This window comes from Zootoca vivipara, chromosome 16 (assembly GCF_965207765.1).
Source record: "Zootoca vivipara chromosome 16, rZooViv2.hap1.1, whole genome shotgun sequence".
In the NCBI taxonomy this organism is placed as follows: Eukaryota; Metazoa; Chordata; class Lepidosauria; order Squamata; family Lacertidae; genus Zootoca; species Zootoca vivipara.
In genome coordinates this window covers 34043447-34150671 of record NC_142599.1, presented here as the reverse complement: position 1 = coordinate 34150671, position 107225 = coordinate 34043447, and the positions used below count along the sequence as shown (strand labels likewise).

Genomic DNA, 107225 nt, shown 5'->3' with positions numbered 1-107225 from the left:
GCAGCACACGGAAATGCCATTTACCTTCCTGCTTGAAGCGGTACCTATTTATCTACTTGCACTTTGTCGTGCTTTCGAACTGCTAGGTTGGCAGGAGCTGGGACCGAGCAACGGGAGCTCACCCCGTCGAACCGCCGACCTTCTGATTGGCAAGCCCTAGGCTCTATGCTTTAACCCACAGCGCCACCCGCGTCCCTATGGAAGGCAATAGGCTTTACTAAAAGCCAAAATGTGGGGTGGGCCAAGGGGGCTCCCATTTCAGCCTCTGAACTGCAATGCACAGTTTAGCCATGCGGCGGCAGCATTGCCCCAGTTTCAAGGCACTAGGAGTGAAGTTTTCCAGCTTGGAAGATTATCAAGCTATTCTCAATGACAAATACTAGTGTGAATGCAACAACCCAAATGTGCACCTTATTTTGGTATGTTTAATTTTAATTTAACCAAATCTTTTTTGCTATTGCCCAATTTCTGATATGTTCTTGAATTATGTGTTTTTGATCTAACTATATATATATGAGCAAAATATAAAATAGGTAGGTATATATCAGAGGAGCCTTGCTGGATCATACCAGAGGTAGACTGCTCCTGGAGATGGAGGTTCCATTCCTATCACATAAAGGAAGCTGAGGTGGGCCTAAACAGAGGGCCATCTAGTCCCAGAATCCCATTTCCCACAGCGACTGAAGCCCACAAGCAGGGCCTAAGAGGTGCAGCCCTCTTGTGCCTGTTGCTTCCCCCTGATTGCTACTCAAGAGATGCTGCCCTTGTAGAACTCAGCGAGGAGTACAGCTAATCGGTCTGCTCTGCCTCCCATTGGCTCTGGCGCCACCTAGTGCCAGGCTCCCTGCTTTCCATGCTACCAGTGTCCAACAGCCGCCAACCACTGTTGATGTAAAACGTAAAGGTAAAGGACCCCTGAATGGTTACATCCAGTCAAAGGCTACTATGGGGTTGCGGTGCTCATCTCGCTTTCAGGCCAAGGAAGCCGGTATTTGTCCACAGACAGCTTTCCGGTTCATGTGGCCAGCATGACTAACCCGCTTCTGGCGCAACGCAACACCATGACGGAAACCAGAGAGCACGAAAATGTTGTTTACCTTTCCACCGGAGCAGTACCTATTTATCTACTTGCACTGGCTTGCTTTTGAACTGCTAGGTTGGCAGGACCTGGGACAGAGCAACGGGAGCTCACCGGGGATTTAAACCGCGGACCTTCTGATCGCCAAGCCCAAGAGGCTCAGTGGTTTAGACCACAGTGCCACCCCAATGATGTGTAGTTAAATTGGTTCCAGGTTTGTGGGCCCCCTGGGAAAAGCACATTCTGGTAGCAGTCTCTGGAAAGCTTAGCCTGGCAGTGCCTCCTTGCTTTGTTAAATCCGTATCCTGCCTTTCCAGCAAATGGCACTCAGGGAGGTCTGCAAAGGAAAGGATCTGAGCTGATGGTTGGGAGGGGGGATTCCCTTCTCATCTCCTGGGAGACGTCAAGTGTGGCACCTGTTTACTGGCATAGGCCCATCTTAGGAAGTGGTACCAGACATGGTGGTCAAGGCAAAAGTGGTCCCCAGGTGAGATTTCCAGATGGTTGTCACCCTCGTGGGGTGGGGGGTTGTGAGTAACTGACCTGCCGTGTTAGAAGTCCCAAGCATGGCCAACAAACCAGCCAGAGGCTTCACTTGCGAGGGCAAAAAAACAGACCTTGCCCCACGAGATTCGGACTGCCCTCAGAACTCACCGGGGAGGAGGAAGATGGGGACAAAACTAGAATTAGTTTGTTTGTTTGTTTATTTGATTTCTAGCCCACTTTTTCTTTTCCTTCAAGGAGCTCAAGGTGGCCACATACAAGTGGTCGACCACAGAATCTGAGACAAGATGATTCTCTCCCCTCCCCACAGAATCTCAGGTCCGAACCTTCCTTATAACACCCAATAGAACTTAATGGGGGTCCCTGGGGGTCAGCACTGCTGCCGCCAAACCCTTTCATCTGCACAGCAGATCGGTCACACTAGATTAGGGGTGGGAAACCAGTGGGGAACTATTGGACTGCAACTCCCATCCTCCTGGATAGCTTAGCTGGTTAGAGCGTAGGGCTGGTAACGCCAAGGTTGTGGGTTCGATTCCTGTATGGGACAGCTGCATAATCCTGCATCGCAGGAAGCCGAACCAAGTGATCCTCAGGATTCCTCCAGGATTCCTCCAGGCCCTATCAGCCACACTGGCTGGGAGTTGGAGTCCAACCACATCAGGAAGGCCACTGTTTCCCCCAGCCCTGTGCCAGAATGAATTTATTTATACATAAATTACAGTGCAGAAGGGAAAGGAGGAGGGCCAATCCACGAGAAACAGAGGGTGCTGAACCCAGAGATCTTGGGGGAGGGGAAGTGGGGGGGGAGTCCATGAGCGGAGAGGAGATTCGGGGTAGAATGTGGGGAAGATCCGCTGCTGATTCGTGGGCGTTTCATGAGTGTGTATCTTCCCCAGTCCAGCGTTTCTCCAGTCGGATCCCAGTTCTGATTCCAGGTGTGCGGGGTGGGGCAGGGGTGGGGTGCTAGTGGGTCTTGCTCGGTGTTGCGACCGGGTAGCGCAACATCATATGCTCAGCCACTTTGAAAGGCAGCTTCTCGCTGGAGTAATAGCACACCACCTCGGGGACGCTGTCAAAGAGGCCGCCGGCCTGGTCGAGCGTGTACTTGTGATCCTTGGTCTGGGCCACGATGATGTGGACACATCCTTGGCTGGTCCTGGGCGTGGAGGGGGACAAAATTGGGGGTGTGTGAACGGGATGCCTGCATTCCCCGCTCCCCTCTCAATCCTTCCTGCTGGGTGGAAAGGCACCTGTGGCTCTCAAAGAGCCTTAGTCCCCCTCCAAGTGGAGACTTCCAGCCCACTTAGATTTATTCACATTATTCACATTTTAAAAGGAAACGTGCTGACCGTGGGAGAGACAAAAAATAATACAGTCGTATCTTGGTTCTCAAACGTAATCTGTTCTGGAAGTCCATTCGACTCCTGAAACCTTTCGAAAACCAAGGCGCGGCTTCCGATTGGCTGCAGGAGCTTCCTGCACTCAAGCAGAAGCCGCGTCGGATGTTTGGCTTCTGAAAAACATTCGTAAACCGGAACACTTACTTCCGGATTTTTGGCATTTGGGAGTCAAAATGTATGAGTCCCAAGGCGTTCGAGAACCAAGGTATGACTGTATATGTAAGCTGAGTCCCGTCAATGGAAAAGGCGGGATATATTTACTGTATTTACGCGAATCTAATGCGTCAACGAATCTAATGCACACCTCAGTTTTTAAAACCTTGAAACCCCCCAAAAGTATTTGCTACATCAGCGGTGCTTTTCCAACTTGCAATCGAATCTAATGTGCACCTGAATATTCGCAATGTAATTTGGCCAAAAAAAGGTGCACATTACATTCGAATAAATATGGTGTGTGTGTGTGTGTGTAGTCCTCTCCTGCACCTGGGATTTGATGTCGTCCTGCCTTGTGTGGATGGTTGTGTAGGTTGCTTGGGAATATTATTGACTTCTTATAATGAAAGGTTTTAAAAAATAAAATAAAATAAAATAAAATAAAATAAAATAAAATATAATAATAATAATAATAATAATAATAATAATAATAATAATATGGACCACTTTTCTTTTGAAGGGACAAGCCAAGCCAGTAAAAAAGTAGCTGCAGGTGAGGCCTGGATCCAGAACACAGAATCACTGAGATGAAGGAAGTTGTAGGAACTCCAGTTCCCATCAACTCCCAGCCAACGTGGCCAAAGGTCAGGGATGATGGGAATTAGGGTCCTGCAGGATGGCAGGATCCCATCTCAGCATTAAGCAAAGTAGAAAAAAAGGAAAAGAGGCCTTTTCTTCTTACGGAACAGAGTCTAGGGTTGCCAGACTCAATAGAGGACAGGACTTCTGTGCCTTTAATTGCCCTGCTCTCTTTTGAGTCTGGAAACCTTAAAGAGAAACCAGCAGACCCTTTGCTTGGAAATTAAACAAAGGGTCTGCTGGTTTCTCTTTAAGGTTTCCAGACTCAAAAGAGAGCAGGGCAATTAAAGGCACAGAAGTCCTGTCCTCTATTGAGTCTGGCAACCCTAACAGAGTCAGGAAATGCAAAGGGGCTCAGGACCCCCAAGAGATCCGGTGCCAGGGGGTCCCTTCTTCCCTTCTAGGTCTCTGGCCTGCTTCTTGCTGCCTTAGCCCTCCCCTGTCACAACACAGCACTTCTCCCTCGTCCTCTCTTTTCAAATCCCCTTCCCTTCCCAGCTCCGATTGTTTCCAATCCAGGGGCTCAGCATCCTGAGGAAGGAAGTGTGGGCCGCACCCGGCCAGCGATCCTCCGTTGAGGAGCCAGTGCTAGGCAGGGAGGCAGGGAGGCAGCAGAGCTACACAAGCAGGGTCAGAAAGGCAAAAGGATTCCGGGAATCTGGGTGGGCAAGGTAGAGAACGGGGCAGGGGTGGAGGAATGTATCTCCTTTTCCTCCTTGGTCCTGTAGCCCCAGCTCCAATTTCAGGTTCCCCTCCATCAATTTTCTTGCAAAATGCAAGGGAGCTCGGCTGTGGCTATTTGGACAGGTGGTGGTGAGTTAACTAATGTAGAGGCGGCCATCAATCAGTGGTTCGGGACGCCTGCCCTGCATGCAGAAGGTCCTAGGTTTGATCCCCTGTTTGAAACCCTGCAGAGCCATTGCCAGTCAGTGTAGACAACACTGAGCCAGATAGACCAAAAGGGACGAGGCAGGCTCCCCTCTTTAAACCAGCCCTTTGTTCAAAAGCATGAGGACTAGAACCTTATTATATTCAAGGGAAGGGCCGTAGCTCAGTGGTAGAGCATGCAGAAGCTCCCAGGTTTGATTCCTGGCATCCCCAGGCAGGCAGAGAGAGAAACCCTGGAGGAATGCTGCTGGCCTGGGCCGACAACACTGACCCAATGGTGTGGCTTGGCAAGGGAGATCTGGGAGTGAGTTGACTTCAGATCAGAGTCCGCTTTGCCCCCATCCAGCCCTCCTGCCTCGGAGAACAGGCACTCACTTGAGAGCGATGGAGTACTTGCTGGTCGCTGTCTCGCTGGTGCGGACCAGGTAGCCGGCTTCCCGGCACGGCTGCAGCCGGCTCTCCGCCTCGGTTCGAGTGATGGCGCCGTGAAACCAGCTGCGGGGAAAGGAGAGGGTCAGCTTCAGCCATGCTTCTGTTGATGGAAACCACAGGAGGGGAGAGACCGAGAGCTTGTGTGCTTGGATCTGCTTGCCAGCTTCCCACTGGGGCACCTGGTGGGCTATTGTCAGCTCAGTTGGTAGAACAGGCGACTCTTGATCACAGGGCTGTGGGTTCGAGTCCCACATTGGGTGAAACATTCCTGCATTGCAGGGGGTTGGTTCCAAAACTCAATCTGTTCTGGAAGTCCGTTCAACTTCCAAAACGTTCACAAACCAATGCACAGTTTCTGATTGGCTGATTGGCCCCCAAAACAATGCTGACATTGGCTTCAAAAAAAACACCGTTCGCAAACCAGAACACTTACTTCCAGGTTTGCAGCGTTTGGGAGCTGATTTGTTCGGGAGCCAAGCCGTTTAGGACCCAAGATGTACTAGGTGTTTCTTGTGGTCCCTTCCAAGTTTATGAATCTATGATCTGCTCATGAAAGATCAGAATGCTGGACTGGACGGGCCTCTGGCCTGATCCAGCAGGGCTGTTCTTAGCATAGAGCAGTGGTTCCCAGTTAGCTAAGTACTACAGACCCTGTTTTTTCAAAAGCCAAGCCATGGGCCCCCTGCTTCTGAAAATTGCGATATCTCAGCCCAGCGCCTCTCAGCAGCCTCAGCAAAGCCAAGCTGCGCCTCCTACTCACAAGGAGACCCTTCCCAGAGCCTGCTGCTTGCCCAGGTGGGCCGCTGGCCTGATGTTGTTTTGCATTCTCATCAGCCAGCATGGCCCAACGGTCAGGGAGGATGGGAGTTCTAGTTCAAGAGCACCCAGAGGGCACCAGGCTCCCCATTCAGGTGCTTGAAAGCAGTCAGTGCTCACCGGAATAACGCCTGGCGCCGGAATGTCCATAGGTTTATGGAAGTTATTCATCCACACATATATTTACATTAGTTTTTTTCGGTCTTAAAATAAACAGAAGGAAAGGGGAGGAGGAACCTGCCTCTTATTAAACTTCTCTGTCTAGTCGCCTGGACAAATTTCTTAACTCGCCATAAGTGATCAGGCAATGTCGGGACTGCGTCCCAGGGTGCCCCAGGTATACTGCTTTGAAACATGGAGGTTTCACTTTCAGTGGAAAGCCGTCAATAACCCTATCTATCATTGATTTTTCCAAAACTGCCCCCCCAAACTTGCTCTTTTTAAAGCGCTACTTATCCTAAGTCGCCATAGCAACATCCCATGGCAATTAACTTCGCAGGTTCATTATGCTTTCTCATGAAAAGCTTTCCCCTTCTCTGTCCTTGAAAGCTGTCTGCCAAACAGCCTATTCATGAGATGGACCTGCGCCTCTGTTTCAAGACAGAAGGAAGAACAAAACCCTCCCCAATTCATTTTGCTATCCACCTGGGGTTCACCAGTTTACAAAACACTAAGGTGGCTTTTATTGCAGGCTGGGTTTTAAAAAAAACAAATACCCCAAAACAGTGGAGTTAAAGCACTGACTGTGTGTTAAAAGTCTTCCCTCACCCCATTGAGCTGCATCCCTTTCACACTGCAGGTAGGAGCTCACACGGATTAACTAGAGATTCTTAAGAGTTGCGAGGGGACCCCGTGATGTCATCTAGTCCAGCCCACCGGTCAAGGCAGGAATCTTGCAACTTGCAGCATTCCAGATGGATAGCCATGTGGCTTCTGTCTAAATCAGGGGTGGAGAACCTTCAGCACGTGGCCAGGAAATGGAATACTGCTTCCAGCTTGGAATACAAATGGTCCCATGAGATCAGAGCAAGCTTCTAGTCCACAGTGGGGAACAGCATAGTACTCAGCTACTTACTAATTGAGCTGTTCAGATCCTATGATAAATGGGCAAGCTTTGCTCCAGATCTTATACATGCTCCATAACCACCAGGGACCTCTACCAATGTACCTCCTGGTTCTACCCTGAGGGACAGTATCTTACTTTTGTTTCTTTTCAAATAAACAAGGGAGATTTTCAGGGCTCTGAATTGAGGTGCTGGGCCTTGCGATGCATTCCAAGGAGGGGCTGTGTACACCATGCATATGAGACCCCCAAATCTCTCAACGTTTTAGAAGGCTGGTAAAAGCAGGGGAGCGAAGACAAGACCACACCATGTGTATTCTGCACAATAAAAGCAGGACTTTTCAAATAAAGTATGCAGGTTCAGTACATAATCCCTGAATTCATTCCGTTTCCTCAGTTCAGATTTTGGGAAGAACTTGGAACGCATTTGTAGGGAAGGAGGAAGGGAAGGCAAGGAAAATATCCACAGAGAGGCAGGCTTGGTGAAATTTGCAAGGAATCTGGTGCCACTTAATGAGGACTAGCAACTTGCCTTCTTCTGTTTTTTTTTAAAAAAAACAAACGAATGCTGGGAGATGTTGAACTACATCCCAGGCTATCAGATTCTAAGAGGCCTACAGAATACACACAGCTATGGTGCTGAGGTTATCTTTGGCTGCTGGGTGCTTACGGCTGTTTTTCCAAGGCGAGGGAAGGATCCACACGGTCCCCATCTGGGTCTGGATCTGCCACTGCCATGGGCTTCACCATCTTGGAGGGCCAGCTCCGCTGGCGGCGATGCTGCTGTTGGCGCGGCTGTGCTGGAACTTCATCCTTGAACGCTGAGGGTCTCTCCGACCCGTCAAACTGCACTGGAAGGAAAGGGGAAGAGTCTTCATGGATGTGTCACATATCCACCAATGGGAGTCCAGCGCTGCCAGCGACTTGCAAGTTATTATTAATTGCATTTGTAGTCAATCTGTAGATAATCTGGTGTCATAATTATGGCAGGCGACTGATGGGTGGGTGCCGAAGTCAGCCCTTGGGAGTAGGTTTATGGAATTTATTCATCTACGCATAGATTTACATTAGTTATTTGGGTCTTAAACAGAACGGAAGAAGAACAGCTTCTGGTTAAACTTCTCTGCCTGGTCGCCAGGACAAATTTCTGAGCTCACCATAGGTGACCAGGCAAAGAACTGTTTATAAATCGGATACAACCCAACCCTAATCTCCGCATGCGCACAAACTACTATCTCTTACCTGAGAGAGCTTTCACAATTTGATCTTTCTTCCACTCCCAGGGCTGTTCGTACTCAGCTGGCGGCCGCTCGTCATTCTCCGGCAGCCGGGCCTCTGGCTTGGGCCCCGCTTCCGCCGGTTCGTAGGGGGTGTCATATAGCTGTGGCGGTTTGGCCCCTTGGCGCTTAATAGTTGTAGTTGTAGCAGGAGCAGGAGGAGGGGGGTCTCCTTTGGCCTCCGCTGGCTCATCCAACAGCAAGATGGCTTTGACAAGAGGGTCTTTTGAACCCCGCCTGCGGATTTCTGGGAGGAAAACAGGGTGGAAAGGTCAGAGTTTCTCTGCACCCGTCAACATTTGTGTAAAAGGTATCCATTGATTGATTGATTGATTATTACGGTTCTTGACCAGCACACATAAATATGTGATACATAAAAACAATAAAAGAAAACAAGAATATCTAAAAATAGACAATAAGCATAAGTTTTAACAATTGGTTAAAATAAAACTAATTAAAAGGAGTATTACTACTTAGGGAGGTAGACTGCAGCAGTTAATATCACTGGATCCTCTTTAGCTAGTCCTGAAGATGTTCTGAGGATATTTGGACACTGCTAATTAGATTAGACCGAATCTTTAATAGCTCTAGCACAGAATTTGGCAACCTTCGCTGACACATTAGGGTTAGCGTCGGAAAGAAGCCACTCTATATAGAAATTATCCGAGCGTCCAGGTAGCTCTGCCAGTATAGTGTGGATAAGCTCGCCTCGCACCTCCTCGTAGAAGCAGCATCGCAGAAGTATATGGCCGATAGATTCCACTTCTCCTGATCCACACAGGCAGCATCTCTCACATAAAGGGATCCGTTTGTACTTCCCAGCCAGATATTTATTCCACCTGGAAATACCCTCTCATAGAAGAGCATTCACTTTGGCCCGTAACCGCATAATGCCTTCAACAGTTCTCCAGGGGTATCCATTGATTTTTCTCTGGGTGCCACATTTGTGTGTGTGTGTGTGTGTGTGTGTGTGTGTGTGTGTGTGTGTGTGCAAGCACACTCTATGCGTAGCACGGGCTTCTTCCAAGCTCTAATGTGCAGGGGTCCTTTGCCTTTATTATGCATATGTGTGAGTGCGAATGAGTGAAAAAGAGTGCGAGTGAGTGAAAAAGAGCAATTTCTCTCTAATGGGTCCTTTGCTGCCAGTCAAAGTAGACAAAAGTTGTTGTTTTTTAAAATAATAAATTTTATAGCAGAGATGCACATAGTTCCAGGATTGCAGGGTGAACAAGCTAGCAACCCTGTTAGGTTTCTCTTATGCCTAATTCCTCAGCATGAAATGGCTTGTGCCGCAGGGAACAGCTAGAACAATGCCTAGTGGGCTCTCATTCCATGATACTTTCCACCCAATTCTGATTTTTCCTAGAACAAACATTGCTTCCGTTTTGTGACCTGTCCGCTTATGTACTCTAGTACAGTATTCTAGTAAAGATTCCTTAATTCCTTGCTTCCTATTCATCTGGTTTTCTCCTCAGGATTCAAAACATGGGTGAGGCAAAGTTGAGTTAAGAGTCTGACTCAGTATGAGGCAGCTTCATAGAATCTGGGAAGGGACCCCGAGGGTCATCTAGCTCAACCCCCTGCAATGCAGGAATCCTTTGCCCAGCGTGGGGCTTGAACCCACCACCCTGAGATTAAAAGTCAAGTGAGACAAGCTTCCTATTTAAATGAACCCTTTATGGGTTTTTTAAAACCTATTTTTTATTAAAGATTTCCTGGTTTACAAAAGTATGTGCAATGTCTCTTTTTTCAAGTTACAATTTCTACAGATCAGTTTCATTTGTTGAGACATTAGTGTTACTGAAATATACTCGGAGTCAAGAGTGAATTTCATGCTCTTTATTCAGCTCATAGTCATCAAGGAGGAGAAGAGAAGACGAATGGCTCTTTTCCCCAAACCATCTGCTTATATACATTATTTACACAATGGGCCTTGCGTGATTGGCTACTTCAGGGCTACACCTGTGGGCCAATTATATTATGGATTGACTTCTGCCTGCAGCCTGATTGGCTGCTCCTACAGGCCAATCAGGTAGCAGATTCACTTCCGCCAGCCGCCTGATTGGCTGCTCCAGCAGACCAATCAGGTTGCGGATTCACTTCCACCTGGAGTTGGATTGGGTAGCTCCCGCTGATTCTGAATCCTATTGTTCTAGGATTCAGCTCAGTACATAACACCCCTCCCCTCTAAGTTCCAGTCCTGCCCGGGAAGTTGCATTCGTAGTCCCCAAGGTCTGCTGGCCGCCTCCGTGTGCGTTGTGGCCTGGGGTGTTCCTTGGTCAGGGGTTCTGGTTCTGGCTCGTGTTCCGAGGCTGCTGGCTGTGCCAGGGCTGTCTGGTCTGGCGCCACTGAACCACTAGGTTGTAGCTCTGGTTCCGGTGTCCTTCCAGCCTCGGGGCGCCCCTCTGTGCCTACTGCTTCTGCTTCCCCTGCCCACCCCTCTCGCTCTACAGGCCTCACTGCCCTGCTGTCCCCTTGGGACCCCTCTGTCCCGCTCTCCTCCCGGGTTCCTCCTGGGAATCGTCGTCGTAGCTGGTCGCAGTGGCGGCGCCAACATTGCCCCCCTTCCGTTAGTACCTCGTACGACACGGGACCGGTCACCTTGGTGACTGTGGCGGGTACCCATGCTGGGCCTGCCCCAAAATTCTTTGCATACACTGGGTCCTGGGCCACAAATGTCCGGGGGTTCCTGCCTTTCCCCACCACTACCTCATCCTGAGCTCTGTCGGGGTGAAGTCGGTCCAGTCTAGTTGCAAGGCGCCGGCCCATTAGTAATTCAGCTGGGCTCCGGCCCGTCGTTGTGCTTGGGGTGCTGTGCTGTGCTAGAAGAAATGCGGCAAGGCGGTATTCCCAGTCCCCTTGTGTCATGCGGCGGAGGCTGTCCTTGGTGGTCCGCACCATGCGCTCCGCTTGGCCATTGGTGGCAGGGTGGAATGGTGCTGAGCGGATGTGGCGGATGGCGTTCTGCGCTGTGAAGGTCTGGAACTCCTCTGACGTGAATGCGGTTCCATTGTCCGAGACGAGGGTGTCAGGGAGCCCGTGGGTCGCAAACAGCTTACGTAGTACCCGGATGGCTGCCGCCGTAGAAGTGGATGGTACCAGTGCGACCTCCAGCCATTTGGTGTAGGAATCCACCACTATGAAGAATGTTTTTCCCTGGAAGGGGCCAGCGAAGTCCACGTGCAAGCGTGACCATGGATGTCGGGCGGACTCCCAGGGCTGGACTGGGGCCCTTGGGGGATCCGGGCGGGATTCTTGGCAGGTCTGGCAGTGTTGGACCCAGGCCTCTATCTCTCTGTCAATCCCCGGCCACCACACATAACTCCTGGCAAGGGCCTTCATCCTCACTACCCCTGGGTGTGTCTCGTGTAGGGCTGTGAGGACCCTTTTGCGGAGGGGCTGGGGAACAACAACCCTGCTTCCCCATAACAGGCACCCCTTGTGGGCCGACAGTTCATGTTTGCGGTTTGTGTAGCCAGCGAATTCTGGCCCGGGGCTGCTGCTGGGCCATCCTCGCCACACCCAGTCCAGGACCCGGGAGATGACCCTATCTTTTGTGGAATGGTGCGCAACTTCTTGTGCCTGAATGGGTCGGTCGGGAAGCAGCTCCAGGGTCATAACCTCTTGCGCAGGCGCTGGGTCGGGGCCTGTTTCTGGTAGTGGTAGCCTGCTGAGGGCGTCTGCGTGGCCCATCGCCTTCCCAGGGCGGTGGATTAGTGCATACTGGTAGCCGGCAAGGAAAATTGACCACCTGAGGACACGTGGAGACAACTCTTGGGGGGTCTGCTTCTCAGGGGCAAACAGGCCAAGCAACGGCTTGTGGTCAGTCACTATGGTAAAGGGCCGCCCGTACAAGAAATCATGGAATTTTTTTACGCCCTTCACGATTGCCAGACCCTCCTTGTCAATCTGTGAGTAGTTTCGTTCGGCTGCAGCAAGCGTCTGGGAGAAGTATGCCACCGGCACCTCTCTTCCATCCGGGAGTTGGTGTCCCAGGACAGCGCCGATGCCATAGGGAGAGGCGTCGCATGCCAGCACCACTGGCAGCCTCTCGTCGAAGTGTGCTAAGACCGAGTTCGAGACGAGCAAGTCCTTGACTGCCTGGAATGCGGCCTTTTGTCGCTGGCCCCACACCCAAGGGGCCCTTTTATCTAGGAGTCTGTGTAGGGGCTCCGCTACCGCTGCCTTATGGGGAAGGAAGGCATGGTAAAAGTTCAATAGTCCCAAGAATGACTGAAGTTCGGGCTTGCTCTTGGGCGCTGGGGCCTCACAAATGGCCCGTACCTTGTCACCGGTTGGATGGACCCCTTCTGCGTCCACCTTAAATCCCAGAAAGTCCACCTGCGGCACTCCCAGTAAACACTTTTCCCGCTTCACCTTGAGGCCCGCCGTCTGGAAACGGTGCAGGACGGAGCGGAGGCGGTCCTCAAATTCCTCTGGTGTGGGCCCGGCGATCAGTACATCATCGAAGAAGGGGGTGACGCCAGGAATCCCTTTAAGGAGAGAGTCCATTAGATTCTGGAATATGCCTGGTGCCACGCTAACGCCAAATTGCAGCCGCTTAACTCTGAATGCCCCTCTGTGCGTCACAATCGTCTGAGCCTCTGCTGTGGCTTCGTCCACAGGCAACTGTTGATACGCTTGGGCCAAGTCCAGTTTGCCAAAGATTTTTGACCCAGCCAGGGTGGCGAGGACATGGCTGACCACTGGCACTGGGTATGCATGGGCCGTGAGAGCCTTGTTTATGGTGCATTTGTAGTCTGCACAGATGCGGACCGAACCGTTAGGCTTGACGGGTGTGACAATTGGAGTTTCCCAGGGGGCGTTGGGCACCGGCTCCAGCACTCCTTGCTCCACGAGCCGGTCCAATTCCTCGTCTATGCGGGGTTTCAGGGCGAACGGGACCCGGCGGGCCTTGTGCCTGATGGGTCGTACAGCGGGGTCCAGCTGTAGGGCAATGGGGGGTCCTGTATATCGTCCCAATGCCCCATCGAAAACCCCTGGAAACTCTTTGCATATGGCGTCCACGTCCACTTGTAAGCTAGTGCGGTTCACCCCGGTAACGGCTAGCCCCAGAGGTCCAAACCATGCCAGTCCCAGTAAGCTAACGTAGGGGCCCTTAACTACCAGCAAGTCCAATTGTTGCTTTCGCCCTCGATATTGCACCCTGAAGGTCCCCACCCCCATAGTAGGGACCTTACGTTTCTGGAAGTCCCGGAGGGTGAATGGGGCCGGCCTTAGTTTGGGACCCCCATTAGGGCACAGTTCCCTTAATGTTCGGGCCGAGATTATGGATAGAGTTGAACCCGTGTCCAGCTCCATGCGGCATGGGGCTCCCTCTATCTGTACCTCTATATAAATTTTCTCTGTGCTGGGATGGGGCAACTGGAATACCTGGTAGTCCGTGATCTCCGTCGAGTTGCCTTGGTGCATGGTGCCGTGTGACCTGGGGCTCCTGGGTCGGTCATCTGATGCTTGTCGACGGGTGAGTCGAGCCCGACACACCCGGGCGATGTGTCCCAATTTTCTGCACTGCCTGCACTCTGCGTTGCGGAAACGACAGGTCCTCCTCTCGTGGTTCTCCCCGCAGCTTGCACAGTTCCCTCCTTCTCGTCGAGGCTGCTGTGGTGTGTGTGCTGCTTGAGTGCGCCGCTGTACTCGGTGTACTTCCTCCCTGTCAGATTCGGATTCGTCGGTGAGGTCTTCGTGGTAGACCCTCGGTTGGGATGGCGGGGCCGGTCGTGCCTCTTGCGTTGACCTCTCGGCGGCTTCGGTTGCCAGGGCTTCCTCCAGAGTAATCTGGAACGTGAGGTCTTTTTTGGCGTAGAGGCGTCGTTGCAACATCTCGTCCCTCAGGCCACCGACGAGGCGGTCACGAAGCATGTTCTCCAATTCTGAGAAGTTGCATAACCGGGCGGCTTGGCGGAGGGAGGTCACAAACCCAGTTATGGTTTCCCCCGGGGCTTGCCGCTTTGCGTAGAAGGCATTTCGGCAAGCTACCACCGAGGGCTGTGGTGAGAAGTGCTCCTTCAGCCGTTCCATTATTGTTTTGTAAGAGACGGTAGCGACATCTCTAGGTGCAAGGAGAGCCCGGGCGATTTCAAACGTCTCCTCTCCACAGACGCTGAAGAATGTCGCCCTCTTCATGGCATCGTTGGTGACTTCTTTCGCTTGCAGGAGGAAGTTGAAACGGGCGGCGTACCCTTCCCAGTCTCCTGATGCTGGTTTGAATGGCGAGAAGCTGCTGTCGGTTGCCATTCTGGGTTCCTTGGGTCCTGGAGCTGAAGCCTGGATGCACGGTGCGATGCAGCGGTGCAGCAGGTGGCGGTGCTGCGGTGCAGTGCGTGGTGGCGGTCAGCTCAGCAGGATCCCACCTTCGTCGCCAGTGAAATATACTCGGAGTCAAGAGTGAATTTCATGCTCTTTATTCAGCTCATAGTCATCAAGGAGGAGAAGAGAAGACGAATGGCTCTTTTCCCCAAACCATCTGCTTATATACATTATTTACACAATGGGCCTTGCGTGATTGGCTACTTCAGGGCTACACCTGTGGGCCAATTATATTATGGATTGACTTCTGCCTGCAGCCTGATTGGCTGCTCCTACAGGCCAATCAGGTAGCAGATTCACTTCCGCCAGCCGCCTGATTGGCTGCTCCAGCAGACCAATCAGGTTGCGGATTCACTTCCACCTGGAGTTGGATTGGGTAGCTCCCGCTGATTCTGAATCCTATTGTTCTAGGATTCAGCTCAGTACATAACACCTACATTAGGAAGAAAAGGGAGAAAGAGGTGGAGGGCGGAATGGTGAGTGGGGGTGGGGGTCATGTGGCAATGTTTCTATTTTACTTAATGTATGTGTGGGTTTTTTGTCAGCATCGCTTGTGCAGGTTGCTTGTGCTCCTTTGGTGGTGAGAGAGGTTAGCGTTGGCCTCCAGTGTGGTTGTTTGTTTGTGATTGGCTGTAGTGAAGTTTGTTTTTGTGTGTGAGTGGGGTGGGTGGGCATTTTTGAATCAGATTAGCCATATTCTGGGTTCTTGTCATCGTTTTGTTGGGCTGTGTGTGTGATAAAGGGGAGTCATAGGCGTCCTCTCCCATTTGTCCCCGTGCCCGTTTATTGGTTAGTTTTTCCTAATAAGGCTGTTTCTAATACTATTTGGTACCATTGGTCCATGCTTACTCCTGACAGGTCTCTCCAGCGTCTGGCTATGATGTTAAATCAACCCTTCATGTGAAGCCATGAGGACTAGAAACTTCCTTTATTTCCAGGTTCGTCCGGTGGGAGAGCATCTGCATTGCACAGTCCCAGGTTCAAATCCCAGGAGCATATCCAGGGAGGGCTGGGAGAGAGAGAGAGAGACTGCCTGCCTGAAATCCTGGAGAGATGCTGCCAGTCAGTGCATGCAACACTGAGCAAGGTGGACCCAGGTTTCAGACTCGGTGCAAATCAGCTTCCTCTGTTCTTGACAGGAAGGATTGGACTGTCTCCTACCCGGCGGTGGGTCAAAACCAGGAGAAGTGAATGTAGGATCTGGGAAACCCTCGCACTCAAAACCAGCGTCTGAGGTAAAAGCGCCCATATCCTGCGCACGAACGCCACCTCCGCCAACAATGCCCCACATCGCCTCCGGCTTCCGGCGCTACCGTTTCCTGTTATTCTGTGTCAGCTCCGGGTGGGAACGCCACGGGCCTGAGAGCCCAGGGCAGGCATCCGGCTGGTTGCTAGGCAACCGGCCACGTTTGAGGCCTGTTTGTTTTTACAAAAAGGCAGGGGTCCGTCAGGGCAGGGCCGGGCCTGGGGTGGGGGGCAGAGGTCCACGGCCCCAGGCGGCAGAATGAGGCCCCTCAGGTGCTAACTGACTAGAGCAAGTTAGAAATAAGGCCCCGAATTACACATTTGAAGCAGTAAATCGCACCACTTTAAACTGCCATGGCTTCCCCCAAAGGATCCTGGGAAATGTAGCTTGTGATGGGTGCTGAGAGTTGTTAAGAATCCCCTCTCCCCCCTCACTGCACAGAGCGTGCTTTTAACATACCCTCCAACATTTCTCTGATGAAAATAGGGATGTCCTGTTCTATAAAATAATAATAATAATAATAATAATAATAATAATAATAATAATAATAATAATAATATTTATACCCTGTCCATCTGACTGGGTTGCCCCAGCCACTCAGGGCGGCTTCCAGCGTATATAAAAACATAATAAAACCTTTATAAACTTCCCTATACAGGGCTGCCTTCAGTTGTCTTCTAAAGGTTGTATAGTTACTTATCTCCTTGTCTCGGGGGGGGGGGGGGTTCGCATAACTCCATACCCTCCAACATTTCTTTGATGAAAATAGGGATGTCCTAAGGAAAAGAGGGATCTTCCGGGATCAAATCTGAAACTGGGACGGCTTCTGTAAATCCGCGACTGTCCTTGGAAAATAGGGGCACTTGGAGGGTCTGCTTTAACAAGCAATCCTTCTTCCTCTGGGAATTGTAGTTCTTGGTTAGGCGACCCCCTCTTCCCCTCAACAGAGCTACAATTCCCAGAGTTCGTTGGGACGAAGGTCCCAGTATTCACTGATGCGGTCAAAAAGCACGATAATATTCCATCACTCTCTGTGCCCTTGCAGAGCAACCTTGCAAAATAATAATAATAAAAATAAATGACCTGAGATAAAAGTTAGCTACCCTAAAACAAGTGTGCTGCTTTTAATTTGAGAAAGCAAATTTTTGGCACAGCTGGGAGACAGGGCACAAATCTGGTGGCGGCCGAGGGGCAGGGGAGGGGGGGTCTAACGGGAAAAAGAAATCTGGGTCAGGAAACCAGCTCTCTCCTTTCCTGCCTCTCTGCTGGAAGAGATAAGGCTGGGGGGGGGGAGTTGTTTTGTTTTGTTTTAATTTTGGTGGGAAGAGAAAAGGAGCAGCTGGGGTGCGAGTGACCCCCCCCAGCAGGGTGGGTCAAGGGGTCCCAACCTCACAGTGACAATGGGAGGAATAGGGGATCGGTGGGGGATCAGGCCACTTGAAATCTGAATTTAATAACATGAAACCATGCCCACATTGGCTGCTTCTAGGTGCTGTAGTCTGGGAGTGGGGGAGATTTTTCAGACATAGGGCCACATTCCCTCCTGGGTGACCTCCTGGGGGCCGCATGACAGTGGTGGGTGGGGCCTGGGGCAAAAGTGGGTGGAACAAGAGGTTTAAGGCCCTAAACGGCCTCGGTCCTGTATACCTGAAGGTGCGTCTCCACCCCCACCGTTCAGCCCGGACACTGAGATCCAGCGCCGGGGGCCTTCTGGCGGTTCCCTTGCTACAAGAAGCCAAGTTACAGGGAACCAGGCAGAGGGCCTTCTCGGTAGTGGCACCCTCCCTGTGGAACGCCCTCCCACCAGATGACAAAGAGAACAACAATTACCAGACCTTTAGAAGGCATCTCAAGGCAGCCCTGTTTAGGGAAGCTTTTAATGTTTGATGGATTTCTGTATTTTAGTATTTTGTTGGAAGCCACCCAGGGTGGCTGGGGGAACCCGGCCAGATGGGCGGGGTATAAATTATTATTATTATTATTATTATTATTATTAAAATTTTGTACAGTAGACTAGTTTCTATATAAACACCCCTGTATCTAAATCATGGCTAAACCACCACCCCAGTCATTGTAGATGGAACCGCTTCTTCCGCAAAGCCAGAGCTTAGCTTGTGGGACTCCCTGCCACAAGATCTGGTAACTGACCAGGTACTCGAATGATGGGAATTCGGGAAGCAGGAAGTGGTACAGCGGTTAATTCTGACTCAGTGGTCTTATGGGATGTGGGGGATCACTGGTAGGAAAACTGGTGGTCAGGGATGATGGGTGCCAGGGTCCCAGCCACCTCTAGAGGGCCATGGGTGCCCCACCTTTGTTCTAGGGTGCAGCCTCTGTCCTCACAGGGAAACTATGAAGGCCAACTTGGTCCTGGCCAAGAACCTGTATGAACCCTAAAGAAAATGTCTCAGAATTCTTGACAACAACCCAGGTTCTCATGACAAACTTGCAAGGATTCCTCAGCAAACGTCTTGGCGAGAATCAGCCAGTTGTGAGTGAGATGGCGGAATTGGTGTTGGCATTTAAACATCTGGGCTGGCAAACCAAGGCCTGCCAGGTTTCTTTGCCTCCACCCCTCGGGGTGTCGAGAAAGGAAACGTTAGAAAGATGACCTTTCTTTGGAACAATTAACGGCGGCTCCAGTTTTCCAAACTGCTAAGCTGTCTCACGCTCCGCTCGATGTCGCCAAGAGGGCATGGACAGCGGGCCGGATTCCTCACAGGAGGCCAGAAAGGGACATGGGCAGGTGATGCCAACTCTCCCCTTGTCTCAGGATTTTGGGGCTGGCATGGCCCCCTAATGGCCCCCCTCCTGGCAAACGCGCCCGGACACTTACCGGTGATCATCTGCTGGGCATCGTATGGCTCCATATAGCCGTCATTTTCTCCCAGCCTCTCGGCATCTCGCTGACCCTTGGTGCGCTTGGCATCGTACGGGTCGGCGTAATCTTCCAGGATAATAACCTTGATGGCAAAGGGAGGGGGTGCAAAGGCAGAATTAAGCAATCAGGTGAGGCTTATTTCACAGAACTGTCAAGCTGGAAGGGAACCAAAGGCTCATCTAGTCCAACCCCCTGCAATGCGTATTTGCGTGGCCAACATCCTACCCCAGGCCCTGTCGGCACATTACGTTTCAAGCACTACGATAGTACTGTACTTTAAACAGTTATGGCTCCCCCTGCCAAGAATCCTGGGAACTGTAGTTTGTTCAGGGTGCTGAAAATTGTTTGGAGACTCCTGCCCTCGTATTTCCTTCCCAGAACTACAATTCCCAGAGTGGTTTTGCCATCCATCCCTCTTCCCAGGAAACTCTCCTAAGGCCACACCTTCTCAACCACACCCCCTTCCCAAGCCACACCCACTGGTCTGGGAAAAGTTTGCCCTCTTTTAAAGGATGGCACTATTTTATGGGTTTGGTGGTTTCCTTGCTTTTTACTTACGTGTCTTATTGTAAAGCACCCTGTCGCTTGTGCAAATGGCACTGTATAAATCACCTAAATTACAAATAAATCAACAGATAGCGGGACCTGCAACAAAATGTTGCGGTATGGAGTGTGCTTGTTCTGGGTTCCTGCCAGCCAGCCAGCCGTGCCCCCTTTCAGGTGCTCCATTCCATTTCCCCTCATGTTTTCAGGTCTTCTGTGGCCACTGAGAATGCTCAGACCTCATTCAGCAGTTTCTTCCTCTTCCCCACCCTCTTTTTCTAAAGATTATTGTGTCCTCCTGCAAAGCTCGAGACCCGCCTCCAGGTAAACCTGCTGTCACCACCCTGCTGTGTGTGGCTGGTGCTGTTTTGGCTACGTAATGATTGGCACGCTCCCCCGAACATTGTAAATAGAAGGGCGGATGACAATTGTACCCCCCATAAATGACAGGAGCACCTCAGAGTTTAAGTAACAACAATGATTTTTACATAAAGTAGAAGTTCTGCGGAGGTTGCTTATCAAATTCTGTATACTGGTGGTGCTATGCAAACAAAGAATGGAACTATTTATATTTCTGTATAATACGGGATTAAAAACCGTAGGAGTTTCTATTTCATATAAAGTCCTGTTTGGACGTCCTTCAAAACGGAACCCCAGAAAGCAGATTAATTATTTTAGGCTTTTCGTTTTGCTTTTAAGGAGCCCTTTCATAATTTCCCATGGAGTTCTATCTGCAGCCGGCAGCCTGAGCCCATCCCCGAACTAAGGACGCCCTTCTCTTCAGACATTCAGCAGCTCAAAGAGCCACCCACTCTCTTCCTCGCCTCTTATTCTCACTCTGCATAACAAGAAACATGGTGGTTTTGAGTCCAGCTAAATTAAACATAGCAATAGCATCAAGGGTCTCACAAGTCAAGCAATTGCTTATATCTTTTTTTTAAAAAAATGTGATTAATTAGCTTGCGCAGGGAGTGGAAGAGAGGCAAAGGAATTACAGAAGGAAGCACATCCACAGCAGATGAAAGATGCAAGGGCAATGGGTGCCTGTGAGGTTAATTGGGTAGCAAAACCAAAAGTGGCGTTAAGCGGTGTCAAGTTGGTGTAGGCAGAGAGTCCTTAGAAGGTCATCTTATTTTGGCAACTGAGAAAGGGCATGGAGAATGAATGAGGCCTACCCGTTATAAGCCTGCCCAACGGGCATACGCTGGCACTACCATGGGAAGGGTATTGGCGTGAGCAGAATCCTTACCGTCTCCTGTTTGGCCTTCTCTGACTCGGGAGCTGCAACCAGGGTGGGACTCGGGGCGCTTCCAGGGTAGTTCTTTCCGTTTTTCTCGTGAGCATCCACTTTGATGAGCCGGTTGATGTAGGTCCCGGAGCCAGCGTTGCCTTTGGGTGCCCCCCGTGCTGGTTCGTCCGCGGGGGCCCCATCCACCCGCGAATTCTTCCGCATCTTCCCCGCAGCGGCTTGCAGCAGGCCCTGGAGGTTGTCCCGCGAAAGCCGTCCACTTCCGCCATCTTTCCCTGGCAGAAGCAGGGTCCGTGGGCTGCCCAGCTCAGTAGCAGAGTTTTTCCGGTTCTTCCCGGGCAGGGAAGCTGCCGTGCCTGCTTCGGAAGGACCTAGGCTCTTGCGCGAGGCACTGCACAGCTTCCCAAGGTTGGCGGCACTGCCCGGCTTGGCTCTCTCCGAAACCGTTTTCAGGCTGGACGGAAACTCTTTGAACCACTTGGCAGCCATGGGGGGGGGGCAGAGGGCAGCACACGGCAGCAGGGGTCAAGGAGAAGCTGAGTTTGGGGTACCGCTGGGGAAAGGGCGGAGGCCTGTGCGGAGGCTGGCACAGGCTGTCTTGGGAGCCTGAGATGTAGGCCTCAAACTGGCCACGCGCCCCCTGACAACCCAGCCACGTAACTCGGAAAAGGGCAGCCAGAGGCGAGGGGAGGCCCAGCGCCCAAAGGATAGGAAAGGCATTCCCTGGGCAAAGGAGGTGAGGAGGTGGCCAGGATTAGGGCCAATACCTGGTCACCTTGTCCCGCCCAATTCCTCTTTCTCCCAAGGAATTAAAAGCCACCACTTCCAACTGAATTATAAAGGAGTTTAAAAGGAAGCAGACCTGGTCAGCAGAGAGAGGGAAGCATCAATTTGGGTGGATCGATAAAACAGTTACACCTATATAAAACTCATCCAGCAATATGAGCAACTGGGAGAGCGCATCAAGGTGGAGGACCCCTGAACCCCATTTTTAATGCCTCATTTGCCCAGCTCTGTAGCCCCCCCCCAAAAAAGTGGGTAGACAACTGGTCTCTCTCTCTCTCTCTGCCAACAAGGAGGTGAGCTGGGAGTCAGAGTAGTGGCATGGGAGAATTTTAAATTGTGACTAGGAGGGGCTTTGGAAGGAAGGGCAACTAGTGCTTCCCCACTTTTTGGGGGGGTGGGGGTGGGGAGTGAGATCCAACAAATTATATCTCCTAAACTTTCAGATAATGCTTTGCAGCGGACGGAAGGGGTCCTAAATTTTCATTTTTGGAAAAGAAGAAAGACATAGACTTTTCTTTATAAGAGGCAGGGGAGAAAAATCATTTGTGGGAGATCCAGCTAGCAGGCAGAACAGGGGCTTCTTGGTCCTGGGGGTGGGAGGGGGCCAGAAAACAAGAGGCGGATGCCTCTCAAGGCTGTCACTATTAGGGGCATGGAAAGGGGTCTTTCCAAGAAGGGGATCCTTTTACACGGCGGGGAGGGGGCGGCAAAGTATCATCCCTCCCTCTCTTTCATCCAGCCCTGGGGTGGGGTCGCCCCATGGCGCCCTCGGGCTCCGCTGTTTGGTTTTGCTTTTACCTGCTTTTGCTCGACGGGACCCCCGGCCGCTGCTTTTCCACGCCGTCCCAAGGCGCCTCTCTCGCCGCTGCTGCCGGACAGGGAAGGCGAAAGGGCGGCTGGCTCTCGCAAGAAGCCTCCCCGCCCAGATCCGGAGGGGGCGGCCTGGCGAGCCGCGAGGGGTCTGGCCTCTGGGCGCGGATGAGAGAGGCGAGGAGCGGAGCCCGGGCGCGCAACTTGCGCGTTTTTACGGGGCAGGTTTGGCGCGGTTTGTGCGCCAGCTTTTCTTAAATGTTTAAGGAGCGACAGAATATTATTATTATTATTATTATTAATATTATTATTATTATTATTATTATTATTATTATTATTATTATTACATGTACTTTACCAAAAAAAAGGTTGCGTGGTGAATTATAAACATTACTTCTCCATCCTCCCCTTTCTTCCTCATTTTCTATAGATTGTCTCCAACTCAAAGTAAACCCCTTGAAATTAATGGATCTAGTTAGTCATGCCCATCAGTTTCTTTTTTTATTATTTTCATTTATATACATTTATATTATTTTGCCAGATTTTAACATTTTCGATTTCGACTCCCTTTCCCCTCCTCCTGCGGTTCCTTGCTCCCCACCCATCTTTTCCTGCATGCTCCAAATTATCTTAATTTATTCTTCTATTCGTCTATTCTGATATCTCTCTCTATATTTTTTTTAAACTGCAGATTTTTGCAATAAACCTGCCAATGTCCTAAACTGTTTACAATTTGCTTCTAAATACACAATAAACCACTTCCTTTCCTTTGTAAAGAGTTTGTTATCTTTATTTGTTATTCTTCCGGTAAGTTTCACCGTTTCTGCATACTCCATTAATTTCTGTATCCAATCTTCTTTCGTCGGGACCTCCATCTTTCCACTTTTGGGCAAATCACATTCTTGCGGCTGTAGTAGCATGCATTTTTTTTTTTAAAAAAAAACCTACACTGTTTGCGTAGTTCTAATCCTATACCTGTAATTCTCAAGAGAATGCCCATTAGTTCCAATGGGATTACTCTGAGGAGCTGTAACACTGGAGAGAGGTTGTTTCTGTCCGTCCATGAATATTCTCATCCATCACTTCATGTACAAATATTAACGTGTTCTTCCATACAGATATATTCCATCCATCCACTTATATATTTCGTCACTGACATATATACCTACACCAGGCACCCCCAAACTGCGGCCCTCCAGATGTTTTGGCCGACAACTCCCATCGCTAGGTTACAGGACCGGTGGTCAGGGATGATGGGAATTGTAGTCCAAAACATCTGGAGGGCCGAAGTTTGGGGATGCCTGACCTACACTTTCTTCTTTTCGTCTGTCTGTCTATGCAACATGTCTGCCTCTTCATCAACAAAACCCATCCACCTGCTGGACTTTCTGTCTATCCACCTGGTCCATTCATGTTTATACAAGTCTGTCTATCCATCCATGTCACCCCATGATCCATAGCTATCGGTCATCTGTGTACGTATCTGTTTGTCTCTCCATCCATCCATGTCTGTGTCCGCACATCCCTCCATGTCCAGGTCTGCCTCTAGCCGTTCATGTCGAAATCGGTCTAACCATCCGTCCATGCCCATTGATCGAGGTACAGGACCAATTCATCCATCCATCCATAGACAGACAGATTCGTACCTGCCTATCCACCCACATACAATTCTGCCTCTCCAGTCATCCATTTCCATCCATTCAGAGATGCATGTCTGTCTGTTTATCCATATAATAATAGTCATTTTATTATTTGTACCCCACTCATCTGACTGGGTTGCCCCAGCCACTCCGATGTATTGGGGTGTGTGTGTGTGTGGATGGACAGATTTGTATGTGTGCCCACACATCCACATACAGATCTGTCTGTCCATCCATCTCCCGGTTCTTAGTCCAACACTTCAACCAGTATATTCTGGCTCCCAGTATATTCTGTTTGTTTGTTGTTACTTACGTATTTGCTTAAACTGGAAATTTTCATTTTTGACACTGTAGTTTTGCTTGTTTACCTTACGACAGCATGGTTATTTTTGTCTTTTATTGGATCTGTTTTACATGATACCAAAAGTTTTGCATATTGCCATTCCCACCACCACCCCTAATTTTTTATTACTTTGTTTTTTGCTCTGGGATTGAAAATAGTATTCAATGAAGAGCAAGCTATAAATATTGTTTTCTTTTAAAATCCCTGTCTATACCAGCCTGTTAACCTCTGTAAAAATGCATCCATCTCTAGCCATTGATAATCACCATAATAAAGGGACCAGCATATTAATTTCTTTCCTAAGCGGTTCATGTTTTAAAATATGCATATTTATTCAAAGCATTGTACATATTCATTCTTCCTGGCTGTCACCACAGACTGTAATGCAGAAAGATAAGAAGAAGCAGGAGGGAGCTTTTGCAAATGAGCTCAGACCAAAAATGCTATTTAAAACCAAATTTTGCCATCTGCTCTATACATTTAAAGCACACCCAATGCACATTTAAGGGCATGACTCACCCCCCACAGAATCCTGGGAACTGTAGTTTGTTAAGGCTGCTGGGAATGGTAGCAGTTAGAATTCTTTGTGGAAACTCATGCTCATTAAAATAATAATAATAATAATAATAATAATAATAATAATAATATTTTATTTATAACCCGCCCTCCCCAGTCAAAACTGGGCTCAGTTTATACAGAACTTGCTTGCAAGTAAACAAGAGGGGCAGGGTGGGTCTGCATGGGTGAAATCTGACACAACATGTTTTCTTGTTATAAATTCCACTGTGCTGCTGAATTCTGGAACCTGTCTTGGAAAGCCACGATCCTATGCATGTGTTTATTTGGGAAACACAATTGGGTTTCGGCACAGCGACGATCTCAGGAGCAGATCCCACTGCCACGCATGAGGCTTACTCCCGAGTAAAAGCATGCACCAACTGGGGCATGCAACCATCATCTGAGGCCCTTCTTTGTGTGCCTCGTCCTCTGTGAGAGGTCCAGAGGGCAGCAACACAAGAACAGGACCTTTTCTGCAGTGGCTCCCTATATGTGGAATGTTGTTTCCAGTGCCTGCCACCTTCATTACATGTCTTTAGGCACCAGGCAAAAACTCTTTTCCCAGGCCTTGGGCTGCATAAACAGTCATGGCCTTTTAAGCTGTGTGTGTGAGGATTATTGTTTTCATTTGTTACTATGGGATGTATTTTTGTGTTTTTATATTGTAAAGTGCCCTGTGACCCTTCATTTGAGGTATAGAAATAATAATAATAATAATAATAATAATAATAATAATAATAATGATAATAATAATAACAACAACAACAAGTTTTGATGAGGCCCTAAGCTACTGAAGGTAATGGGGCCCTTTATATGTCCAGCTGTCCTTGATCAATAAGAAATTGTCAGTTTTTTGTGTTGAATATATGCTATATGGTAATTTATGGACCTAATAAGTATCTACACAGCAAAAAACACTGTTGCTGTATGTAGGTTTTACTTTGTTTTTTATCTTATATTTTGGAAATGTACTCCAGGTTTTTCCCCTTAAAATTTTTTGGGGGCTCCCAAGAGAGTGGGGCCTTAAACAAGGCACGTCCAAAGTCTGTTTTGGGAGCCTAATCCGGCCCCTTTGGCAGTTTATTTCCTGGGGCAAAATAAAAACAAAAAACAAACAAACAAAAAACTTCAACAGCTTCAATCCTTAAAAAATCTCAACAACTCCAACCCTAAAAAAAATCTCAGCAACTTAAATCCTAAAAAATAGTCAACTACATTGGTTGGCCCTTTGGTCAGACCCCACAGCCCTCCACTTAATCGAATCTGGCCCTCTTTGAAAAAAGTTTGGACACCGTTGTAAGCTTGTTTAGTCTATACATAAATCCGGCACTGCCTTTGAATAAAAAAGGCCTGCTCTGGAATTGTGCTCTGCATGTTTTACAAGCCAAGCATCTGGGCACTGCCTTCGCTCGTTTGCTTTGCTTTGATCGGCTAATTGGAATTGCAGAATTGTAGAGTTGGAAGGGATCCCCGAGGGTCATCCAGTCCAACCCCCTGCGAAACAGGAATCTTCTACTCAACATGGGGCTCCAACCTATGACCCTGAGATTACGAGATCTCATGCTTTCCCGGCTGAGCGATCCCAGATCTGCCTCGCGAAATTATTTCACTGGATCCACTTCGCGTTTGCAAAAACTTCAATTTTAAGAGTTTTAAAAAGCTACCCGTGCCTCGCGCGAAAAATCAAAAACTGCCCTGGCGGGCGGGGAGGGGCTTCTTCCTTTTCCTTTTTTTCTTTTTGCAAGCACGTCTCTCGTTTGCAAAAAAGCACACACACACCACCTAGTAGCTCTTCCTGCACGAGAAACTCCGGCGCGGAAAAACATTCCCGCCTCTGCAAATTAAAAACCGGCGCACCGCAATCCATTACAGCTGCAAGATCTGTCGCGCCACTACCGTATTTAGATTTGATAAAAGGAGCGGCGTGGTGGTATATTAAAAAGTCTCTTCCCTACTTGCATTGCATGGCGTGGGTGCTGCGGGTGCGTTTTAGCTAGCGTTAACAGAGCGTTAACAGAAACGGCATCCTGATATCCGTGTTTTGCAACTCTCCCTTTCCAATAAAAGTCCTGCGCGACGGAAGAATGCGGATTGATTCCGGATTCGAAGCGCGCACGGCTGTTGCATCCGCACGCCGCCCTGCCAGCGTGGCTCAGGTATGGCCCCAGAGAAAGTGTGGGGAAGTTGACTTGGCCCTTGACGCTGCGGGTTCCTCTTCTCCTTAAATGACTAGATATCTTAAGCGGAGATAGGGACCCTCTCTTTTTTTATTTCGCCTTGGAAGGGGGGCGGTGCTTGTTCCTTTTACATGGTGGGGAGGTAATGGGGAGTCTTGCTTCCTGCTCTTTCTCCAGCCCCTCCCCCCACCCTATTTCTCTCTCCATTTCTCCCTCTGTTGCTTTGGGTGGGGAACCTTGTGACCCATCAGAGGTGTTGTTACTTTAATTTCTTGTCCCGTCTTTCCATCCCAAGACCCCAGTCAGAGCGAGATCCAACACTACAAAGTAAAAATGCAGTTTTGAGCAACAGATTCCAGTTTTGCAGGGGGTTGGACTAGATGACCCCTGGGGTCTCTCCCAACGACAATTCTGTTATTCTGCTATTTTAATTAGCTGATCAAAAACAAGCAACTGAGCTAAGGCTGTGCTCAGATGGTGGGCTTGTAAAACATGCGTACCACAATCCCAAACCAGAGCTTTTTTTTTTTTACTCAGAAGGATATTATTATTATTTTGATTATTATTTGCAATATAAACACACACAGGCCATGCTTCCTGGGGCAGATGGGAATTGTAGTTCAGCAACATCTGGAGGACCACACATTCATCACATCTCTTTCACAACCTAATAGGTTATTGTCAGGCAGTTTTGTGGGTTTTCTCTCAATACTTGCGAAGCTAAATATTGGGTTTTTTTCCTTTTAAATTTTTGAAACTTTATTGTGATATAACCACTATTAGTAACCACCACAAGGTTAAATATTTTTACGTAATGAGCCCTTCCCCCATAGTATTTAGAAAATGCTGTCTTGTTTTTTGGGTGGTCCCATTTTGCTCCCAAAATGATTGGCACTGTGCCACTCGCATTTGCTCTTAGAGGGGGAAATGACAAAAGGCCATTCCAGTAACTTTTTATTTCTTCCTGGTTGTTGTTGTTGTTTAAATTGATAATAGTTCTGGTCTCCTTTTCAGGTTGATGTTTCCCTGGACCCTTTGAAGATGTGAGTATTTGGAGTAGAGGATAAGAGGATGACCCAGATTTGGCTCAAAGAAGACCTTAGATATCCAAGCAATGACTGAATGTGAGCTAGTGTGATTACAAATAAACATGGATTTTGTTCCTCAGCCTGAAATAAGGAGGGTGGCTGTCATGGCCTTTTTAGTGGTGGCTCCCAGATGGTAGAACAGTCTTCCCCAGAGAGGCTCACCTTTTGCCTATGAAGTCCCCCCCCCCCTTTTTGGTGTCAAGTGAAGTTTTTAAAAAGAATCCCAGCCCTTTTAACATCATCCTAGGCATAATTCCATCCTTATTTTCAGACCGTGATATATCAATACATTGCAACGTTTAGCCGGTGGATATATTGCAATGTTGAAAACCAGATATTGCCCAGCCCTATTATTGAGCTGTTAAATTTCTGCCTTTTATGGTGGTTGAGAGTGCAATTTAATTTCTGCTGAGTTTTCTGTCTCTCTGTGTGATTGTATCAGGGCTGAGGAACCTTTGACCCTCCAGACGCCATGGGCTCCATAGGAAGCTGCCTTATACAGTACTGAGCTAGACCAAAGTTCGTAAGCCAGCAACAAACCATGGTTTCAGTGGATTAAACGAACCATAGTGAAGCTGCTGGGGCAGAGTTCAAACATATAATGCTGAGTCGTGATTTAATAAACCATGATTCAGGTTGATGTGCAAGACAGGCCTAACTTTGCTACGATGAATGTGTGTTACCCTATTTCTTTCTCCTTCGGAAATAATTCTTCTATCAACACACATGGCATCTAAGGTTTCTCTGAACTTGCTTCTCAGGTCAAACCCTGGCAACGAGAGGAATAATGGCAAAACTCTGAAGAAGCATGTCAAAGCAGCTCCACTAAGGCATCCTGGTAAGTTTGGGTTGCTCAGTTTTTGAAAATGTTTGGGTTGGGGAGCCCAGGTGCACCCGGATGCCCCTATTCTGCCCCCCCCGGCCCTTGCTGAATTCCAGGTGTGTGGGTTCTTAGGGGTGTTAATCAGTGCCACCAAAGTCCGGTTCAACTCCTTGGAGGGCAAGTGCGGAAATTTGGTAATAAACCAATGGAATCTGCAACACAGTGTTGCAGCGTGAATGATTTCCTTATTCACTGCCTTTATTGCCCAGCTCTCCTCCAAGGAGCTCAAGGCGGCATACAGAATTCTCCTCTTTATGTGACCCTCACAACAACCCTGTGAGGTGGGTTAGGAAAATGGCGATGGGAGTTCGGGGCTTTAGGTGGCATTCTTGACTCGATCATGGAAGGTGAGGAGCACAATTACAAACTTCTTGCATTAAATAATGTACAGTCCTACCTTGGAAGTCAAACGGAATCCGTTCCGGAAGTCCGTTCGACTTCCAAAGCCTTCGAAAACCAAAGCTTGGCTTCTGATTGGCTGCAGGAAGCTCCTGCAGCCAATCGGAAGCCGCGTCGGACGTTCGGCTTCCAAAAGAACGTTCGAAAACTGGAACGCTCACTTCCGGGTTTGAATCGTTCGGGACCCAAAACTTTTGAGAACTAGGCTGTTTGAAAAGCAAGTTATGACTGTATTTAAAAGGAAGGGGCATGTGCAAATGGGCCAACGTAAGTTTGAGATTAATCGGGAAATAATGGAGAATGGGAACAGGAAAGGGTATGTATGAGAGGCAGGTCAGAGTGGCTTTTCTCCAGGTGGGAGACTGAGGAAGGGGAAGCTCTTCCAGATGGGAAGTGGGGAGATTCAACTCTCTTTATGTGTGAAGATTATGATAAAATGGTGACTGAGGGCTACATACCCGTAGATATATTTATAATTTTGTGTTTTATGAGGATCATTAATGTATTTTACTTTAGTTTTTTCTGTTATATCTGTTTTTATTATTATTATTATTATCATTCCCTTTTTTTAGTTTGAATTTTATGGCATATTCGGTTGAAAACCTTTAATAAAATTGATTCAAAAGAGGGAGAATGTGAACCTATTAGCAGGGCCGGCCCTACGGCAAGGCTGGGTGGTGCAGGGCACCGGGCCGCCAGGGGGGGGTGCCCGCTGCGGTGCCCGCCAGACAGCCACACTGGGAAACGGGGCGTCGGCGCGTCAGAGGGATCTTCGCACCAGGGCGCCAGATATGCTTAAGACGGCCCTGCCTATTAGCATAATGAAGAGAGATTTGTATACATTGCCCAATACATTTAACTTCTCTATCTGGCCCTTGGGACTCTCTCCAGGCCATGCCTCAGACTTCCCTGTTTGCACCCTCCTTAAGACTTTCTGCCTGCCTTACCAAATTTTGATAATGCTTCCCGATTTGCCTGGATGGAGGAGAGAGGGGCCTTTGTCTGTGTGGAAAGTAGCCTACCATACGGAGGTAAAATTAACCTTCTGTTGCTCCACTCACTTTTGCCACTGGCCCTGCCAGCCGATGACATGTTGCCCTTGGGAGATTACCAAGAAGGGAATGTGGCCCTCAGGCTGGAGAGAGTTCTGCACTCCTGCACATAAGAGAAGAAAAAAAAACATTTTGGTTTCCCTGCAGAGAATTATGCCCCGTTGTCTGCCCCAAAGCAATCTGGCTGCAAAATCTTGGACTGTTTTTAAGGATTTTCTGTGTGTGTGTGTGTTTCTTTGGCACCCGTTTCAGGAAAACGGGAACCGCGGTGCTGCTTTCTCCTCCCAGCCCTCTCAGCTGGGTTTTCTTTCCACACAATGTGACTGCAGGCTTCTGAACAGGGCATAATCCTTTACAGCCAAACATTTCTCCTGTCGTTGGGGTCAGAAGTCAGAAAGCCATTGTCCGGTTATTTATAGCTGTGTCCTGTCTCTGAATTATCTTTGTTCGTTTGGGGCAGGCGGGTTGGAAGGCAGCCGACAAGTGGCAGGCCGGCTGGAGGTTTTGTGCTTGTGCCGGAGCCATTTTTACTGGGCGAGGGGGTTAGTGTGCTCAGCTGTACAACATCCAAGTTCTCTCCCCCCCCTTCCCCACATCCTAGGGGTGGACGGTGGGGCACAAGGCAAGGAGCCCAAATGTGGGTGGAGCAAAAGGCAGAGGGCCTTCTCGGTAGTGGCGCCCGCCCTGTGGAACGCCCTCCCAGCAATAAGCAACTATTTTACTTTTAAAAGACAACTGAAGGTGGCCCTGTTTAGGGAAGTTTTTAATGTTTGATGCTGTATTGTTTTAAATATTTGGTTGGAAGCCGCCCAGAGTGGCTGGGGAAACCCAGCCAGATGGGCGGGGTATAAATAATAAATTATTATTATTATTATTATTATTATTATTATTATTATTATTATTATTATTATTATTATAAAAGCTGACAATTGGTGGAGCCAGAGCCCATCAGAGGAAGTGCCAGTTTAGGCCACATTCACAGCATAATGAGCATTTAGAGTGCATGGCTTCGTCCCAGAGAATCCTGGGAACTGACATTTACCCCTCACAAGGGATTAGGCCTAATCTAGTCCTACGTCCTTCTTCTGACAGTGACTGACCAGGGCCACATTCATACCAGACATTTAAAGGACTATAATACCCCTTAAACCAGGCTTCCTCAACCTCGGCCCTCCAGATGTTTTGAGACTACAATTCCCATCATCCCTGACCACTGGTCCTGCTAGCTAGGAATCATGGGAGTTGTAGGCCAAAAACACTGATAGGGCCGAGGTTGAGGAAGCCTGCCTTAAACAGTCATGGCTTCCCCCAAAGAATTCTGGGAGCTGTAGTTTGTTACGGGTGCTGAGAGTTGTTAGGAAGACCCCCCCCAATTCCCCTGGCACAGCTACAATTCCCAGAGTGAGTTAATCAGTCAGTCCCTCTTCACGGTGGACTATGGGAATTGTAGCTCTTGGGGGAGGGAATAGGGGGACCGCTAACAACTCTCAGCTCCCTGAACAAATTGCCGTTTCCCAGGATTTTTGGGGGGAAGCTGCATCTGTTTAAAGCGGTATGATACTGCTTTAAATGTGTATACTGCAGATAGGGCCTTAGGGTGTCAAACCAAACCCCTTATTTGTGGGGAGTGGGAGGCATCTCTTTCTCAATAATTCCTCTGGTTTTCTCCTTCCAGGGTCCTTCAAGAAAAAAGAATTGGAAGTTTTTGTCGGCAATCTCCCGTTGGATATCAGGGAGGTGAGGCTTGGTGCTTTCTGTTTTGAAATATATTTCTTGCGGACACTTCCGCCGACTGCCTTTTTCTCGTGATGTATATTAAGCCGTGAAAAAAAACAATGTCCAGACTCTTTATATTCAAATGAACTCTATTCATAAACATATAACCGAGAAGAATACATTTACAATCTCATGCTTATTCACGTTGTTCCTTATCGAGAGCTCCTGTGCAGGTTTCTCCCTTATTGTTTCTGTTTCACTTCAGACAAATCACACAGACCCACACTGTCCTCAGCAGAGCAGCAATTATCCTCACATATGCACAGAGAGGAGCAAAAAACAAGAGTTACTGGAATAACAGTCACAATGGAATGGAATGCCTCTCTCATGTGACTCAACCAATCACAGGAGGGCCACTGCCAAAGGGGGGGGGGAACCCCATGTTAAAAATACACAGTAATTTAACATAAGTAAATATTCCCATTTAAGGAAATTTTAACCATTATCCTTAACGTTGCATTACTGGATAGCTCAGTTGGTTAGAGTGTGGTGGAGATAACGCCAAGGTTGCAGGTTTGACCCCTGTAAGGGGCAGCTGCATATTCCTGCATTTCAGAGGGTTGCGCTAGATAATTCTCAGGGTCCCTTCCAACTCTACAATTCTGTGAGTAGCTGAGTGATCAGTCCTTCTTCCCAAAGGGACTCTGGGAATTGCAGCTCGGTGAGGGGGGTCACCTAGCGTTCAGCACCTTAAACAAAAACTCCACCTCCCAGGATTCCTTTGGAGGAAGCCATGACTGTTTAAAGTGCTCAGTACTGCTTTAAATTCACTATGCAGGCAAGGCCTGAGATTTAAAACTCAGGGACGAATTTAATTCGTTCCGCGAGTCAATTCGTTTTGCGAAAAATTCGTCTTGCGAATCGCGGTTTCCCATAGGAATGCATTGAAATTTCTTTTTTTTGCCCATAGGAACACATTAATTAAATTTCAATGCATTCCTATGGGAAACTGATTCGCAATACGAATTTTTTCGCAAAACGAATTCTTCTTGCGAGTCACCATCAGATCGCAAGACGCATTCGTCTTGCGAAAAATTTGTCTTGCAGGGCATTCGTCTTGCGAGGTACCACTGTATACCCCTTTGTGTGCTGTAATTAAACTGCAGGGATCTCTCTTGGTTGAGCCCGGGAGTGATTTTCGGGGTGGGGTGTCGATCCCGTTGTGAATCTTCCCCTCTTGTTTCTATCTTAGACAGACTTAGCGATTGCGTTCAGGGAGTTTGGTGTGAAGACGGTCAGGAAACACAAGACAACTTTTACCAGGTACACCCTGCTGTAAATGGAAGGTATTGGAAGAAATCTTTGATAACCCTCCATTCAGGGATTGGGAAACGTCCGCCCTCCCGCGAGCGGTGATCCTCTTCGGCCTTGTGAGGTCTTCCCATTATGGGTGGATAGCCTCCTGCTACTCTCAGTAGGTCGCTGTTGCCCACTTTCCCTCCAGAGTGGGAGGACTGTGGCCCCTGAGGCTGACCGATCTGGCCCTCGCAGCTCTCCCTGGATCACGCCTCTCACCCGCCTGCTTCGTACCCTCCATGTTTGCTTTTGCCCGGCTGGGACTTGTAAGCCATATATACTCAGTGGCCCCGCCCACTTTTGCCTCTGGCCCCGCCTACCACTGGCATGTGGTTCCGGAAGGGCATGTTGCCCTTTGTCCACCTGCGTCCTGAGGCCACGGTGAGCGTTTCTCCTTCCCTGGCTCTTTTTTTCTTCTGGAGAGATGGGAAAGCCAACATGGCGCAACAGCTGACGCCGTTCTCCTTCTCCGCAGCTTTGGGTTTCTGGAGCTGGCGTCCGCCGACATGGTCAAGCTCGCCATCGAGCGGATGAACGGGAGCCAGGTTCATGGGCGGCGCATAATAGTGGCTGTTGCAGAGGACAGGAGGGTCCGCGAGCCCACAAACACGGACACGGAGATGCCGGTAAATATTCCTGCCTCTCTTTTAGCATTGTCTATACCGGGCTTCCTCAACCTTGGCCCTCCAGATGTTTTGAGATCACAATACCCATCATGGGCGTAGGCAGGGGGGCAGGAGGGGGCAGTTGCCCCCCCTAGAAGCAGGGCCGCTGGTGGCCAGCCTGCCCCGCTGCCCGCTGCCTCCCGGTGCCGTCTCCCTTCTCCCTGGCTGGCTGTGGGGCGGGTGGAGGGAAAGCCCCAGAGCTGCGCAAAGCATTTGGCTGGCTTTCCCTCCGCCCGCCCCATAGCCAGCAAGGGAGAAGTGAGACGTCCCTTCTCCCTTGCTGGCTGTGGGGCGGGTGAAGGGAAAGCCAGCTTTCCCTCCACCCGCCCCGGCGATCGCGGAGGGGGTCAGAGCAGCCCGATTTCGGGCTGATCCTGGCGCCCCTTGGCCCCTGCTGATCGCGGAGGGGGTCGGAGCAGCCCAATTTCGGGCTGATCCTGGCGCCCCTCACCCCTGCCAATCGCGGAGGGGGAGGAGGGGGTCGGAGCAGCCCGATTTCGGGCTGCTCCTGGCGCCCCTCGCCCCTGCCGGTTGCGGAGGGGGAGGAGGGGGTCGGAGCAGCCCGATTTTGGGCTGATCCTGGCGCCCCCTCGCCGCTGAACGACCATGGCTTTCCTTGCCCCACTGTGGCCCCTCCCCCCGTGCCTTGGCCCCGCTCCTTGCCCCTTGCCCCCCCTAATTTTGATCCTGGCTACGTCCCTGATCCCCATCATCCCTGACCACTGGTCCTGCTAGCTAGGGATCATGGGAGTTGTAGGCCAAAAGCACCTGGAGGGCCAAGGTTGAGGAAGCCTGGACTGCACTGACTAGCAGAAGCTCTCCTGGTTTTCAGCCAGGGTCCTCCTCTCCCAGCCCTAGCTAGAAATGTTGGGATTTGAACTCAGGACCTGCTGTTCCACCCACTGAGCTATAAGCACTTCCCGATAGGTGTTGGGTGTTTTTCCTTTTCTGGATGACGGGGCTCCAAACCTCATGTTTCATTGCAGGATTTGGAACCCATCCCCTTGGAAGAGACCGGACCCAAGTGTGGTATGTTGCACCCTTGGGGGTTTTCATGTTGTTTCCTTTGATACAGTCCTCCCTGCTATATCCTGGGGGCTCAGGGCAGCTTTCCACTCTCTCCCACCCAACCTGCAAAACGACAGTGATTTCCTCGCTGGGCGAAGAAATCAAATTTCCAGGCCAAATGAAATGAGAATGATATTGTAAACATAAAACCTATTTAAATAAGGTGCTGCTGGAAGGATTTTTTTTAATTTTTTGTTTCGACTATTTAAATAAGACACGCTTACCTGGACACACTTTTTTTTACCCTGGGTTTTGACACTTGATGTGTGTGTTTTTAGGAACCACCTCAGTTGGAGGATTGTAAATCATTTTATTTTATTTTATTCCTTTTCAAATATATTTATTGATTTTATAAGACTGAAAAACACATAAAACACAAAAATACAAAAATCACATAGGGCACAAAAATAGAACATGCCAGACAAAATACAAAAAGAAAAACAAAAGTCCATATTTTCCATTCATATATCCCATCATTGTTGACTTCCTTGTATCCCTTCTTACTGCGTTTCATTGTATATCATCCTTAGTGTTTTCTATATCATACTTCAATTCTCTTATTTTTCCCTTAACAAACATAGTTCAGTCCTTTTAAAATTACCTTAACGAACATTTCCTTTCTTATTTAACACTTAACTCCCCCGAGTATAAGATGCCCCCGATTTTTTTGGGACTCAAAATTAAGAAAATGCACTGTGCACTATCCGTGTACAAGGCGGCTGCTTACTTTAAACTTCACAGAATTAGGAAAAAATATAGTCTTATACACGGAAAAATACGGTATTTTAGGATCAGACTCAGGCTAAATGGGGCAGGTGGGCGGGGTTGCCCACCTGTCAATCACATGACATCATAATTACATCACCTGTCAAACTCCCTTGCCCCTATAGACAGTCAGGGAGAATTTTGCACTGAGCCTCAACATTTCATGGCTACTGAGCATGCTCAGTCCTCATTGGTGGGCCAGCCCTTTGTGGGGGGTTTTAATGGAGCAGGGTGGCATTCTTCTGCACACCTTGGGATCTCCCTAAGCATATTGAGACTGGGCTTTCTCTCTCTCTCTGTTGACTTTGTTTCAGTTCTATTTCTACTGCCACTCTCAAACCTTGCCTGTTCTTTAATTTCCCCTTACTTCCCGTCTTGTTCTCAGCAGATCCTCCCCCAAAAGCTGACACCCAGACCTTGGACCCTTCGAAGCTGAAGGTCCTTTATGCCATTCCCATGGAAATGAGGTGAGGAGGAATATCTTATAACAACACGAAGTGGCATAAAATGTCATCTGCATTTGGGTGTAAATTTCTACTCGTACGCATAGATTTTTTTGGCGTTATTTTCACAATTATATGCACTTCTATGCATGCTTTACCTCAGTATATTCATTTTTGCATACACTTGGCTGAAGAACTGCATTACGAAATTCAGAGGAAAAATTGAGAAGTGCACATTTGGAAGGCCAAACAACAGGGCTCCTGTTGGCTCTAGCCCAGTGGTTTCCCAAACTTTGGCCGCCAGCTGTTTTTGGACTACAACTCCCATCATCCCTAGTTAGCAGGGCCAGTGATCAAGGATGATGGGAACTGTAGTCCAAAAACAGCTAGAGAGCCAAGTCTGGGAAACCCTCCTCTAGTGCAACATCCTGTTCTTACAACCAGAAGCCCACAAACAGCTCCTGAGCGTGAGCGCAACTCTCCTCACTTCAGATTCCCAGAAAGTGATATTTAGAAAAATACTGGACAGTAGCAGGAGAACAATAGCCATTGATAATGAATTTGTCCAGTCTTCTTTTAACGCCATCCAAAGTAGTGGCCATCACTGCCTCCTATGGGAGGGAGTTCCATAATTTAACTATGCACTGTGTGAATAAATCCTACCTTTTTATCCCTCCTGAATCTTCAAATATTTGACTTGGTTGGATGTATGAAAGCTCCATAGTTAGGAGAAGGGAAGGGAAACTCTTCTCTGCCTACTTTTGTCATTTATACACCTTTATAATATTCCACCCCTCCACCCCGTCCCTTATTTGGCTGTTCTATGAACTAACAAGCCCAAAATGTTGTAACCCCCACAGGGCGCTTTCTTTGACTCCTTGATCCTTTCTTGACTTCTGTGCTTTATGTTCTTCCGCGAGGTATTTTTAACCGAGTACCAGAAGAATATTTTGATTGGTGTTGTGACTTTCCTTCCAGAACTTTGTTCTTGCTGCAGATGTTAACAGATTGCTTTCGGGATGTGGACTGGCTGTTCTCCATAGCAAAATTCGTAGGGAAAGCTGCACTGCTGGTGTTGGATACCGTTCCGCAGACCCCCTTCTTCTGGGCCATCCATCTCACAGAGGTTGGTGCAAACTGCAAATTCGTTTTGGTTAAACCGCTTGCCTATTTGCCCACTGCTTCCCAGGATTGTGGCTCCATACAGCCTGGCGAAGCGAAGCAGTTTAGTGCTCCCTGTTAGCGGTGAAAGCAACGTAAGCGCACAATGTGCTGCAATGCAACAGACGGCGGTTCATTGAGCTCTAACGCACTTTGAAAGGCACTGGCCTCGTTTGGGAAAGAGGGCAAATGGTAGAATAAATAAATGGTAGAGTAAATGGACACAAATCTGACATCAGGAATCACAAGACAGAGAAACCAGTAGGAGAACACTTCAGCCTCCCAGGACATTTTATACAAGATCTCAAAGTAGCTGTCTTATTACAAAAGAATTTCAGAAATAGACTGGAAAGAGAAGTTGCTGAACTGCAATTTATCACCAAACTTAAAACCATGGAGAAACCTGGTCTGAACAAAGACATTGGATTCTTAACTCATTATATATGATAAAGCTATCTTTAGCCATTCCTTGCTTTTCCTCTGGGACCAATTGCAGTTGTAAACAGTCATAAATTCTTCCTGTAAGACCAAATGCAGTCATAAACAGTCCGGTTTCCTACCTCTCCTCACCCTCTCACTGTATGTGGGGATCTGGTGACTTCTGTTTCAGTGTATCTGAAGAAGTGTGCATGCACACGAAAGCTCATACCAATGACAAACTTAGTTGGTCTCTAAGGTGCTTGTAGAAAGTTGCTTTTGATGGCCTCTGCACGCGTTGTGTAGTGAAAGAAAGGATGCTAGAGGAACTGAAATATTTCTTCTTTAAATGGAGTGTCTTTAAGTGGAAATGTGAGGGGAAAGGGATGTTGTGCTGCCCATCAGGCAATGGCTTTTTACACCTGCCTTGCCCCACCCTCCAGCCCTAGGAGGCTTTCCCAGACCATGACTTTGAGAACAGCAGAAGGAGCTGGAAAGTGAGTAGCTCAGGGATAGTTTTAAGGATTGTGTGTCCTTGTTTCTCAATTTGATCCTTTTGTGTGGCTTTGTATGTTCCGTGGGTTTGTTCCGTGGGTCCATTGTGGTTTGCTGTTATTTTTCTTGGTTATAGTTTAGTACAATGCAATACAAATCTTTCATTACAGTCATAGACCAGCATAAAAGGGTGAGATACAGTCCTTTAAAATCTGAAAACCGTTTTGGAAAGCTAAAAGGTATTAACAGAAGGTGAATATAAAAGTCTGTAAGAATTTAAAAGAAGCTAAAAGAAGGGATAGGAGCATTGGGCGGGTATGGAAGAGCATAAAATGTTGCTATATAAAAGACTTTAACTATATTCATTTACAGAGCACTCTGATATGTTCATTAAATCTAGTCTGTGGCACAGTTCATCCTCCGACGAATTTTGAGTGCTGCTGTGCAGAATCTAGCAGCGTTGTATGTTGTAGCAGGATTGGTATCTGAGAGCAGCAGGGAGCTATAGAATCGCCCCGTGCGCCCTGGGTACTTATGAAGTAGTGGGGAAATCAGGCTGATACGAATGTCTCTGTAATACAGGCACTGGAGGAGGACATGCTCAACCATTTCTATTTGTCCAGAGTAACAGGAGCAGTGTCTCTCTGGGTAGTCAATCTTCCTGTATCGGCCATCAATAACAGCCGAGGGGAGGGCATGACATCGAGCCAGGGTAAAAGCCCTTCGGTGTTTAGGGACTTCGAGTTTGGTTAGATATGCCATAGGGGAGGCAAAGTACCTGGTAGATTCCTTGGCAATAAAAGTTGGGAGTCCTGGCTAGATCCAACTGGCGCCCTGTGTCTACTACACATTGTTTAATGAGTGCTTTAGCCTGATTGTATCCCATTCTAAGTAGAAGACCTGGAGAGAAGCCCAGGGATGAGATTTTAGTTGCCACTGCCTGTTTTCCACATAGATTGAAAATCATCATTCATAGTTAGTGGGGCAAGGCCACGGGGAAATAGTTTAAGCCAATAATTGAGTATGGTCGCCCACATTCTAGCCTTCACTTTTGTGAAGCCTGTCTCAAGTCTCAGAGTAGCATTAGAGACACATTTTGGGACTTGAAGGAGTGACCTTTGAAATTTGGATTTTACAATTATTTATTGTAATCAATTAGTGTAAGCCAGGCATGTCCGACAGGTAGATCGTGATCTACCGGTAGATTGCTGGATGTTTGCGGTAGATCACCGGGCCCCCCAAAGAAGCTCAACAACTTTGGCTCCCCTAAAAAAAAAGCTCAATAATTTTTGCCCTTCACCCCCCAAAAACGGGTAGATCACTGTCAGTTTTTAACTCTGTGAGTAGATTGCAGTCTCTTGGGAGTTGGCCACCCCTGGTGTAAACTGTTTAATTATTGTTTGCTGGTATTTAATTTTACTGTTCACTATTGTATTCCAATGGATTATTGAATATTGCTTTAATTGATATTATACCGTAAGTCGGTTATTTTAAAGTTATTGGGACTTCTTTGTATTGGCTCAGATTGTTATCTGTATACCGCCTTATGTATAGTAATTCAGAAAGGCGGTATGCCACTTAAAAGTGAAATGAAATGAAATACTAGAGGACTTTTGCTTGTGTATGTGAACGTTCAACAGGAGCTAAAATACACCAGATACTGTTTTTTCTGTTAAAATGTAGGAATGTCATAAGGCTATGCGGACGCTGTTCAGGGCCTTGGCAGAAAGTGAGTCTTGTGCTCCTTTTCTGACAAAGCAAGAGGTTCAGCGAGGGACACGCTGCTTGGCAGAGTGCATTGTGGGGGATGAAGGCAACGCCTGGAACAGGTGAGAGGATTATGGAAACAAATACACGTTGCGTGTTTGGGGTTGAGAACAAATCATGTAGTTAAGACAAATGGCATGGGTGGATATCTCTGCAGGTGGCTATTAGTTATGACGGCTCAGTTGAGCCTTCCTGTGCCACAGCAGTATACCTTGGGGGTACTGGAGGCTGGGGACTTACAGCAGGGGAGGTTGCAAGCTTCCCAGCGACACCTGGCTGCCCCTCATTGGGAACAGAATACTGGGTCGAAATTAAAAGCAGAGGTATCTTTCTTCTCTCTCTCTCTCTCTTGCCTCTCTCCCTTTCTCAGGTGCTGGGTTGTGGAGAAGGTGGAAGATTTGGCGGTAGTGTTCTTTGTGGATTTTGGCCGCTCTGCCACTGTCCCGCTTAATTCCCTGCGGAAGCTGGACAGGGATGATTTCTGGGCGATAAAACCTTTGGCACAGCCGTTTGCACTCCAGGAAGGCAAGTGAAGGCAAAATTTGGTGGAGCAGTGAACACAAATTTCACCCTTGTACTGTAGGTTAGCTGCTAACAACGCCCTCACCCCCCAAATAAAAAATTTAAAAATCTGAAGAGGTTGCCGCTGGCCAAATCCAGCAATACTGAGTGTCTGGGGGAGGCAGAGACAAAAACCTAAACCCCAGAGAAATAGAATGGAAGGGCATGACTGGCTTTTCAGAACCTGAACAGAGGTTGGATGGCCATCTGTCATGGATGCTTTAGCTGAGATTCCTGTGTTGCAGTGGGTTGGACTAGATGACCCATGGGGTCCCTTCCAACCCTATGATTCTAACAGAAGCACACACACTCCATATTGCAGCATTTTTGTTGCAAGTCCCTCTTGTACTGCTTACCAAATAATTCCTTTTGACTCATACTCTCTTTCCTTTTTTAGAGGTTTTCCCACCTCAAATCATGATGAGACAAATCCTGGAAGGGAAGGTGGTTGGCCCATTGAAGACAGAGGTAAGGACAGAAGCGTCTTGCAACTGTTAATGTGCAGAGGAAATGATTTTTTTTGCCGTCTTCCAGACTTTTGATAGCCACAGAACCTCTTTTCTGTCTCCTGAATTGACACGGGTGAATCCTCAAAAGGTTTATTTTAAAAGTGGCCAGAGGACGTGTGATCTGATTGCAGAGGACAGCCACAAATCAATCCACTAGATGTGCCTCCAGTTTGGAAGGAAGCTCCAGAACAGCGAATGTACGGAAAGTCCTGATTCATATATCACATTAACCAGGGGTGCCCAAACTTTTTTCAAAGAGGGCCGACCAAAGTGGTTGAGCTTTTTTTAGGGTTTTACCCCCAGAGATAAACTGCCACAGGGGCTGAATTTAACCCCCCCCCCAAAAAAAACGGACTTTGGACATGCTTGCATTAAACCATAGTTGAAAATGAACCTGTAGTTTAAGGTGAACTGAAACACGTTTTCCCCCTAACTCTTTGGTTGCTCTCCAAACCAACACCAATCAGGGTTTGTAATTGGTTTGCTTTCCATGGTTTGTCAAGAGAGAAACAAACCATAGCCCAGGTTTGGATAAGAAGAGTCCACCTCGACCCGCATCCTAGTATCACAGTAGAAGCCCACACTTTTAAAGGAATTTCCTTATCCTCCCCCCCCCCCCGGCGACTGCATATTCACATCACCACCATTTAGCACATATGGCTTCCCCAAGAGCAGGCATCCCCAAAGTCAGCCCTCAAGATGTTTTAGGACTACAACTCCCATCATCCCTGACCACTGGTCCTGTTTGCTAGGGATGATGGGAGTTGTAATCCCAAAACATCTGGAGGGCCGACATTGGGGGTGCCTGCCCTAGAGAATTGGGGGATCTGCCATTTACAGTTCCTAACACCCGTGACAAAATACAGGTGAAACTCGGAAAATTAGAATATCGCCGAAAAGTGCATTTATTTCAGTAACGCAACTTAAAAGGTGAAACCAATATATGAGATAGATGCATGACATGCAAAGCAAGATATGTCAAGCCTTTATTTGTTGTAATTGTAATTATCTGTCATTAGGCGGGTCAATTATAAATGGAATGTAATTAATGAAATGTAATAGTGATGTTTATTTTTGTATTATTGTAACTGTTTATTACTGTGGAATTTCCAAAAGAAAGCATTTATAAAAATTAAAAAAAAAAATATTAACTTGCATTACTGAAATAAATGCACTTTTTGATGGTATTCTAATTTTACGAGTTTCACCTGTAGAGCCTGGTTGCTAGATCAGGCCAGTGACCCATCTAGTTCAGCACTGCCCCTTCTCCCAGTGGCCAACCAGATGATGATAATGATAATTTTATTCTCCATATGCCGCCCATCGGACTGGGTTGCCCCAGCCACTCTGGGCGGCTTCTAACATATATAAAAACACAATAAAACATCAAACATTAAAAACTTCCCTAGACAGGGCTGCCTTCAGATGTCTTCTAAAAGTCATAGTTGTCGATTTCCTTGACATCTGATGGGGGGGGGGCATTCCACTGCCAATAAGGCCCTCTGCCTCGTTCCCTGTGACTTCAGCGAGGGAACTGCCCAAAAACCCTCGGAGCTGGATCTCACGTCCCGGCTGGATGATAGGGGTGGAGACAATCCTTCAGATGCCTCTGGGAAGCCCCCAAGGAGGACCAGAGCACAACAGCAGCTCTCCCTGCGACTGGTACCCAGCGGAGTACTACCTCCAAGAGTAGAACACAGCCATCATTGCTACTGGACATAGAGACTTAGCCTTCACGTTTTCACCTGCTGGGAGCCACCAGTACATCTTGTGACAGCAAATTTGCCCACAAGCTTTGCGGAAGAGCGATTCCTGCGGAAGCGAGTTCCAACAATGCGCTGCTGGAAGTACTTCCATTTGTGTCCTGGTCCTGAATCTTCCAACACTCAAGCTTCATTGGGTGATCCCCGTGTTATGAGAAAGGGAGAAAAAGATCTCCCTGTATCCTTTTCTCCAAACCATGCATTATCCTAGACACCTCTTAAAATGTCCCCCCCAATTAAAACTCCCCAAATGTTGTAACCTTTCCTCATGTGAGAGGTACTCATGCCAAACCAATTAGCTTGCTTCCTGGGAGCAGTGATAACATTTCAGTCTTGGGCTCCTCATTCATGTTAAACTATAGGTTTTTAAAACTGCTGTTTAATGTGACAAGCGAATCATCCAGAGTTGCAACAGGCATCTCCTCCCAAGGTGGACAATTCTGCTTAATCTCTGCAGAACTGGCTGACCCAAAGAAGCAATGCTTTGATCCCTTACATCCTAGCAGAGGCAAGGTCTGGGTCTCATGCAGAGATGCAATGAGCATCTCTTTGCTCGCTGATGCATTTTACCTCCTGTGTAGCACACAGTTTAGGGAATTACACATTGGGTGTTCAAAGGCCGCTTCCTGCATGTTCTGAGGGTCAATGCAAGTTGGAGATCACTCTGTCCTGAATCTAAATTCTGCGCCAAGAGTTCCAAAGTGTCTCAGGACTCTGGAAACCCAGCGATTCTATGTGCAGCTAATGCATTTGGTGGTGTTTTAATTCTTCATCTACTAGGCATGAGAAACTAAAGCACAGCTTGGGAGTCTCAGCGGGGATTACCAACACTCTCCAGAGTTTCTCTTTGCATTATATTAAGGTCTAACAGCTTTTTCTATGAGGGAAAAAAAATTCAACCGGCTGGATTACAACTGAACCCCATGTTTACATCCAATTCCTGGAAAAATCCCCACATGGGTAGCCTGTTCCAAGGGCTGGAGGGTGACAGGAGCTATGGGTCATGATGGTTGTTTGGGGGCAGGGAGATGGTGTGTTTAAAAAAATAACACTAATATATTTTTTTCTAAGTCTATCTTGATAACTTTTTACAGCGACACATTTTGGAGTTTTCCATCGAAGCCGAGTAGAAGGAAGTTGTTAAAAGAAATTCTGGAGAGAACATTCGACAAGCAAGCTGATGGGCTCTTGGGAAAAAGGATTGTAAATGTTTTTGATGGGAGATGGGGTAAGCGGAAAGACGCTTTGCATTCATTTCCTACACCTTCCTGTTTCTATGCATTTTGGGGGGGGGCTCTGTATCTGTTTAAAACAAGGCAGATTAAGTGTGCCTTGTTGTGGCAGGAAGAAAAAAAGAATGTCTTTCTCTTAATAAAAAGCATTTTGCCGTATTAGTGGTGTTCATAGATGGAGGGTTTGAAGAGGCAAGGAATGTTTAAAGTTTGCCTTCTGGATGAAAACTATTGATTGGGGCCTGTTCTTTCCACCTTGTTTCTGGAGTTTAGTTGATTAAAACAAAATATATACATGTACACCTCAAACTTGGTTGCTTTTTTAAAAAGTGATGCTGAGGAAGGAATTCTTTGATTGTCTCTTGCACTCAGGTGAGCTTTGTCCTCTGGAGTCATTTTTGCTGTTGATTTTCTACCCCCCACTCCAAGATCTGCTGATTTTAAAATATGCCCTACAGCAAGGGCTCCCAAACTGGTCCATGATGTGCTTGCGTTAAGATTTTTAATTGCATTTTTATTGCTCTCTTTCTTTCTTGTACTTTATTGCATTTCAGTTCTAGGCAATTTCAGTTCTAACGGAGTAAATTACAAAACAAGAAATTTAAAGGAGCAATTGAAACACGAGTAAAAATCACACTGTATTATGAATGCTACAGCTGGCTGAAAAATCAAACCAAATACCCTTGGCAATTTTCAAGTGGTCCACAGGAGCGTAAAGTCAAAGAACAGTAACATTGGAAGTGTGGAAACCTGCTTGCTGCCCTGGTCTGATCTAGATGTCGTTGGAGCACAAGAAAGCCACAAAGCCCTCACCTAATTGCTAAACCAAAATTTGTATCCTAGCAAGCTGTTGGGTTTGCTGAACCTATTTCCTAATTCTGGAAAACCAAGTGTGTACAAGGAGTTAACATAACAGGACTGTGAAGATTCAAAAGCAACCATCCTCACGACCACTAGGCTGAGTTGGTCCTGGTTAAAAAACAAACAAAAATCACGGTGCAGATACTGTGTCAGGATCATAGGGAATGTCACACAGACATAAATCTTCTAGCAAGTTATGACAATTCCACGAGCCTGAGGATCTTTAGGAACTGATTTTAAAGTTTCTAAACCTCATGGATTTGTGTGTTTTTTCCCCTGGGAAGGCAACACCCTTTAACCTACCCTGAGTTGCCACCTGCTTTGCAGACAGAGAGGTAAGACTAGATCCCCTTCAAATTAACAAATGTAATTGTTCTCCAAAGATACATTTCCCCCCCATACACATCCATCATACACTGTAACCAAAAAGGAAAAGGAAAAAAAAGCAGTGTACATGAAAATAAGAAAATAAATTAAATCCGTAGCAGAGGGAAGAGGCAGAGGTGCTCTAGACTGCAGCGGAGCTGGAAGCTTCCAGCGATAACAAGAGAATCAAAGAGTTTTGCTGTTTGTTTTGTTTTCGTGTGTGTGTGGTTTTTAATAAGAGTGACTGCCAGCTTGCCTGCTAGCGCGGGTCCAAGCGAGTAGCCCGAGCAGAGCAGAGGGAGGGCCCGGCTGCTCGCAAGTGTTTATAATTCCGTAAGAGTCCCCTGCTGGAGCTGCTCACTAAAATCGCCTTGCAAGTACGGGCGGTGGAGAAAGAGAGAGGGAGGAGAATGTGAGTGTCCTGTCCGAGGAGGAGGAGGAGGAAGAGCAGGCATCCTTGCGATCCAAATGCAGCAGCGTTCAGCAGGGAAGTCGAGGCCGGCCTGAGGCTGTCCAGGGTGACCGTCTCCATGCTTAGCCATCTTCCTTAGGGGGCGTGTACCAGCCTGAGAGCAAAGTAAAAGGTTGTGAGGAAAGGTGGAAGACGTGGGATTTAGGTGAACAGACGCCTTTTCTGTAGATCAAGGCTGGGAAATCTTTGCTGGTGGGCAACCTACAGATTCTTAACTTCTTCACCCGGGGGGGGGGGGCTCCGCCCTCCCTTCAGTCGCCAGATGCCATCCTCACATCAGGCAATGCTGTGTCCCGATTGTCAGGAATGCAAAAGCACAGCTGTTTGGAAACCTTTTTGTAAAACTGCCTTGTGCTGCTCTTCAAACCCCTGCTTTTCAGAAGGGCTGTTTGAAAGTCCTTTTGCAAACAGCTGAGCTTTAGCTGGGCCTCCCTGTTTGCAGCGTACAGCCAGCACAAAATTAACCCACCACCGTTTTTTTTAAAAAAGTACATCACAGGCCAGCAATTCCCCATCCCTGCCTCACATGGAGCTGGTCTAGGCAGCAAAATACTCTTCCTACTTGGGTGCTCAGAGGCTCTTTCTCAGGCCCAGATTCTCCTCTAGAACTGGAGGAGCAGGGGGGGCTTTAGTATAGAAATCAGCAGCTCTGCTACTGAGCTAGGGGCCATCCTCTCCAGGGGGATGGGAATCCTGTGGGTCTCCCCAGATCTTCCTGGATTCCAGTGCCCGTCACTCCTGATCCAGAGACCTTGCTGGGGGTATGTTGCAGCCACCCTCCCAACAACAGCTGGAGGGCACCAGGTAGCCCACCCGTGCCCTACAGGGGTTGCCATGGGATGATGGTTTTCAAACTGGTGGCAGCCTCAGTCGGGAATAGCAGGTCAGTAACTGCAGACTAGCTTTCTGGAGTGGGAAAGCTCTGACACTACCCAACAGTGCTGGGGGCACTGTTATACAGTGGTTCCGCTCCTTCCTCCTGGGCCGTGTTCAGAAAGTGGTGGTGGGGGAGGAGTGTTCAGACCCCTGGCCTCTCACTTGTGGGGTGCCTCAGGGTTTCGTCCTCTCCCCCATGCTTTTTAACATCTACATGCAGCTGCTGGGAGACATCATCAGGGGGTTTGGGCTGGGTGTTCACCAGTATGCGGATGATACCCAGCTCTACCTCTCTTTCAAATCAGAACCAGTGAAGGTGGTGAAGGTCCTGTGTGAGTGCCTGGAGGCGGTTGGAGGTTGGATGGCGGCTAACAGATTGAGGTTGAATCCAGACAAGACAGAAGTACTGTTCTTGGGGGATAGGAGGCGGGCAGGCGTGGAGGACTCCCTGGTCCTGAATGGGGTAACTGTGCCCCTGAAGGACCAGGTGCGCAGCCTGGGAGTCATTTTGGACTCCATGGGGGTCCTGTCCATGGAGGCGCAGGTCAAGGGCAGCTGTTTATCAGCTCCATCTGGTAGGGCAGCTGTGTCCAGGGCAGCTGTTTATCAGCTCCATCTGGTACGCAGGCTGAGACCCTACCTGCCCACGGACTGTCTCACCAGAGTAGTGCATGCTCTGGTTATCTCCCGCTTGGACTACTGTAATGCGCTCTACGTGGGGCTACCTTTGAAGGTGACCCGGAAACTGCAATTAATCCAGAATGCGGCAGCTAGACTGGTGACTGGGAGTGGCTGTCGAGACCACATAACACCGGTCCTGAAAGACCTACATTGGCTCCCAGTATGTTTCCGAGCACAATTCAAAGTGTTGGTGCTGACCTTTAAAGCCCTAAATGGCCTCGGCCCAGTATACCTGAAGGAGCGTCTTCTCCCCCATCGTTCTGCCCGGACACTGAGATCCAGCGCCGAGGGCCTTCTGGCGGTTCCCTCACTACGAGAAGCCAAGTTACAGGGAACCAGGCAGAGGGCCTTCTCGGTAGTGGCGCCCACCCTGTGGAATGCCCTCCCACCAGAGGTCAAAGAGAATAACAATTACCAGACCTTTAGAAGGCATCTTAAGGCAGCCCTGTTTAGGGAAGCTTTTAATGTTTGATGGATTTCTGTATTTTAATATTTTGTTGGAAGCCGCCCAGAGTGGCTGGGGGAACCCGGCCAGATGGGCGGGGTATAAATAATAAATTATTATTATTATCTTCCACTGCAATGAGACTCTTCAGTATAGACAGAACGCCCCTAGGACAAGGGGATGAGAACAGAAAGTACATTGGCAAGGGGTTTCGAGCTCCCCTCCCACAATTGCTTAACGATGGCAACACCACCCCTCTCCCCCTCGATTAGGCTGTTGCCTGTAATAACTCGGGTGTGGTTTTGTACTTGTAAATGCAGGTTATTGTCACATGGTGTCACTTGACTCCACCCCCTGTGGCCTCATTTTACATTGGCTCCTCCTATTTTATCTTGCACCTGGCACCAGTTGCCATGGGTGTACAGAATGGAACTTGCTGAGTATTGTTGTTGTTATTAATAATGGATTTACTGTTTGGCTGTCGCAGAATTTCTGGGCTCAAGTGCTGGTTTAAATCCTTATAAAGCCACTTGTCGGGTCCCACCTGTTCCTCCCTAAGCCTGGATCTTCCTTAAGATGAGGATAAGAAACACTGGCCAACAACGTAGGTCGGCTCCTCAGCCTTCCACCGGACGCACTTTAACCAAGGTGTTAGTCCTTACCATTCTTCTCGTGAATCTGGACCAGGGACTTGTACGACTGCTGTGCTCTTGTCAAACTGTACTGGTTCTGCGGGGGGAGAACAGAGAATGGCTTTTAATGTTAAGAAGGCTGCCCTCTCTGCACCCTTCAGTCATTGCCCACAAAGGGTGCAATAGGGCTGGCAGATACATTAATATGTTGTCCAAAACTGGTTCGAAGTCCATATCAGTTTCATAGTTTTTGACTTGGCAATATACTGCGAATCATGACGTGTGTTTGTGCTATACAAAAATCAAAAGGTGGGGGAAACCGCAAAGCCAGCCAATGCCTCTAGACAGTTCCATCTTTATTTCAGACATTGTGATATATCAGTATGTCACGATGTTTAGCTGGCAATATACTGCGAAGCTGAAAGCCAGCTATCGCCCAGCTGTAGGGTGCCCTAGAGGATCCTGCCTCTAAACCACAGAAACACGATTACCCTGAAAAGCCACATACCCGTGAAAGCAAATGTTACACTCCTAGAGGCGACTTTGCCAGATTATATCTCCCACATTGCTCCAACCACGAAACACACACTGTGCTGAATATCTTGTAAGCGGGGTTTTTTTTTTTAAATGCAATCAAGGCATTTTAGGACAAGCATGGTGTGACCATAGGAAGCTCCCCCCCTTTTTTTTACACATTTATATCCCATTTTTTAAGGCAGTGGACAGTTCTCCCCTCTCTGTTTTATTCTTGCAACAACCTTGAGGGCTGAAAGAGAGAAAAGGTCTGTGGCTCATCCAAGGTCACCTAGGTCAACCTCAGGTCCCCAGATGTTGCAGGACTACAACTCCCATGATCCACCACTAGCTTAGCCCAACGGCCAGGGATGATGGGAGTTTGTAGTCTTACAATAGCTGGAGATCCAAGATTGACCTAGGCCACAGTGCACACCATACATTTAAAGCACCATGACATCACTTTGAACAGTCACGCCCCACCCCACCCCCGCCCAAAAATATATATTCTGGGAGAATATATATTCCGGGAGCTGCTGTTTGTTCAGAGTGCCGAGACTGCCCACATTTCCCTTTCCAGAGTTCCCTGTGAAGGAGAATTGTCAAAGCACTCGGGGGATTGTACTGTAACTCTCTTTAAAGCTTTGCCGGCTCTCTCCCGCCAGAGGTTGGAACCTCTGACAGCCAACTCCTCTACAGCACCAGCGCAGGGGAGGTTACCTTGTTGGCGCCAAACTGGACCCTGGCTTTGCCTTTCACAAGTGTGGCACTGATCTGCATGATCACGGACTCCACCGAGTAAGCACTGCTCCAGCCCTGGGGAAAAGGAGGTGAGGGAAAAGGAAATCTTCATAGAATTGTAGAGTTGGGAGCGACCACGAGCGTGATCTAGTCCAGCCCTCTGCAATGCAGGGACGTTTTTGCCCCATGTGCGGCTCAAACCCGCAACCCTGAGATTAAGAGTCTCGTGCTCTACCGACTGAGCTATCCCAGGGAGCAGCAGGCCCGCCGAACATCCCAGCCCAACTGCTGCAGAAATGGGACTTGGGCCTGGCCCCAAACGCTCCCCAGTGGGAGTCCTCCCAGCCGCTCACCTGTTTTGTTAGAAGCTCCATGCAGATAGCCCCTCCGCCCAGGACATACCTTGGGAGAGGACAGAGGAAAAACCCGTTAGCCAAAAAGCCTGTGTGTCTGTGTGTGTAAATTCACTTAAAAGGGGAGCACCAACCCAGTTCCTCACAATCAAAGCCCTTTCCTAATGTCATATCCTAATGTATAAATAATAAAATTATTAATGTGCCTCCTGCCCCACAACCAATCCTGCTGCTCAGCTAAGATGGCCTGTCCTGGGGGAGGGAGGCAGGTGGAAGCTGGCTCTACATCTCTAGATGGAGCAGATGGGATGTGGCGGCCTCTGATTTTCTTCAGAACCAAGGAACACCCAATGAGTTTGTCTGGCAGTAGAACTGGGGTCGAAATACTGTCGCCTCTGGGGAACAGGGCACCCAGACAAGGCCTTCAACCTGGCTTTAATTCCGTGTCCTTTCCAAGCAAACCCGGCATACCATGGTAAGAACTTGGGGGCAGAACATCCCCCTTGCAGGCAGAAGGTCCCAGGTTCAATCCCTGGCATCTCCAGGTAGGGGCTGGGAATGAATGTCCCCCTGCCTGAAACCCTGTGACTTGCCGGTCAGTGTAAACAATACTGAAATAGATGACCAAGGATCTGGGCTCAGTATGAGGCAGTTTCCTAGGTCCCGGCTGCCCTGAGATTGATCAGAAGAAGGGAGGCAATATAGATTTAAATAATACTGATTTAAAGCAGCATGGTTTTACATGGGTTGTTGCCCCCGCCCTTGATAGGAAACTGAGTTACTAATAGCAGCTACCCGAATCCCACCGGTGGGGATCACCCAGGCACTTACTTACCCTCCCGATAGAACAGGAGACACGACCCTTACGAAGGGCGGGTCAAAGGGGAAGTTGTCCTGAAAGGAGAAGGGAGAAGCTGAGCTGGCTGCTGGGCAGCCCTCCCTTTCCCTCCCACCCCTGCCATCAGCTGCTTCTGCTGCCACAGCCACCTCCTCCTCCCTCCCACCAGCCTGACCTTAAAGGTGAAGTTGAGGAGGATGAAGTCTGCCCCCTCTTTCTCTTTGAGGATCTGCAGGTCGCTGTGCAAGGCGCTGTCCTCGTCCACCCTGGGAGAGAGAGAGAGAGAGGCAAGCTCAGCCGAGGCTAGAGGAAGGCCCCTCGCCCCTCCCCAGGTCAGAGTTCCCGCTTGGGGGGGGGGGTTACATGCTGGGCTGGACGAGAAGCCAAAGTGGGTGCAGAAACAAAAGCATTTTTTTCTCCCACTTTTGTACAATCGGGTAGTTTCTCCGCACCGTCACGACACACACCTCTGCCCAGGCAAGCAAGATGCACAGCCAGAGTTCAAGGAAACGCCCCAGTCAGGCGAAAACACTCATGGAAGGTGCATAGGGGTTTGCCTGAGGTGTGACCTGGGGAAGAGTCCCAAGAGCCAGATGGAGCACACTGGAGGGCCACATTTGGATCTGAGATTCCTCACCCTTGGCCTAGTTGTGGAGGTTGGGGGCTCCTATCCAGGGGTGGCTAACTTTCTAATTCTCTCCTGTATAGCTCAGTTGGTTAGAGCATGGTGTGGGCAACGCCAAGGCTGCAGGTTCGATCCAGCTGTTCATTCATGACTAGATGGTCTCTTCCAATTCTACAATTCTGTGGTTCTGTGATCTGTGGAACCCTTTTTGTTCTGCGGGCAGGATTCGCTCCTGGCCGAAACACGAGTCAGCGTGGTGTAGGACCTGGCAGAGACCCACTCGGCCATGAAGCTCATTGGGGGCAACCTGAGGCCAGTCACTGCCTCTCGGCTTACCCTACCTCGCAGGGTTGTTGTGAGGATTAAGTGAGATAGGGAATAAACCCATGTATGCCACACCTTTAGTTCTTTGGAGAAAAAGGTGGGATATGATGCAATGGGGACAGGTTGTCCACACACCAGCATATATATATGTTTTGCACACATATATACACACAGAAATCCTCACTCCACTGGTTAAATAGATCTGCTGGCTGGGGAGGAGGGTATTTGGGGTATATTCAGAGGCATTGGGATGGGCAGAGAAGTTTTAACCTCTCCATCCACCAAAGCACTAGCTAACTTCAAGAAAAGAACCCGAGGGCAAGGACTATCTTATCCCTAGCACCTGTGAACTGCTCTGGGAGCCTTTGCTGTCGTTGCTGGAAGAGCTGCATAAAAATGCTGGCTGGGAATCAATAAAGCAGGCTCAGGTAAGCCTTTGTTAATTTTTTTCAGCTTGGCTGGAAGCGGCCCACTGCAAGGCGCTCTGTCCCAGCCTCTCTTGCTGCTCACGGTGGAGAAAGGTGGGGAGGAAGAGCGCTTTGCCAATCTCCCGGCCTGGGAGAAAAAGCAGAGCAGGCGCCTTCGAGTGTGTGTGTGAAGTCCCGATTCATACTGGAATGGAGGGGTGGTCGGGGCCTCCCCCTACACCTAGGCATCTTGCTTAGGGTAGGGTGCAGTACACACACACACACACACGGGACCAGTCAGACCCTCACCTCAGGAGTTTGACATTCCAGTCGTACAGGCTGTCGTTCACTAGTTCAACTGCATAGTTTCCTGTGGGAAAGACAAAGAAGCAGTCAGTATATTGTAGGAGAAAGGAAAGGAAGAATGGCTACACACACACACACACCTCTTAAAGTAACCAACAAGACAGAATTAAATTCCTACAGCAAACCATTTTGGCTTCCACAATATATATAGGCGACTCCCCATTCACATGGGGGCATAGCTGCCAAGTTATCCCTTTTTTTAAGGGATTTTCCCTTATGCTGAATAGGCTTCCTCGCGAGAAAAGGGAAAACTTGGCAGCTATGCATGGGGGTTACATTCCAGGCCCCACCCACGTGCGTAAATGAAATGCACCTAAGCGGGGAGCTCCTTGTGGCTCGCAGAGAGAGCTCAGAACCTGAAGAGGATGTCCTCTTTGGGCTCCGGGGGCTCATTGCAAGCCACAAGGACTCGCTAGTGTGCTCCCCACTTCTTGGTTCCCAGTGCCGTGTGTGTGTGCCGTCACATGCAAGTAGATCACATACAAGTGGGGAGTTGCCTGTATACATACAAATATATGTAAGGCTGTCGTTGCACGGCCCCCATTGCGGGATTTGCAGTGCGCATGAGAATTCTGGGAAAGGGAGACTCCAGGTTAATGGGGGTAATTATATTGGAAGTCGCCCAGAATGACTGGGTTACCCCAGCCACATGGGTGGGGTACAAATAATAAAATTATGATTATTATTATTGATAATCGACCTTAACAAACCACAAACAATTGCTCCGTCATCTACACCCCACTGAAAAGACCAATGCAACACAAAAATACGAACGGGGGTGACAAAATAAATTTCAAATTCTACACTATAGGCATCAGTATACATCAGACACTCAACCACACAAAAATAACACAGGATAAAACCACATGGTGCATCACATGACTTACCAACTCCGTTACAATCCAGGTTTCGCAACAGTCCTGCCCCCCTCTTCCTGACCGATGACAGCCACTTTCCCAAAAAGCAAAAACAATGCCATGCTCCCAGTCCCTGGCCCCTTTCCAGGCTAGATACTCACCACCCTTGAAACTTGCCGATCGGTAAATATCCCTGAGCTCCTTCATTAGCCGGTCGGTGGCCTGCACAGACCCAGACACTGCCCCCTGCGAGAGGGCGAGAGGGAGGCGGAATTTCATTGTTACACCCATGTTGCTAGCAAAATGGGCTGCCCAGCTGCAGGCTACTCCATCCCCCCAGCCCCCACCCTCGGAACGGTCCCTGGCTGGCGGAGACAAACTATTTGCCCAGGCTCAGGGCTGGCCTGGTGCTCTCCTGGCAAGGTGGACTCTAATTCCCACCAGCCCCCAGGTAGCGCAGCCAGCAGCCAGGGCTCACGGAAGCCGCAGTCCGGCCATGTGCCACTCCCAGCATCAAAGAGGGAGAGGCAGGCTTTGAAACATCAGCTGGGCAGCCTTCCTCTCCATCTCCATCTCCATCCCCAACCCGCCCCCGCCCCCCGTTTCCCTGCCTTGCCCTCCCGCCTGGCGACACGTACATTTAAGTAATCTTGCCTCTGGTTCTTTTTTATTTTCTCGAGGATGGCCAGGTTCTCTTTGCCAATGCCGTCATCTTCCGCCTTCTTCCCTTCCGCTGGCTCCTCCTCTTTCATCTCGTAGTGATCGAGTTCTTCTGTGTCCTTGGGGGCGAGAAGACAACCACAGAATTGTGAAGTTGGAAGGGACCCAAGGGCCTTCTAGTCCAAACCCCCCCCCAATGCAAGAAGATGGAGCTTGTGACATATTCCTGACTTGTGACAGCTTTGAATTTTTTTCTCCTTGGAAATCAAAAGCTGCATGACGCACATGGGTCTGTTTCGTGCTGCTTCAACTTTCACAACTGCAAGCAGCGGGGGGGGGGGGACTTCCTTTCACTCAAGGGCCACATTCCCTCATGGCATGGCTAACAAAAACGTTTGCAGCAGGCACCGAAAATGGTACAGTGAAGGAGCCTGTCTGATTTCAAAAGGCAGGGAGTTCCAAGGTGTAGGTGCTACTACACTATAAGGTTGATTTCTTACATAGAAATTTAGCAACATGGAACTATTCAAGAATTGTTGCATGCTATAGAGCAGGGGTGACCTACTCCCAAGAGGCTGAGATCTACTCACAGAGTTAAAAACTGGCAGTGATCTACCCCCTTTTTTGGGGTTCAGGTCAAAGTCAGGAGGTAAAATGTTGAGCTTTTTTTAGGGGAGCCACAGTTGTTTAACTTCTTTGGGGTGAGCCAATGATCTACCAGTGATCTGCCAGTAGATCACGATCTACCTGTTGGGCATGCCTGCTATATAGGAAGTGTGCTCTATGTCTTCAAAATGTATCTCCATAGACCTTTTAACATAGGCTTCTGCAGCCAATTTTTAAAGCTGTTACAGATTCGGATGTGTCTATTATTTACTACTGATGAATGTATCCAAATCCTTGCTCGCTATCGTATTAAAATCTCCAGTCCACATGAGGGGTGGGGTATAAGTAATAAAATTATTATTATTACCCCGGTTCTGAACATTTCTGAAGGAACAGGAATGGCTGTGGAATTGAGGTGGCTGAGCAAACAGGAATTGGGAATTTTTAAAGGAATGCATCCCTTACCTCTGGCATCTCCTCGTCTTCCTCTTCAGAGGACACTTCTTCCTGTGTGCTCTATGGAACAAAACAGCAGGAGGACAAGTGCATGGAGTTACTCTAGAAAACACTGCCGTAAGGCCACTCTTGCAACCGATGTTGGAATTGCAATGAAGTCACTTTCAACAGTCATGGTGTTCCCAGTTCCTGGGAACTGTAGTTTGTTAAGAGCGCTGGGAGTTGTTAGGGGACACCTGTTCCCTACCCAGAGTTCCCTGGGAAGAGGGACAGGCTGCTAAACTGCTCTGGGAATTGTAGCTCGGTGAGAGAAATAGAGACCTCCCAACAACTTAAGGCACTCTCAGCTTCCTTAAGTTAGGTTGACTCTACTCCAAACACTACACGTTAATTCCTGCCTGAAAACAAGCCGTATAGAAGTTTTATAAAAACGACCGCATTCAGACAATCATCTCTCATCCTAATATGTCAAAATATGAATGAGCCTTTCGCTTGCAAATTTTGTGTGACCAAACCAGGACCTTTCCATTAACACCACACAGGTTCCAATCCCAATTGTCTGACTCAATATAAGGCAGCTTTCTGCGTTCCTATGAACTGCACAGCAATGTATTAAAACAACTCTGAACTATATTTTAATATTGTGGCTCATTCCAGAGCTGTTAGTCATAGTTTCTTGGCTTGGACAAAAGTTAAACAGAAGATTCGGGATGGGGGGAGTCACAAGATTCGGAGAATCTCCACATATAGTGTTACTTTATCATTGTGTGTTTATTTGTATTTTTTATTCATAAAATTAATAAAATTTCTTTTAAAATAAGATTATTCTAATGTTTGTTTGCCAAATTGCACACAGAAGGTCACTGCTTCAATTCTCAGCATCCCCAACTGAGGCTGGGAAAGATTCCCATCTGAAACCCTGGACTGCTGCTGCAAGTCAGTACAGACAATATGGAGCTCATCATAAGGCAGAGTCCACTGCCCCTTCTGTCATGGAGTGAAGTTTTATGTATTTGCAGAAGCTGCCAATAAAAGCTGGAACATGCCAGTGTATTCTAGCAGGTCTGTAACTTTCCATTCTGCTCAAAAGAAGCAGCTGTTGTTTTGAACTGTGTGCCTTATCTTAGTACCAAGGCCACGGGGAAGTGTATTATCTACTGCCCAGTGAGCAGTCTTTCTCATTCTTCTTTTTCTTCATTCTTCGACTGACTTCTATCTTTTTACCTTTATATTTTTGCATTCATATTTGTGTGGTGTCTTTTTATGCTGAAACTGGAGAAACTGGAATTTTCTTGCTCTAAGAGGAGCTACACTGTACTTTATTGGGATTCTTGACAAAGAACTGTGAAGAACTTATGCCTTAGTAAACTTCTATGAATGATTTTTCCTGCGTGTCGTGCTTCCTTGGAATCCCACGTCTACCAGAGTTCCACTACACTGCTACTTTGCTGCATAGGCAACAGTCAGGAGTGTCCTGGGGCACTGATTCCAAACACCTTCCTATATGGAACCAACCGTGCCCGTTCAAGCAGCCTCCATGACAGTGGAATGCCACCTGGCCCAGGAGCCCTGCCAGGAGCCACAATGCTGGCTTACCTGCTCAGCAGGCAGAGGCTGGTCCAGCATTTCAACATCCGGATGCTGGGGAAGGTTGTAGAGTTTGCAGAGATCGGAAATGATCCGCTTCAGGTGCTGCAGAAGCTACCCAAGAAGGAAGCCAACGAGAACAAAGTTATAGAAAAAGGAGGAATGCTGATCACTCCCCCCCGCCTCCTCCAGCTCAATCGCTCCCACTCCTTCCCCAAAGAGGTGGCGCTTCTCCCGCCTCACCAACGTGTTTCCTTTCTTCACGTCTGCTAGCCGCTCCAGGATCGCCGCCAGGTTGGGATCGTCCGATTCCACGGACCATATTGGGGGGACAGCTGGATAAGACTCCTAGAGAAGGGGGGGCCGAGGGGGTTAGCGATAGGCAGCATCTCACAGAGATAAGCAGATATGACAATGTTGTCATGCTTCAGTCCTCTGCAACTTCCTGCCACAGGCCCATTATGCTAGGGATGGGGACCCTATGGCCCTCCAGATGTCACTGGACTACTACCCCCATCACCCATGCTGGCTGAGGCTGATGGGAATTGGAGCCCAATGATACCTTGAGGGCACCAGGTTCTCCAATCTTGATCTAAATACTTTGACTTCAGCTCCCACTGGCTAGCTATGTTATTCTACCTGCCAGGGTTCTTGTGGCCCTCTGAACATTGAGGCCATGCAACTAGGGACTAACTTGATGCCATAATGAAGCCTGCCAGTCCAAGCTCAAGGGGTCTCAAGTTTAAGCTCTTAGTTGAGATAACCCTCCCTGCTTTTTTACTCAGGCATCTGTTATCCCAGAACTGGGGATCCTGCGGGTCCCTCCAGATACTGTTGGCCTCTGAAAACACATCAGCTGCAGCCAAGATGCCCAATGGTCAGGGTTGAGGGGCTACACGTTCCCCAAATATCTGACGTCGTATTTCCAGTCTAAACCATTAAGGAAGGCAAACTGCAGCAGGGCTGAAGAGCAGAGTCATAAAAGCAAAATAGTGACACCACTTCGCCTGATCCTTTCCCATCTTTTTCCACCTAGGCCATCGGAGCACCTGGGCTGTCCTGCACCTCTGCTTCCATGCTGCTGCCTGCACCCCTTTTCGGCTACATGCTGCACACTGTGTTACCCTGGCAGCTGCCCCATATAAATCCCATCTCCCATGCTAAATCAAGGCTGATCTCCCATAAAAACAAACCTGCTGGATTAAGCTCAAAGGCCAATCTGTCCTGGCATCCTGTCCTCATGGTGGAGAACCAGGTGCCCCTGGGAAACCCACAAACATGACCCAGGCACAACAGCAACTGGCAATTCAGAGGCATACTGTCATTCACAGGGGAAGGAGAATATAGCCATGGTGACTAGCCTTGATAGTCTTATCCTCCACAAATCTGTCCAATCCTCTTTTCAAGTCATCCAGTTTGGTGTCCGTATTACATTCCATCGTTTGCGCACTGTGTGAACAAGGACTTTCTTTTGTCTGTCCCGAATTGTCCAACATTTGGCTTACTGGGTGGCCCCACTGGGTTCTCATGTTGCAGAAGTGTTCAAGAAGGGAAACACGCTGCCTCCTAGGTGCCTGCATTGTGCTTAAGCCTCAGCATGTTCATCAGAGGCGAGCAGAGATTCCATGCAGGTGAGTGAGTAGGCTGGTGGAGGGAGGATCCCCCCAACCCTCCCCTGCCAACCCACTGGGTTTCTGTCCCGCTTGCTAAGGAAGGGCAAGTCTTTGCTTGGGCTGGCAGAGGGCGAGTGGGTTAGATCATGTCATGTCTCTCAGCTGACCTGGAAGCTACATGCCACTGATGGAAAATGGGGCTTCAGCGTCCACTGCAGCCAGTGCGTTAACATGGGATACAATGATATGCCAAGTTTGCAACTTTTGTGGTTTCCACAGGGGCTTTCCATGATCCCTCTTTTACCTTGCCAACTACCCCCACCCTCGGCCCCGCCCCTCTAATATCCGCCCACACATGCCCCGCCCCTTTCAGAAAACACCCCGCCCAGCCTCTGCAAGTCCCGCCCCCGATTCCACATGCCCCGCCCCATCACCCCACTCCCCTCCAAGCCCCTCCCCCGAGGGAGTGAGAGGGTCTCCCGCCCAATTGAAAGCGCCCCCTCCTACCTCCCACCCGGGGACTCACCGTGATGTTGCCATGGATACGGACGGGCCCCCCGCCGCCCGGGCCGGGCAGGAACTCGCAGCCCAGCTCGTCCGGGCAGGCGCGGGCGATGCGGAAGCGCTCGTGGCCGCGGTGGAAGATGGACTCGAGGAGCCGCAGCTCCCGCCTCAGCAGCGCGCGCCCCGGCCCCGCCCCCATCACGGCGCCAGGCCCCGCCCCGCCCGGCCCCGTGCGCTGCATCTTCCCATCGAGCGGCCCGCCGCGGCCCCCGGGCCCCCCGCGTCCCCCCACACCGCAAGATGGCGGCCGGGAAGGGCCCGCAGTCGGAAGTGACGACCCGCATCCTGCTCCTCCCCCCATCTGCGCGCGGGCGGGGGAGGAGGAGGAAGAGGAGGAGCCACTCCGGCAGGAGGTGACGGCGGAGGCCCCCGCGGTCGCACGCACAACGCCGTCGTCATGGAGACGGTAGCTTCCGGTCCCGAGGGGAAGTGGAACTCCCAATGCCCGTTCTGCCTTTGGCCACAGATGTGGTGAGCCCTAGAGCGACGCCGTAGCGCGAGTTTATAAAGGGGCCAGAATGTCGTGTTTAAAAAATGCTTCACGGAAGTATCAGCTGCTCCTTCTGGTGACTTTGGAAGCTTTATTTAGAAAATGATACTTCTACCATAGAGATAGTAAGGTATACAGCGGCGCCAATAGCGGCCGTAGAAAGAATCCTCCAGTTTTGCCTAGAGCGGCTCCACACTACTCCATACGCAGCTCGATAATTAAGATGACTTCCAAAGTTCAGCGGAAGTTCCGGTGTTGTTTGACTAATGTTACCCGCAAAGGAACAAACACCCATGGGCGGGTGTATGGCATGTATGTACAGGAAACGGAAGTCATGTCAAGGAAACGGGCGGAAATGAACGAGAAACAGCTTTTGCCCTGAAGTGGGATAGAAAAAGCGGGTAGGGGGGCGGCGGCGGACGCAGTTTGTAATCCTGGAGAATTTCCCTCGCAATTGGCTGCTTCCAATGTGACGAAAGAAGACGTACCTCCCAGGAAGTATGGAGGAGGGCGACGGGCAGCTTTTTGGTGACGTCAAGGCACGAGTGGCCAATGGCATGGCGAGAATCCCTAGGTGTTAATACCTTAACTCCTCACGGTGACGTCATAGCGAGGGATTACCACAAAATGTGTTATTTATTTATGGAGCATATGAGGCCCTCCTGTTATCAGACCTGGTTACCTCGTTGTTTATTGCCGCCTTCCAAAGAACCTGGTAGACTGCCTCTAATTGGGAAGGCTCCATTACTCATTCATTTATAATAGACCGCCTATATACAGTTTCCAGAGCAGGGTTTTCTTGCAAATCAATAATATTATAACTGTATGCACTGTTCAAAACAAAATAAAGACACTTAGAAGGCACTATCAACCCTGTGAGAAGGAAGAACTGAGTGTGAGGGAGGCAGGTGCAGGGCCACATCAGGGCCTGGTGTTCCACTCAGACTGCACTCTCCCAAATAACTTTTCCTTTTCTCCAGGTCTTTTAAACTATCACTTGGTTTTATAAACATGCTCCTAATGGCATTTATCCCTCTGCTGTTTAAAATATCATACTTTGTAGTTTTATAAGGCTATTGTGCACACCTATCTCTCTGCTTGGCTACTCCAAATGAAGCCCCTCTGAAATCCATAGAATTTGCATTACTTCCTACAGTTAGCATTGCAGCCTACGCATGTTTACCTAGAAGTAAGTGCCTTGAGCTTAACAGGACCTTCTCTTGAGACAGCAGGCATAAGACTGCACTGTGAGTTGTTTCTCCTCTTCTGTACCTTAGCAAGAGTTTACAAAAAGAATATGAATGGGGGGGGAATCTGTATATCAACTTTGGCTTCTGTTAGATTAAAGCTACAGCAGGTTTTATTTCAGGGGGGTTGACTGGATGACTCTTAGGGGTCCCTTCCCAAACCTAGAATTCTATGTTAGTTGCTTAGAAATGCTCAAGGCCTTTGGAGGCCTTCTTATCTCATGAGCTCAGGGAGGAGGGGCAGGAGGTCCCCTCCTTTTTAATGAATCAGCAGAAAAACAAGTAGCCTGCGGAAGAAATCCAGCTCAGACCAGTTTTGCAGTTCGGTTCTGCTGAAGCAGCTACAGATGTTACATTTGGATTTGTACATGGGATTTGCTTTGCTGAACTGTATAAGAGTGCTTTGGACAATAATGCAAACAAGCCACCTTACTTTTTGGTAAAATAAAAAAATTCCTTCAGTAGCACCTTAAAGACCAACTAAGTTTTTATTTTGGTATGAGCTTTCGTGTGCATGCACACTTCTTCAGATACAGTGAAATAAGAGTCCCCAGGCACTTATGTAGAGAAGGGGTGGGGAGGGGGTGGGGATGGGGAGGAGAGGGGGGATCACTACTTTTCGGTGTGAGCCAAGAGTTGGGTTCTATTTAGCTAAACCAAACCGGTCTTGTGCCTTTCTCTTGTGAGTCTGTTTCCCTTTCTCTAGGACAGGGGTCATCAACGTGGTCCCTACCGCCCACTAGTGGGCGTTTCAGGATTCTAGGTGGGCAGTAGGGGGTTCTACGGCACAAGCTGAATCCTCCTTCCATCGAGCACTGGTGGGCGGAAAGGAAATTTTACCATCAAGAAAGATGCATTCGTAGGCGGTAGGTATAAAAAGGTTGACTACTCCTACTCTGAAGGGACGCGGGTGGCGCTGTGGGTTAAACCACAGAGCCTAGGGATTGCCAATCAGAAGGGCGGTGGTTCGAATCCCCGCGACAGGGTGAGCTCCCGTTGCTCGGTCCCAGCTTCTGCCAACCCAGCAGTTCGAAAGCACATCAAAGCACTAGTAGGTAAACAGTGTTTCCGTGCGCTGCTCTGGTTCGCCAGAAGAGGCTTTGTCATGCTGGCCACATGACCTGGAAGCTGTACGCCGGCTCCCTCGGCCAATAACGCGAGATGAGTGCCGCAACCCCAGAGTCGTCCGTGGCTGGACCTAATGGTCAGGGGTCCCTTTACCTTTACTCCTGCTCTAGGAGGACATTTGGATTCCCTCCAGGGAAAGAACATTTTTATAACACTCCATTGATGACTCTAGGAGGACATTTGGATTCCCTCCAGGGAAAGAACATTTTTATAACACTCCATTGATGACTGTAAAATAATAATAATAATAATAATAATAATAATAATAATACAATGTAATGAGGAAGTGGGTGGAGTCTAAGCTCAGAGGAAGGGGGTTGTTAAACCAGAGCAGCTGAATGGCTCATGTGTAAGTAGCTTTGGAAATGGAGATCAGCAATGCTGAACTTGATCTGTGAGGGAGCTCCAACCAGAAACAGCATCTTTCCCCCTCAGCTCTTGGCAAATACATCCGAGGGCACAGAGGAAGATGCAGGCAGCTAGCTCATTCCCAGTGAAGACTTGGCCACCTAAGACGGTGAATGTGGCAATCTAGCCAGACGCTGGGTCCTTTAGCCTCAGGCCTTGCTGAAAGAGATGCAGCCTCACTCGCCACCCTGAAGTGCCCTTGGCGAGAGGTGAAGGAGGGTGTCTGCTCCAGCTGTTTTTGCTGCTCACAAGCCTGTCTGCTGCTCACAAGCCTGTCTGCTTGTGTGCATGGAGTCTGCTGAAAAATGCATGTGGTGGTTCACTGGGGGACTCTCTGGACCAGTTGCCATGGATACCAAGGACGGAGATTCCTCCCTCATCACCATTTGTGCTTCTAGAGAAAGGCCACTTTCTCACTGAGGCGACAAACACTGTAACCACAGTGTTTTCTAGCGAGCACTTCAACTGTCCAAATGTACCTTTGTGTGTGCTGAAGGGAAGCTTTTTACTATAGTTTTTGAACCTTGCAATTTTAAAGTAACATACAAACAAGTGAAAACAGGACACTGGAACATGGTTTGACACCTGAAGGTCACATTTTGCACTATCCATTTAAAGCACATGGCTTCCCCCAAAGAATCCTGGGAGAATAGTAGCCCTGCAAAGGGGCAAACTACAGTTCCCAAGATTTTTTAGGGGGAAGCAATGTGGATTAAATGGATGGTGTGTAAGGGACTAAAGCATTAATGCATATGTGCTGGGTTGCTACGTACGGTGCATCAGTCTCAATAGAAACTGAACAAACCTCATATTTCTGTTCTTCACACTCAAGCTGCTAGCTTGCCCACTCAGGTAGGGTGTGAAAATGGGTAGCACATTGCTGCAAGGTGGGGGACGGCTTCCTCTTCCAGGGTCAACGCATAATATGCACATGGCTGACCTGTAGTGCACACCAAGTGCTCCTTTGTAGGAAACAGCAACAACCCTGCGCCTAGAAATCCAGTGTGCCCAGGAGGAGAGTTGGCTCTTTCCCTGATGTGCTGGCCTTCTAGGGGCAGGGAATTGGTTGGAGTGGAGGAGCCTGAAGTCTGAGATGGCAAAGCCCAGGCCCAGATTCCTTTCTGCAGGAAAGGCTAGGCGAGTGAGAGAAAGAAAGAGAGAGAGAAATATATATTATTAAATATTTTTATTCATCGTTATTAAATAGGACGTCCCTATTTTCATCAGAGAAATGTTGGGGGGTTTGGGCTAGTGAGGCCTGTGACCTGGGGGTTTGTCACTAAGGAAGAATCCCAAGGGGCAAGGAGAGAGGCTTGAGGGTCCCCGCACCCCTGTCCGAAGCAAACAAGGACAGCCCCCCATCCTGTTCCCCACACTGCTAGTGTTCTACAGATGGTGAAATGACGAGAACCTGTCAACGCATCAATTCTTCCTTCCTTGCCATAATCAAACTAATGACATCTCCCACATCTGCCAGCCTCTAGAACATGTTTCTAGGCCACTGAGGCGGTATCCCTGGTGACTCCATCACGGAGACGCAAAATTTGCTGTTGCCATTGTCCTTTGAAACACCTTAGCAGAAAGGCACACTGCAAAAGTGCTTCCCTGGGCCCTGTTCTCTCCCCACCCCACCCCCTCCAAGGGCCCTGCGCATTTGCCCTCAAACATGGAAACTCCATTACGCAGCTGGCACAGAGTGGCGTGACCTTTATAGATGCCAACAAGGTTGTGGTACTGTGGCTGATTCACATTATGCTGGAGGGAGGTTAATTGGAAGAGGGGAAGAGGGAGCAGAGGAGAACAGACCCCCGCCCCAGAGACACTATGCAATAATTTTCAGCCAGCTTCTGCCAGGCTGAAGCTTGCAAGCTACATGCACAGTCTTCTTCTTCTTTTAATTTTTTTTATTAAAGTACAATAATTTTTACATACATTATATTCTCTCCTTCCAATTTTTAATTTCCCGTACCATTTTTCCTTTCCCTTCCCACCCCTCCCCCACCCATAATCCATTGGAAGGGTTCAAACAGTTGTCCTCAGCCACAGGCACAATGTCTTTAATTTCCACTGAATGTCTTCTGGTCCAGTAGTTGCTATCCATTGAAGGTAGGAGTTCCATCTGGTCCTTATCATAGTAGACTTGGCCTTCCATGTTATTTCCTGTGATGTTACTGCCACAATGTCTGACTGAATAAATTCAAACAAATAATTAGTCCAGACCTCTACTGTCCATTTTTCTCTATCTTTCCAGCCTAAAGCTATTGTTGCCTTTCCTGCTGGTATCATTGCTTTGAAGGTGTGCTGGTCACCTTTCACTATGCCCCCCCCCCATCTGTCTCTTTCTGTCTGTCTGTCTCTCTATCTGTGTGTGTGTCTCTCCGTGTGTCTCAAACACACACGGAGGGAAATTTGCAGGAGAAGCACCAAACAAAAATATTGGGGTGGGGGGAAATCATGTCCCAAGGCCAAACTATGTTTGGGGGAGAGATCTGTCTGCACAGTCTGAGAGGACTGTGTGGAAGGGGCTGCCCTGCCCTCTCAGCCTCAACATGGTCTCGGGCCCTATTCTTGGATCTGCTCTTTGGAGAAGAGACTTCAGGGAAGGAACTGCTCTTCATCAAGGACAAGAAGGGGCCGGAACTGCCACTGACATGCTGACTGTAACTTTAAGGACTTGTGCTTGAGCATTGCTTTTCCCTCCTCCCTCCCATCTTGTTTTTCCTTGTGTGCTACATCTATTGTTTTATGGTGAGCCTGAAAGCAGGTGCCGTCTTAGAACACCAGCAGCCTGTGTGTGTGTGTGTGTGTGTGTGTGTGAAAGAGGCTTAAGTGGGGCTTAAGTGCTGCAAATACTTAGAACCAATTTTTAAAAGTTTTGCACTTTTGTAACAATAATAGGGGAGAGATTCCCCCCCACACACAAGAATTTGGTTAAATTGTTTATGTATGCTCCCGCCGCAGCTAGAATTCTGTATGCGCAGAAATGGAAGGAGAATGGTAAAGGAACGTAATGTGTGATACACATTGTAGAAAAAGTATTGTATTTAAGGTAAAGGACTTGAACAGAAACATCATGGAAATAAGGGTTGGAAGTTAAAATGCTAAGGGGATATTGCATTGAAACTTAATTTAATTTGTTAAACTGTATGAAAATTAAAAATTATGGGGGGGAATTAAACAATAATTTAAAAGTTTTGCATTTCTGGAAGGGGCACAACAGTCTATTGTTGAACACGCTCATTCTAAAATGTACTTCCCCTGCAGTAAGCCCTATTGATTTTGAGAGGAAGCCTGCTTAGAATCGCTTCCGAGGATGCACGCCCCAGATCAGGTGTGTTGCTAGGGCCTTAGGCATCGATGGACATTGGGGCGGGGGCATGGATGTGAGAAGCTGCTTTGCGGAAGTGGCAATGTCAGGATAGGCCTTTAAGGCAGACGTCCGGGCCCCTGCTCAGCAGGAATGAGCAGGAGGGTCCCCAAACACAGGAGCTCTTGTGGCATATATCACATTTTGAAAGAGGTAAAGCAATGCATACGAGATCGGTGGCGGGGCGGGGATAATAAGTGAAGTACTGTAACACACATTATCTAGAAAGGAGGAAGCCTGCATGACCATTAAATCCAGAACTAAAAATGACCCACAGCTTTCCAGAGTCAGGAGCTGCCCTCTCCCACAGGCCATTTTCTCGTGCATTGCAAAGGAAGCACAATCGGGGGGTTGGGGTTGGGGTTGGGGGGGGAGGACACAGTGGAGAGAGGAAGAGAGGAGGACAACATTTGTATTCCTTGCAATGTCCCCGCCACTTCTTTTATTAGACTTGACTCATCATCCAGCTCCCGCTTCCCCTGCTAAACGCTCGTCTCACTCTCGGGCGATTGTGAATTATTAAAGCCAATGATGCTGAATCATCAGAGCACCGTGGTTGGCGGGAAAAGGATACAAATGAGTGTATATCGCACACACAGAGAGAGACAGCAATGGCTGGTGGCTGTTGCGACTGATAGGGCAGAAGGTAGGGAGGCCAACAGTAGGTGGTGCTAGAACTCCCTGTTGAGTTCTACAGTGGCAACGCTTGAGTCTGTGTACACATTACTCTGGCTCCAGTGCACTCCTGTTGCCGGTATGTGATGCCATGTACACATGACATGAGCCACAATGTGTATCTATGCCATAGTTTCTTGAGAATTGTTGTTGTTGTTAAAATAAAATACCACCTTTTCTCCCTAGATCTTAGGCTGGTTCACAACATAAAATTACATAATAAAAACAAACCAAGAATTCCCCCCTCTCACAACACATTTAAAAGGGTACCAGCCAAAGGGATGGTTGAAGAGGAGCGTTATCTCCTGGTGACTAAAAGTGTATAATGAAGACGCCAGCCGAACCTCCCTGGGGAGAGCATTCCACAAATGGGGAGCCACTGCAGAAAAGGCCCCGTTCTCGGTTGCCACCCTCCGGACCTCAACGTGGAGGAGGTACACAAAGAAGAGCCTCACAGGATGATCTCAGGGTCTGGGTAGGTTCATGTGGAGAGAGTCAGTACTTGAGGCATTGCGGTCCTCCTGACCCGCTTGATGCGTTTCCCCCTCAAACCAGCTTCCATCTGGTTTGAAAACACACACTACAGTTGCTTCTGAGGCGCGGGTATTTCAGACAGCTGTTGCACTTGTACAGATGTCAGCGGATGTCGTACCAGAACTCCGGGGATTGAACCAGGGACCTTCTGCAGGCAAAGCAGATGCTCTGCGGCTGAGCTATGGCCCTCCTCCAAAAAAAAGAGGGGATGTGGGATACTGCCTTAAAAAGCATCAAACCATTAGCCCATCAAACTCAACACTGCCTACACTGACTGGCAGCAGTTCCCCAGGGTTTCAGGCAGGGGGCATTCCCAGCTCTACCTGCCGACGACAAGGGTTGAACCTGGGGTTTTCTGCGTGCAAAGCAGGTGAGTTAGAGGCCGCCTCTCGGTTCCTACAGCTGACTACAGACAAAGCCATTAGCCCAGCTAACTAGGAGAGCGCTGTCTTCTCATCCAGCTCATCCCCACCCCACCCCCCTGTGCAGCCTGCCTTTCTGTTCCATAGGCTCTTCACGCATGGACAGGCATTCTGGCCCGGAGCATCACGCCTGGCTAGAACAGAAGAGCAAATGCCAGACGCCATCTGCATGGCTGCCCTTGCGCCTGCCTTTCCTGACCTCCCGACTTTCCGATGAGGGAGGGGAGCTGTTTGAAAGGGGGGGGGAGCAGGGAAGGAACTTGAGAAACACGGCTGTTGACCTTGCTATTGAAACCAAATGGAACCTTCAAATATTCCACAAAATATTGCCATTGCATAATATTGCCATTTGAAAAAAAAAGACCGTGGTTCTGTTAAACGTATGCAGGATTCGATTAGTATAGCAAAGGATGAGACTTTCCAGTAAGGTGCTACTGGAAGGAATTTTTTTATTTTGTTTCAACTATGCCAGACCAACACGGCTACCTACCTGTATGAAGAAATGGACATTTCTTCTTGTGAACTGCCCTGGGGTGTATTTGTATGAAGGTGCGCAGATGCTTTCAATCAACTAAATGAAAACAAAGACCAGGCTGTTCATGTGGGCGGCTTCTTGGCTGATGTGTTCTTGTGTCCTGCCTACCCTACCCTCCAGCAGCCGGCCCCCTCCCCAGGCATCCATCAGGCCTTGTTTGTGGGTTAAGCCCTGACTGACCTAAATGGAGCCTGCTTTGAATTTGGCTGGTTTCAGTCTAGCTCCCCCTCTCCACACATTCCTCTTCCTGGCCAAACCCTAGGTGGTTTGGGGAGCAGAATTGAGTGCAATGTGTTCCAGTTGCTTTCTCAGTCAGGAAGGCTTCATTTTTGTAAACAAGACAGCACGCAAAATGGTATATGTGCGCCAGAGAAGCACATTAAATGCACTGTTCTGCTGTCATGGTGTGTGTGTGTGTGTGTGTGTGTGTGTGTGTGTGTGTGTGTGTGTTAGGGATGTGCAAACATGTCAATTTTTGTTTCAGTTTCTCCTTTCTCCAATCAGTTCTCCACATTTCCACATAAAAGCATATGGAGTCAACTAAACACACAGACATACCCGTGTGCAGCTAACTCCACACAAAGGCTCACACAACTCTAACACATACACTCTCTCACACATAAAGTCATACTTGAGTTCCCCCACCAGCAGCACAGCAATGTTGTTGTTGTTGTTTAGTCATTTAGTCGTGTCCGACTCTTCGTGACCCCATGGACCAGAGCACGCCAGGCACTCCTGTCTTCCACTGCCTCCCGCAGTTTGGTCAGACTCATGTTCGTAGCTTCGAGAACACTGTCCAACCATCTCGTCCTCTGTTGTCCCCTTCTCCTTGTGCCCTCCATCTTTCCCAACATCAAGGTCTTTTCCAGGGAGTCTTGTCTTCTCATGAGGTGGCCAAAGTATTGGAGCCTCATCTTCAGGATCTGTCCTTCCAGTGAGCACTCAGGGCTGATTTCCTTCAGAATGGATAGGTTTGATCTTCTTGCAGTCCATGGGACTCTCAACAGTCTCCTCCAGCACCATAATTCAAAAGCATCAATACAGTACTGGAAAGGAGTGTTGACACAGATTGTACAACCGTGGCTTATTCACTCATAAGAAGAACCCCACTGAATCAGTCCAGTGACCAATCTAGTCCAGCATCCTGTTCTTACTGGGGCCAGCAAGATGCTCCATTGGGAATTCCACAAGCAGGACCTGAATCACTCTGCCTGTGATCTCCAGCAACTGGAATTCACAGGTATGATGCCTCCAACAGAGGAATGACCACTGGCCAGTAGCTGCTGATAGCCCTCTCCTCCACGAATTTGTCAAATCTTTTAAAGCCATCCAAGTTGGTGCCCATCACTGCCTCCTGCAGGCGGGACTCCCAAACTACAAAAAAGAAGTCCTTTCTTTCATCAGTCCTGAATTTTCTAACATTCAGCATCAATGGATGGAAGGATGACGCACACAGAACTATCATCCTGTTACACACTCTCTCACACACAAACAGAAAATGGTGCATGTAGGCTTCAGGAATTATTGTGCAGGTACCCAGAATCACACTCATGGGACCTCTTGCACACGATCAAATCAATACACTCATGCATGCCTACTGTACATATTTGACCACAACAAATACCCTTTCCTACAATAAACAGGGAGGAAATCTCTCCCCTTCCACCTCCACTTTCTGGTTCTCACATACTACAAGGTGGGAAGTATATAGTTCTCTCCAGTGCCTGCTTCTGCTTACATACTATATATGTACACACTGCAACAGATTCTGCCCGTAGCTGAGTGGTAGAGTGTTTGCACTACATGCAGGTTCAATCTCCAGTATCTGCAACTAGGGCTGGGAATGAGCTGTTATCATTTGGAACCGAGTAGACACTACTCACCTAGAGAGACCAATGGTCTGGCACAGTATAACTGAGTGTCCCATCAGTGAAGGGCCTTAGTTCAGTGTTAGAGCACCTGTTTTGCATGCAGAAGGTCCCAGGTTCAACCCCCAGCATCTCCAGGTAGGGCTGGGAACATAGAATCATAGAGTTGGAAGAGACCACAAGGGCCATCCAGTCCAACCCCCTGCCAAGCAGTAAACAACATCAAAGCATTCTTGACATATGCCTGTCAAGCCTCTGCTTAAAGACCTCCAAAGAAGGAGACTCCACCACACTCCTTGGTAGCAAATTCCACTGCCGAACAGCTCTTACTGTCAGGAAGTTCTTCCTAATGTTTAGGTGGAATCCTCTTTCTTGTAGTTTGAATCCATTGCTCCGTGTCTGCTTCTCTGGAGCAGCAGAAAACAACCTTTCGCCCTCCTTTATATGACATCCTTTGATAGATTTGAACATGGCTATCATATCACCCCTTAACCTTCTCTTCTCCAGGCTAAACATACCCAGCTCTCTAAGCCGTCCCTCATAAGGCATCGTTTCCAAGCCTTTGACCATTTTGGTTGCCCTCTTCTGGACACATTCCAGCTTGTCAGTAATCCTTCTTGAGGGATACTGGGGGATACTCCCCTTGGGGGAGCCCTTGGAGAGCGGCTGCTGGTCATTGTAGACTATTGGATTACTTGAATATTGCTCAACTGCCTTGGCATATCACGTCATGAAATTTCTGCCCATTGTAGCAATTGAACTAGGCTGTGCTAGTTGCTGTGTAATTTCTAATTTTATCTTGGAATTAAAGCACTAAGGCTACAGAATACAATAAAATGAAATTAAAAAGCAAGCTGGTTTTTTTAAAGCCTTATTTATAGCCACATCAGATAACTGACCCACCAACTCCAGGTTCTCAGAGGCTAAGCACACTCTTTGAACTGTCTAGTGGGTTTTTATAGCTTACTTAATGACACAGTCACATGGATGGCAAATGCCATCCAAATACGATTTTATCCAGCACTCTTTCTGATTATATGAGTTTTTGATCTGCTGCTCATGTCTTATCTTATGATGCTGCCGTGTTGCCTCTTCTGTACAAGTTTCTTCATGGTTTTTTCTTTATACCTTTCATCTCCTTACCTTATACCTGAGCGTGCTCAATTCCTTTCCTCTTTTGTTGAATCATTGGAATACCCTGTCCGTCTTGTTTGTTATACATTTAATAAGATAATATAATTTTAAGGAGGAAAGAAAGAAAGAAGTAAAAAGGCAATTTGAAACTCAATATGCATATTTAATGCAGCAGTGACTCGGATCACCTGAAGAAAGCCTGCTGAACAAAGCCTGTGCGGTGCACAAATCACAGTTTGGGAGCCCCTGATGTAGACAAAACTGAGCCGGATGGACCAGTGGTCTGACTCAGTATAGTCAGCTTCCGACGTCTCTCTTTCCCTCGTGCACACATTCTTCTTTATCTCTCTCTCCCCCCTGGAAGGAGTCTCCCCCTCCCTCCCATTACTCATCCAGACTCGCACAAGGCAGGGCAGAGGGTGTTTACGGAGCATTAAGACTTTGTCTCTCCCACTCCCCATATCCGTACCTTTATGTCTGCGCGACAAAGGAAATAACACACACAAAGAGAGAGCCGCCTAAATGCAAGCAAATATCTTAGCTGTATCTTAGCCCATCTTTCTCCCATCCTTCAGATTTCTACTTTCCTCCATATCCTGAATATACACAGAGCATTGCGCTTCATCAGGAGGGCTCGGTATAGGCCAGTCGTAAGGATGCCGGCGTGGTCCTGTGCATCTTCATCTCCGAGCTTCTGAGGCACTCGCTTCCACACCCCTGCGCTGGGAAAAGGGCAGCTACTGCGCGCCCCCCGCCCCCCGCCCTCCGCCTCTAGCGGCAGACGGCAGATGGGTCCCCGCGGACCTGGATCGGCCGTGTGTTCCGGGGACGTAAGAGCCAGCGCTCACCAGCTCCTCAGGGGTGGCCTCTGCGTCAAGGGGAGCAGCCGGAGCCAAGGCGCTGGAGAAAGAGAGGACGCCAAATGTAGAGAGCCTGGAGCATCCTGGCACTTTCCTCTCTCTCTCTCTCTCTCTCCCCCCCCTCTCGAGCATCATCTCGCCTCGGCCCCTTCACAGGTTCTCCTGCGCATCGCCTTGGCGAGCCAGGCGAGATCGGGGCGTGCGTGGGTAGGTTGGTAGGTGGGTGAGTGGATGGGGGCTCCCGGGTTTTTGCGCATGGCTCTCCGGCGGGGCTGACGGTCCGTTCAGCACCAGGGACAGCGGCAAAGCGCTCCAGCACCACGGAGAGCGCGCCGTTGCCCCGAAAGAGGAAGCGCCGGCTTGGACTTCAGCACCACGGACAGCGGCCGAAAGGTGGGGGGCGACTTGGAAGGAACTTGGGCTGGGTTAGAGATTGCGGTGCCCCCCTAAAACAACTCAGAGAAGCCTCCATTCTCTGCATTCTCCCCACCTACACACACACACACACCTCATTCAATCCTAGGAGCTGCCGGAACCGCCTGCACCACTTGGATTGTAACCCCCCATACTGGAGTGGGGGTTGGAACGCGAAAGGACAGAGGCAATGTATTTATTTTGAGGGAGAAGATTCCTCGCCCACCCGCTTCAATGGCTCTTCTGATCTGCTTTTGCCTCCTTGGGATCCTGAGAAGTAAGTGTAACCCCGCTCCTTTCCCTATAGCGTTTAGGGCTCCCTTTCCCCAACACTAGCGTCCTACTCTGAATTAAAGCAGAGGCTTTGTTTGAATCAGACAGTGCGCCCTTTCCTCCTCTCGGCTTCCTAGGGAAGGGAGTCGCTGCCGGTCGCGAGTACGAGCTTCTATTTTTATTGTGTCTCCAAATGATGCTCTTGAAAAATACGTCAGTTACTCAGCTGGGCAGAGATTTGACAGGCCGCCGATGGCTTAGCGGGGAAGCCAGCTCGCCCCGTCCAGCTCCTGCCTAACCAGGACTTAGGGTGGGCAAGGCGACTTCCATCTCAACAGGCCAGCTCATGTTGAAGTTTCCCTCTCCTCAAAAAGAAAAAAGAAAAGAAAGGAAAAAAAACGGGAGGGGGGAATCTGGGAAGGTCATTTATCTGCCCATCCTCCACCCGAGGAACCGCACTAGGCAAAGCGAAAGAGGTTGGGGAGTGGGGCAGCAGGATCGGGGCTGAGATCAGGTTCCCCTTAGGCACGACTGTTTACAGCTGGAGGATAGCCCCAGGGAAACTCCAGGGGACGGGCTCTGCCTGACAGTCCAGCTAGCTCCATCTGTCTTCCAGCAAGGGGCAGCTGCAGGAGCTGGAAAGTTCATAACCCCAGGCACGATGAGAGAGGGAGAAGGAAAGGAGGAGAGAGGGAGAAGGGGAGAACCCGTATATGCCGGAGGATCTTCTAAGTGATATGAGGATGGAGGAGAGGTTGATATGAGCGCTAGATGGTGATCTGGCGGTTATTGGCTTTGGTGGCTGGGGCTCATTGGGGCTGGTGGGGCAGAAGGCAGGGAGCCCGATAGTAGGCGGAGTCAGAGCCAATGACAGGCAGAGCTAGCTGATTATAGTTTTGTCCCCACCCTCCTCTTCCCTGCTGAGTTCTATAAGGGGCATCACTGAGACTAAGGATGCCGACAGGCAGGGCCACCCCTGGCCTGGTGATGAGTAAAAAGGCAGGCAGGTGGGGGCACACTAGGCTTGGTGGGGAAGTGCCTTCGCTTGCCCCAATTGACTAGCCTCCACTGGGTATTGGGTACTTGCAAGACTTCTATGAGAGGACAGTTTTATGGCAATTGGAGACAGCGTTGAATAGGGGATGGGGGCTTGCAGTCCTCCTGACATCACTGGACTCCAGCTCCCATCATCCCTGGCCAGCCTGGCTGATAGTCGGGGTGATGGGAATCATTGTCCAACCATGTCTTGATGGGCACAGGCTCCCCGCTCCTGTTACAGAAGGGGCCCTTTACTAAGTATCTGAATGGTGCAGTTGCACAAACTGGGCCTTATAGGCCTAGATTAATTTGGCTGTTACTGTGAAGGGTTTCTTTTAATACATAATGTTCTGGTTTACTTGTGGTTTTTTAAATGCAAGCTGGTTTGAGGTGGATTGCAGGGGGAGTGAGATATTCATTTAAAAAACAACAACACCCCACAATATTTAAAATGAGGGAGCATGCAGAGAGGGTAGACAGCAGGATTAACATATGGGTACTCTGCAGCTTCTAGTAGATAAATTAGATGCCTTATATTTAGGTTCTTGCTGTTTTGTGTTGACCTGTAGATTCCCTCCCCTTATAGATGCCTCGCACACAACATTTTCCAGCTAATGACATGCCCAAAGTCCTGTTCTTCATGAACATGATCCATCTCCTATTGTGGAGTAGAGCAACCTTGACACTGGATTCAACAAAGAAGAACCCTGTATGTCCATCAAACTCTCTCAAACAAAGCCACAGAGCAGAATTCTAGAGGGTTTTTTATTAGATCAGGAACGGGGAATGTCTGGTTCTCCATATATTCTTGGACTCCAACTCCCATCAGGACCAGCTAGCATGACCAATGGTCAGGAATGATGATGAGCTGGAGTCCAGCAACATCAGGAGGGCCAGAAGCTACCAACCTATTTCCTAGACACATGTCCCAACCCATCAGGGATCACATATTAAATGCACATGCGGCCATCCACATGTCGTCGGACTCCAACTCCCATCAGTGCCAGGCAGCATGGCCAACGGTCAGGAATGATGGGAGTTGAAGACCAGAAACACCTGGAGGGCTGCAGGTTCCCCCTACCTGCTCTAAAAGGAAATCCAGCCGTTTCTCTAAAAGGAAATGCCTACCTAGCCCATTTTGAGGGATAGTGCTTTGAGAGAGGAGTGGCGGAAGTAGAGAGAGAGAAGGAGAGAGAGAGAAGAGGGAGAGAGAAACATTTCACACTACATTCTCTTCAACATCACATCACTCCTGATCTTATAAACTTCTGTCACATTCCTGACGAGGATCAGACGATGCTCATGCAAGCAGAACTTTATCAACATTGTGTAGGTAATTTCGAATTTGCAATGCCTGTTCTGGCAGGCAAATCCATTCCGTGTGTGCATTGTAGAAGGGCAACTTTACATCCTTTCCTCTCTCATGCATGTCAAGAGGAATCGCAGTTAATCATGTAGTTGGGTGTATGTGTGTGTGCTGTATATACAGTTAAGTCTCGGAGGGAATTCCAGGAGAGCTGCACAGAGCAGCAGCAGCAGTAGCGAGGAAGAGGGATGAACCACAGTTACTTGTGAGTTACTGCTAGCCTCCAGCATCCAGACTCCAAAGGACTCCAGGGTCCCTGGTGGCTAAGCAACTGAGTCCATTGTCAGCTCACCCACAGGTACCATTCCCCACCTCTCTGCTTCAGCACTGCCCCTCCCACCCAAGTCAATTAGGAGAAATAACATTTTCCCTTGTCTGCCCTGCAAGACTGTCCTAAGGATTGCTTTATGTATGCAACAGACTTTGCCCATGTGAAATATGCTATACATGTACAGCAAGCATCATTATTGCAATCAGTTCAGGGTTGGGTAGCCTTTGTCCTTCCAGATGTTGCTGAACTCCCCGTCAGTGCCATCCTGCCTGGCCCGTGGTCAGGGATGATGGAAACCGGAGTCCAATGGCGTCTAGAAGGCCACAGTTTCCCCATTCCTGAATAGATCAAGGTTAGTTGTTTCCATGTAACTACTTTTTAAAATGTGGCTGATTTTACCAATGACCAGTAGGTGAGCATCTTCACAGACACACTTCTCTGTCCTCCATTCCACAAGGAAGAAGCATTATCAGAGGTCAATGACACATTATAGCCAGGGAAAGCTATGCAGGGTTAGTGAGGGGTGTGGCATGGGTGGGTGTGCAGCTTGAGGAGGGTCCCAGGGAAGCCCGGAGGGATGCATATGGCCCCTGGGCCCATAGTTCCCAACTTCTGCTTTAGAGGATTCTCGCTCCTGAAGAGAAGAGATCTTTACAACTCTTCTTTCTCTCTTTTGCTGGGATGGAGAAGTTGGGGCCCTCTGGATTCCAACTCCCGTCCGGGCCAGGTAGTCTGGGATGATGGAAGCTGTAGTACAGCAACATCTGGAGGCCCACAGGCTCCCCATTTCCTGTGTAAAAGAGAGAGAAATATTGTATTCAAATGTAGAGCGATGAAAGGAAGACGGAGGAGAGAAGGGTGATGAGTGACAGGCAGGTCTTCTGTGAGCCTCGAGGGGTCTGGGCTGCCCTTGCATGACCTTCCAAGCACCACTGCTGAAATCCCATAAGCAACATTCTATATCTATATTATTGTCTCTTTTCATATGATTCTTCAGATCTCTTTCTGCCTGCGCTCTTTCCCTCACCCACCCACCAAACCCCAGCCCCTATGCAGCAACAACTCATGACTTCATGGGCAAGCTTGCACCATTCATTATGCATCGGGTGTGATGTGTTATGAAAGGAAGCAACATATGAATCATAGACCACTCACCCAATGGTTTCCCCCACAGCTCCCATCTTCCAGGCCCCAAACACAGCGATCTCATTTCTCTATTCTTGTTGTCTCTGCTGCCAATGTCCTACATTGGCTCCCAGTATGTTTCCGAGCACAATTCAAAGTGTTGGTGCTGACCTTTAAAGCCCTAAATTGCCTCGGTCCAGTATACCTGAAGGAGCGTCTCCACCCCCATCGTTCTGCCCAGACACCGAGGTCCAATGACGAGCGCCTTCTGGCGGTTCCCTCGTTGCGAGAAGCCAAGTTGCAGGGAACCAGGCAGAGGGCCTTCTCGGTAGTGGCAACCCCCTGTGGAATGCCCTCCCACCAGATGTCAAAGAGAAAAACAACTACCAGACTTTTAGAAGACATCTGAAGGCAGCCCTGTTTAGGGAAGCTTTTAATGTTTAATAGATTGTTGTATTTTAATATCCTTCTGGAAGCCACCCAGAGTGGCTAGGGAAACCCAGCCATATGGGTGGGGTATAAATAATAATAAATTATTACTATGAGTGCCATCGCTCAGTGGTACAGCATCTACCGTACTTGTTGCAGAAGGTCCCAGGTTCACTCCCTGGCATCTCCAGGTAGGGTGGAAGAAGGCCCCCTGCCTGAAATCCTGGAGAGCTGCTGCCAGTCAGTGTAAATAAACAGTACTGAGCTAAGGTGAATCCTATGGTCTGACTTGGTATAAGGCAGCTTCCTCTGTCCCTGTGTTTTAGGGAAGGGGCCATAGCTCAGTGAAGAGTCACATCCATTGCTCTGCTCAAGAGTCACATCCATTGCTCTAGCCATGGTCCTCTCCGCTCCAAAAGCTGCTCATATGGAATTGCAATCCTTGAGTTGACAAACCTTTCCTTCTCTGTCCGTTTAAACCAGGGTTGGGGAACATTCAACCCTCCAGATATTATTGGACTCCAGCTCTCCTTATCCCTGACCACCCAGCAGCAGTGTAAACCTCATGGCTCATTTAAACTAACCAGTGTTTCCCTACGTTCTGGCATAACAAGGAACTCTGTCTAGTTTAAAAGCAAAGATGGAACCTTCTCCACCCCAGAGGCACCCTAAGAGGGAGGAAGACAGGAGCCTCTAGCTCATGCCAGCTCATGCCAGAAGCATTTAGCATTGCATTGGAAAGTGCCCAAAAGGTTCAGGTGTAAAAAACAAAAACAAGCCTTGTTTTGCGTGTGACGCTTGAATACAGCCCAAACTGTCGAGCAGTCTGCCAAGAATAGAAGAAGCAGAGGCAGAGTCCACCTTGCCAAGGCAAAGCTAGCATGTTTTGCCAGGGTGACTGGTCATGCCCACTTGCTGCCATCTGACACAAGTAACAAAAATTGTGAGGAGGAGGAGGAGGAGAGAGAGACAGAGAGACAGAGAGACAGAGAGACAGAGAGACAGAGAGACAGAGAGACAGAGAGACAGAGAGACAGAGAGAGAGAGAGAGAGAGAGAGAGAGAGAGAGAGAGGAGTAAGCTTTTCCCTCCCCCACAAATTATAAGATACAACTGATAGGATACGATCAGCTTGTCAGGGTGTCACAAATCTATGGGCTTTGTTTTACAATGGTACCTTGGTTCTCAAATTTAATCCGTTCCGGAAGTCCGTTCCAAAACCAAGGAGTGTTTTCCCATAGAAAGTAATGCAAAACGGATTCATTCCAGTCTTTTAAAAAACAACCCCTAAAACAGCAATTTAACATGAATTTTACTATCTAACGAGACCATGGATCCATAAAATGAAAGCAATAATCAATGTACTGTACTATAAAATAAATAAGACAGTATTGTAGATGATAAAAATTGATCATTATTTTTTCTCACCTGCACTGATTATAGTCATTGTTTGGATGGGGGGCTTTTATCCATTTTCACAGTCACACAAACCAACCAACCAATCAGTAGCTGAACTGGGTTCCACACAGTCACAAAAACAAATTAACCGAAAAAGTCTCAAAAACAAAAATGCAAAATAAATAGCAAAAACCAAAGTGCCAAACTTAATCCATTCCAGAAGTCTGTTTGGCTTCCGAAATGTTTGAAAACCAAGACAGAGCTTCTGATTGGTGCAGGCGCCCCAGAAACAATAGCTGACAACCGCATTGGATGTTCGGCTTCCGGGAAATGTTCGAGAACAGGAACATTTACTTCCAGGTTTTCAGCGTTTGAGAACCAAGGTACCAGTGTACAGCTGTGATGGGGAACCTCTGGCCTACCTGATATCTTTGGACCCATCAGCCCCAGCTAGCTTGCCTAATGGTCTGGGATGATAAACGTAGTTGTAAATCATGGTTAGTTCAAAAGCTGGAATAATAAAGTATGGTTTGATCCTGGCTTAAGAGTTTTTAATACTTAATTTTAAACTGTTGGGAGCTGTCCTGCTGGGACCTGACGGTGAAAAGTAGGTGATGAGCTTAAATCATCATCATAGAATTGTGGAGTTGGAAGGGACGCTGAGAATCATAACTTGTCCAACCCCCTGCAATGCCGGAATATGCAGCTGTCCGATTTGGGGATCGAACCTACAAACTTGGTATTATCAGCACCATGCTCTAGTCTAACCAACTGATCTATCAATAATAATAATAATAATAATAATAATAATAATAATAATAATAATACATTTGGGGGGCTGCAGGTTCCCCATCCCTGAATTAGAGTTGGTGTTAAAGGGCAATTAAATCAAGTTTATCAAAGTAAAACCATAGAGCTGGAAGGGACCCCCATGGGTCATCTAGTCCAACCCCCTGCAAGGCAGGATTCACAGCTAAATAATCTCTGACAGATGACCATCCAAACTCTGTTAAAAGACTTCCAATGATGTAGTCTCACAATCAGAAAGGGAAACATGATGCTCTAGGCTCAAGGGCACCCTTCCTCCAGGAATATCTTCATCCTCATCCTGCCCCCAAGTGATGCTGCCTGCATGAGCCATGCTGGCGCAAGGACAAAGTTGGCACAGAGATCTGCGGCCGACTAAACATGCGCTCTCGCTCTCTCCCGCCCCCCCGCCGTAAAATATATTTTCTGTGCAGTACATTATCCTCTCGCTCTCTCCCTCCTTCGATCGATCCTCCCAACGACCTCTTTACTCAAGTCATGCTTCTTGTTTTCCAACGCCTGTCAGCCACTTCCCAAAATTGCAATTAAGCTGTCAAGGGAGCAAGCAGAAGCGTTTGCATTCACAGCCTCGGCAAGGAAAGGAAGGGGGGTGGGCAGATCTGGATCGCAATGCTCTGGGACCGAAAGCTAAGGCTGTGTGGGGTAGAGTTACACATTTGTTTCGGACCTCCCCAGCACACTCCCCTCACCCCCATGCCTTTCACAGCAACCTGACACACAAAAATCCAACTGGTGCAGTTTTGGCAAAAAATAAAAAATGATGCTGAAGGGAGGCGGCAAAACTGTTCCTGTTGAATGTCTGGTTCCTAAACTTTTCCATTTCCCTGATGCCCCTTTCAACATTCCTGTTTTATGTGAAATAATAATAATATGGTTTTGTTGTTGTTGTTGTTTTAATCTGAACTTCCCCACAAGCTAACAGATGCCAGGGAGGGGCAAAAGAAAATGAAAGCATGTATCAGCAATCCAGCAGGGGGTCGTTGGCCCAAGGGAAGGGTAGAACATCTGCTTTGCATGCAGAAGGCACCGAGCATTCCCACATAGGACTAGGAGAGAGCCCCCCCCTCCTTCTCCATCTGAATCCCTGGAGAGTGGCTGCCAGTCAATGTAGATCAGGGTTTCCCAAACACTGGTGTTTTTGGACTACAATTCCCATCATCCCTGAATGTTGGTCCTGCTAGCTAGGGATGATGGGAATTGTAGTCCAAAAACAATTAGAGACCCAAGTTTGGGAAACCCTGAGGTAGACAATACCGAGATAGACAGACCAGTGGTCTGATTTGATAGGAGGCACCATGAGGAATAATAACATCTTACTATTATTTAAGGGAAGGATCATAGCTCAGTGGTAGAGCAGCTGCTTCACATGCAGAAGGTCCCAGGTTCAAACCCAGGCATCTCCAGATCCCCTGTCTGAAATCCTGGACAGCCACTGCCAGTCAGTGCAGGCGATTCTAAGCGACATGGCCTGACTCGGTACTAAGCAGTTTCCTATGTTCCAGTGCAGGAAAATTGAGACAAAGAAAGAACCAGTGAGGTGTAACAGTTAGATTGTTGGGATTCAGTGACCGGGATGCAGACCTGGGTTCAAAATCCCTGCTCAGCCAAGGAGCACACCTTTATAGCTTTCTTTTAGACACCAGGCAGAGCCTGTCCCGTTTGGCAAAGATTTTAACAGTGTAGTTAAGAACCACAACCCCCGCTCAGTGTTACTTATTTAGAGCAGTTGGACTCCCTTTTTTAAGCCAAAGGGTTCGCAGAGCGGCTTGTGGACTGCAAATTAAAACAAGGCGTTCCCTGCCCGCAGGCCTTAAAGCCATCCAAGTTTCTGGCCACCACTCGCCTTGTGGGAGTGAGTTCCACTGTTTAACTCTCTGTGGTGCGTGAAGGACTTTCTTTTGTCTGTCCTGAATCTTCCAACATTCAGCTTCCTTGGGCAGCCCTTTCTGGCATCATCTCCTCTCTCTTCTGAGGGGGTGTTTAGGGGAGGGGGCCATAAAGCAGTAGCAGAGCCTGCGCTTTGCATACAGCAGTTCCAGATCCAATTCCAAGGATCTCCAGTCATGGGAAAGACTCCTGGAATCATCCCAGGCAAGCTTTTCCACCTGCCTTGCCCCCCTAACTGGGACTCTTATAAGGAGGAGTCACGGCTTGTGGGCTGCAAATTAAAACAAGGCATTCCCTGCCCGCAGGCCTAAAAGCGATGGCACAAAAGGAAAAAGCAACAAGGAGGGAAGAGGGAAGAAGTAAACCCAGGCACCATTTCTTAAAGTGATACAGGAACTCTTATAATGAGGGGCTGCAATGGAAGCAGCTCAGGGGTAGGAAGTGCCAGACAGAACTGGCCTTTCAGCTGATGGAAGGAGCCCCACTTCTCATTGCTCCCACTGATGTAGCCTACTGGAATGACTGCTACCTGGTGGCAGTTGAGGGAGAGGAGGCCTGATGCAGTGGCCTTTCACATTCTATTTATACTGCCGTTTTAATGTATTTCTGATGGCTTCCTTTTAGCTGCGCACATCCTTACGGCGTATGGTTTGGGTGGTTGTTTTTAAGTGGCCTGTGTGTGGAGCTAAAAGGGCTTTCAGTGTTAAAAGGCACACACACTCCACTCACCGAAACCCCAGCCAACACTAAGTGTGTGGATATAGGCACACATCCAGGAACGACAAGAACCAAATATTACCGTGTCGAAGAAGGAGGCGCAGAGGAGAGTTAGGAATGAGGTTTTTGATATAGGCCTCCTTTGTGACAAGTGGGCAGAAAATTTGGCTGGTGACCCAATTCCTCCCTTGCTATCTATCACCACACGGGGTCCAGCTTGACCTGTTGGCTTTCAGCCTGTTATGCAGCAGCTAAAGGCAAAAGGAGCCCAGGAAGAAAGGAACAAAAAGAGGTGATAAGGTGGGACCTGACTCAGATAATGCTGCAGCCACTACGAAGGATGGTCCATTCTTCAACAACTTCTGCCTGCCTTCAGTCAACTCCCCACCTACCTGCCTTCTCACTTCCTCCCAGTTCATGGGGTGGCACTGTCTGTCCTCTTCCTCCTCCTTAGTCTTAGGAGGAGGGTGAAGGGGGCAAAATTCGAGCGAGCTGGCTCCTCTTTCCATTGGCTCTGGTGCCACGCATGGAGTCCCAGACAGGGAGAGCAAGACACACAAAGACTCCAATCTTACTCAGCTGCAGCCTTGGCACTCCTCGAGGGCCGCTGGATCACAGCCGGCCGTAATTCTGAGCAAGCTAAGAGCCGGTGACATTTTAACAGCCTGCCAAAATGGGCTCATGAATGCCTGGGGATTAGCTATCCATCAGGAAGCTGGCTTGGAAACGAGCCTGCTTGGGAGGCTGTTGCTTGTGGTCAGGGGAGCTGGTACAGCACAGCAGCTGCCCCAGCCTCGTGGAGGGGAGAGAGAGAAAGAGAGATTCAGGATGGACCCTGAATCCCTCCCCAAAATAGTGCTTTTTCGTACAAATGTTCATTGGCTTAGGGACAAGATGTGACAGAAAGGTGTCTTGAGGAGACACATAGTGTTTCCCAGTCTTGGGTCTCCAGCTGCTTTTGGACTACCACTCCCATCATCCCTAGCCACTGCTCCTGCTCGCTAGGGATGATGGGAGTTGTAGTCTAACAACAGCTGGAGGCCCATCTCTAGAAGAAGAGATGGAAAGAAGAGAAAGCCCCGACCAGAGAAGAATGGCAGGTCAAGTTGATGGATTATGCGGAAATGGCGAAAATGACCGGAAGAATGAGAAATCAGGAAGACCAAAATTTTAATAAGGAATGGGGAAAATTTATAACCTATCTTTATATTAAAAAATGTAAACAGTTACAATTGTTAGTAGGATTGGAATAACACTTGTATTTTGGACACAATGGAGATGTAAAAGATGTGGAGGAAATGATTAACAATAGGACCCACAAAGGGGAGGAGGGAAGTCCAAGATATTCCTTAGAATCTTATTTCCATGTTGTACATTCGATATGTGAATGTAAACTTTTAATCTTAAAAAAATGTTTTTTAAAGAAGAGGAAACACTGAAGTAGAGGGAGGCTCACTGATGTATTTAATACAGCCACGGTAGCTCAACGAAACCCGCATATTAATAGGCAGTCAACGTCTGAATACCAATCACTGACCATCCTGATTTTGGAAGCTGTATGGCTCACTGGTGAAAAGAGATAGGTAGGAATGTCTGCCTCGTTGTGCGTATGTTCTGTGTTTGTTCTGAACGGTGTCTGCTTTACTCTGCCTTGCTTCCTTCTGCACCACCACGCAGGGACCCTGGGCACAGACACAGAAGAGCGGTTGGTAGAACATCTCCTGGATCCGTCACGGTACAACAAGCTGATCCGCCCGGCCACCAATGGATCCGAGTTGGTCACTGTGCAGCTGATGGTATCGTTGGCTCAGCTCATCAGTGTGGTGCGTACCAAAGATGGGGAAGTGGGAACTGTTGGAGATTCATTCCCCGTGTGTGCAGTCATGGGATTGTTGTCTGTCATATGACTATATGTGTTCCACAGACTGGGAAGTGACGTAGACAGGGTGTTTGTCTTAAAGTGTTGCTGAAGTGGAACTGTTGTCCTTTGTTCTTTCTCTTTGCTGTCTGATGCTAGAGAGAGAGGGAGCCATGTTACAGTGCTCCATATGTGCTCATATGTAAATAAAGTAGATTAGCCAAATGCTGTGCTACTGAGTTCTGTTGCGCAACCTCTGCGGATCCCTAAAGTGTGCCGATGTCTTCTGGCATTGGTTGCTGTGATGTTTGGGCTGGAGAATGCTTAAGAAGCCCCCGAACGATCAACCAGGAGGGAACAAGACCAAATGGGTCAAATGCTGCTCAAAGCAGAGGTCTTCTGTAAGTCTGGAGAAAGCTTCCTTCCTGGAGCTGCCCTTTTAGAATCATAGAACTGTAGAGTTTGAAGGGACCCCAGCGGTCATCTAGTCCAACCCACTGCAAGGTGTGCATCACCCCCGACAGATGGCCATCCAAGAGTCAGCCTTCTGAGAGAGCCCACTCCATGGTCAAACAACTCTCACCTTGATACGCTGCATCAAGGGTAGCTAACGTGGTATCAGGGATAAGGGAATGTGGTGTGTCCCCCCCCGAAGCTTGTGGTACTACAACTCCCAACACCTCTGACCATTGGCCATGCTGGCTGCCGGGAGCTGGAGTTTGTGTTCAAAGAAGATTGGGCAGGAGCTATCAGTAGCTACTGTCCACAATGCCTCCACGACTGAAGGCAGCAATCGGGGCATACCCAGGATCAAAACTAGGGGGGGGGGGCAAGAGAGGGGAAGAGAGAGGGAAGAAGGAGGGAGGGAGGGAAGAGAGAGAAGGAAGGAAGGAAGGAAGGAAGGAAGGAAGGAAGGAGTGGGTGAGAGAGAGAGAAGGAAGGAAGGAAGGAAGGAAGGAAGGAAGGAAGGAAGGAAGGAAGGAAGGAAGGAAGGAAGGGGAGAGAGAGAGAGAGAAGGGAGGGAGGGAGGGAGAGAGAAACAGGAAGAAAGAAAGAGGGGGGGAGGAAGGATGGAAGGAAGGATGGAGCTCCCGTCCGCCCACCCCCCAAGCTCAGGCTGCTTCTTGCTCTCCCCACGTTCCTGTCGCTGGCTGCAGCCGCAGAGGGGGCGGAAACAGCCCAATTTCCAAAACCCGCAGCGACTTTTCCCCTTCAGTTTTCGGAGGGAAAAAGTGTGGGTTATGGTCTGTAAAATACGGCAACTTTTTTTTTTTGCTTCTGGGGGGGCAGCTGCCCCCCTGCCCCTCACTGGGTACGCCCATGGCAGCAATGCTGCTGGGTACCAGTGTTGCTGGAAGTTGCAGGAGGGGAGATGTGGCCCTTTGCTCAGGAGCTGCTTGCACCTGGTTGGCCACTGTGAGAACAGGATGCTGGACTAGCCATTGGGTTGATCCAGCGGGCTCTTCTGATGCCTTTTCATTTGCTTCCATTGACAGCACGAGAGGGAGCAGATCATGACCACCAACGTGTGGCTGACCCAGGTACGTTTCCTGCCGCCACCCCCCTTTTATTTTATTTTTAAATTTACTCATAAATAGAACCAATGTGCCTCTTTTTAATAATAGCGGTTTGCTTAATCTCTTACCTTCTGCTGCAGTTGGAAGCAGGAAGGGGGAAATGAGCACTAGGTGGGACACTATCTAGACTAGAGGCTCCAGCTGTTGTGAGATGCTGCAGTGAGACTGTTGATGGGGACAATCACCAGCGCATCATTCCAGTGCTCAAAAACTTGCACTGGCTGCCCATACACTACCAGAGGCCTGATTCAAAGGTCTTGCGTTAATTTACAAGCCCCATAACACCTAGGGTTCAAGATATCTCAAGGACCCGTCTGATTTCTCAAATCACTGCCCAGTCACTGCGGTCTTTGGGGAGTCACTGTTAGAGGTCCCCCATAACTCAGGTGCACAGGTCCAAAGAATCCTGGGAATAGTAGCCTGTTAAAGGTGTCGAGAATTCTTACCAGCTCCATCTGGTACGCTGGCTGAGACCCTACCTGCCCGCGGACTGTCTCGCCAGAGTGGTGCATGCTCTGGTTATCTCCCACTTGGACTACTGCAATGCACTCTATGTGGGGCTACCTTTGAAGGTGACCTGGAAACTGCAAATAATCCAGAATGCGGCAGCTAGACTGGTGACTGGGAACATCCACCGAGACCACATAACACTGGTCTTGAAAGATCTACATTGGCTCCCGGTACGTTTCCGAGCACAATTCAAAGTGTTGGTACTGACCTTTAAAGCCCTAAAACGTTTAGGGCTTTAAAGGTCAGTGTTGTTGTTTAGTCGTTTAGTCGTGTCCGACTCTTCGTGACCCCATGGACCATAGCACGCCAGGCACTCCTGTCTTGCACTGCCTCCCGCAGTTTGGTCAAACTCATGTTCGTAGCTTTGAGAACACTGTCCAACCATCTTGTCCTCTGACGTCCCCTTCTCCTAGTGCCCTCAATCTTTCCCAACATCAGGGTCTTTTCCAAGGATTCTTCTCTTCTCACGAGGTGGCCAAAGTATTGGAGCCTCAGCTTCACGATCTGTCCTTCCAGGGAGCACTCAGGGCTGATTTCCTTAAGAATGGATAGGTTTGATCTTCTTGCAGTCCATGGGACTCTCAAGAGTCTCCTCCAGCACCACAATTCAAAAGCATCAATTCTTCGGCAATCAGCCTTCTTTATGGTCCAGCTCTCACTTCCATACATCACTACTGGGAAAACCATAGCTTTAACTATACGGACCTTTGTCGGCAAGGTGATGTCTCTGCTTTTTAAGATGCTGTCTAGGTTTGTCATTGCTTTTCTCCCAAGAAGCAGGCGTCTTTTAATTTCGTGACTGCTGTCACCATCTGCAGTGATCAAGGAGCCCAAGAAGGTGAAATGTCTCACTGCCTCCATTTCTTCCCCTTCTATTTGCCAGGAGGTGATGGGACCAGTGGCCATGATCTTGGTTTTTTTGATGTTGAGCTTCAGACCATATTTTGCGCTCTCCTCTTTCACCCTCATTAAAAGGTTATTTAATTCCTCCTCGCTTTCTGCCATCAAGGTTGTGTCATCTGCATATCTGAGGTTGTTGATATTTCTTCCGGCAATCTTAATTCCGGCTAGGGATTCATCTAGTCCAGCCTTTCGCATGATGAATTCTGCATATAAGTTAAATAAGCAGGGAGACAATATACAACCTTGTCGTACTCCTTTCCCAATTTTGAACCACTCAGTTGTTCCATATCCAGTTCTAACTGTAGCTTCTTGTCCCACATAGAGATTTCTCAGGAGACAGATGAGGTGATCAGGCACTCCCATTTCTTTAAGAACTTGCCATAGTTTGCTGTGGTCGACACAGTCAAAGGCTTTTGCATAGTCAATGAAGCAGAAGCAGACGTTTTTCTGGAACTCTCTAGCTTTCTCCATAATCCAGTGCATGTTTGCTATTTGGTCTCTGGTTCCTCTGCCCTTTCGAAATCCAGCTTGCACTTCTGGGAGTTCTCGGTCCACATACTGCTTAAGCCTGCCTTGTAGAATTTTAAGCATAACCTTGCTAGCGTGTGAAATGAGCACAATTGTGCGGTAGTTGGAGCATTCTTTGGCACTGCCCTTCTTTGGAATTGGGATGTAGACTGATCTTCTCCAATCCTCTGGCCATTGCTGAGTTTTCCAAACTTGCTGGCATATTGGGTGTAGCACCTTAACAGCATCATCTTTTAAAATTTTAAATAGTTCTGCCTTGGATTCGTATCGAGATATTGTCTTTGTCCATGGAGTTTTCTTGGCAGGGATACTGGAGTGGCTTGCCAGTTCCTTCTCCAGGTGGATCACGTTTAGTCAAAACTCTCCACTATGACCTGTCCATCTTGGGTGGCCCTGCATGGCATAGCTCATAGCTTCTCTGAGTTATTCAAGCCCCTTCGCCACGACAAGGCATTGATCCATGAAGGGGAAAGGTCAGTACCAACACTTTGAATTGTTCCCAGGATACCTGAAGGAGCGTCTCCTCCCCCATCGTTCTGCCCGGACACTGAGGTCCAGTGCTGTGGGCCTTCTGGTGGTTCCCTCACTACGAGAAAAGCTGTTGAGTGTGGTAGGGAGAAAGTTAGAGGGGTGTGTGTGGAAATCTAAGTTGTGCCTGGGGTTGCCAGACAGGAACATCCCAGATCCTGAGATTTAAGGCCTCAAACCTGAGACCTAGGGGCGGCCCCTCACGATTCTCTCTCTCTTGTCCCCTCCTGCCACTGAGCTCTAGAGATGGAGGTTAATTGGGAGAGGGGAGAGGGGGCAGAGAAGAACATACCCCCACCCCAGAGACTCTATGCAATAATTTGCAGCCAGCTTCTACCAGGCTGAATCTTGCAAGCTACCTGCATAGTCTTCTTAATACTAAAAAAACAAAACAAAATAAGCCACTCTCACCCACCTGGAGTTTCAGGCCCTCCCCCCTGCCACCTGGAAGGGGCAAGGTAAAACTGGAGACTTCAGGTCAGCCTTGGGGATGTGGCCACCCTGATTGTGTTGAAGACCCCCCCCCATCTCTCTCTCTCTCTCTCTCTCTCTCTCTCTCTCTCTCTCTCTCCATTGCAGGAATGGGAGGATTATCGCCTTACGTGGAACCCGGAAGAGTTTGATGACATGAAGAAGGTGCGGCTGCCATCCAAACACATCTGGCTTCCAGATGTTGTACTCTACAACAAGTAGGTGCACCTTGGCATTCTTTGTCCTGGGTCTAACCCAGGCATCCCCAAACTGCGGCCCTCCAGATGTTTTGGCCTACAACTCCCATGATCCCTAGCTAACAGGAGCAGTGGTCAGGGATGATGGGAATTGTAGACCAAAACATCTGGAGGGCCGAAGTTTGGGGATACCTGGTCTAACCCTTGCTGATCTGGGATGACAATAGCGAACCTGCAGTTCATGAGCCATATTAGGACCTCAGTACCATCTGGAGGGGCCCACCTGGCCCCATCTTCCTCCTTGTCACAATGCCATGGTGTAAGAAGAGATTTCAAAGTCGGGCGTAGGGGGCCTTTGGGCTTCCAATCATTGCTGGACTACAACTCCCATCAGCCCCTGCAAGCATGACTAATGGGCAGCAGTGATGGGAGGTGTAGTTCAGCAACATTTGGTGGGCCAAAGGTCCCCTGGGTAAAGGTAAAGGGACCCCTGACCATTAGGTCCAGTCGTGACCGACTCTGGGGTTGCGCACTCATCTCGCATTATTGGCCGAGGGAGCCGGCATACAGCTTCCAGGTCATGTGGGCAGCATGACTAAGCCACTTCTGGCAAACCAGAGCAGAGCACAGCAACACCGTTTACCTTCCAGCTGTAGTGGTACCTATTTATCTACTTGCACTTTGACGTGTTTTCGAACTGCTAGGTTGGCAGCAACGGGAGCTCACCCCATCGAACCGCCAACCTTCTGATCAGCAAGCCCTAGGCTTTGTGGTTTAACCCACAGCGCCACCTGCGTCCACCTGTAGGTCCCCTACACTTGTTTTAAACCTTGCCTGCTACTAGATAGGGATTGAGGTGGTGTAAAGGCAGGTTAGAAAGTGGCACATGCGTGTGTGTGAGAGAGGGAGAGGGAGAGGGAGAGAGAGAGAGAGAACGTGTATGTTTGACAGAGAATGAGTATGTGCGTGTGAGAAACAGAGTGACTGTATGTTTATTGGATCTGAGATTATTTTCGTAGAAAAAGAGGTGCCGGAACTCACCACGAATGCCTCCCTTGTTCTCTTATAATGGCAATGGCACCCACCTGAGAGGTGCTGGAACTGAGTTCTGGCTGAAACAAAAGCCCTGGTTTCCGCATGGAACTGTAGAGTTAGAAAGCGTCACCCAGACCAACATGAAATAGTTTTTAATTGTATTTATATAGTGAAGCGCTTTTATAGACCAATTTTCTTCTTTTCACTCTTTCAGCTGTGGAGGTTTCTACTGTGAAAGGGCTTCAAACTATGTTATGGGCTGCGATTCATAAACAGAATCGAACCAATAAAAAGGCAGGTCCGGGTGGCCTGCATTATGATGAACGTGTGGGTGGCATGGGTAGGGCTGGTGAGTGAGCTCTGATCTGTGCACCTGCACCATCAGGCTTCGGGGAATCGGATCCCTCCCCCGGTGGAAGTGAATAAGCAGATCAAACAAAAGGATCATTCTTACCAGTTAGTGCTTTAATCACAGCAAGAGACAAAGGAATGCATATCTCTCTAGAAATGGCGGCACTCCCAGTAAAGGTTTTCCCCTCTTCCGTCCCCATTAATCTGCATCACTCCTACATCGGGTAACCTGAGCTTATTGCTGCTGCGCTCTCCATTCTATCACTCCTGGAGCCCGTCTAGTCCTAGGCAAAGGGGGGTCAGAAGTGCTGTCCAAGGACACTGAATCTGCCAGCTGTCTCCCTCCTGGTGTTTCCTCTTCTAGCTGTTCCTCACCCAGTATTTCCCAGCTTTCCCCCTCTGGACTATGCCCTTCTGCAAACCACTGTTCTAAATCAATACTATCCTCCTGCCCCCCTTGGGAAGGTTCAGGAGAAGGGGGCAGCAGCTCCCACCATTCCTCCTCAGTCCAGCCCCTGACATCCACCTTCTGGACCAACAATGAGCATTGCTTCTCCTTCTCCCTCCCCTTCTTCTCTCCTCCCCCAGTGCCGACGGGATGTACGAGGTGTCCTTCTACTCCAACGCCGTCGTCTCCTACGACGGCAGCATCTTCTGGCTCCCTCCGGCCATCTACAAGAGTGCCTGCAAAATCGAGGTGAAGCATTTCCCCTTCGACCAGCAGAACTGCACCATGAAGTTCCGCTCGTGGACCTACGACCGGACGGAGATCGACTTGGTGCTGAAGAGCGAGGTGGCCAGCTTGGACGACTTCACCCCCAGCGGGGAGTGGGACATCATTGCCCTGCCGGGACGGCGCAACGAGAACCCCAACGACTCCACCTATGTGGACATCACCTACGACTTCATCATCCGCCGCAAGCCGCTCTTCTACACCATCAACCTCATCATCCCTTGCATCCTCATCACCTCCTTAGCCATCCTGGTCTTCTACCTGCCCTCCGACTGCGGCGAGAAGATGACCCTCTGCATCTCGGTCCTCTTGGCTCTCACCGTCTTCCTGCTTCTCATCTCCAAGATCGTGCCGCCCACCTCGCTGGACGTGCCGCTGGTGGGCAAGTATCTGATGTTCACCATGGTCTTGGTCACCTTCTCCATCGTCACCAGCGTCTGTGTGTTGAACGTCCACCACCGCTCGCCGACCACCCACACCATGCCGCCCTGGGTCAAGGTGGTCTTCCTCGACAAGCTGCCCACCCTCCTCTTCATGAAGCAGCCCCGGCAGAACTGCGCCCGCCAGAGGTTGCGCCAGAAGCGGCAGAACCAGGAGCGGACGACCGGAAGCTTCTTCCTCCGCGAAGGAGCCAGGTCCTGCACTTGCTATGTCAACCCGTCCACGGTCAAGAAGTTCGGGACGGGGAGCGGTGGTGGTGATGGCGGGGGACGGCCCTTTACGGAAACGTCGGAGCCGGGAGTCAACGGTTACCGGGACAGGCCGGGTCAAACGGTGCCCCCACCAGGCCCCTGTTGCTGCGGCCTGGAGGAGGCTGTGGATGGAGTACGCTTCATCGCGGATCATATGAAGAGCGAAGACGATGACCAGAGTGTGAGTGTCTGGAAGGGAAGGGGCTTGTGGGCAGGGTGGCGGCGACGGGGCCTTTGTTGCCTTAAGTCAACCTTGTAAATAACATACCCACCAATATTTTTCTGAAGGAGCATCTCCACTCCCATCGTTCAGCCTGGACACTGAGGTCCAGCTCCGAGGGCCTTCTGGCGGTTCCCTCACTGCAAGAAGTGAGGTTACAGGGAAGCAGGCAGAGGGCCTTCTCGGTGGTGGCGCCTGCTCATCAGATGTCAAGGAAATAAACAACTGCCTAACTTTTAGAAGACATCTGAAGGCAGTCCTGTTTAGGGAAGTTTTTAATTTGATGATTTATTTTATTTTTAATATTCTGTTGGGAGCTGCCCAGAGTGGCTGGGGAAACCCAGTCAGATCGGTGGTGTATAAATAAATTATTATTATTATTATTATTATTATTATTATTATTATTATTATTTATTAAAATAAGGACATCCTATTCCAAAAGAATACTAATAATGCGCCACCCATTTGACTGTGCTGCCCCAGCCACGCTGGACGGCTTTCAACATATACAAAAACATAACAAAACATTTATACAGGGCTGCCTTCAGAAGTCTTCTAATGGTTTTGTAGTTACTGATCTCCTTGGCTTGGGGGGTCACTCCATACCCTCCAACATTTCTCCAATGAAAATAGGGAATATTCCGGGATCAAATCTGAAACCGGGATGGCTTCTGCAAATCTGGGACCATCCCTGGAAAAGAGGGACACTTGGAGGGCCTGAAATAAGTCCCCCCAAATTTACTAGCTTGCTCTCTCTGTGTGTGTGTGTAGGATACTAGGGGCTGCCACCCCTGCTCACTCCTCCAACCCGCCTACTTGCCAACCCCACTCCCACTCCCCCCTTTTCCCCTCACCTATTCCCTTGCAGCTCCTCCAGCCCCCTCTGCTCACAGTTTTCTGCAAGCCCCCCCCCCCCCCGGGCATCAAAGTTTTCCCCAAAGCCTTTTAAAGGAGGGTGATCTCATCCAACCCCCTGCAATCCAGGAATCTCATCTAAATCTTCCATGACAGCATCCTTTAGTCCCAAGATGGTTGATGGGGCTCGCTTTCTAATTTGTTTTTACCACATATGCATACAGTGGAAGGGACGTGGGTGGCGCTGTGGGTTAAACCACAGAGCCTAGGGCTTGCCAATCAGAAGGTCGGCGGATGATATAAAGACATAATAAGCGGTTCGAATCCCTGCGACGGGGTGAGCTCCCGTTGCTCAATCCCTGCTCCTGCCCACCTAGCCGTTCGAAAGCATGTCAAAGTGCAAGTAGATAAATAGGTACCACTACAGCGGGAAGGTAAACGGCGTTTCCGTGTGCTGCTCTGGTTCGCCAGAAGCGGCTTAGTCATGCTGGCCACATGACCTGGAAACTGTACGCCGGCTCCCTCGGCCAATAACACGAGATGAGCGCTGCAACCCCAGAGTCGGTCACGACTGGACCTAATGGTCAGGGGTCCCTTTACCTTTACATACAGTGGCAATGATCTCTGGGTGAAAACCAATCTGCCAGTGTTTGATATAAAGACATAAGAAGCTGATCCCCCAAACTTATTAAGTTTATTATTAATTATTATCTAATCCTGCATCCTATTGTCCAGGGAACTCTGAGAATTGTAGCCGTGTGAGGGTCGCAGGAGTTTCCTAGCAGCTCTCAACACCCTTAAACTACAGTTCCCAGGGTTCTTTGCAAGGGGAGGAGCCACGAGTGTTTAACATGGTATCGCAATGCTTTCAATGTGTTACCAGATTTTTTTTCAATGAATCCGGGGACACTTTTCGACTTCCTATTAAATAGATTTTGTCAGGGGACTGATTTGTAAATCCGCGGACTGTCCCCAGGAAACGGGGACGTCTGGTAACCTTACCTTGGGCTACGTAGAACTTCCTTGTTCAGGCAAAGTCTACCTCTGAATTCCAGTAGCTGGGGGACAAACTCAGTGGTTGCCTTTAAGGGTTGGATTTGGACACTTCTGCCTGAACACATTATTACTCGACGCTTCGTTCTGATCAGCCAGGGCACTTCTCTCAAAGCTTTCCCCGCCATATCTCGAATCATCACCTCCTGAAACATGATGCCCTGTTTGTTTGTTTTTGGGAAAAGGCTGTGGCAATTTCCCATCCCTTGGATGTTTCCTGGGGGAGACATGTCTCTTCCTTGCTTCCTCCCCATCTCCCTGCTGCCTCTCCTTTGCCAAGCCATGAGTCAGAATATCCTGTCCTTTACTGACTTGTTCCCCACCTCCGAGTGCAGGGCAGCTGTGTTCTCCAACCGAGACACCGCTGAGCTCCAGAATCAATATTTCCCTTCTGCTCGGCTGGATCCCTGTGCTGAAGGCGCATGAAAAATTCATGTGCAGTGAGATATGGATGAAAGGGACGGAGGGGGAGAGAGAGAGAGAGAGAAGTCGGGAGAAACAGACTTTTATTTCTTGGAGGTCTGCTGCTTTGCTGGTGTAATAATAATAATAATAATAATAATAATAATAATAATAATAATTTTATTATTTGTACGCTGCCCATCTGACTGGGTTGCCCCAGCCACACTGGGCAGCCTCCAACATACATAAAAACAATAAAACATTACAAGGGATGTTGGGGGTATTTTGGGCACATTCATCTGTGGCTAGAGAGCAATGGGTCAAAGCTAGCCCCCCCCCCGCCTTCCTCACCAAAGCAAATCATTCATCTGATATGGTAGCCTTGCCAGAAACTATTTGCAGGCGGAGATGCTCAATGCCCACTGGACCAGGGAGGTGTCAGGTATGAAGCAGTTGCCATAGGAACCGAGAGGAAGGGGAACCTGGAATGGCAGCTCTGAGGCTGCAGGTTTGGGGCCAGGCCAGCTGAGCACTGATGGGGGAGGGAGAGGAGGCTGGAGATACTCAGGACGCACCCTTTGTCACCCGCAGTCAAAGGCAGGAATGCTTCTGAATACCAGTTGCTGGAAAGTACTGGAGGGGAGAAGGGACACTGTGGTCTGAACCAATATTTGACATTGTAAAAAAACAAACCAAAACAACAACCCACTAATAATTGTGGTGGCTGGTACTCATTGGGGCAGTTAGGGCAGTGGACAAAAAAAAAAAAGTAGTATAAACACCAACAATTGGGAAACACTGGCCTGCGAGCGCTCAGAATGGAGAACAGCCTTTACCAAAGGTGGTCATGGACTTTGAAGACACTCGAACTCAGGACAAAAGGGAGAAAGAGGAAGGCATGTTTGGCAAACCCTCACCGTGTTGAACTCCCGCAAGGGAACCTCTGTCCCCACTGTGGAAGGACGTGTGGATCCAGAATTGGCCTCCACAGTCACTTACGGACTCACTGTTAAAACCGTATTTATGGAAGACAATCTTACTCAGCTACAAGTGATCATCAAAGAAGAAAGAAGATCAACAGCAGGTGGCGCCAGAGCCAATGACAGGCAAGGCCAATTGCTTCTGCTCTTCCTTCCTGCTCTGTTCTACAAGGGCAAAACTGAGACTCAGGAGGAGGAAGCTAACCCATTGGACCGGCTGTAAGGAAGCAGGCAGGTGTGTGGTGGCAAATTCAGAAGTGCAGGATCCCTTCAAGATAGTCACAGAAATGCGCCCTCATACGCCCCTTCTAAGATTAGACAGCAATCATATAATTATACAATTATGCAATAACACTCATCGTTCAGCCCAGACACTGAGGTCCAGCTCCGAGGGCCTTCTGGCGGTTCCCTCACTGTGAGAAGCAATGTTACAGGGAACCAGGCAGAGGGCCTTCTCGGTAGTGGCACCCGCCCTGTGGAATGCCCTCCCATCCGATGTCAAGGAAATAAACAACTATCTGCCTTTAGAAGACATCTGAAGGCAGCTCTGTTTAGGGAAGTTTTTAATGTTTGAGCTTTTACCGTGTTTTTAATATTCTGCTGGGAGCTGCCCAGAGTGGCTGGGGCAACTCAGCCAGATGGGCGAGGTATAAATTATTATTATTATTATTATTATTATTATTATTATTATTATTAATATTATTGCAATGATCAATATTATTGGATTGCAAGGGGTTGGACTGGATGACCCTCAGGGGTCCCGGCTAACTCTACGAGTCTATGATCCTATCCCCATGTGTGGCCTTTCAGCTCTAACTATTTTCTGTGCAAGAACACGGGCAAATGATTTGGAGTGCTCCAATATCTTCTTTCAGAAAAACTTGAGTTTTCCTTGTTAGTTCCATTCTCTGTAACAGAACCTGAACGTCATTCTGTTGAAAGGAAGCACCTTGTGGTTTCAGTGCTCCTAGATGCTTAGCTTTGGAGCATGCAGAGAACACTTAGCAGTGTTCTTCCTGAGCCCCTTCTCCAGAGTGACCCCAGAAGACCATCCTCAATGGCCGACTCTCCTCTTTCCACTCCCATTGGCTCCAATCAGCACAAAGGGTGAGAAGACTTCTCAACGGCTAAAAAGCTGTTTGGCTGGCTCTAGGATGCTGGAGGTGAGGCCTGGGCTGCAGAAATCATCATGGGTCTTTTCCCTGCCTCGCATCCCTGAACTGCTGCACCACTGGGGTGATGGGAGGCAAATGAAGGTGGGTGGGGCACTGCCCCCAGCTACCCCAGCTGTAGAAAAATTTGGAGTTGGCTTTGACAGCCTTGATCCCCCATCAAGGGACTCTGTGTCCCCTAAGTCCGTTGTCGGTCAGAGAAGAATGGATGGAGGCAAGATCCGACAAAAGCAAGGAAGATCTTTATTTCCCTGTTGCAAGAGAGTCCCCTCTGCTCCTTGCAAGGAGGCGAGAGACCCAGAACAAAGGTGTACTGTACAAGGACCTTTAAAGACTTCAGGAATTGCCAAGCCCCTTAGCCAAAGACCACCCAAAAGGCATCATAAATACATCACAGAAAGAATTGGTCTACAACAGAAATTTGAGAGTGTGGCTTCTCTCCCGTCTTTCAAGATCCCTGATAATGTTTTACTGACTGCATTTCCTGGCCGGTCTGGGCCATTCTTCTGAGACGCTAAATACTTTAGTTCCTGAATCAAGGTCGCAGGCCCACCCTATCCCTACACAAGATATGCCCTTAAGACAGGATTTGAAGGGCTTGAAGTGAAAGAACTATTGGGAAAGGTTTCTCCAAGATATTTCCTTCTGCAGAGGAAACGTGTATAGTCAATAGGAGAGCCAAGACGGCTTTGGGGGGGGGGGTGTTCTGTGTGCTGAAATAAAGTGTACTTTTTCTCAGGGAATATTTCCTGAATTTTGAAGGGTGGAGGATTGGGCTCAGGGCCGTCTTACTCATAGGCACTAGGGGTGCAGGACACCTGGACGCCAGGCTCTCAGGGGCGCCAGGTCGAGAGTCCAGGGCCCGAGAGTTGAGTCCGGGGAAGAGCCCGCCTGTCGGTTGGAGCGCCACGGCAGGCTCTTCTGCTGTGGGCGGCTCTGCGTCGTGAGTTCGGGGGCGACCGAGCCAGTGAGATGCTGAAGCAGGTGGCCCTCTCTGCCCTCCTGCATGCCTGGGACTGGGCAATGGGGGGGGGCACCGGGCGGATCTTTGCACCCCGGCGCCGTATATGCTTAAGACAGCCCTGATTCGGCTTTCTGTGGAGTGTGTATTTTATAAAACCTAGATCTGGCACCCGTTTGGTCGGAAGTGGGCCCTACAAGTGGGCACACACACACACAACAGGTGCTTGCCAAGCCCAAAAGGGGTCCAGCGGACAGGTGCTAACTTCCGTATCCTTGCCCTTTTCCCAGGTGAGCGAGGACTGGAAGTACGTTGCCATGGTGATCGACCGCCTCTTCCTGTGGATCTTCGTCTTTGTCTGCGTCTTTGGCACCATCGGCATGTTCCTGCAGCCTCTCTTCCAGAACTATGCCACCAACTCCCTCCTGCAGATCAACCACGGCGGTTCCGGCTCCAAGTAGCACCTGGACTCACCCTTCTCCTTTGCCAACCTTCTCAGAGCGAGCAAAGAGAGGCAGGCGAAGGAAGATTAAAGAGAGAGGGAGGGAGGAGGGAGGGAGATGAAGTGGGACAGAGAGACACCCTACCCGATCCCTACTTTTATGGACGCTGGCCTAAGGCGCGCTCAGTAAGGGACTGCTGGCCCTTTCCCCTGCTGTCTGCCATTGCCCCTGGCTCATGCTTCAGTACTGAGAACAGAGCCTTGCTTGGAGAGAAGCGGGCCAGAGCCAAAACGACAATACTGGAATAGGTTGGTTTCTTCTGGGCTGCCCGGATGATATGGTAGCTCAACAGTAGAGCACCTGCTTTGCATGCAGAAGGTCCCAGGTTCGATCCCCGGCTTCCCCACTTAATAAAAAAAGAAGAGGGGGGTGGAAAAGGTTGCAGAAGGGTCAGGCCTGGCTGTCTGATCTGCTCATTTTAGGCAGCTCCCTCCATTCCCATTGATCGGAGATGTCAGTTCCAAGCAGCCAGGAGGAGTCAGTTCCTTCCAAGTTCCTGGACGGCTGTCGGGATGTGTTCTGGAACACAGGGGACGGTGGGCTGCTTACCGTAGCGGTGAGGGTGAGGGGAGGGTCTTGCAGCCTTGAGGGCATTTTGGATACGGACTACAGCTTTCTTCCCCACCCACCCCATACCCCCTGGCTTGTGCCAATTACGGGGAACCAGCTCCCAACTCAGGGAAAAATAATAATAATAATCTATGTGTCTATATATAATTAAATATACACATTACACCCTCCATGTCTGAGGAGGAGCAGCAGCGGCAGATTGGAAGGCCACCCCTGGGCGCAACCCTCGGCGGGGAGACGTGTGGTGTGGGGAGAGCTTGACAGAACAAAAGGACATTTTCGCAGGGGGGCTCCTATGACCACCCATCAGATTTGACCAATATACCCACAAGGTCAGGGACTCTCAGGATCTCTCAGGACAGACTGATCGCAAGACCACCTCCCCTAACAATGTGTGTGTGTGGCCAGAGGAGATGGAGCGCAAACTGGTGGTCTGGCCACCCAGGGACAGGTTCAGGAGGGGTCTTCCGCTCTGGGTCATCACCAGCAGCCTCGGTAGAGAGACCAGTGTCCCCCACCCCCCACAGAGCCATTGGGTGTGTCTTCCTGGCCCTCTCCTCCTCTGCTCCTGAAAAGCCAAACGCTGACACTGCAATACCGGTACCAATAAAATAGGTCACATAGATGGGAGAGATTCCTTCTTTCGGTTCAGCTGTGTGCGAGCGGTTGTTTTTTAAGCGCATTTCAAGGTTGCGGGCGGGGGAGGTCCCCTATCCTGCAGGTAAATAATAATAATAATACAATAATTTATTATTTGTACCCCGCCCATCTGGCTGGGTTTCTCCAGCCACTCTGGGCGGCTTCCAACAAAAGATTGAAAATACATTAAAATGTCAAACATTAAAAACTTCCCTAAAGAGGGCTGCCTTCAGGTGTCTTCTAAACTGTGAAGGCCAAACCAACATCCTGATTAATCTACAGATAGCAGTAATAAGGGCTACCTTTGAAGGTGACCCGGAAACTACAACTAATCCAGAATAGGGCAGCTAGGCTGGGAGTGGCCGCCGAGACCACATAACACCGGTCTTGAAAGACCTACATTGGCTCCCAGTATGTTTCCGGGCACAATTCAAAGTGTTGGGGCTGACCTTGAAAGCCCTAAACGGCCTCAGCCCAGAATACCTCAAGGAGCGTCTCCACCCCCATCGTTCTGCCCGGACAGAGGGCCTTCTGGCGGTTCCCTCACTGCAAGATTACAGGGAACCAGGCAGAGGGCCTTCTCGGTACTGGTGCCCGCCCTCCCATCAGATGTCAAGGAAATTAACAACTATCTGACTTTTAGAAGACATCTGAAGGCTGCCCTGTTTAGGGAAGTTTTTAATGTTTGATGTTTTATTGTATTTTTAATATTCTCTTGGGAGCCGCCCAGAGTGGCTGAGGAAACCCAGCCAAATGGGCGAGGTATTATTATTATTATTATTATTATTATTATTATTATTATTATTATTATTATCCTGCCCATCTTGCTGGGCTTTCCCCGCCACTCTGGGCGACTTCCAGCAGAATATAAAAACAGAACAAATCCAAATCCAATCCAGATCCACATTCAGCTTTTAAATAAGCAAACAACCTGCACCAAGTCCCTAGTCCTCAGCATACTGACAAAATACTGTGAAATGTACTCGGAGTCGAGAGTGAATTTCATGCTCTTTATTCAGCTCATAGTCATCAAGGAGAAGAGGAGAAGAAGAATGGCTCTTTTCCCAAAACCATCTGCTTATATACATTATTTACACAATGGGCCTTGCGTGATTGGCTACTTCAGGGCTACCCCTGTGGGCCAATTATATTGTGGATTGACTTCTGCCTGCAGCCTGATTGGCTGCTCCTACAGGCCAATCAGGTAGCAGATTCACTTCTGCCAGCCGCCTGATTGGCTGCTCCAGCAGGCCAATCAGGTTGCGGATTCACTTCCACCTGGAGTTGGATTGGGTAGCTCCCGCTGTTTCTGAATCCTATTGTTCTAGGATTCAGCTCAGTACATAACACCCCTCCCCTCTAAGTTCCAGTCCTGCCCGGGAAGTTGCATTCGTAGTCCCCAAGGTCTGCTGGCCGCCTCCGTGTGCGTTGTGGCCTGGGGTGTTCCTTGGTCAGGGGTTCTGGTTCTGGCTCGTGTTCCGAGGCTGCTGGCTGTGCCGGGGCTGTCTGGTCTGGCGCCACTGAACCACTAGGTTGTGGCTCTGGTTCCGGTGTCCTTCCAGCCTCGGGGCGCCCCTCTGTGCCTACTGCTTCTGCTTCCCCTGCCCACCCCTCTCGCTCTACAGGCCTCACTGCCCTGCTGTCCCCTTGGGACCCCTCTGTCCCGCTCTCCTCCCGGGTTCCTCCTGGGAATCGTCGCCGTAGCTGGTCGCAGTGGCGGCGCCAACATTGCCCCCCTTCCGTTAGTACCTCGTACGACACGGGACCGGTCACCTTGGTGACTGTGGCGGGTACCCATGCTGGGCCTGCCCCAAAATTCTTTGCGTACACTGCGTCCTGGGCCACAAATGTCCGGGGGTTCCTGCCTTTCCCCACCACTACCTCATCCTGAGCTCTGTCGGGGTGAAGTCGGTCCAGTCTAGTTGCAAGGCGCCGGCCCATTAGTAGTTCAGCTGGGCTCCGGCCCGTCGTTGTGCTTGGGGTGCTGTGCTGTGCTAGAAGAAATGCGGCAAGGCGGTATTCCCAGTCCCCTTGTGTCATGCGGCGGAGGCTGTCCTTGGTGGTCCGCACCATGCGCTCCGCTTGGCCATTGGTGGCAGGGTGGAATGGTGCTGAGCGGATGTGGCGGATGGCGTTCTGCGCTGTGAAGGTCTGGAACTCCTCTGACGTGAATGCGGTTCCATTGTCCGAGACGAGGGTGTCAGGGAGCCCGTGGGTTGCAAAAAGCTTACGTAGTACCCGGATGGCTGCCGCCGTAGAAGTGGACGGTACCAGTGCGACCTCCAGCCATTTGGTGTAGGAATCCACCACTATGAAGAATGTTTTTCCCTGGAAGGGGCCAGCGAAGTCCACGTGCAAGCGTGACCATGGATGTCGGGCGGACTCCCAGGGCTGGACTGGGGCCCTTGGGGGATCCGGGCGGGATTCTTGGCAGGTCTGGCAGTGTTGGACCCAGGCCTCTATCTCTCTGTCAATCCCCGGCCACCACACATAACTCCTGGCAAGGGCCTTCATCCTCACTACCCCTGGGTGTGTCTCGTGTAGGGCTGTGAGGACCCTTTTGCGGAGGGGCTGGGGAACAACAACCCTGCTTCCCCATAACAGGCACCCCTTGTGGGCCGACAGTTCATGTTTGCGGTTTGTGTAGCCAGCGAATTCTGGCCCGGGGCTGCTGCTGGGCCATCCTCGCCACACCCAGTCCAGGACCCGGGAGATGACCCTATCTTTTGTGGAATGGTGCGCAACTTCTTGTGCCTGAATGGGTCGGTCGGGAAGCAGCTCCAGGGTCATAACCTCTTGCGCAGGCGCTGGGTCGGGGCCTGTTTCTGGTAGTGGTAGCCTGCTGAGGGCGTCTGCGTGGCCCATCGCCTTCCCAGGGCGGTGGATTAGTGCATACTGGTAGCCGGCAAGGAAAATTGACCACCTGAGGACACGTGGAGACAACACTTGGGGGGTCTGCTTCTCGGGGGCAAACAGGCCAAGCAACGGCTTGTGGTCAGTCACTATGGTAAAGGGCCGCCCGTACAAGAAATCATGGAATTTTTTTACGCCCTTCACGATTGCCAGACCCTCCTTGTCAATCTGTGAGTAGTTTCGTTCGGCTGCAGCAAGCGTCTGGGAGAAGTATGCCACCGGCACCTCTCTTCCATCCGGGAGTTGGTGTCCCAGGACAGCGCCGATGCCATAGGGAGAGGCGTCGCATGCCAGCACCACTGGCAGCCTCTCGTCGAAGTGTGCCAAGACCGAGTTCGAGACGAGCAAGTCCTTGACTGCCTGGAATGCGGCCCTTTGTCGCTGGCCCCACACCCAAGGGGCCCTTTTATCTAGGAGTCTGTGTAGGGGCTCCGCTACCGCTGCCTTATGCGGAAGAAAGGCATGGTAAAAGTTCAATAGTCCCAAGAATGACTGAAGTTCGGGCTTGCTCTTGGGCGCTGGGGCCTCACAAATGGCCCGTACCTTGTCACCGGTTGGATGGACCCCTTCTGCGTCCACCTTAAATCCCAGAAAGTCCACCTGCGGCACTCCCAGTAAACACTTTTCCCGCTTCACCTTGAGGCCCGCCGTCTGGAAACGGTGCAGGACGGAGCGGAGGCGGTCCTCAAATTCCTCTGGTGTGGGCCCGGCGATCAGTACATCATCGAAGAAGGGGGTGATGCCAGGAATCCCTTTAAGGAGAGAGTCCATTAGATTCTGGAATATGCCTGGTGCCACGCTAACGCCAAATTGCAGCCGCTTTACTCTGAATGCCCCTCTGTGCGTCACAATCGTCTGAGCCTCTGCTGTGGCTTCGTCCACAGGCAACTGTTGATACGCTTGGGCCAAGTCCAGTTTGCCAAAGATTTTTGACCCAGCCAGGGTGGCGAGGACATGGCTGACCACTGGCACTGGGTATGCATGGGCCGTGAGAGCCTTGTTTATGGTGCATTTGTAGTCTGCACAGATGCGGACCGAACCGTTAGGCTTGACGGGTGTGACAATTGGAGTTTCCCAGGGGGCGTTGGGCACCGGCTCCAGCACTCCTTGCTCCACGAGTCGGTCCAATTCCTCGTCTATGCGGGGTTTCAGGGCGAACGGGACCCGGCGGGCCTTGTGCCTGATGGGTCGTACCGCGGGGTCTAGCTGTAGGGCAATGGGGGGTCCTGTATATCGTCCCAATGCCCCATCGAAAACCCCTGGAAACTCTTTGCATATGGCGTCCACGTCCACTTGTAAGCTAGTGCGGTTCACCCCGGTAACGGCTAGCCCCAGAGGTCCAAACCATGCCAGTCCCAGTAAGCTAACGTAGGGGCCCTTAACTACCAGCAAGTCCAATTGTTGCTTTCGCCCTCGATATTGCACCCTGAAGGTCCCCACCCCCATTGTAGGGACCTTACGTTTCTGGAAGTCCCGGAGGGTGAATGGGGCCGGCCTTAGTTTGGGACCCCCATTAGGGCACAGTTCCCTTAATGTTCGGGCCGAGATTATGGATAGAGTTGAACCCGTGTCCAGCTCCATGCGGCATGGGGCTCCCTCTATCTGTACCTCTATATAAATTTTCTCTGTGCTGGGATGGGGCAACTGGAATACCTGGTAGTCCGTGATCTCCGTCGAGTTGCCTTGGTGCATGGTGCCGTGTGACCTGGGGCTCCTGGGTCGGTCATCTGATGCTTGTCGACGGGTGAGTCGAGCCCGACACACCCGGGCGATGTGTCCCAATTTTCTGCACTGCCTGCACTCTGCGTTGCGGAAACGACAGGTCCTCCTCTTGTGGTTCTCCCCGCAGCTTGCACAGTTCCCTCCTTCTCGTCGAGGCTGCTGTGGTGTGTGTGCTGCTTGAGTGCGCCGCTGTACTCGGTGTACTTCCTCCCTGTCAGATTCGGATTCGTCGGTGAGGTCTTCGTGGTAGACCCTCGGTTGGGATGGCGGGGCCGGTCGTGCCTCTTGCGTTGACCTCTCGGCGGCTTCGGTTGCCAGGGCTTCCTCCAGAGCAATCTGGAACGTGAGGTCTTTTTTGGCGTAGAGGCGTCGTTGCAACATCTCGTCCCTCAGGCCACCGACGAGGCGGTCACGAAGCATGTTCTCCAACTCTGAGAAGTTGCAAAGCAGGGCGGCTTGGCGGAGGGAGGTCACAAACCCAGTTATGGTTTCCCCCGGGGCTTGCCGCTTTGCGTAGAAGGCATTTCGGCAAGCTACCACCGAGGGCTGTGGTGAGAAGTGCTCCTTCAGCCGTTCCATTATTGTTTTGTAAGAGACGGTAGCGACATCTCTAGGTGCAAGGAGAGCCCGGGCGATTTCAAACGTCTCCTCTCCACAGACGCTGAAGAATGTCGCCCTCTTCATGGCATCGTTGGTGACTTCTTTCGCTTGCAGGAGGAAGTTGAAACGGGCGGCGTACCCTTCCCAGTCTCCTGATGCTGGTTTGAATGGCGAGAAGCTGCTGTCGGTTGCCATTCTGGGTTCCTTGGGTCCTGGAGCTGAAGCCTGGATGCACGGTGCGATGCAGCGGTGCAGCAGGTGGCGGTGCTGCGGTGCAGTGCGTGGTGGCGGTCAGCTCAGCAGGATCCCACCTTCGTCGCCAGTGAAATGTACTCGGAGTCGAGAGTGAATTTCATGCTCTTTATTCAGCTCATAGTCATCAAGGAGAAGAGGAGAAGAAGAATGGCTCTTTTCCCAAAACCATCTGCTTATATACATTATTTACACAATGGGCCTTGCGTGATTGGCTACTTCAGGGCTACCCCTGTGGGCCAATTATATTGTGGATTGACTTCTGCCTGCAGCCTGATTGGCTGCTCCTACAGGCCAATCAGGTAGCAGATTCACTTCTGCCAGCCGCCTGATTGGCTGCTCCAGCGGGCCAATCAGGTTGCGGATTCACTTCCACCTGGAGTTGGATTGGGTAGCTCCCGCTGTTTCTGAATCCTATTGTTCTAGGATTCAGCTCAGTACATAACATACTGGAAAATATGGGGGAGAGAAAGAGGTTCTGTTAAGCCACAGCAGAAAAATCTGTGGCTTTTTGGATGTTGTTGTATTCCGTTTCCCACCAACCGAACAGGGATGGCCAACAGTTAGGGACGAGGGGAGCTGCAGTAGCACAAGAACAGGGCCACATTTATATTTATTTAGCTGCAGGATTTGTACCCCACCCTGCAGCCAAAATGGCACAAAAAATAAAAATAAAAATCAGTTTCTAAGATGGTCCTCAGGCTCACAGTCTAAAAAGACACAGCATATGAGGCAAAAGGAATGGTTTGGGGCGAGGAGGGAAAAGCAAAACTCAAGCACAAGTTATTTATGTTACTATGCCCCCCAATTCCTGCATTGACTGCTTGGGGAATCTGATATCCCAAGGCCGTCAGGCATTGTCATTTAATGACAGCATAGCTCCGAAAGGAGGGCTGCGACAAAACGTCGCAGCGTGGCATCCCCGGCGGCGTTCAGGGTTCCAGCCGCCTCAATTCCAAATTCTCCCCTCCCGGCACAAAGAAACAGTTGAGATTTCTTGGCCGCTAAGCATGCACCTTGAACCCAGGATTATTGGCTGATACTGCAGGAGAAGAACGGCCATGGTTCAGTGGTAGAGCCTTGCATGGAGAAGGTCCCAGGATCAATCACTCACATTGTCACTTTTAAAAAAACATATCCTTCTCTGCCTGAGACCCAGGACAGAAGCTGCTAGTCATAGTAATAGACATATACCAGATCATGTACCTGCTATAAAGGGTACTCCCAATGTTTCCTCCCAAGAGGGAGAATGGTTAGCCCCCAAAACTTAAGACTGTGGCCCCACCCATTTGCACCTCAGAGGCTTAACTGGGACAAGCAAGGTCTATGAAAGAGGGGTTTGCAGGCTTATGGGAATAACCCTTTTCTACTAGAAAGCCATTGCTTGTCACAGTGGCGGACCTTGGGGGTCTCCCATTTTAGCAGAGCCCTGTGCAACACCAAAATTCAGTGCCCCCCGCCGGCCTCTGGCGCTCCATTCTAAATAATAGTTGTGGCACCCTCGAATCTCTGTGCCCAGTGTGACCGAACCAATCACGGCCCCCTAAATATCCCTCCGCTAGTCATGGTAGACCCTCCTGGACTAAGATGGGCGATTAATTTGAGCTTGGCCACTTTTGCACTGTACAGTTAAAGCGCCACGATACCACTTTAAACAGTCATGGGCCCCCTCTTCCCAAAGAATTATGGGAACTGTAGTTCGTTAAGGATGCCAAGAGCTGTTGGGGGGCCCTTCTAGTCCTGTCCGAGAGCTGCAATTCTCAGAGTGGTTTAACAACCACAGACTCTTCACTCTGGAAATTTTAGTTCTGTGAAGCTCTTACGGGAGCGAACCGGCTTGTTTAACTATGCGCTGTGTTACGAGGCGCTTCCTCCCCTCCAGAACTGCAATTCCCAGAGTGGTTTAATAATCCTTCTTCCCAGGAAACTGCAAGAATTGAAGCTCTGCGAGAGACGACCAAGGACGTCTTAGCACCCTCAGCAAACTACAGCTCCCAGAGTTCTTTGGGGTGTTGTCATTTATTTTATATCTTAGACCTTATAATTCTCATAACAGGGGAGAGCCATGGCAGTTTAGAGTGGCACCATAGTGCTTTGAATGTATGGTGTCTAAAAGCATAAAATATTTATATGCCACCCATCTCTCTGGGTTTCCCAGTGTGATCCATTCAGCAACTTTTCCCCCACTGCTGTCCTGCAAACCAAAATATGTTAAAGTCCCTCCTGTTCTTTCTGAGTCTCCGAGCTGCTGCACTGCTCGCTTCCTTCCAGCTGGATCTGCATACATCATCCCCAAACACTTAACATGTGGCCGGCTCTGCCAAGCTGCCTGGCTGGTGTCCCGCTGCCCCCACTTTCATCCTCTACACAAGGCAGAAAGAAGCTCGCTGCAGAAGAACAATCTCCCGGCTCCCTCTGAACTGCAGCAGATGGCAGGCCGGCAAGACGGCTTTCCACTTCGGTTCCACCGGCTCACACACTCAACCTGGCAGGGTGACCCAGCCGCAACCATTGTCAACATTTCTATAAGAACCTGCATTTAAAAACAAAAACAAAAAAACTGCAGCCCATCTAATTTGGAGGCATTATTCTAAAGGTCAAGCCCAGATTTTAAGAGCGAATAGAATCCATTCAATGCAACCGCTCCTTGCTTCTTCTTACAACCCTCCCGTTCCCCATTCATCTCAAAACCAGCATATTCACCTCCCATTTTATTTGCCAGAATTGCATTTTCCTTACTGCACTTTGAAAGCACAATGCAAACAAATAAATGCTTTTTATCAGCTCCTCCAACCCCTGGGCCTCGTTTTTGACCCTGCTGGGTAAACACAAGTGGCGCACTCAAAGTTTAACCAGGAATTGGCGCTTCCGATTGTGACCCAGGGCTCGGAAACCTTACCAAGCCATCGTTTCTTTCACCAACAGCATGGCAGAAAGATCCTCGATTATGTGCCCAAGACAGACACACACACAAGCCTATCCCAGGCAGATGATGAGGAATGAAAATATCACGGTATTTTAAAAAAAGAGGTTAAGTGTTACGTGGAGGGAGAGAAATATGGTAATAGGTTGAAAAAAACCCATCCACCTCCATACCTTACCCATTAATGCACATGGGAGGAAAGAGGAATCAGCTATCCTGAACGAGGACTTTATTCTGCCCAGGGCCGCGTTCAGTAGAGGCTGGTGCATTAGGGCAGATGGAAAGCTGCCTGCCTTATTTCTTACCACCAGTCCAGGGGGCAGCACTGCCCATTAGCTCCCTCTTCCTTAGTCTCAGCCTTAACCTGTAGACATCAGCCGTGGGGAGGGTGGAAAAGAGAGCTAGGAACTGTTGGCTCTGCCGGCCATTGGCTCTCTGGCGCCATCTACCTTTGGGCTCCCTGCCTTCCGCCCTATCGTTTTCTCTGGGCACCAGTCTTCATGAGTGGCAAGGTGGAAGGACATGGGCTGGCAACAAGAGGGGCCAGAGCTGGAAGTGAGGAGGGAACCGCTTCTCTCACTCTCTGCCACCTTTCTGCCCTTCCAGCCGCCCCCCACCCAAGGTGGCTGCTAGGGAAAAGGTTGCTCCTGCAAGAGTAACAAAGCGAT

At 49.3% G+C, this 107225-nt stretch overlaps 4 protein-coding genes across 8 annotated transcripts; 2 read left to right on the top strand and 2 right to left on the bottom strand.

Annotated features, from left to right (window-relative positions):
• Positions 1–1764: 1764 nt before the first annotated feature.
• SHE (Src homology 2 domain containing E) lies at positions 1765–22209 on the bottom strand. The gene is made up of 6 exons (XM_035099240.3): positions 20500–22209; positions 18663–18789; positions 8216–8497; positions 7644–7824; positions 5038–5157; positions 1765–2738 (listed from the first exon to the last, which is right to left on the bottom strand). Exons 1-6 carry the CDS (start codon positions 20986–20988, stop codon positions 2546–2548), a joined length of 1392 nt encoding a protein of 463 aa, XP_034955131.1. The 5' UTR covers positions 20989–22209; the 3' UTR covers positions 1765–2545.
• Positions 22210–26407: 4198 nt separating this feature from the next.
• Positions 26408–44462, top strand: TDRD10 (tudor domain containing 10). Of its 5 annotated transcripts, none has more exons than XM_035098638.3 (13): positions 26408–26792; positions 27828–27856; positions 28663–28739; positions 31911–31972; positions 33204–33274; positions 33783–33933; positions 34959–35001; positions 36194–36272; positions 37227–37374; positions 40005–40150; positions 40459–40613; positions 41047–41117; positions 44016–44462. In XM_035098638.3, the coding sequence occupies exons 1-13, from the start codon at positions 26721–26723 to the stop codon at positions 44049–44051; spliced, it is 1140 nt and encodes a 379-aa protein (XP_034954529.1). In that variant the 5' UTR covers positions 26408–26720; the 3' UTR covers positions 44052–44462. The 5 variants fall into 5 exon arrangements, with proteins under 5 accessions (XP_034954529.1, XP_088516106.1, XP_088516109.1 ...); XM_088659980.1 differs by having other exon boundaries at positions 26424–26792; positions 36191–36272; XM_088659982.1 differs by having other exon boundaries at positions 26772–26792; positions 27828–27937.
• Positions 44463–45365: 903 nt separating this feature from the next.
• Positions 45366–61198, bottom strand: UBE2Q1 (ubiquitin conjugating enzyme E2 Q1). The gene is made up of 13 exons (XM_035098887.3): positions 58959–61198; positions 57063–57167; positions 56829–56933; positions 55242–55292; positions 54149–54289; positions 53672–53756; positions 52597–52657; positions 51107–51197; positions 50929–50987; positions 50094–50142; positions 49720–49815; positions 48517–48583; positions 45366–45946 (listed from the first exon to the last, which is right to left on the bottom strand). Exons 1-13 carry the CDS (start codon positions 59295–59297, stop codon positions 45915–45917), a joined length of 1281 nt encoding a protein of 426 aa, XP_034954778.3. The 5' UTR covers positions 59298–61198; the 3' UTR covers positions 45366–45914.
• Positions 61199–84763: 23565 nt separating this feature from the next.
• Positions 84764–98157, top strand: CHRNB2 (cholinergic receptor nicotinic beta 2 subunit). Its single transcript, XM_035098247.3, has 4 exons — positions 84764–84808; positions 87893–88002; positions 89956–90973; positions 96726–98157. The coding sequence occupies exons 1-4, from the start codon at positions 84782–84784 to the stop codon at positions 96894–96896; spliced, it is 1326 nt and encodes a 441-aa protein (XP_034954138.2). The 5' UTR covers positions 84764–84781; the 3' UTR covers positions 96897–98157.
• Positions 98158–107225: the final 9068 nt, after the last annotated feature.

Excerpts from the sequence above, each read along its gene's own strand:
- UBE2Q1 (XM_035098887.3), bottom strand. The coding sequence starts at position 59,297 with ATGGGGGGAGGAGCAGGATGCGGGTCGTCACTTCCGACTGCGGGCCCT. Across the intron at positions 57,168-58,958 it reads GTATCCATGGCAACATCACG|GAGTCTTATCCAGCTGTCCC; the intron begins GTGAGTCCCCGG and ends CCCCTTCTCTAG. Across the intron at positions 50,988-51,106 it reads TCCTCAACTTCACCTTTAAG|GACAACTTCCCCTTTGACCC; the intron begins GTCAGGCTGGTG and ends TTCTCCTTTCAG.
- TDRD10 (XM_088659980.1), top strand. The coding sequence starts at position 26,721 with ATGCGGATTGATTCCGGATTCGAAGCGCGCACGGCTGTTGCATCCGCA. Across the intron at positions 31,973-33,203 it reads TCCCGTTGGATATCAGGGAG|ACAGACTTAGCGATTGCGTT; the intron begins GTGAGGCTTGGT and ends TTTCTATCTTAG. Across the intron at positions 40,614-41,046 it reads GCCGTTTGCACTCCAGGAAG|AGGTTTTCCCACCTCAAATC; the intron begins GCAAGTGAAGGC and ends TTCCTTTTTTAG.
- SHE (XM_035099240.3), bottom strand. The coding sequence starts at position 20,988 with ATGGCTGCCAAGTGGTTCAAAGAGTTTCCGTCCAGCCTGAAAACGGTT. Across the intron at positions 8,498-18,662 it reads TGCCCAGCAGATGATCACCG|AAATCCGCAGGCGGGGTTCA; the intron begins GTAAGTGTCCGG and ends TTTTCCTCCCAG. Across the intron at positions 7,825-8,215 it reads AATTGTGAAAGCTCTCTCAG|TGCAGTTTGACGGGTCGGAG; the intron begins GTAAGAGATAGT and ends CTTTCCTTCCAG.
- CHRNB2 (XM_035098247.3), top strand. The coding sequence starts at position 84,782 with ATGACCACCAACGTGTGGCTGACCCAG. Across the intron at positions 84,809-87,892 it reads CCAACGTGTGGCTGACCCAG|GAATGGGAGGATTATCGCCT; the intron begins GTACGTTTCCTG and ends TCTCCATTGCAG. Across the intron at positions 90,974-96,725 it reads GCGAAGACGATGACCAGAGT|GTGAGCGAGGACTGGAAGTA; the intron begins GTGAGTGTCTGG and ends CCCTTTTCCCAG.